The sequence below is a fragment of the Chanos chanos genome, chromosome 3 (genome assembly GCF_902362185.1).
Source record: "Chanos chanos chromosome 3, fChaCha1.1, whole genome shotgun sequence".
Classification (NCBI taxonomy): domain Eukaryota; kingdom Metazoa; phylum Chordata; class Actinopteri; order Gonorynchiformes; family Chanidae; genus Chanos; species Chanos chanos.
This window is the reverse complement of record NC_044497.1, coordinates 41,635,423-41,779,601: the sequence shown is the minus strand read 5'-3', so window position 1 is coordinate 41,779,601 and position 144,179 is coordinate 41,635,423. Positions and strand designations below refer to the sequence as shown.

The following is a 144,179-nucleotide window of genomic DNA, read 5'->3' as shown; positions in this document are numbered from 1 at the left end:
AAAATGTATTTATTTATTTGAATCTATATGCTTCCCCTTTAAAGAGGGTTTTTTTTCTGCTGACAAAAATTGGCAGTGAACAACATACTTGGTCAAGGTCTAATCATTTTTGGGTTGCCTTTTATAATTATTCCCAGTGAAAGGATTTGATGACAGCTGCACATTTTTAATGACTCTGATGCAGAATCATGAGAAAATATAAAACACAAAGAATTGTTATGGCAGGTCTTCCTCTGAGTGAGATGGATTGTGTTTTTTAATTAAACCTGTAGGTAGAATAGCATTGCATGTACCTGCATTATCCGAATGACTTTCACTGGTTATATAATATATTTATTCAGACATGGAGCTTGAATTGAGTTTAACATTCCATTCACCCCTAAGGCTGAAAAAAACAATTTATAAAATGGTTACATGATCCCTCATCTTTCACCCCCGCAGCCCAAAAAAGATCTTTTAATACTTTTTCCCCCTATAAACTTTGGACGAATCACCACTATTCCTCCAAGTGTGAGACAGAAATCATATGCAACTGTGGCCTTTTAAGCTGTTAACTGAACTTTTGTCAGTGCAAAACTCCAGCATTGCTTTGTGGAATCCTCCTAATGTGTCCAACACATACAGATTTATTTATTGTGACAAAGTTGTTTGGTTAGACATTAAATGTAACACTTGGCAGTCCATTACCATCTGTCAGCCTAAATGATGAAGCTGGCTGGATCCGGTGAAAGGTTGTGTTCAGTATCTCCAGCCAGCAGACTGCTGGGTTATTAATGCTTTGGGCTGGTGGGATATCACTGCCAGGGATCCAGTCAGCAGGATATGATCTCACCAGAGTAAGAAAGCTGAAATCAGACAGGTTTTGCTAATCACAAAAACCAGGATAATGTTAGCAATTGATTCGTAAACCCTACATGTTCAGATAGAGCAAATGGATGTTGCAGCAAAAGGATAAACAAGGCAAAGCCCACAAACGAGAAGCAAGGCCAGTACTCAGCAACATTAATGTTCATTTGATCCTTTGCCTCAGCTGAAGAAACTGAAATTGTGGTCTTTTATTTGTGCAATAATTTTGAATACAGAGGGTCAGTGTGAATATATTGTACACTGTTAAGTTTACTGGACAGTGTGCCTAGTATTAACACATATTTACTGGCCTAAACTTAACTTGCTTTATATAGTTATCTCTAATGTATCCAGTTTTTCCTACTAAGCTATCTTAAAAGCTTTAACGAATGATGTAGCATTTGCTGACAAAGTTTTCAAATGACTTATGTATCTTTTTAGATAGTTTGAATATTATTATTAGTTATTAAAAAAGTGAACGTCCTTTCTTGTCATGAAGGACAAACCCATTTTAAGGAGTGTTATAGAAAAGAGGATTTAAAGCATCTTGGTAAACAGAGCAACTAGGTAAACTGCTCTTTTCTCTGATATGTACAGTACTAATTTTAATGTTTCATACATCTTTTGGATGCATTTGATTTCAAAGATACATATCAAGGACGAGTAAAGAAGCGGAAGACAAATCCACTGAGTCTATTTTTAGTTTCTCTATCTCAGGGTGAAATACAGAGGAATAGTCTTGTGAAGTAAGGAAATGCTACAAGGACAAACTGCCCCTTTTCCCACTGATTTATGCTACTTAAAGCTAATATTCAACGGTAATATCCCCATAATTACATTGACCTACACGAAACATAATTCATTTGCAGCTTATAAAATAGCCTTTTCCCCTCTTCAGTTTCCTCTGTTCGTCAGAAGGTCAAATTGTATAGAACCACATAGAGTGACCTGCTTTTGGAGCTTGTCTTCATCTTCTGACATTCTCTGCTACAGTCTGTAAATGTCAGCCCCAGCGTCCGCTCCAACTCTCTGTTTGCTCTGCTGCAGAACTGCAACCATGGATGCACTGTCAGAACTGTTGGGCTTGTTAAATAATGATTGAAATGTTCGTTTATCTTTGAATTTAGTCGTTTGCTCCTAGATATTTGTGTGGTAAACACTGATAGCCATACCTCATTAGGGCATTGGATTTATTTGTTATTTAACCCTTTGTGAGAAGAATTAAAATGTATTTACAGAATGCAGATGCATTCACGGCCTTTGTATGTAATTTGTTTATCATCACTGACAGCTACATAGATCATGCCTCACATAGCTTGCTGGGGAAGGCAAGTCAAGAGTGAAAATGACAGAATGATCCCCATAAATGTTTAATTCACCATATTTATCATAGTACTTTGGACCACAAAAATGGCATTTAAATGGGCATCACACCATTAGCGATCCTGATATCTAGTCTGAACTGTACACTGTACTGATTTGTTACACTGCGGCACAAGGCCTAATTGTGTGAAATGGATGTCTTTAACCACAGAGTTAATGATGTATTTCTGAGAACTTGTCAGCAGAAAAGGCATTTGGATGCTTTTAATATGATAGGCACCATTTAATGCTCAACCATAAAAAACTGTGTTAATATGGCATTTTGCAGCATTTCATTGATAATATCAAACATATGGCTCCTATTGCCAGGTCCCAAAATCTTAGCACAACTCATTTAGCCAGGAACAAATTCACATGGAGAACAAGGCCTTATATGGTTTTTGTATTTAACACATAGACACAAACAGGAAAATAACAAATCTTATACGAAATCTAGATGACATAACATATACATAAATAAAAGATAACACTATTTGTCACGCACACTGGGTTTTCCTTTGTTACAAAAAAAGCTGTTCTTGTTTGGGGTTGGCCTAACATTTTGTCTTTGTTTACATGTTAGTTTGAGAAAGTCTGATAGAGTTCTGATCAGTGTAGAATATTACTCTGCATTTTGTTTGCGATGGATTCTCTGAGGAGTAAAAACATTCCTGTGATGTGCTCATGTGCACACATTAAAAGCATTGTTCTTCTTGTGAAATTTGACTTTGATGATCACTGTGGAGCAGCCTCAGCATCATAGGTACATGACCCTTTGAAGTATTCCAGATGAGGGTGAGATGACAGGAATCTCTTTGTGTTGTCTTAGGTGTCATGTCCTACAAAGAGAGTTGATAAAAACAAGAGAGAGCGCAAGAGAGATAAAGAAAGGGAGTGTGTGCGTTACGAAGGTCAAAAGTTCTGCGTAAACACTGAAACAGTGAACATGTTTTGTTTCAAAGGAATTTTTGTATCTTAAAAAAGTACAATATGTATGTGAGGGTTTTCAGTGTGGTTTCATTTCACCTCCAAGTTTTTAGACAGAGCACAACACATTCTTAGTTTGGATACTGTACTGCGGCTGTTGTTCCAAAAGACATTAATGAGATGACATCACGACACTATGGGATTTACTGTGTCATTTCTGGTCTCAAAAATTTGTGTGAGTCATCTGACAACTAGCCTCAGGCCAAAACAGGTAATCTTACACATCCTTAAAAAGTTTTATCATTTGTCCCCAGTTTTATTTCATGAAATACTTTGATATAGGCAAACACTGAATTACCCATATATATCGTGAAGCACTGATGTTTCCACACTTTTAATCAGGTAAAAAAAAAATCTGCAGATGTTACCAAGAGTTACTGTGGATCTTTCTCTACTATATGAGAGATACATCATTTCTAGTGGACTTTGCAGAAAGACTGAACTGTTGAACCGATGTGGCTACATGGACAGACAAACCCTGGAGGAGAGATCATTAAAGGAATTCCAAAATGTCATCTGTACTCCAGTTGGCTGTAAATGTAATGAGCTGTATTTCTGCGATGATTTGTCCACCTTCATCTCCAGACATATCCAATGTTTTCAGTTAATTATTGCAGACAGCTGCTAATGAATTTCAAAACAACAATAACAGGAGAAACCCTAAATGGACTTACCATACAAATGTACTTATTACAGATGTTTAATTAGAACCCAGCTAAGCGAAATGGTAAGACCAGCCAATTATTCACTGTCATCACAGAACTCATTCCACTTTGCTGACATTCAGAACCAGCAGGGACAAAACTACACAAAAACATTTTCCACTCATATTTAGTTACAATAACTGCGCTTCTCGATGTTTAACAGCCACCAAAGAACAGTTTATGTCTAATGGAATATATATATAAATTATATGCTCTCAGTAGAACATATACACTGGAATTTTCAGTAGGAAATGTGTTGAAACTGACAGTCATTTATCCTAGACATTTAACCTTATATCATGTGGTCCATAGACATCTTCTGGTGGTAGAGGAGGATGAAACTGATGGTGATTCAGCAGGGTGCTGATGAAGACTGAAACTGAAAATACTTATGGGAACATACTTAGCGGAAACTGAATTTCATCCAACCCTCCCAAAACAATATAAGAGTAATACCAGTTTGGGTCTTTGTGCTATACTTCAAGTGTGTGTAATGCTATTTAGATTTTTTTTTTCTTTAGCGTTGACTGTAAACAATCAAGATAAGCTTCTTCTTTGTATGAAACAGAAAAAACATGGAAAATTTGTAGTCTGGAAAAAAAGTAAATTCAGTCTAGTCCAGTAAATCCAAGGTATTGTCTATTCTAGTACACATAAAACACAAACAAGTTGAAGAACCTATCTTTACAGCAGCACTTCTGGTTTATAACCTATGAAATATTGTCTTTCTGTTCCAGTGAGCAAGACTGAGAAGGTAAGTCTTAAAGCATAAACTCCAGTGTCAATCAGACTGAAGGGTCTGGGGGAAAAAAAAGAAATATTTCGCATTTGATAGTAGAAAAGTTGAAAATGTCTTCTGAAAAAAGGGCAGAGGAAGGCTTAAAAAAGAACAGGCTGTCTTCTTGAAGTATGACGTCGACACGAAAATTGACTTTCAGAAACTTGAGATAGGTTTCAAATGTCAAAATTAGGCATTTCATTTCACTCCCAGATATTTCTGCTGGAGGGAACATGAGGTTTGAGGTTTGGCGGCGTGTGTTGCTCATTCTGAACTGGATCGCTGGGTGGTTCTAAGGAAGTGCCTGGCACATGAAGAGCAGGAAGTGGATTTCCCCCAACAGAATGTTCATAACAGCAGCCTGGCTCTGTTTAATGACAACATGAAAAATGGGGAAACAACCCCTGTGGCCCAAGTCACTGAATTTCAAATGGAAACAAATTACAGGATTTAAAAAGGACTTCACTCCATAAAAGATGAAAGTTTAACTGTAAATGCAGAAGATGGAAGTAGACGACTGTACAAAACCTCCCATGAAGTTAAGTCCTGTGATACATTTAACTTAACACAACTTAATAATGACAACTTCTAATTCAATAACCACTTCTTCTTCTTCCTCTTCTTCTTCGTCTTCTTCTTCTTCTTCTTCTTTGTGCAGGATAGGAGATTTATTTATCATACTTTTGTGTGCCAGAGGTAGCTACTTCATTATCTACTAATCTAGCTAATATATATTCTATCTTCTAATATATGTGGTTTCATCTCGTTGAAAAAGCCTCTTTACACTTTTATTACAAGAGAGTGCAAGCACTGTCATGCCTTGGAGATATTCACCTCTCCTCAAATGATTAAGTCTAATGTGCTTTGTTGTATAAAGTGTTAATGAGACTGGGTGTTTTCATAGCCTCACTCCAGATGATTTGTAACCCCTGATGACTTGGGAAGAAGTTCAGTCCAATAACCTTGTTTGACACATACATAATTTAAGCTCTTTGAATTTACAGTTAATTAGCCATTCCTGCTATGTGCTATGCAGTGTTCCTTAATTTTAATTATCCATAATGAAGAATCGTCACCTTGAAAATGAATTATTCACAAAAATAATTGCGCAGTTGATGATAGAGATTGTAGACCTTTCTTTTATGGCTTGGTTTTTGAAAAAGGGAACAGAAGCAATCTGCAATTTACACACACACAAACACACACACGCACACACACACACACACACACAGATAGAGAGAGGGAGAAAAGCACTTAAAGCACTTAAAGTACAAATATTAGAACATATTTAGAAATGGAAGAGAGAATGGGACAGCAAAAGCAGGATGCATTTTGAACATCTTGGCAGGTTTTCCGTATATAGAGATGTGTCTCAAAGGCCATGTGACTGAGGGGAGTTCAGGCAATACAGTGGGAACTACACCCTATTCGATAAGTTGAATTCTTGTCTTCAATCAGTTTTTTACCATACTTTAATGTTCTGATATATTTTGGGATATTAGATTAGAAGAAATTGTCAATTTGGATCATATCGTAAACTTTGTTGACTGTGTGCAGGGCAGAGCCGTATCCGTCAAAAGAAATATACTGTCAACAAAATGTTTTGATTTTTAAAGCCTCATGAAGACAAAATGTCTGGGTGGGAAGTTCATGACACAGTCCAAAGTGCACATACACATCAGACATTCTTATTCCCATAAGTCTTTGGTCATTAATCTTAAATTGGCTCCATATAAGCAAATTAGTGGAAAACCATCCTTTCATTCCCCACCTCAAGCTTACAATTATGACTTTATTTTTATATCCAAAATTATATGTCCACAGGCTGTTATTGGTGGTATGATAATTTACCAAATCCACAGAAATTCTTGGCTCGTTGTTTGGCCGAGGAATTAATTTTCCACGCAGAGGCAAACATTTGCTCATATCCGTCACAGCCACCGTTGCACATTCATGTGGCTGGCCAAGGCTTGAGAGTAATGAAAATGAATTGGAACCATATACTGTATGAATGAGTGACTCTCCACTTTCCTTTCTTTGGGAAGCTGTTGCTGAGCTTACAAAGAATCCAATTTGCTCCGGTGGAGAAGTGTAAGAGTGCACATGCATGGACACGCAAACGCACGCTTACACGCGCACACACACACACACACACACACACACACACACACACACACACACACACACACACACGCGCACACATGGAGAGGAATTTGATATCAATCTGTATTCCTTTTTTCTTTCAGATTGAGTGCGTGTTTTCTGGCTGTCAACACATGACATAAACGCACAGGCCCAAACGTACATATTGGCTACAGAAATTGTACGAAATATGCTCTATAGATAGTCTTCAAGGTTTTATTACCAATCTGGATGTTTGTCAAAATGAATTGTGCATCGCCAACCATTTTGTTGTGCGTCTGTTTGGGAAGTTGATGAATAAAATACAAGATGGCAGCTTGTGGACCCAATCTGCTGTGGCAGCAGAGTAGAGTCAGGCTTTTAAGCACAGCACTGATGTCTGTTCACCAGGATCTGGAGGACGGAGTGTGCTGATCCAAATGAGTGATTGTAATGGACCCTGACAAACGGCAGCCAGCATACTGTGGTCAACAGGATTGATAGCCCCTCTGTGCCAGGAAGACGTGCAGACCCATGCAAAGAACAGCCAGCAGAATTTCCCCATATTCAGACAACCTTGTGGGGACATTCAGAGCTCGTGATCAAGTCAAGCTGAAACAAGAGCAATGATTGTAAAAATTAAGCTCTTCCAAAAAAATTGAGATATGGCTGAGTTTTCTCAGCGTAGCAGTGATGAAAGAGGGACAGAGAGAGAGAAAGATACAGAGAGATGAAGTGACAGAAACAGAGAAAAAAGCAGTCTATCTGTGCTCTAAAATTCAGCTTCTGTCAGTATTTCAGAGGACAAGTTAAGTGTGGGCAACATCAAAGGGCCACTCAGCTCTCGCTCTAATTGTGTTTGAGGAAGACGTCCTAATAACGATATGGAAATATCATGGCTGTTGTTTCCTCTGCTTCTTTTATGTTCACAGTGGATGTTACAAGTGGTGTCACCAAAAGGGCAGATATGTATGAACAGAGAGGAACAGAGAACATGCAATGTGGTGGAATTGTTTGGAGACTGTGGACAATCGGACTACCTGGCTATGCTGAGTCACAGATAGACAGCTTTCATGGACAAAACTTTTCTAGTGTATTTTTGGTGTCCATTCCTATCTCTGGCATTCAGTTGGATGAAACGAGGGAGCCTGATACAGTATCAGCAGTAGTTGCTCTCAGCTCTTATAGCTTCAAATGCCCTCTTGACAATGTATCCTATACACAGAGCACTGAGGGCTACTTCTTAAAAAAATATGCAGATTGCTTAAAGAAATGTTACTTTAATAGACAGATAGATAGACAGCCTCCACTGGAAACTTTGGGCCAATGGCTCTGCCAAAAGGACAGCCAATCCCAAGTAACAAAAACACAAGAAAAACTTTGTGACAACACCACTTAGTCCTTATCATCATCATCATCATCATCATCATCATCATCATCATCATCATCATCATCATCATTTTCCCTGTCATGGTGTCCTTATAAAGTTTCATAGCTACCAGAATGAAACACTGCTTGTGTCTGTCAGTGTAGTATTAAGGGAGGATGCTGCTAAAACACTTACAAACACCATAAACATTACAAAGAAGACAAGTGTTATATATTTTGAAATTGTGTGGTCTTTACATCCTCCTTTTTTACCTCCACTGTCAAAGGATTAAGTCAACAATGAATTAATGCAGGTGCCAGGAGGTACAACTGTCGGCAGTATGTGGGGTATAGAGTGTTAACAGGAAGGGTGAGAAGAATGTTCCTTAGTGGGCACTTGTCCTGGCGAACCTAACAGTTTGAGTTTTGTATGCTGAGCAGTACATCCAATCATTTTTCAGACACAGCTTTCATCAGTTTGATGCCATTCAATGCATCATTTTAATTATGCAATTAACTCAAGGCATATTGTTCAGGACATATTTAAAAACACTTAGGAGAGGAAGAAGATTGGAAATAAATTTAGTCGTCTCCAAAGCAGTCAGGTATGATGACACAATTGGTGAGTAATTTGGTGTGTGAAAGAACATCAGAGAATTTGAGATCATACAAGCTGTCTTCATTCAGCATCTCTCATACTCTTACATTTGCCTCCTCCAGAAAATACTCTTACTAAGCTAACCATGGTATGTGATTATACAGCATATCATCTTTCTTTTTCTCTCCAACAACGCGCCCAGCTCAACGACATTTTTATCAAAAGCAATGAAAAACAGGTACAGTTTGTATTGTCAACATGTATGATGACAGCCAACACATTCTAAGTTGTACAGTGGCTCTTTAGAAATGCATTTACAAAGACATTCTAATCTGTAATAGCAGGAGGAGTACTTCCATGTTAATATAATTAAAGTAATTGGTTTGGGATTGACTGTAGGCATATGGACAGTGAAAGAAATGTAATGGTCCATGAGCGGTAGAGATTCGTCATGGATTGGTCAGAGTTGCCGTTACTTAAGAGCAAAGGTTTAAAAATACTTATACTGCTGAATTAGGGGTGAGGAAAAAGCTTATGTAAATTTTTAGCAGGTCAGTGTAGTCAGAGATGGGACCAGGAGAGGTAAAACTGAGAAATACGCTGAAATATTTTGGCTCTAAGAAGATGCAAAACTGACACAGCGTAATACTTAATTCACTAACTCTCGCTCCTGTTTGTTTAAACCTTTAGTGCAAATTTCTCAGGTCAGACTGGGTTGATTATATACAGTACCTCATTTTTCAATTTTTTTAAGTGCACTGATGATGATTTCTAATGCTTTAAAATAGTGGTATATGTTTTTAAATTATCCGATATTTTTCAGAAATAATATTTTCCTGAATTGTCTGACGCATGGAACAGATGAGATACCGCAAAATAAAACTGTTATGGCTCTTCTGGATGTTATTTCCTTCTACTCTGGAGCTGAGTCTTTTTCCAGTGTGTAGGTCAGCTCTGCCCGTGTGTAAAAACCTTTTGCATTTTATCTCATTTTCTCCCATTCTATTTTATTTGTTTATTTTGGGATTGTGTGTAAAGTTCAGCAGCTGCTTGGTTGCCACTTATTTACAAACAGATGCACACCCATAATTGCTTTGGTGGTATGTTGCATAGACAAGGACTGCCATTCTCTAACCCTCTTCCTTGGGGTGGGGGTGGGGGGTGGTTGTGGCTATGACATCTTTAGAGCAGCTTTTGGTTTGCAAAAAGCACTATAAGGTTTTGGACTGCATTTGGCTTTGGAATGATTTGTTGGTTTGATGCTGGACCACATAGGGAGATGGACCACATAGGGACTTGTGTATAAGTGTGTGTGTGTGTGTGTGTGTGTGTGTGTGTGTGTGTCCAGGCACATGTGTGCTTGCATTTGTGTGTGTTCTAATGCCAGAGACATTTGGCTCATATTTCGTTTACATTTATACTGCTTTTTCTCCCGTGTAGAAGGACACCAAGTCATTTATCTTTGCCAGGAAATTGTGTCCATTTTCAGTGACACACAATTATTGTGGGCTTATTTCTAATTGGCTCTAACCACCGTTAAAAAAGTAACGGGATTTATTTTTGCCACTTTAAGTGTCAAGTACACATTTGTGCTTGCGTTGCAGCTCATTATATCTTCAGTTTAAACAGAAAGTAAACTGACTATTCCTTGAATCTCACATACCCCTCTCCTCTCTCTCTCTCTCTCTCTCACACGCGCACACACACACACAGACGCACACGCCGCATACACACAAATACATGCACACACACACAAACATCTCTGCAATCCTGCGGTGCTACCTGGCATTTTCATTAATGCACTTTTTTTTAAGTCTCTCTCATTTTGTTTTTAATGTACTTTTTAAAATCTCTCTCTCTCTCTCTCTCTCTCTCTCTCTCTATCTCTATCTTTCTCCCTCTCTCTTTCTCTCTCACTCACTCACTCACTCACTCTCAGATATGTGAGAAAGCAGGTTTTGAAACTAACAGGGAAAGAGGAACAGATGGGTGAATGCTTATTGAATTTGCAGACTGAAGAACCTCAAATAAAGCAAACAAAGCATATTAGTGGCAGGCTGTGAATAATCCAATTAGCTTCTTTTTCCCAACTGTACTGCTCATTGACTGGGAGAGCAAACATTACTTGATTGTGAGCTAATTTTTCTCTTGATTTAAACTTTCTATTTCATGTGAACTCTTGCCTCCCGGTAAACGGCTTAAATCTTTCCAAGAGAACCATTTGTGTGTCCATGGAACACCTGACCAAGAAAATATATTCTCAGCGTTGCCTTCATTCGCAGTGGTAATGTTATTTCAGTATGTATTCATTGAGAAGAGTGCTAATGCTCCTAAATACAGTGTTCACCTACATTAAAATGTAAATTACTATCAGTATTTTTTCTCTCTATGACATACATTTAAGGAGTTAAATTTTCTTCAGAAAAGAAGTGGACTCATCTGTAATTCTCAAGAGCAAGGAGAGAAAACCTCATGCTGAAGCTTATTTTCATGGAGGTTCATTTAAGTTATTTGAAGTTAAATCAAAAGCTGCACTTTATGTCTCCAGCTCAGTTTCCTAAAAGCTCATTAAACAAAACTGAACTGTCAAACCTCGGGTGAAAGTGAGTAGATGTAAAAAAAAAAAGAAAAAAAAAAGACTTCAGTAGCACAAAGCAATACTGTCATCTTTACCAGTTCTCCAGTCACACTACTTTCCAGGCAGCATTTACAGATCCTTAGGCCGAGCCACGAGGCGTCTGGGTGCGTTGTGTAGTGCAATTAAAAATATCAGTGATGAAAATGCTGGAGGCTCTAACATTTATTGTGCAGCAAGTTAGAGGAGAAATAATATTCAAAATACATTCAAATTCTTAATCTATTTCAGGTCCTGACATAAGTTGAATGCAAGAATGCAACTTTGTTGAAGACTTCAGAGTACATATTGTGTCAGTTGACCCACACTGCGTGAAAAGTGGTGTATTCGGAAATGTCCGGACAAAGTAAACTTCCGCTAAACCTGCTGTTTTCCGGAGGTATTCGGATGCCCGCAGAACTTTGTCATGCGGACCTGAAAACTCCTGCAAATGTCCGAATACAGCTGTTAGACGGCAGTTTTCAGGCATCCGCGTGACCACAGTCGTTAGCTGATGGCTTGGCCTTTCAAATGCTAATAACAGTCAGTGGTCTAGGTGGGACTGGGTATAGAAGCCTGCCCCCCTTCCTCACTGTAACTTTCTAGCAGTTAGCCTATATGTAATATTTAGCCAATATTTTGATAACCACACAAACTTCTTAGGTGTTGCATGGTGTATAATATAGCAGTGGTAGGCCCATGTAGCCTTTTATGTCATTGCTCTGTCGTGCAGGTAAATTACAATGGACACTTCAAATGGAGCATACAAAAACACACTGAAAACATAATTTAAAAAAAGTCTAAATGAGAGGTTCATTAATTACATATTTGATGGTTATGCAGCTGTCCTTTACTTGGGGTCAAAGGTACAGGGTGACCAGATGCAAACAGACCAAATGGGGGACAAGTAGTAAGTTTGTGTGGGACAATATGGGACATGTTACTAATGCTGAGAGATGATGTAAAACTTAGATATAATGTCAGTCTAACTGTATAAGAAACACTTGTATACACTTGTATTGATAGACATCCAACATGCATTGGCCATTACAGGCCCATTAAAGGCAACTGTACTTAAGCAAAGCAGCAGGCATCATACAGCTCAGGTCTTTCAAGTTAAACCCCTGACCAAATCCAACTATAAGAATAAATAAGGCTCAAAATAAAATATTACATAAAATAAAACAATTTCAATGCAAATCTTTATATCAAGCCAAAATCTCTATTGGATGAGAAGCATGGTCAGAAGGGATAAAATAACTTTTTCCTTTCTTTTTGACCATGACGTCGGCTGACAGCGTTTATCTTCATATCTGTAAAGTTTTACTAAGTTTGGTTTTTGTGACGTAGCAAAGAAATTCGTCGGCCCCACAGCTGCACAGTTTGATTGACGGCCGCCACAGACTCTTGATGACCGCCCTCAACGCTCTCCTCTCAGCCATTTGGTGAAAGCAAGGCTTTTAAAAAAACTCGCCTATGTTGCATTTTTACTGCTTTTGACATAGCGCTATTAAATAGATTAGAAACTATGCTCATGTGCGGGCGGGTAAAATAATGGATCCATATATTTGTTATTTCTGACAGTTAAAAACCAAACGACCGGCGAAAATGCGGGACATTATCTCAGTATGAAGGATGCGGGACAAAGGATACAGGACTTAAAAAAAAAAAGTTTACAGGGCATAGGAGTTTTTGTTGTTGATTCTCGCTTGTTTGTTCGGAATGTCTCTCCTCAGTACGAGGACGCGCCCCGTTTTCAAACCACCCACTTAGAATCTAAGGTTGAGTCCTGTCCAATCAGTTTTCTGTGCGTGCATGGCGTAGGGTGACAGTAACCAATAGCATTGTGTGCAACTGCAGCGCGAAATTTGCTTTGGGGAAGGGGTTACAAGTAGTAAGGTAAGGAGAAGCGAGTCACTGAAGGATTACAGAAGTTGTACTCCGTATTTTGTCGATAGTGTGCATTTTGAAGATGGCTTGCAAAAGAACACTTAAGTTTTCGAACGGACAGCGGTGTGGAGAGGCTACTCGTGCGCCGGGAATATCCAATTTTTCCAACGCCGAGTCCGAACGAAAACAAACAACTGGTGTCCCCGTTAAATGCATTTTTTAAGAAGATGTCTGAACAGCAGTAAACGCTCATGGAGAATGTTAATCGGCGGTTGGACAGGATGGAGTCCCATCAAAGAGGCGCAAGAGGAGTCTGCCCGAGAAAAGAAGACGAGCGGGGAATAACTCTGTTTCGGTAAGTTTATTTCTGTAACCTTCTGGCTTTCGTCTTTGACTGCCGCGCATTCTGTTCACATTTCTTTATCTGCTTTATCCCTTAATGTGGTTGAATTTAACTCTTGTATTAATTTTGCTTCTACAGGAATCTGTGCGGATAATGCATAATGCTGAAAACAACACGCACAGATATGATCCACGGACAAGGTAGGACAGCGTGTTTTGTTGGTAGACTATATCGTCGCGATTGTTTCATAGCAATGCTTGGAATTCTAAACGAACTTTTAATCAATCTTCCTTTCTTCTCCGCTTTTTTTTCTCTCTAGCATCCTGAAAGACCGACTGAGACTATTCGAAAGAGTTACCGGGTGAATCCAGAGAACAAAAAGGGGGGCAGGATCGCCACTCGAATGAGGCAAAGGAGGAGAAGAGTAAGTCAAAACATCATTTCCCTAGTAGTACTTAGACTTTTTCTCCATTTGCTATTTTCAGTGATCTAATTTCTGTTTTCACTGTGTTTTGCATCTGCTCAAGGCCAGAGCTAGTGGTCTTTAAACTGAGGAAGAGGCTGCCATATGGAGGACCGCATCAGTAGAGATAATTTCTGAAGAGGACGCCGCCATTTTGGATGGAAGGCCAGCGTGGGTCCTCCCGCCTAGCACAGAGTTGTCTGCATTCAGAATAGAGACCACGGAAGCTGGGTTGTTCTTGGGAATGCTCAACATTTAGAGTTTCATTTATGCTCCCAAAAGCATTTGTATTATATACTATGATATTACAGTATATTCTGTTCTAATGTATTCTATTCTATTATATATTGTACATTTATTATATAAAATTTGTCAATTTATATGCCTTATATTATACTGTATGTGCTTTATTTATAATAAAATTTGTGTAATTCATTTTTGTTTGCCAGACTATCTATACAATCTACCTATGAACATAAAACAACACCACCAATAATAATAATATTAATAATAATAATTATTATTATTATATAAACCATATGAATTCATGTCTGGGGACCCACAATGGACCAATGGGGAAGGGTTTTAGAGGAGGGGCAAGACATTGCTCCACCAATCCAAAGAAAGACTTTTGACCAATTGCAGGATACCTTGTGGCCCAAGGTGTGAAGTGCAAATGTTCCCTTCCAAGCACCCCCAAGGGATTATTCACCATGGCAACTAAGGGCTCTAGGCAGACCCCAAAACACGGTACATATTCAGGAGTATTCCATGCCGCGTAACAGAGCTGCAAACTGACGGATACAGCCGATAATCTGTGGAGTATCCGAGAATATACAGGAGTATTCCAGGCCGAATACACCTCTTTTCACGCAGTGCCAGTTGAGCTACAGGTACCTAGGATTGGCTGACTGGCCCCTGAAACAAGACAGGTCTTGTCACTACATAAGACTACTTAAATGAATCTAAAAAGTTTTTACATTAAATAATGAACATATACCATATCCCAATCTTTTGTTTATCACTTGTTAGGACCTTACTTTGTCCCGCTTATGCACCATCACTCTACTCTACCTTTTAAACACCACGCTGTAAAGATGACATGCTAATTCACAAGCAAATCAATGGGAAAAAACTCTTAAATGTATGCAATATATCTCTGAATTTTCATAATAGTTTTTAGTCTGTACGTATTCAATCAGGCTATTTGACTGTAAATAATGAGAGGCTAAATCATTCATTTCCATATTTACATACCATTAGGAATGTAGCTGACCTGCTAAATGAGTCTGACAAACAGGAAGAGTGACGCTAATGTAAGTGGCACACTTTATTTACCTAGAATATACACCACTATAGTGAGCCGGGTAATAAGCAAGTTACTCAGTGTGTGTGTGTGTGTGTGTGTGTGTGTGTGTGTGCACGCACATGTGCGCGTTCTTCACTATGATCACCCAAGGTGAAACTTTTGCTTATTCATGTTGATAATCCCCCATGTTCCCTTTATACATCTAAGAATTGTGTTCAATAATACTGGGCACCTACAAGATGTAATATAGAAATATCGCAGTTATTTTTTTCATCTGAGGTTCCCTTTAATAATTACACCTTCATTAATACAATTCAAATGTTCCTGTTGTCATACAAGGAATTACATCAGTGACCAGTTTCAAATCCATTTTTGTATTGTGATTTTTAATGTCATCCGTTACTGTACTTGTTGGCCTTACCTTTGTGAAGTTCTTTAATAACTTCTTCAAGAGCCCTCAGTGCCATTAGTGCCTTTGGCAGGTTTCTTGAGCAGTGATGCATTAAAGCAGTGGACCTCACTGCTGCATCTACAGCACCCACAGGAAAGATCTCTCACAGTATATTTAATTGAATTTCATAATAAAATGTATTAAAACTAAAAATATTCAGGACCATGGACAGCACAGTGGGGTACTATGTCAGAGATCCTCGCTCAGAGCTAAATTATTTTCAGAGTTGCACCCCAGGTATTCAAAACTTGGAGAGTATGTCTTAAATTAAAGTTATTTAAGAAAGCATCACAAAACAATGTATAACATGGCAAAACAGTGTAAACATTAAACTTTAAAGATACTAACATCCAAATTTGTGTCAGATTACTATCTGGTCTAAGTCATTAACAGGATCAACTGGAAAGCAGGGCTTTTTCTCAGCTGAAACAAAAACTAGCCACCCTTTATGGACCCAAATGTGTTGTATATTACAGTCTGTTAGAATTGCACTGGTGAAAGACTGAATAACACACGGGTGAGGCTTTATGTCACAACTTAACACTTTACAGATTATAATTATGAACAATATGACCTTCCTCTTTTATTTACACTGAATTAGATACTTCATGCCTGACTGAAACAATTTTCTTTAACCTCGAAATTTCAATGAGAAAAGAGTGTAACTGAATGAAGTGAAACATTTGTAATGACACTTAAACATGCACTCTCATGTGCTCAAGCTTACAAATGCCATGTTCTGTATAAACTGCATTGTTGTTGATAATGATACTTTACTCTGTCAACATACATATATCATAGCACCAATGGTTTGATGTGCAAAAAATCAACTGTGTGTGAAATTATATTGTGTTGCGGGTCAAGAACTAATGTTGAAAAGGTGCAGTTGTCTTCTTGGTTTCAATTTATTGTAAAGTCTAGTTTCTTTTGATCAGTATTTGTAATTTAATTACAATTTAATAAAAATTACAATACTGTCTACAGTGACACTGCAGTCTATTGGCCCTTACTGACTGTTGATTCGCTTTGAAGAATAATTCATTTCACTATAGAAAGATGAAAAATTACTTTAATCACAACCCTGAGCACTGAGAACAAGTTTTAGAGCTTTCACTGACTGTCAAAATATGCACTGCATGACTAAGAGAAGAGAAAGATCCTCATAAAAGGAACATTTTCAGCACAAATGAATTTCACACTTTCCAGAGAAATAGACTGTGCATGTTGAGCATGATAAATGATAATGATAAATGATAAATTGAGAGGAAATTTTAGCCTATTTCAGGGGTCTATGGAAAACAGCTTGGACAAAACAAAGAGACCATCACTGAATTCCTGCATAGTTCATGGAAGAATGAATTAGTATGTATATCATGAACAACTGTGCAGGCTGTTTTTTTTTTTTTCTGCAAGTTAATGTACATGGTCATAAGGGAAGACGATATTCGTCATTCCATAGTCATGGTATGGTTAGCATGATCCACATTTGAATTAAATCAATTACAAGGGCTGTTTACTTGTGAAATAAAATGATAAGTGGTGAGGCTTTAGTTGAACTTTAAATGTCTTTGAATGAAGGTTACACTCATTAATCATGCAGCTCATTTTCACTCACTGATCACGCTTCACATCTGCTGGGTCTGTTTTGCTTCTTTTTTTTTTTATCTGCCTGTTCACCAGTCACTCTCATATCTCATCTTAGCATGGGGAGTTTGCAGATTTATTAAAAATACACGCATGGATCACAAGCTTTATATATGATCATTATAGGTGGAGAAGAGACTACAGCAAAGTGTCATGAAACGGACTGATTAGATTCCTATACAGATTTTTATGTTAGCAAGCTTTACACATAGTTACAGAGATGGTGAGGACACAGACACATCACTCTGAAGGTCCTTAAAATGATGTATGCAGGGATTGTACCTTAAGTGCAAAGTATTTCAGAGAGAGAGAGAGGGAGAGAGAGAGAGGAGCAAAGATAATCATTCAGTTGAAGGGGAACAACTGAAGAAACTACCAAAAACAATATACATTGTCTTGTTTAAATGAATAAATGTAAATTAAATCATGCATACATGGTAAGTTTTGAATTTGACAAAACTGTATCTGAGTGAATTGCATTTGACTCTAATGTGTAAGTAAACAAAAGTCAACAAATGCATGTGCACACTGATTTCTAAATAGACACACCAACAGAACTAACTTGCAGGTATATTTTCTGACCATCTGGAACGTTTGGAATGTTTTTCCAGCCTGCTTTTGTTGGTAAAATAAAATTTTCACATTTTTCTTGTGATGTCTAGTTCTCTGATGTTCCAACTCTGAATGAATGGAAAGAGATAGACACTTGACCAGCCAGAGTGTAGGCCTGTAGGCCTATGTGTCATGACACAAGTTGTGTTAAAGTTTGCACATGAAACAACTGGCAGCAGGTCCTGTAGCATGTCTTGTGTAATAGGAAGGCATCCATTTTATACCACGAACCATGAACACCCATGGCATTTAAGGTATTTCATGATTATGTGGCCTAAAGGTTAGGGAACCGGGCTTGTGACTGGAGGGTTGCTGGTTTGATTCCCAGGCCCAACATCCATGGCTGTGTACCCTTGAGCAAGGCACTTAACCCTAATGTTCCCCGGGCACAGAGGAATGCTGCCCACTGCTCCTGCGTCTGTTGTGCGTTCACTACTGGTGTGTTGGATGGGTTAAATGCAGAGACAAATTCACTGTTCACTGTGTGTGTGCAATCACGGAGACATTAATTATAATAACATCTGAATGCTATAAGCTCCCTAAATTTTTTTTTCTATAGATGTTTACCATACATTGGTGAGAGAGGCAGAGCAGGAGACAGGGATAGAGAGAGAGAGAGAGAGAGAGAGAGAGCAAGAGGCAAGAGAGAGAGAGAGAGAGAGAGAGAGAGAGAGAGAGAGAGAGAGAGAGAGAGAGAAAATAATTTATCTGAAAAACAAAAGGCAGAATTTTTTCAATTAGAGTAGTAGCAGGTGGGAACACTAGTCACAGAATTCAATGCATAATTCAGAGGCCCGGCTCCCAGTGTCTCAATGAGTAAACATGATCTGCTGACATGGGAACCGGAATTTACATGTCAAAGAATGTTTACACAGGTTCTGTGCTGGCCTGGTGGCATGTCCAGAGAGGGTTGTAGCTCACATTGTAAGTCTGAAAAGCTGTGTGGAAACTTGACTGCCTCCCAGCAGCTTCAGTGGAAGAGCCATTTCCTTCTGGTACTGCTAGGAGTGAAACTCAGAGATTTTATTATAAATTGTCTCTTAAAAATGTGTCCTAACTCTTGAACTTACAACTGACAGGCAGTTAATTATCATTATTAAAATGTTGTTAACCACAGAGTTGCAGTCACTACTGTTATGAAACCAAGGCTCCAACAGACTAGCAGCAAATAACCTGGGCCCCTCTGGCAAGTGTTCTTTTAGCTCTGTCAATTAATTTACATGAGGCTTAACCCTGATTTCTCATAAATGTTGACAAACACTCTGTAAAGGCAACCTGTACATAGTTCTGTTAGACTTATTTATTTTGAAGTAAAATATTGTTGATCATTCTGTATCTCTACATAGTCAATGATTGCAGGGATGAGCACAATATGTGACTGCTAACTTAATTAAATCAGATGGGTGACTCTCCGACTGGAACTTTGAATTGTTTAAATTACACGTCTAAGCAAGCAAGATTAATTAATATGATAATCAAAGAAGAGAATGTGCTTAACCATTTGTGCAACTTCTCTGACTTTGTCATGATTAAAGTTAGAGGAATAGAGTTACATGAATAGAGGTCTTGCCAACCTATTCATCTTCTGCCTGGTGTGAGGTGGTAATTAACTAAAACTGTGTGTTTGGCAAATTCATATGGCCTCTAGCAACATACAGTGCAGACATTCAATCATAACACACACTGTGGACCTGGAACATAGGAGAGTGCTTCAGTAAGCTAAAACAAAATTATATTTTGTGCCGTCTTTCACGAACTCATCCTAAGCTCTAAATTTATGCTCTATCTTCATAAAATTGAGAGATAACATAGACAAAGCACACATTCAGATCAAATAATGCACTCTGACATGCTCAAGAATGCATGACATTGCATATCAAAAAGAGTATTAAAAGTCAAAGAATGGTAAGGTCCCACGATTATATTAAAACACTGCATTTTTCCAGATAACATTTGTAATTGAGCTGCCATTTTCCTTTGATAATATAATATTCCGTTTTGGGAAACAGGCAACAGGAAGGTCCATTTTTTTTAACGTAATTTGTTAACTGAGACTTTATAAGAAGTGCAGGCCTTGCACCACTAATCTCAGGATCAGGAGTCAGATGCTGTACTTAGTGAGATAAGCCTTGAACTCACAGCTCAGTCACAAGGACTTCTGGGGGAAGGAGATTTACCCATGGTTCTCCTCTTGACTGGCCCATCTTTGTTACACAGGGTATCCAGAGCCATCTCACTATCACCCCTTAATCCTTAATACTAAGTGGATGGCAAAGTATCTCGACTGGTCAGTTATATGTACCACATATGTACATATACCATATTAACACATATCACATTTATATACTGTCTATACAATAACTATCACAACTTCACTCAAGATATTCCAGCATAAGGTTTACTAACCTCTTAGATATCAGACATTGTACTGTTCTCAAATTTGGTTACCATGTTTGTTGTGAAATACTTTTTAAATATGAAGTGCTAATTTTTTTTTATTTCTTTCAACATTATCTTTTAGGGCATAAGAAGTCAGGAGGCCCAAAATGGCCTCCTCAATAATTTCCCATGCAATGACTACTTTAAAAGAACAGTTCTAGTGTTCATTTTTGTGGACAGAAGACTTTTGATGATGATAGCATTCGATCAAAGTCATTTCATGGTGCAAACATGAAGAGGCACTACAGCCTCATTTTTCATGCTCCATTTAGCAGTAATTAACATAATTAATTACTAGACATTCTGCCAGCTAGTTATTGACAGCTTTTCCATGGACATGTTAGTTCAGGGTCACTTTTTATTTATTTATTTATTTATTGTCTATCTATCTATCTGTCTATATATATATATGGGGGTGTGTTGAGTTAATTTATATTACTCCTTTGACTCACTATGATCAAGAAGATGATGTCATGACCTAACAGTTTCTGGAAGCAAGTGCAGGCTGTCTTTATAGTGAAACCTAATCTGAATTCAGAGTCGGAAACAGTTAAATAGCCTACATGATAAACAGGTCACTGAGGGTTAAATAAATAAAAAGTGTCCCTCAAAACACCAGAAGTATTCATAAAGAGAGTTAGATGAGTAAATAAACAAGGGACAGGTGTAACTGATAATTGGATGATGAACTGATTAAGCAGTGGTAAATGAACAAAGCGTTGACATGCCAGAAAGTTAGAGATAGACACAGATGGATGCTCCATGTAGAGAATTCTATTTTGTAACTAATCTGAGTAAAATTATTTGACCTTTGTTTCTTGTCCTAATAGAGCCTGGAGATCAAAGTGTGGACAAGCCATACTGAGAATGATAACTTTGGCGTCTGTTCCAAATAAATGCTCTGTGTGTATTCATTCTGTGCAGACGGAGAGAAATTTCTCTACTATTTTTCCAGGTTTACAAAAGATCAACATAAAATGACAGGTGAACAGACAAACCTCATAAGACTATGGCATCTCACAGATGGCTATGAGGTTCGCTCAACATTACGTTCATGGTTGAAGCCATGGTTAACAGTACTCTCAGACCACACAATTACTGAGACAGTTTTGAAATCATTTAGCACCAAGTAAGAGCAAAAACAAACAAACAAAAGATAATACTGGAGAAACACGCCTTTATAGGATTCTGACAACACAAAATCGATATCATCAAATAGTTGGGTAATTATTACCTGTTACACAGGTAACACTTATGAAGCTCTCTAGTATTTTGCATTGGTGCTTTATCCCTCTAAACTGCTTAGAGCTTGAAATCCTCCACTAATTAATCAAAAAAAGATGACAATCTGGTCTTACAAACAATTTTATGAGCGAAAGGAATGAATAACAACTAATTGCCTAAGTTTGGAGAAAATACAGCTATAGATCTTTACTTTGGAGGGTTTGAAAAAAAAAGAGAGATATTGACTGTAGTTGTAGCGAGCTGCTGGATTAAAACTGCCATTGCTGCTAGTATGAGTACATCCTAAACAACTGTTTTGACTCAGTAACCCGACAAATGAAAATTGAATGTGCATCCTTGTAAGCTAAAATTGATGTACCATTACTGATGTAGGACGTGGTGCACTGCCTGCTGAAAACCAAGGACGATAACTAACATGTTTTTACTGTGCACATTTTATGAATAATTAGAAAAATAATAATTGCTATAAGTTGTGTGTTCTTGAGCATTGTTTCTGGAGCTTGAATCTTGTAGATATCTGATCAAATGTCAAACATTTGCCCTTGAGATTCATTAGAGGAGAGGAACTTCAGCCATCAGTTGAAAATAAGATAAGATATCTATTGATGCACTGTATGTTTAAAGAGAATAATATGCCTGAATGAAGGGCAATGTGTCCTGTAAATATACTCCAGAAGGCATCCTTCGCATAATTATGTTGTTGTGCTGTTTTCATATGGTCAGCTTTTCCTTAGGAACCAAATGGAATGTTAAAATGTTAAAAATGGCATCTTAAACACAGGGATCTGTTCTTTTTTAAAGTCCTACAAAACCAGCATTTTGGCTCTCAAAAAACAGCGACTTGCATGTCTTGTTAATCCTTAAACGTGCACACAAAAATGTGTTTGTACTTTCAAGGTAATGATATATATGTGTGAACAATTCTGGTATATTTCAGCTACTGCCATATACAGTGGTTAAATACGGATGTGGCCTATTTAAAAAGGATATGTTTTCTCAGAATGCAGGCAAAAGTAGAAAAAAAATATAACCAACAACAACCCATATGTGTAGGATGTTGTAAGTATTGCTTGAGGTTAATTCAATGTGGAACTTTGTACACTTTGAGAAATTTCTAATCCACTTTGTCATCCTGATATATGTGTGGAGTAATTAAGCAAAATAATAAAAAGTTTATTTCTGCATTCTTACAAATACAGTTGCTAAAAAAGCATTATTCATAAATGTGCAATGTAAAATTGTTAGGTAGATAATTGTTTCATTAAATAAGTAAGACCATGAATATTATCTCTCTAAATAAAAGGCTTCAGGGAAAACAAAATTGCTGTATGTGGGGCTATAGGATATATGTTCTGTGGAACAGTTCATCTGTCATTAGAACTCAACACCAAATGTATGCATGTTCATTATCTAAAACAAACATACAGTATATATTATGTATTAGTGTGCTGATTGTGACGTAAATGGAGACAAAGCTTAGCTAACTAGATTAGTTTAGCTTTTCATTTTCCTGAACGTTAACTAACTCAGTGCAACCTTTGTAGTTAAAAAGTGCTATGCTAGACAGTTATTATCAATAAATATTTTGTTCTTGCCAATATTTTGTGATATTTAGCAAGATCAGACTTTAGGTTTATATCATCCAATAACTTCACAACTTCTACCATTACAGAAACACTAACGTTTCTTTCCATAAATGGAAGTTGAGTTTGGATAGCTGCCTAATTAGTCTCACAGTGATACCTATAAATGACACTAGGTGTATCCAGTGTCGTCTCTGGCCATTCTGGCGCCCTGGGCGAGATTTCAAGCCTCCAGTCTTCCTCATGGTTCTTGGAGAACACTTTCCTCATATCTTGCATTGACAAAACGAAATTTACACTGCTCCCTGCAATGTATATATGTGATATAACATCTCAAAGTATAATACTTTCCAAAAATTATACTAGATGAGCAATGACATTGATGCTGCATCTACACTGATAAAACAGCATTACTGATAGAGCTACTACACAGCTAGGTAGCTTAGCTGCTGTGTACTGTTATACTCTATGAAGTTCTATCTTAGCTTGTTAGCTAGCTTAGCACACTACATTTCAAATAGCTAAAGCCAGAGACAGAGAGATGCTTTTAAAAATGTCCATTAAAACATACCTCTCTACTTTTGTCTCCTTTCTTCCTCATCTTTCCTCTTTTTTCTAAACTGTGCCCTGACGGCTTTGATCTTTTCATTTGTGCAGACAAACCGGCGGAAAATTTCAACAGATACAGTGAACTGTCAACTGGAGCACTCACCCACTGTCCACACCTGGCTCCTCCCCCATCGTCTCTCATCATCTCACTCATAACAAATAAATAAGTCTTAATGCGTGTGTTATTCGTTTTATTTTTCTAATCATTAAAAATACACATAGATTGAATTGCCCCCAATGGAGGCGGGGGGAGGGGATGCCCTATGTAACCGGTTAGGTTGCCTATGCCTAGAAACGTCCCTGGGTGTGTCGCTTGTTAGCAGCTATGTGTTTTTGGAGGTCTGTCTAGTAGAAAATGAATCTGGTCCTTACAAAAAATTAGAGGTGCCCCCTTTAGAGGCAAAGAAGAATAAATCAGTCAACAGTTAGTCTTCCTTGTGTCTAATTTTAACAATGTTCCAAATGTATTTCAAATGGGTCTCACAGGTAGAACAGCATAGCAAAGAGTACAATAATGAGGAAAATTTGTCCTTTTCTTGTCTTGCTCTTTGTTTTCCACTTCACTCTTCCATTCAGAGAGAGAAATGAGCCTTCTTTTGTCTTGCCAATATTTTGAATTCTGGCAGAAATTGCATCAGTTAAGCTCTCAGACACTTCTGAAGGTGATCATTGGTGAGCATGGGATGGTATTTGGACTTGATATTCAGTTGTCTCTAACTTTTTTGCAGTTTAAAAGCTCATCACAGATAACAATTCACTTGTGAAGGTAATTAGTTTTTTTTTTTTCCCCACTAACAGCTGCTTAGGATCAGAGGAGAGCATCGTTCACTCGATGATAACAGCAGCTTTGTAGCTGTTTGGACATCAGTCATTGTGTCTAAACAGTGAAGGAGAGAAGGAGTGGGACCGTGGCCAGTTGTTCCTTTCTGGACCCCTGATCACAGCTGAAAATCATGGCTAGATTGTTTACATTTTAAGCTGTTTTTTTTTCACCCTAAATGAATTGCTGACTAGCCAACAAATTTGCCAAAGGAATAGATATGGCATAAAATAATCCTAAATGTAACAACATGGTAAGGCAAATGCCATGCACAGTTTCATTAGAATCTGTGCAAATATATTGCTCTTGTGATTACCTTTACTCAGGCCATATCCAAAAACAAAATGAAAAGTCTAAAAGTTGATGAGGCAAAAGCAGGTTTCACTAACAAAGTTGTGCTGGTTGCTTTACACATTAAATTTATAACGTGTCTTATGTATCAAATATAAGTCAGCAAAACATGGAAAAAGTAGAGGAAGTTCAAACTTTTCACTTTGCCAGCCTAACATGCCAAGATAAGTGTCTATTCCTACAGAGCAGAATGCCTTGGTGGAGACCCACTTTGGCAATAGCTGCATGATGCAGACATCCATTAGTACAAAGTTCTGATTTACCCAGTGGATCTGTCTGCACACCATTTGTGCACTGTCAGTTCTCTCAGACAGATGTCCATTCACAGTTCTCACCTTAGTATCTTTCTCTCCCGAGATGATTTCAACGGAGAAATGCCTCACTGTTGCTGAGAGTGACCATAACAAACCTCCTAGAGGACTTTGTCCTTTTTCAACACATAACATGGTCTTGAAAAATCCTCATAGCAGTGACCTTACCTGAACTCAGTATCATTTTAATTAGTACCTTCATCTATCAACTCATTTGAATGGTTCTGAAAAAGATATACATTTGCTTAGTTGTGGCAGAGCGATGTGGTGTTAATAAAATGGATAATATTGTCAATGTATTGATAACTGCCAAAAACGAAATGAGAACATGAATGCAAAGCATCTTATTAAGCAACCAGATCATCACGAGCCAATAGAACAGTTTGAATAGAGCCTTGGCATAGACCTCTATGTGTTTTGATCTCTGCTGTTGGCATACAATACCCCTCATTCACAAGAAATCCCATCAGTTACTGTTTTGTCAATGGTGGTGCAAAAAATATGTAGTCAACTTCAGAATCCTCCATGAGTGTTTTCAACTGGGTTAAGATGTGACTGAGATGGCCATGGCATATGGTTTACGAAGTTTTCATGCACATCAAGCCATTGTGAGCACTTATGCCCTGTGGACAGGGATATTGTCTTCTTGGAGAGGGAAACTCTCATCAGGATAATGCTTTTGCCCTCGAGAGGACTCTACACCAGAACTGCCAGAACCTTTAACTATGTGAAGTAAACACTTGGGCCTGTATGCTCCTTCTTTCCTGTGTTTCACACATGTGTGTCCTCTTTATTTTCAAATGCCAATTAATAGGTGTAATAAGAGGTTTACACTCTGCAACCCACCCATGCCATCCCTCTTCTCAGTGGACTGTCTTAACAAAAGACTCTTCCTATTTCATTGCCTAAATATTTCCAGTCAGGTTTGGTTGCTTTGCCAGGCGTAACCTTAGCCACAGTGCCTCATGAAATATCACCAAGTTCAGCAGTTCACCAAACTACAGCAGTGTAGTTGATGCTGTAGGCCTGGCTTGACTAGGCTTGCTCATTTTTTTTTTTTTATGTGACCCAAAGCATAATGAAATGTTATGTGCTCAGTTTACTAAGGAACCACACCTCCGTGAAAACATTTGCTTTCATTATACTTCGTATCCCTCATTTACTCATGTGTTTCCCTTGTTCTGGCAGGTAACTGCATCTATGTGAGAAGGCACCACCATTCTCACACTCTTTACTAACTCTTCTACTCTGGACGTTTACAAAATCGCAACAGTCTACACTCACATCTTTTTTTGAAAGGATTTGACCATTTGTTTTTGAGTACATGTCTCACTGATATAGGAAGGGGTAGTACTCAAATGCATGCAGGATCTCACAGAGCCATCTAAAATTAGATGCATGAGGGAGATTAATATAGTGACTATGTTTACTACAGCAAGAGCCTGTTAAGTATGACTGATCTCTTTTACAATATGTCTGTGTAGATCAGTTACTGTTCAGATTTTTGCTTTGTACACGTTCAGATGGCAAAGTATTTACTATTTTCACAAGCAACAGAGTGTTTACTTATCAAGGAATCAGTGTATCTTCTCTGTGAAACATCCTCTTAAAAGAACTTCTCGTATGGGTTTCTAGTTGAATTCCACATCAGTAGCCTATGTGGGGACTCATTTTCTTCTCTGAGAGTTTGTCCTCTGAATGTAGATGGAGAGAATCAAATCAATTCGGAGAATAAAATAAACTCAGTTCTTTCTGGGTCACAGAATAGCATTTAAAATGATTTGAAGTGCCACAGCTACCCATTGTAGCTAAGCCTATATAGGGATTGAAGTTTCATTACTGCCTTCTTTTAGCCTTCCTTTTTATAGATAAAAAACTCTCTTTTGTGGATGTGTTGTTCTCGGTTCAGTTGTGATTCATCCTGAATTTCTATTTCAACCAGTCTACTTCAGTGTCTCAGAACTGACGCTTCATGAAGAGCCGTAACATTAAGGTAATTGCATTGGTTTTAGTGTAGTTACATTAAAGCCAGTACATTGTTTGTCATGTACACAATATATAAGACATAGTTGTCTTTAACGAACTGCATCGCTTTTAAATGCTAATAATGCAGTTTATGCATTATGCCTAGTTTCAGATGCTTGGCCTCGGAGATGACTGCTGCAAACCACCAAGAAACCCCTGTTTACTCCCCATGCCAGATGCTATGAGGCTGTAACCCTGTGCTTGAATAAATTGGAAAATTAGAGAGTAGCGATATTTTCAAATACATCCAAATAATATTTTTGTATATGTCCTCAAATGAATAACTTTTTACAGCCTCTGCTAAACATATGGTGTAGGGTCATAAAACATGTCTAGCACAGGGTCGCACATAAATCAGGTCCTTTTTGAGGGTTTAGAGCATGTTCAACTCTGTGTTAGAGACTGAGGAGCTTGTGAGATCCCATCCAACTGAACCCCCACAAGCTTTTAAACCACAACCAAAAAGGTGCCCAAAGAACCCTGAGGGGTACTTATATCCTTGGCTGCTAACCACTATCATAGAAAAAAAAAAAAAAGCTTGTTTTATGAGGGGGAACCATTGTAACCAAAATATTGACATTCATTAGTCAAATGCATGTCAAAGGAAACCGAGATTAGATTCATATGGTCTGTGAGCTGCGGGTGGAAATGCAATCTGTTAATAAAAAGTCTACCGCAAGCCTCTACAGATCTGAGCACTGAATCTGCATGAGAGCACCACAAAGCTCTCTCTCACTCTTCTGTTGAGGTTAGGCCTCGTGTTTTATCTCTGACCAAGCTTTAAATATTTTCAGACATGACCTTGTTCTCCCAGTTTGCATCCTTTGCGGGTTCATGTGGAATGTGTGAAGATCAGAGGTTGCGGTTCTGATAGCTTTATTTCTTTTTTTCTTTTTTTTTTCCAAATAGATATATATTTCTAAAAAGTCTCTGCACACTAAGTATTCTATCTGCATCCACTTTTGATGTTGAATATTGTTTTTATCGTCTGCATGACCCTTTGAGATTCTAGTTCATCTGAGGGGAGGAAACCAAAGACCGGTATTGTATTTATGATAAAAGAATAATTTCACCCAAGTATATCCCATTTATTTCAAACAGTCAGGCGTGAAACCAGATGCTTTTATCATGGTGACAGTAAATAGGCTTGAGAATTTTCATTTTTTTGTCCTAGGAGGGAAACCCTAATTAGATGAGAGACTGAAACAAGAAAGGAGTTATTGCGCTTTTTCTTTTTTTTTTTTACAAGAGGACTTTGACCTTGACAACTGAAAACTGAAGGACCAGACATGGTAATGTGGCTCTGCACTGCATGTCTGTTATTTATAAACAAACTTACAAATTACAGTTTGAAGGTAACCTGCAATTAATTCAATCACATTAGCACAATTTGAAGATGAAAAATTATTACACAACATTGCGGCACAGTTCTAAGTCTTGACAGTCTCCAGTGGTGGACATTGTCAAAAAGATAACATTTGAACTACTCACTGTTGATTTTAAGCAAAGAGGACATTGTGGGAACACTGGATAAGTTTGAGGGCAGATATAATGATATTACTGACCGTTTCTCTGCTAAAACAAAACATTCCGGGACTCCCAGGGGAGAGGGGTTTTCACATTCGATTAATCATACTTGTTTTTTTTTTTATGTTTTCATTACCTAAAATCCCAGCACAATTTGGCTCAGCTGACTCCTCTTATCACAAACTAGTGTCTGAATGTCTTCTCAAAACACACCAGCACTTAATGATTTTTGTACATTTTCTGTCACTGAATAATCTGTAATACTTTCCATATTCTAGTTGGAATTTTAATTGCTAGGGGCTTCAGAGCAAAGTTATAACAGCAGGTAGAAATTGGAAAGTTAGAGAAATCCCATTTTTCTACAGTCTCAACACTAGAGACATATTGTTCACTGGTAATGAGGATTTAATCTTAAGTAGTCTGTGAAGATGCACTAGTCTCAAAAGCAATTGTTGACACATTGTGGGTTCTTTCAAAGCCACGCTCAGGTTCATGAGGCTGACCACCAAATAGCCCACAACAACGTTCTTATATGAATTAAATCTTTTAAAAAAATTGCTCGTTGTTACTAACAAGGGAAGCGTTTAATAGATTATAGATGTAATAAAGAATGAATTTTCAGCACATCTCACATGTGCAGCATATTGTGTTTGCTTTCAGACTTCTAGCATTGCACTATAGTTGATCTTTCAGGCATAGAAAAAAAAGCATAAATCAAAATTTTTGTAACTATACATGAAAATATCTTGAAAAAAAAATGACATGTAGTGTTTGCAGTCTGAATGCTGTGCAGTCTGCCCTTGAATATTACAGACTTATCCAACTTATATCCCATGCATTAATCATAACAGTTCGTTAGCTTTAACAAGACAGCTAACAAAATAGTTTGTCAGCTTTAGCAGGTTCTTAACTCTGTACAATGATGCAGACTATGAAAATGTTTACAGGAGAAGCTACAATGGAAGATAATATTTAATTTGTTCGGTCTAAGTTGCTCAACTTGCTGTGTTTACCGAAGTGCTAATGTATTTCTCAGCTAACCTATGGAATGCCATGACACTCAAATGGTACACCTCAGGAGAAAGAGTTAGGCTACTATCAAACATACAGTCAGGCATTTTATTACCAGCTGGCCATCTGGGAAGTTTGAATGCTAAATTATAAAAGAATCTTGAAGTTCTTCACTACAAGAATGGCGTTTTGTTTCATTGTAGTATTTGGGCACTATTCTGATCAAAACTAAAAAATGAAACATTTTCAGTAGTTGCCTTTTATTCGACAACATCATGCCCTATATTGTCAAAATAATTGTACTTCAGAGAGCAAGTCAGTGATTTTGCAGAATTTCGTGTAATTAATGTTCTTCTGTCATTCCCAAGGACAAGATAAACAGCTATCAGACCACCATGCCTACAGGGTAACACATAGTTGAATCTGTCTGACATTGCCTGACGGAGTGTTTTTAACATAGTCTCTGCCAAAGTTTGTTTCCCCACACTCTTTTGCGTTAACAAGAACAATGTCTGTCAAATGTGTAGGATTAGATACGGGTATAAGTCCTTTGAGTCTTTTGATGTGTGATCGATTTGGATATGACTTTTCTTTCATCTTAGTGTGGAGGTAAGACTGTGAAGATTTCTTTTCATATTCTTCTCTGAAATACTATCTTTTTACATGTTACCTCAACAGTGAGTGGAGACCTGTCAGCTTGACAATTGTTAGTTGTCCTCTCAGTTTTAAAAACATAGTCATGAAGTTAATTTGGAAATGAAAATTTAAGCTACAAATCTGAAGTTAAATAAAAATAGGAAAGATAGGTACAAATAAAAACAGAGAGAAATCTTAGAAAACAAGAAGAGTGATGGTATGTATTTGACACAGATACACTGAGAATCCAGTCATGTGGAGACATTGTTAAACTAATGTTGCCAAAGCAATAGGAAACTGCCGATCCGGTCCAGTAAGATAGAAATATCAGTAATGCACAATAATTAAATTCTTAACAGATTATTACTGGTTTGTCAGAAAGTATCAGGTTTAAACTATCAAGTTAATGAGCATAACTAAATTATCAAGCTACTTTACATCACTACAATACTATAATTATAGTTATGTGTTATGATGTAAATATTTATATTGCTTGATATAATAAAATACAATCATGCCAGATTAGAACAAAATTGTTGACACTCATATAAAACAATCATGAGACCAAAAAGACCTATCCAAGAATACTTAACACAGGAGGTCATTTTAGGCTTTGCATTTCCACATAGGTGAAATCCTGAATGTTGCTTTAAGAAAGAAATTGTTAGCATTTAAAATGTTTTTCTTCTCTTCATTTTTGCCTCAGGTATGCACTGTAGTTCTTTGATTATAGTTTGATTACAGGTCATGATAGATGAGAAAGACACATGACCAGACATGTTCAGACTCACTATTCTCAATGATTCTTGCTGTCTATATATGGTAAAATGATATGTTGCCTTGACTTTACTTTGGATATAATGAAAAGGTTTATGATTTTATAATTTAACCATACAATCAACTTTTAGGGTGGTTCCAGTTCCCTACTGAGGACACATTATGCATATTTAATAGGCTGAGTAAAGATTGGTCATGCTAGGTCATGCCCACTCACACATTTTCTCTTATGGCATGAAATGCCCTGGAGTTCTGGAGATTAATATTGAAGAATGTTGTTTTCCCCTATGATGCGATGTGTCATGATGCAACACAGTCGAAATCCGCTGTGGATTCTTGGCAATGAGAGTTTTATCAAAGTTATAGATCAGCCTCCGAGAAAAAAACATGTTTCTAGAGTGATGATGCTCTTGTCAAAACAAGCCAATGACATGAGGCAAAACATGGAATGATATGCCTCTTACAACTACACTGGCCTTGAAAGCTTTGAAGGGTTCAAAGCATTTATCCATGTAGCTCGGACCAAAGTTTTACAGGATGACAGTTTGATCATCGGTTTTAGTCTGCTGAGAGATAAACACACAGTTCACAAAGGGTTTGGGGCAGTGGTCTTGCCAGCTGCATAACTTGCCCAGAGGATACAATATCCACAAAGATCTTCAGAGAGAGATGGCTTTTTGGTACATCGGATATCCTTTTATTTCTGCTGGCTTTTATTGATGAACTTCTGTAGCAGCATGCATGCCAAGGCTCACGCATACAGGCTCTCTTCATCGTCTTGCAGGGCACTTACCTGAGCATCTGGCTCCCAGTCGTGAGATTTGAGAGTAAACAATGCCAGTTTACAAGTGATGTTTAATGTTAGGGAAGGGGTAAAGGAGACTCAAATACAATCTGTCCACCCTAAAAAAAGACCAGAAGAGTATAACAGGAATTCAAAGCAGTGTTCATTCCCTCCCTATCACGAATCTGAAAGTCGGTAGTCTTCAGACATGATTATTTTCATGATTGTATTGCATGTACAGTCCTGTGGGATGTGTGTAAATACAAGTGTTACTTGAGTATATCATTTATAATTTAGTTTCCACATTGGTGAATGGGTTGAAATATGTCTGGAACTACAAGTTCAGGAGTTTAAGATGTGACCCAGAGGTTTAGTCATCTCAGATGGTGTGATGGAAAATTACAAAACATATGACAATTAAAATAGTCTGACAGTGATTCACTTGCAGTTCTGGGTTTTATGAATAGTGTCCCTTTTTATATCAAGAATGAACTGGCATATTTACACAGTGCAACGACAGAAATTTGTATGTCATCAGTTCAAATTAATTTTACTAGACCCAATAAGGCAAATTCCATGCCCAGATGACAATGGCCAAAGCACAAATAACTTTCTTGAAGCCTAGGCAATCAAAGACAAACTCCTTTTCTTATATGGCTGACTGTGCAGAGCACTGATACACATTGTTGTCTTTCTTATGAGGGTTAATTCTACTTTGTCGTGTAACTATTGTATAGTGTGAAGGCTCTGGCTCTTCACACCACTTTAAGTGCTGGGGCTAGTTTGATAGGAGCATCAGCCATGCCCAGTTCGGCTCCAGAGTGCCTCATGTTTAATGCAAGGCTTAATGCTGAGGCAGGGGCATTGATTTGTAAATGTACACCATGTGTGTTTATCTGGGTAGATTCTTACCATTGTTTCAGAGCTTCGTTTGCATAGCAGGACCGCTGAAAGACAGGAAGAACAAAAATCCACATTGAGCTGTCACGTAGATGAGTCTTAACACTGTTCCTGAAAGATACATATGGGGGGGGGGGCGAGAGAAAAAAAAAATGGAAAAAGTATCTTGTGATTAGGTTAGGAAGCAGGAAGGCAGGGCATGGAAGCTGATTTTCTGTTTGAGTATAATTACCACTAAATGTTACAGTATATAATGCTCAAGTGTGACAAAACAAACAAACAAACAAACAAGTAACAATGAGAAATCAGGGAGGACAGAGAAAGAAATATTTTTATCCCAGGTTTACTAATACATCCGGTATGAGTTTAAGTAGCAATCTCTTTTACATATTAGCGCTGAGGTAACGCATTCTAAGTCTGTCTTTCCTCAGCCGGAGGCTTTTGTGCGGCTGCAGCGTCTCGAGGAATGCGTGCATGTGTCTTTGTGTGTGTTCTTCAAGTGTACACTTCCTGAAACAGTGGCTAGGGGGTGCACTGTGGACACGATTGGCCACTAATGTATTCCTCACTGATGGCTGGGCTGGTCACATGGGGAGGCAGTGCGAGTTTAAAAGTGCTTTAGTTTCCCCTCAGCCAGTGCAGTGCAAGCCGCTGGTAAAGACACAGCACGCCGTGCCCACAGCACTCCCAACTTTCTCCACTGGAGCTCCTGACACACACACCTACAAACACACTTACAAGTATTTACCTACACGGCTGCTGCCACAGAGGACGGGACACAGTGAAAGACAGAGAGAGAGAGAGAGAGAGAGAGAGGAACACGCGAGAGCTTTTTAAGTGAGTACTGTGATTCTGTTCTTATCTCCTCTTTTATGTGGCTTCTTTGGCTGGACTTGCCTCTCTGTAAGGTGGAGTGGGATGTTGCTTTTGGACTGAACATAAGGATGCAAAAAGCAGAGAGGTTGTTTATTTTGTGGATTGGGGATGGTTCTAGGGGGCTGCGTCCAGACAGTGATGTATAGAGGGCACGTAATGGATTATTTCATCAATGCTTCATTTTTCCCCTCCTGTCACTGTGTCGTTAATTCCTTCGTCCCGGCGCATCCATCTCCTCCAGAGTGATTTTTTTTTTCTCTCCGCTCTCGTTGCCACTGGAGCTCACTGTAATGCACGTGTTAAATGGATGCACTGACCTAAACAGCCGCTCACTACCAAAGAATGCAATTCATGCTTTCGGCTCTGGGAATGGTCTAACGAAGTGAACGGAAAAGGGAGAAAGAGAGAGTGGGGAGAGGAATGAGGTAAAGGAGAAAGACAGGAATTAGAGTGAAAGTAGAGGGCATTGAAAGCCCTGACACTGGCCAGACAATTAGTTGAGGCTTCTGTTATCTGTGCTTTTCTGAAGCTCTGCCCCGAAGCCGCGGGTCAGGGGACGAGCTGACCCTGTGTCAACACTCCTGCATGGAACCCATTATCAAGCCCTGATTGATTAGTTTTAGCGGAAATCCCTTCTTCTCTCCTCCTCCCCAGCCTTTTTTTTTGTTCTTTTTCTGCTCTTGTATCTCCCTACTTTCCTTGATTTTTTTTTTTTCAGGAAACATCCTATTTCAGCGAGTCCTATTTCTCCATCTCTCTCTCTCTGTCTCTTTCCTTCTCAGTGGGATTATCATTAGTTCCTTGGTGGACTCTGACTCTTTAGCTATAAAAGAAGTTACATCCCTAACTCCCACCCTGGTCCACCCACAGCAGTGGGGGTTAAACCCAGCACTCTCTCTCTCTCCCTCTTTTTTTTTTTTTTTTAAGCGTATGCCCTCTGTACATTAGCATCAAAAGGGGGGAGCTTTGGGCAGGCTTAGCTGTATGTGCCTTAATGACTCCTTGTTTCATGGCTTGTTGAGAATAATGCTTGAAAGGGTGCAGGACACCCACTTCTAAACAAGAGAGTTCTCCTTTCTTTGGGTTGTGTTTCTGTTTTGTAAATCCCCTCTCATGGGACTTAAGAAACCTCCTCCCCCGGCCTCTTCTGTCCTCCAAACTGTCCAGTCCTCCCAGCTGCTTCTGCTTCGTTTTGACCATATGAATTGGGGGGGGGGGGGGGCACGTCTTTCTGGCAACATTGTACAAGAAAGTAAATAATGCGCCAAGGGCTGAGTAAAGCAGGTGATGTGCAGACGCAGACCGGAAATCTGCCTAATTAATGTACTCGTATCAGCAGACACATTAGCTGGGTCTGCAGGGGCAAGCTCGTTCAATGTTGCTAGTGCATGAAAGATTGTTCTTTTTTCTGTTTTAAATTGCCGCAGGGATTGTTCCTTTCTTTTTTTTTCCTCCTTTTATTTGTCTTTTTGGGGTGTAATGGAGGCCCCATACTCTCACTCTTCACTGAAATCCTCTGTCCCGTTTCAGAGTCCTGTTTATGATTTAAACAGAGGGCAAGTAAAATAAAACTAGCACAATATTTCCCTTTACATACTTACCCCTTACATAAACATCCTTAAACAGATGTCAGATTTGAGGCAGATCAGAGGAAGAAGGGGGCTTGCTGATAATTCCCCTCCCCAAGATACACAAATTCAACAAATTAGAAGCTGGTGCTGGAAGAATCTGAGGAGCTTCTTTCCTCTTGTTCAGAGATGCTGATTACAGCGTAGGACTTGGGTCTCAGTGTCCACTCATGACCTCCAGGCTCATTCAAAGAGCCTCACCACTAACACAGAGTTTGACCAATGAGTGTTCGTTGCCCCTGTATAGCTCTCTGATTAAATAAATAAATAATTTTTGAGCTTGGTCTTACAATTTGGACTTATCTCTTTGATAGGAAGTTTGCGTTCTGTAATAGACTTAGAACATTACAAACGTTACATGTTTAAACATAAAACGGGAAGATGTTTAAACATCACTCATCTGAAAGACGTCTAATCTTTGGCACGTGTTAATGTTTATATTTAATGTATGTTTTTGATAGTGGATTGAATTGCCCCTGGTGAAGATTATGCTCATGTACAAATAATACATACTTCATATGGCCTTGTTACTCTCATCCAATATATAACCCCTTTGGAAACCTTCTCAGCAATAGCAGACTGTCTTTCTAATCTCTCCAGTGTTATTACGATCCATGTTCTCAGTGCTCAGTGAATACCTACTGGACTGTGAATCAGGTGCTGACTGGCTTTAATGAATATGCAAACTGCCTGTTCCTCACGCCCCTCCTTCTGAGGAGACTTGAACATTTTGTCTCCCTTCAGACCTAATTAATCGCCAGGTAGCATGATATCTGTTCTTATTCCTTTTAACCCGTTTCACAAAGCCTCCGTCTATTACCCTGCAATGCCATTTGACTGCATCAATCACAGAAACTTATTAGGCTTGTGATCCCGGGCCACTTGCCAGCGTCACATTTCCTATACATCTAGATGTGGGAGACTGGGGCACTGGGCTAAGACAAGTACCCCGGTTCCCCACTGTAACTCACTTTAATAGGGAAGGGTGCTTTGTACTTGCCTTTAAGTGACAGATTGGGCCTGAAGAACAATGTCTAATGGGCAGAATGGCAGACACAAAGAGATGTGCCATGCAGTGACAATGACCACACTTTGCCCTGTAGCCCTGACTTGAGGAGAACATCTGAGTAAGGTCACTGTGTTACTGCTGGTTGTCTCCCCGTGCCCTTGAGCAGTATCCACGCAGACTGGAGCAGAACCTGGAGAATAATCACAGGAATAGCAGCATCGGAACGCCTTGCAGCATGGTAACCCAGAATGCTGTTTTTTTTTCTCTCTGCTTGCATGAGGCTTTTAATCTATTAACTGCTGAGCCTTAAACTCTAATCAATGTGGGCTTTTATATTTCCATTAAACGGGAGAGGGAAATGAATAAATAAATCATGCCGTTGGAGTGGCCAGGCTTCTTCTTCTGAAAGCTTGAGCACCCCCCCCCCTCCCACTCCTTAGCACAGGCATGGCAAATTGTGTTAGCACACTAGAGTGGCCTTATTTGCTTGATTTTTTTTTTCCTACCTTCCATCCTCTTTATAAAGTGTCCACATTATTAGCGATGCCTGTTTTGATTGTGTGCATGGTTCATTATAAGTGAAAGGGCTGGAGGTGGTTTAGGGCAGGGAAATGGGAAAGAGAGATCTAGCAGTAGCACTGGTTCTGTATCAGCTACCCTAATTGCATTTGCATTTAGTATCTTAGGCCTAACTGGAGTAGACTTCCATGCTGGGGAAAGTGCCAGAGTCCATTTCCCTGTGCGAGTTCTGCTAACAGGACCTGCACATCTGACGGTCCTTTTTCTAGCACAGTGAAGTGCCCATGTGCCCTTTTTGGGGTGTCCAATGACCATCTGCAAAATAGTGGATGTAAATTCAACTTGTCCTCCAATATGGTTTTAATGGCAGTATTGTATCAGTGGTCTGATCATGCTTATATAATAAACTTAATCAAAAGTAAATGACACTGGACGCTCCACAGAATGGAAACGAAAGCAATGGAACTTTGTAAAATGCTGTAAATGGTATTTTATGGGGAAAACTATCAGCTAGTCAGTCTTCATTTAAACCCTGTCACTCTTCACTCAAGCCTAAAAAATAAACAAAAAACAAAAACACCCCCCCCCCAAAAAAAAACCCCAAAACAAAACACATGACTTGTGCTCTAGAAAAGAGCAGCACTTTTTGTGCTGTCCAGCAACAAAACCTCTAAGACAACAGCAGGATTAGCTGTGTTTGTATTTGTTTGAGATCGTGTGCGAGGTAATGCAAGGTTAGACAGATGCACAGAAATCCCATCAGAGTGATCTGTCTATTTCCTCCGAACACAAGCAGTGCCCCCCCTCCCCTTCGACCACCCGTCCCTGCAGAATGACCTGTCTAGTATTCTCTCACCTGCCAAAATGATCGGCTTAAGAATGTGTTTAAAGGGCCTGTAATTAAAAGAGTGTGACTTTATCAGTGCTCTTGAAAGCCCTCCAGGTGGACTCAATCTGGCCTGTAATCCTGACAGTCTTGCTGTGATAAGATTGTTTTCTTTGAGCACACAGCATTAGCGTGACTCTCTTGAGCCTCAAGCTGGCATTGTCTCCTACTACCAGCAGCATGCTCCAAATAAAAGACCTCTAGCTCATTAACAAGTGTAAATGATGGCAACTTATTGAATTGGTGGATTGATGTAATGAATAAATCTACCAGATTACTATTTTGGGACACTTAAAGAACAATTTGGTAATTCCTCTGTAGCCTATTTAAGAATTTAAGCATTCTACTAAGTACGCTGTTACAAATACTTAAATAACATGTTCCATTGTATATTTCAGTTCATTCAAACCACTCCCTAACAAATACCATGAAAGCCAGTTCACCAGCAGGTCTAGAGTGTGACTATCAATAAAATACACTAAAGTTCGTTTCACCAATTATTCACTGTAACTGTAAAGGTGTAAGGAACTTTAGTGTAAATTTGTTTATTTGGTTTATTTGAATGATTCTCTGCCCACTGGCTGGATTCATGCATATTTTTTTCTCTCGACTTTTGATTTTAGTATCTTATTACACTGTGTGGCAGTACAGTGGCACATAGACTGCAAACAGCAAACAGAATTCCATAATAAGCCAGTCTGTAACAAGCCGAAATTGACATGTTCAACATTAAATAACGGGGAAGCAATAAAAGATGGACATCTGTCAGCATGGGAAGAGTCCAATCCAAAAAATAACCCATTTAAAGTATTACAGGACCAATTAGTAATTTTCAGTTTAAATTCTGAGTGAAAAATGATGTTAAATTCAATTACAGTCATTTGAATGTGTCATTATGGCCTTTGTGATGAATGTTTGAAATAATTGATTACAGTCATACAATCCTGTCAGCAGGCCAATGTCATTTTGGCTTAGGAGGTCTACATCAATGCATATCCATAATTGACTCAACCAAGGTGTTCTTTGGCTGCCTTTTCCAAATATAGAAACTCTAATTTTTTTCCCTCTGGGTGATAAGGCAGATCACTGATTGCCTGTAGAGCTTGTTATATTTACATTTTATATTCCTCATCTGTGTCATGCGTCCTCTCCTATTCTCCAATGGATCAATCGTGTGGTATTAACGTCCAACATAAAAGCAGAATAGGCAGCAGGACCTGAAAACTCATAAATACTTAAATAATCATATTCTTGTATCATTATTGGATTGTTATATAGTCGACTGGAAAGGCTGTCCCCTGTTGCAATAATGATATAACATTCTTAACAAGGCTAAGAAACACTTGCATTACAAGGTGATAATAGTGACTTAGCAATCTAGTTTTCCACCAAGCTACACTTACATGCAGTATCACTTATCTTTAGGGAAGGTACTTACCCTGCTTTGTGCTTGTGCGTGTAAGCCGAGGAATTGCGCAATGGACACATGATCACGGAGAGCACTCAAAGAACTTGTCTGACAATGAACTGCACTTAAGCAGCAACTGCTCCACTTTTTCTGTTTCCGTGTGTCACGGCGTTCCTCTCAGTACTGAGCATTATATGAGTGAAAGAGACTCAGTGGCGTCATAGACGCTGAATTCATCAGCAGCACCAATTATGTAATAAGTTAAGATAACTTCTGTTACCAGTCAAATGTCTATCCATTAAAGGAAACCATGGATAAAATGAAATTCAGCTCTCAGATTAAGCGAAGAATCTGTCGACAGGAGGCTGATCAAACACACAAATGGTTTAAACAGATACATGAGAGAGTTAGATCTTGCTACACAAAGATGCTCTGATGATTCTTGCTGTCACTTACTCAACAGTGCCAGTGTTAATCCCATCTAGTCAGTAGCTCAGAGCCAAAATGAAAAGCCAAGAGCTACATTTTGAGGGCATCATTAAATATTTACCTGCTTGAAAAAAAGACATATCATGAGATCTTGCTGCTATTAGAGAGCTATAAATAAATACAGCAGGGAGATGCAGATCACATATAATAAATGGCTTCGGCGTCAAATGTTTGACTAACCACTCACAGTACCCTACCATGAAACTCCTTGAAACATATAACTTTCTGGAACTATATTAATATATTTGCTTTTAGTGTATCCCAGGATGTAGTAAGATTGCATTCAGTGACTTTTATGTTAAATGTAATGTTTTCTTATAAATAATTGTAGACAGAAAATAAATGTTGGTTTTTGCTTGATCACCATGATCCAAATCCGGGGTGGGAATTGACGTGGACATTGGAGGACATGAACACTCTAACCTGGGAGCACAAACCCTGCACAGTTCCACTGAAACCAATGAGAGTTTTCTCTTCCAGAGAAATAAAATAGGGAGGAATGGAAATCTTGTCTGTTACTGCAACATAATTGCCTCATCCAGAATCTTTGAAACTCATCTATCTTTGTTCTCGTGCTCCTTTACAGTGGACCCATGGGGAATTAGCTTTTTTACACCGGTGCAGAGCCATGTGTGTACTTTCTCCCTGAGAGGTCACCATTTACTCAAGACCTTCATTAATTACAGCTCAAACCAGTGACTCACACTGCAAATAAGCTGTTCTTTTGCACTTTAATTTCTCAGGGCTAAAATGTGAAGGTTTTAAGAAATGTTGAGTATAGAAGACACTTTGCCAAGTACTGTGTTGAGTACTTAAATCAGAAAACTAATCTTATCCCTTTTCCTGTTTCTAATAATAAGTGGAAACAGGTAGTGTAATAGCAGAAAGATTAAAACAACAACAACAAATGTGTTAATAGCTGTTTGAAGAAGTATAGTTGACAAGACCACATAAAACTGGCTGTAACTCAAGAGCTCTGACAGGGCCAAGTGTTTTGTGAAATATAATACTGCATAATTTGCCTGTGTAGAGAGCGCCTTTGGTGATGTACAGACATGAATTGTAACCTTGTGTGACCATTCTGAAGTGAATTAACACTAAAGGACATTAGTCTGTCTTCTGTGGCTGTCTCAGGTTGAAAGGAAAGGCCGCAGGTGTGTGGCATTTCATACTGTGTAAATGACTCAAAATGAGCCCCAAATTGGCTCTTTTTGACCAGCTCTCCTGAGAGCATATAAGCTTCAGTTCACAGAAGATTGCACTTACATCAATATGTTTCTTTCTTTTTTTTCAACTCTAGAATGTTGGTATGTAAAAACTGTGCTAATATATGCTTCACACTTAAACTGTTTCCAATCTCATTCCTCAGCATGCAAACCACCTTCCCTCCTAATGAATAATTCAAGAGCATCAAAGTTACACTTCCAAATGTTACTTTTTTATCAAGGGGAAAGGGATTTTGCAATAAAAAACATTTATGAGCCTGTAAAAACCTAGTCCAATCTAGTTCACACTAATGCACTGTGCTAAAGCACAACCCTCTGTTCTTAAAACTTAAGATAAGAGACAGAGACAGACAGCAGACTGAGAGAGCAAAAGGGAGACAGACGGAGACACACAAGGAGAGAGAGAGAGAGATAGGGAGAGAGAGACAGAGAAAGGGAGAGGAGGAGGAGGAGGAAGGAAGCAGATTACTATGCACTTAAGCTACAGCTCTGCACCTCAGGGACATTGGGAAAAACATCAATAAGGTTCTGAGCAGAGCACTGAGGGACTTTGTCAGCTGAGTGACATCACAGCCCTTTAAAGCTTTTGATAGCCAGCACCAGTGACATCCTGGGATTTCAGTTACTACAAGCTTTAATCACTAACGGACAAGCCCAGAGCTGATGAAATATGTATCAGAAACTGATTTGGTGTGAAAATAGTATTTCAAAACACAAATGGTAGTGTTTTGAGAGTGCTAGACAGCTGCCCTACAGTACATCCAGAGTTCTTGTGTGAATTTTTGATCTAACAAGTAGTTGCCAGTTATTTCAGTATATTTGTAGAAATTAAGTGATGTATATTTGCATACCCACAGTGTGGACTGCTGATTTTTCTTTTCTTTTTTGAGTTTTGCTTATACTATTTTAGTATAGTATTGTAGTATTTTTTGTATTTTTGTAATTCTGCAAAAAAAGTGATCAGAAATTTTATAATTGATAACTTAAATGATGCCTTCAGCCCAGTTTTTAGGAACTGTGGGTGACTGCATTTTGCTTCAAGTAGGAGGAAGCAGGGATAATTATTTAATGGCTGAACAGTGGGAAAATAGTTTGATGAGTTGAAAACTACACCCTCAAAAAAATAATTTGCCATCTTCTGTACTGCACCAGCGCAATAATGGGCTAATGTAGATTATTGTTGATGGTACGGCACTGTCGCTGAGCAATGTGGTAATGTTGTTCATAATGCTCTCTGACATTAGGGTGGTCATTCACGCAAAAGCCACAGTACAGTTCTAAGCATTCTTTTTTTTTTGAGTCATTAGTCCTTGCTACTAATTATAGTCTGAACACATTTAGTGAAACACACTGCCACATGCAGAACGATCCCATACTTGAAATATTTGGTTTTTGAAATGTTTTGAAATATTTTCTCTGTTTTTCAGATTTCAGCCAACAAACACTCTGGCAGAACAGTAAACATGTAATACCTTAGATTACTATCTGTTTTGGAAATTAGGCTTGTCTTGCCTCAAAGAAAAAAAAAAAAAAGAAAAAAGAAAAAGTATGATGCATATTCTGCTGTGATTGCTCTTGAAATGAGAGAGAACATGATGACATGACTGCTAATTAACTGTAAGTATAAAAACAGATGGCTACAGTTCAAACAGTTTTCCTTTTAAACTTATCATCAGGATCTAAACCATGCAACACAGGTCTTATACTTGAAACTTTAGAGAATTCTATGGCATGACATCTGATGCAAACTGTTCCCATCACACCAGCACCAAAAACATGACTGAACATTAGATAATTGCATTACTTTTTTCGGTCAGTTCTGTTTTTTGGAGATTTTTGATTTTGAAATCATTTGATAATTTTGATCATTCTTTGATAAGAATTCTTAAGTGCTTTGTAACAAAACTATGTCACTGCACTGAGCACACAACTAAGACCAGTCACTTAGAGATGACCCAGCCAAGGTGCCCAGGTAGTGGGTTCAGACAATCCCATACATCTCAGGTTCAGATTCAGTCAACTTTATTGGTCCCAAGAAGGGCAATTCATTTGCAGCTATATATGTCAGTTATATGTCAGAGGCAACTGATAAATATACATGGGTCATTACAGGGAACAATGAGCAGCAGTGAATAGAATAAACCCATGGCACAGACCTGTCCGATTGCTCTCTGATTCCAGCTCACCCTCCCTCAGCACCACTCACAGTACGGTGATGCTGCAACGTGGGGCGACCTACCTAGTAAATCAGGAAATTCTCGTGAACTCGCTCAACGTCTATTAATTATGTGGCCGTGCCATGCTGACCTTTGGCGGCCCCTGTCCAGAGACACTGCTGGCTAGCTGGTGAGTTACAAGGCCCTTAATAAGATCTCCTTGCCTGACGAGGCTCCAGACGTAGCCCTCCCTCACTGGCTGAGCGAAAGAATGGAGAATTTATTGAGCTGCCCAGGCTGACCCTCTCATAGGTCATGCATGGAAGAAGACAATTGAGGGCAAGGCGCTCACATTAATACTGCTGTGGCCTTGAATAGTGATGCATGCATTACCCAAAATGCCAGTGGTTATACGACAACCCCCCTTCCTCAAGACCCAGCAGAGTCACAGTAGGCAACAGCTGCTGAGATAATGATAAATTTACAGATATCAATCAAATTAATCAAATGGAATACTGATCTCTTTTCTTTTCGGTGATAATTGTTGGGTGATGATTGTTTCTTTTATTCTTTCCCTTCTTTTCTCTTTTGTGTCCTTCCTTACATCTTACATAATATTGTTAACTTCTTTGGAATTTTAAACTGACTGAGATGTCCATGTGCTTTAATTCAGTTTACAAAACTGTCAAATGGGCAAAGCAAATGTTTGCCAACATCTCCATCTGTTAGGTTCAGGTGTGAACTTTTTGCTTTCCTTTGTCTGGAATGTTTTGTGTCCTTGCCCAAAATGAATCTTGAAATGTTTGCAAAAGCACTCAGGCAGAAAAGTGCAGCTGGTGTCAGAAGCAAGGTGAGTCTCTTGGTGCGCTCACACACAGCTGAGCACTCTAGAAAGCTGGTGATATCAGCAATTCTCTTTGGGTGCCTTTCTGCACTAAGCACTTTTCACCTGCTTTCAAATTATTCTTGTTGTAGTGAGGTACTGATATGTGAAAATGTACATTCATGAAAATAGATTCATTCCTAGGTTAACAAAAATGCAGGCTATTTGACTGAAAATACACTGATATACACAAATAAGTTATACACATACTATACAAACATATTAAAATTTGTGCATTTATCTAAGTTATGCTTCATATCTGTAAATGTATAAATATTTGTAAAGCTGTATCTTGCAGTATCTTGGATGATCTGCAAGTGCACTTTGTTCTCTGTTTTTCGGGCAGGTCTGACAGAAATCAGAAAGTGGTTCAATTTAAGGCCCCTCACAGCACTTTCCGTTTTATCAGAACATGTTGAGGTGATGACCTTGATGGCTTGAGACCTCTTAGCTCTGTCTGGACCGGACACTCTATAACACCCACTACATAGGTTACCTAACACTGTTAATGGCCATATCTTGGTTGTCAGCTGGAATGTCTATGGGCAGCATGTAATGACCTTACCTGTTCGATATAGTTCTAGCCAGGTGAGGAAAATGTGTTCTTCACAGGGGTCTTAAGGGGCTATTCTGTCAGCGTGACACCCCGCTTACCTAAGACCAATTTCAGAATGGAGGGATAAAACCTGAAACTTATATGACTGATATGCTTCAACTACATGATACACTTCCCCCCAGCAGGAGGCATAAACCGAGGTTCACGGATTGCACGACGGTGTTGACATTCAGGAGGTCAGTGCGGTTACACGGCTGTCTGCGAGCCAGTGTCATGTGACATCAGGTTGCCATTTGTTTGGACGTGTTGCTATGTCGATTGCCCGGCCGGTGATGAAAGCGCTTAAGCAGAGTATTGTGTTTCCTGACATTTGACTAGAAATGGCACAGACCACCGGCTGCCATGGATGGCAACACTCTGAGATCATTTAGTAATAGGAGTACTCCTAGCATAGTGACAAGAGGCAAGCTTCATGTACTTGCAAATTATGCATTTGTGAATTGCTATGATCTGCTTTTAGCATCCATATGGATTGAGTAAATATGCATCACAGTAGACTGTAATCAAACATCATTTGGTAGCTATTTGTTTTCACAATCTGGCTCGTGGAGTTTACATGTCATGCCAGCAGACCTTTGTTAGATGTATTAAAGAACCGACAGTTACTCAGTGATATATGGGTATAGACTAAATTTGTGCTGTGAAATGATGTGCATTTCATTAGAGACACATGATCCTGTCCTTTTTGCCCCTTTGAGGGGAATTGCCGAAGTGTTGCTCCCGCATCTGTTGGCTGCTTTTGGCTGCTCTGTTGGATGAATGTTTCCCATGCATCTGGCTCTGCTGGTTTATGGTGGGCTAGCATGTAATCCACAACATCCCTGCGCTGGCCATGCGAGTCTAGCCCTCACGTCCCTCTGAGTGATACATGGCGTAATCTATCCTCTCCCCCCCCACCCCACGTCTCAGCTGCATTAGCAAAACTCGGTTAAAGCTCTCTGCCTGCCATGACTAATTGCGCTGAACAGCATGTCAGGCGGCGAGTCTTTGTAGATGCCCGTGTGGCATGTATACATGTGTAGGGGGAAAGGGAGAGACAGCATTCCCTTGTGCTGCTCTCAGCTCCTGTATTACACTTTTGGGTAACTCAAACTTGTTTGTTTTTTCCCCTCCTGGGTTCTCTGTCGCCACCATCATACCCCCTTCCACCTCTCCCCCACAACAACTCCAAAAAAGCCAAGTTTTTTTTTAGACCGCTAGCGCAATTTGCTTGGTGCTGACTTAATGTGCATATTTCCACTGCTTGCTAAATCATCTATGTGTGCAAAAGCCACAAGTGTCATTAAGGCAGCAAGAACAAGACCAACAAGGTTTTTTTTGGTGCAAATTATGAATTGCATAGACAAGTCACACTTAATGCATTAACTTCTGTGATTAAAAAAAAAATCTGCATAATGCTGTTTTTTAGGCACCATTAATGAGTTCTGTTCTGGAAACTTCACCATCCTTGAGTTCCAGATTAAGGAAAGCCAGTAAAGGCCAGTGTGGCAGCCTCTTACAACTGTGTTTTCTCACAGCACACTTCAATTAGATGGCTCATTGTTTACACAAAAAAGCTTATGCCCTTTACAACAATGGAGAGAGAAATCATCCTAAATTTAAGGTTTTATTAAAAAAAAAAAAAAAGACATGGCTCTCTGGATAAAAACAGTTTGTTCCAAATTTCTAGGGTGAATCGCAGTGTTCACTGCAGTACATCAAATTTAAAGCACCATTTATATGTAACACATCTGATTCATGATGCTTGTGAAAAACGAGTATAGGCTTTAGTGGCCAATAAACAATGATAGTAATGAATATCAGCTTTATAAATAATATACTAAAGAGAAACATCTTTAAATATGGCTAAATTTGTCAAATTTCTAAATTGTAATTAATCATGATTCATCATTGCAAATCAAGTAGCTCACATGGTAATCAAACTTTTTTTTCATTTATTTATTTATTGTTTATAACCTGACTTGTGATCATAACCTCACCCAGACACTAAATAATTATATAATTACATTTCAAATGGTAGTTAATTAATTGAAAACTAGTTACCTCAATCAGTGTTGTGAGAAAACCCTAGATCTTTTGTGAGCATGCTACAAAATCGATTTTATCTCAAATAACAATATTCTCAGGGTCAAAACATATTCAGTCTTAACTGACCTACCATTGATCTACCAGGAATCAGGATGACAAATGCTGACCAGTTGTTGGAAAAAAAAGGAGTACATTCAATGTTATTTACCAAAGATTTTTTTTAAGCTCACATTTGAAAGAGCTTCTAATCCTTGAAAAGCCTGAGTCCCCACTATGCTTCTTCTTTAGGATCCTGACAGGATTCCTTTATCCTCACATTGCCTCTAGGTGGGAATGGGAAATGTCACAGCATGCTATCCGAGAGAGAACTGACATCTGCCAATCACTGTGAGGAATGTCTGCCAGCCCACTGTCCCATAGCATTTAGCCTGTCATTGTTTTAGCTGAGAAATACTGAACACTATTTAATCTGTCTTTCATGATTTTGGTAGAATTTAAAAACAATGAAAAGTAAACATGGTTTAGATGTATGAAGAGTGTGGCAAACATTTTTACATCTGAACAAACAATTGCAGCTTTGGCCAATTGCTAGAATGTTTCTGTCAGCTCCTTTGTAATTGAATGATGTTCAATTTAAGGGGTATTTCAAGCCCCCATGCATGAGTTTTTTTTTTTTATTATTGGTTTGTATCTAATTTTTTGTAAGATGCTGTTTTATAAACATGATGGCTATCAGGATGATGATTATGAATTCAAGAGACATGGAGTTTCAGTTCAGTGTAGAACTGATCAATGTATCACAATTTTCTGGTTTTGTTTTGATACATCCTCAATGTCCAACTTTGTCAAATTAGAATATGCAGGTGTGCTGCAAGCCACACATCCAGTTGCAGTCTAGAATAGAAGAGACCCCCTCCAGCTACCCCAAACCCCCAACCCGAACACAGATCTCTGCAGGAGCTTTGTAAATGAGCCACAAACACAATGATTTATTTCCTGCATTGAATGAACTAATTGCAAACTATAGAAAGGTCATTATTCGGCAAGTTGTTACAATAATGAAAGCCAAATTCTTATCATGTCTGACTGGCTCCTGTAAAGAATGACATGCTTTATTCACTGGGTTATTTATACAAAATGTGTTTTTTTTTTCTTGAGCCTTTCCTTATTTGTACTGAGATGCAAAGAGGCGTAGGTCTAATGCGCAGAGCTGAAGTTGAAATAACAGCAGATTTTTGGGGTGGAACAGACCATCTTCCCCCTCTGGATGATAACTTTGATGACCTTCTCCTTCATGTTAACAGTCGTGATTTATACAAAGGGCACAAGCCGAGGAGTGACTATGCTGTCAAACGTTTGTAATGACAGGCTGTTTGCTATTCCATGACCTGTGTTTACACCTTCCACGGTCACTTTGTGATCAGCAAAGAAAACGGCACAGATTTTGACACTGACTGCCAAGCTGTCAAACAGGATATTGCTGGGAGGTTGGGAGGAGATAGAGGTGAATAATGATGGGAAAGAATTTAAATAATAAAATAGATATCAGAGGGCATTCCCAGTGTGTCAAGACTGTCTGTCTCTCCTCTCTCTCCCTCTCTCTGTCTTCCCTGTCTCTTGTCGAGAGTCTCTCTCTCTCCCTCTCTCATTCCGTAGAACTCTCCAGCACGGCAATTTATCCTTTTGTCGGTTAATATTACCAGCGCAAGGTCAGCTCTGTTTGTAATCTGGCTGCTCCTGAGATGGCTATCGATTTTAATCACAGGCTGTGCCCCTCACCTCAGCGGACGTCCCACATCAAGGTTCTGATTTCATGCCTCTGAAGTTTCTTAATTGATTGCAATTAGAACCAGCGAGAGATGCAGCACTCTTGTCCTGTGGGCCTTTATGACTTATCTCAAGGTGGGAGAGAGCTGCTTGCTGTCTTCTTGAGAGGCAGCCTATACTAAGGCATACCAATACTAAGGGCTGGAAGCTAATTAGTCAGGCCTTATTTGAATAAAAACGATCAGGCCTTATTTGAATAAAAATGATTCTCTGGCATATTGCAGTGTTTCAGTGTTAAAACTCCATTAATAAAGGTTTGAGTCTGTGAGTTGTTTGATGGTGTATACAGTCATTTTTTTTCTGGCTTTTTGTCTACCCTGACCCCAGGGTCCTTTTATTTTGTCACCAGCCTTCTAAAATCAATACAGACGACGTCAATGGGTCTGCTCATCGAATGAGGAATGGAATCAGACACCGAGGAAAGAGAGCTGGGGCACTGGGTGGGGGGAGGAGAAGACACAAAGACAATAACTCACAGTTCCATTAGCTCAGACTATTTACATGACTGGCCAGATGCTGTCCCATGATGACTTGAGCTGCCAGTTCCAAGAGTATTGGCTGGTTGACTTGATATCCAATGCTACCATTCATAGTATAGTTACATGAGCCTAGCTGGTCTCTGTCTCTATTTCCCTCTCTCTCTCTCTCTGTCTCTTTCACGCATACACTCTTCCTGGGCAAACAGCCCAGAGCCGACAGGTGTCGAATCTGCTCTTCCTCTTCCTCATCACCTGCGGAGAAAATACCTTCTCGGGAGCTAAGATTACAGCATGTTATTTAGACTACATTATACAAGCTCATCTCAGAAATGATCCCCACCTCTGAGAGATGCACTGCATCGATAGAATGAATGTAAAACACAACTATTCTCTCAGGAGTTGATAATGAAATATTTATGCAAATACTGTCATTGCAAGTATTCCGGGTTATTCTAGCAATATAATAACCTATTATATGTTTTAGAGCTTTTATTTATCTATGTCCTATTAAATGAGCTTTGTATGAAATGGAATCAGACCTCTTATTTTATCTTTAACTTTGTTGAGACAGACTTGTCTAATTGTGAGCTGATATAAAGAAGATTGAGTCTGGAAAGCTAAAATGACAGGCACCAGAAATCAAAAGCCTTGTGAAACTGTTATGGTTTATCTAACAAACAGAGCCTAATGCTCCACAATAAATATTGAAATGCAGATAACTTACCACTGCTGTGGCTGTCATGAATGATGTATTCGTGTGTTTTTTTTTCCCTCTAAATGTTCCGCTGTCAAAATAGTCTTTTGTGACTCAAAATGTTTTTTTTTTTTTTCTTCTTTCAACGCTGAAATTCTACTATCATGTTTGGACCTCTAACAGAATACAGGCTCTTGAGTATTTCAGCTTGATTTATTTTTCTGTACATCTTTTCTTTGCTTTTGATGAAAAGAAATTAAGGGTTCCGTGCAAGGTTTAGCGCTCTGAATTCATTCACACCTGAAATGCACTTCCATTTTGAATGGTAAGCATGTGCCTCCAAGGAAAAAAGGTTACACATTCATTTAAAGTGGAAAAGAGTATTTATATGGCTATCAAAGAAAATGGTTTTACTCGTCTGGATAGCAGTTGAATATTCTCTTTTTTAATCATTTCAAGACGAATTTGCATTTCTTTCTTCAAACTGTTTTTGTCTCTGTTTGTTGGCAAACTGTATGATGGCATCAGTACATCTACCTCAGCCAGCCTATCCAGCTGATGTGCTGATGCAAGGGAAAGCTTGGAATACAGAGCATTGTGTGTGGATAAAATCCATCTCTCACAGCAGAGGCCCTGGTCTGTGTTGACCTTCATGTCTCAGCCATCAGTTTCATTTCATCTGGTGCACTTTAGCTGTGTCTGTAGACCAGTGGCCCCTGGCTGCGGAGGGATTTTGCACACACACACACACATACACACACATACACACACACACACACACACTTACATGCACACACATGCACACACACACACACTCAGATTCACACTTATTGATTGAAATCTCCCCTCTGTCCATGGCTCAACCCAAGATTCATTATATTTTCCTTTGATGATGATGCGAACACAGAGGAGCTGTCAAGAACAAAGTACTTTCATATGGCTCCTTCTGTTATACAGTTAAGAGGAATCATTGTCCTTCACAAAAACTGAAATTAGATCTGTTTAAAAATGTGACCATAGGAGCAAATTAATCTTTCTAAAAAGCTTAACAGAGGATAGGGAAGGACACATTGGGAATGCGTGACGATTTCTTGACATAAGAGAAAGAGAATCAACATAATGGTTTTATTTGCACAACAGCGTGTTGTTTTGTGCTTCCTCACAAATACGTTTGCATTTGCATACAATTCACAAGTGTGGGGAGAAAATAATACATTTGGGAATTATAGTCATCAGACTGATGAATGACAGCCATAAACACCCTTGCTTCTCCTCACCCCCCTTCTCTATTTACTCCACACCCTCTCTCCTTCTCTCCCCTTCCCATCTCTCTGTCAGTGAGAAAGCCTCATTGTGCAGGCCCAAGGAAATGGTGACACATCAGTGGAGCTGAGAGCTGGCATTGATCTCATCAGAAGATGGCTGTCACGCTCAATCTGAGAGACATGCTAAGCAGATGAAATATCTGGAGAGTGGCAATGTGATACTATATATTATTTTTTAAAAACACATACCAGAGAAAGGCCGCACAAGGAAGTAATTTATTCGCCGGGCTACGCCAAACCCTCGTGCTATTGATGTTGAATGCACCCCTCCAGTGAATTGCTTCCTCACATTTCTCTTTTTCTTTTTCTCTACCCCCCCCCCCCCCCCCCCTCTTTCGTTCCCTCAACACCACTACTCTTCCCTCTCTAGCTGTTGCTCTTTATCTGTGCCATGTGTCAGCCCAACACCCTCTTCCAGGGGAACTTTGAGACTCTAACCGAGGGCTTGCAGCGTTGACTTCAGCTGTTTTGGTTTAAAGTGGAGGGCCAGGGGAATGGCTGAGAAAGCTTCAAAGGGTATTATTCTAAATAGGAGCCTGTCCACAGTGGACGCGATCAACTGAAGCAACAGTGATCATTTTGCATGTAATAAGACTAAATGTTATATAGCTCGTCCCGCCACTCTGTGTGATGTCTGCCTTCATTTTGGAAATTTGTTGATGAAAGGAAAGCACCTGCTTTTTTTGTTTTTTTTTTGTACGTTTGGGATTTCACAGCGAAGCCCAGCCTTCACGTTTGCGAACGGCAGAGCCGCGTTTGGTTTTGTTCATTCTGGTTTTGTTGTCCTTTTATCAACCGCGCTAACTACAGCAGTTACTCGAGTTCAGTTCACACTTATTAGTCAGTTCACATTATCCTGTCAGCATTGACACTAGTCGACATTAGTCGCTCGTTGACCAGAGCATCCTTGTGTTCATGAGTTGCTGCATGTCCCATCCGTCAATCTGTCCATAAAAACACGCTGACAAGCAGCGAGGTACAGACAGGGCTCTCACTGAAGTTGTGCCAATGGATGTACCTCTTAAGAGGAGGGGAGAAGGGGTGTGTGGGGTGGGGGGGGGAGGGGTGTTTAAGGTGCGAGACAGCTCTAGTTTCAGCCCTTTATGGCTAACACATTTGCCTTACTCGCCTGCTGGACTGTGCTGGTGTGAAGTGCTAAAGCCCGGGATGTGAAAGTGATATATGACACCAGAACTGAAGTGCAGCTGAAACAGGGTAGACAGGACTCCAGATGACAGGTTCAAGTGCACCTTCAGCATTCTCAAAACGATGTTCAGTCCAGCTTATACAATCCAAGTTATACAACAAATTGTTCATTATCAGTCTTACTCTTCCACACTAACATAAGGTATACAGCTTTGGAAAATCTTGAAAGATCAAGAACATTTTTCTTTTCTTAGAAGTAAAAGTTGTTTCTCAAGAACTTTGTTGCTGACAGAATTTCTAATTCAACCCTTGTATTGTCAGCTGAATTCCTGAGTGTACAGTTTACTCGAAATTATTGTCTGTTTTTTTATCTCTACATTTTGCAGCATTTAAACGTGTGGCCCTGAAAAAAAAGCTCTGTAAGACTCAAACAGAAAGAGATTATACATATGGGGCCAACCTAGCTCTATGTAATTTTACAAAATACTTTTTGTGCTCCCCCCAAGTTTGTTTGTTTGTTTGTGTGTGTGCGTGTGTGCGTGTGTGCATGTGTATGAGAGAGAGGGGGAGGAGAGAGAGAGAGAGACTGTTCAATGAACATAATGCTATGATTAGAGATTGTATTCTCTGTAGAAGAACAGGAACTAATAGTAAGTGTCTCTGCACTTATTTGGCCCAAACTAAATTTTTAATATATCGACCATGCTTACATAATTGTGCTGAACTCAGTAAATTCCTTTTCACTATGATGCAAGTGATGAAAGAAACCTTAATGAATATCAGAAAACATGCAATTTTCCTTTGGATGAGTACAAAGAGATTCGATTGTGGAATAATCATTAATTTTTTCACTTTAATGATCAAACAGGTTGACTATGCAAATGAGCTGCTGAGAAAAGAATAATTGAATATGTATTACTTTAACCATTGGATACATTGGCAGAGGGCCATTTTCACCTATTTGTCTTAAACCATAGGTGACCACTATGTTTTCTGTCATATATACTTTGACTGATATTCAAATGGAGAACTAAGAATAAAAAGAGAAAAAAAGCTCCCCAGTCTAACAATGTCAGATATTTTAGATATGTCATACCTTGAAGATGGTCTCCCCATGCAAAATGAAGTCATGGATAATGAAAGACTCGTCCAAATAATGCCAAATAAGACTTAAGGGGTTAGGTGAGAGGAGAGGAGAGGAGAAAGATACTGTTTAAAGAAAGGAAATTGAGGTATTCCACAAGCATTGTCCACAATCCACATTAAACGCGTTTTGCACATTTTTAGGGGGCAAACTGTGATGCACACACCTGTATATATTGTGTTGTCTTGAATTTTTTATTACACACAGAGTCATCAGTCTCATGAATTTCACATACACCGCCGATGCTGGAGGACGGTTTCTATAAATTTGCAATGCCTTCCTTGACAACTCTGAGTTGTAGTATTTACTTTAACAAGCTGATTCTTAGGCTAACATTACTAATTTGTCTCATACCATATTTCCCAGTGATACAACCCACAGTTTCCCGTCTCTGCTAAACCCATGTTTGTCCCAAGCCTCTAGATTTTACATATGGTGCCCTGAGCAACACGTACAAACAAAATCCAGCCAAAGACCAACCTCCAGTCCCTCCATCTGTTTTATTCCGTGCTGCTTCATAGTCTTATTTTCTTCCCCATCGATCAGTAAAGCATCCCCAATGTCAGGTAAACAAGCACTTCACACCCTTTCTCTGTAATCAACTCAGTGCTGCTGCAGTAGAATATTCCATCAAGTCGCTGTTAGGCTGAATGGATTAGTTGTTTTGGTTTGAAATGTGTTCGTGCACCACATGTGGCATTGCTTTGTGCTGTGCTGACATATCCGTAGAAACCGGTTATTGTTGAGGATGGAGTGTAGAATTGTTTTTGACCGTCATGAGGATGACCTATCACTGCACCTCATCATTTATTGGACATCCTGATGTTGCTTGTTTAGGTATACATGTATTTGTGTTTGTGTGTGTGAGTGTGTGCATTTATTTATTTATTCATTTATTTATTTTGCATGTTTTGGAGTGTGAGATGCTATGACGAGAGAGAGCAAGACAGAGAAAGAGGAATGTGCGTTCTATTTTGTAGAAAACAACCAAAATCTCTAAAATTGCTCTGATTAATGTAGATCTTACATTGAAACTCACTTTACGTAATTCATTTTTAGTCCCCCTCAGAGCCCAGTAATCAGAATTTCCTTCAGTGGAATTGCACGGTTATTGGCAAACACATCAGTGGTTTCGACAGAGAGTCTTACAAATCTATTAGTGTGTTAGGCCTCTTGGCCTGAAAGAGCATGGTGCTCTGTCAAAGAAAAAAAAAAAAAAAAAAAAAAGGCAGCCAAAGCTGCGGGATGCCATTACGGGAATGTAGATGACTGGTCAATTTTGGCTGACTTTCGATTTTGTGACCGCTCGATTAAGCTGTCCCCTTCAGCCCTGCTGAAGCAGGCATTGGACAACCGGCTCAGCTCACCTGCCCGCAGACAGAGGACAGCTCCACTCAGGAGTGCATAAACAGCTCAGACACACGTCAGTCAAGTCGGCGAGGGACGGCGGCATTCCCGAGACCAGACCACCAAAGCTGACTGGACGGGGAAAGATGTAGTAATGTTGCTATCTCTGGTTAGCTGCTCAGTTTTCTTCTCATTTTTTTTGGGAGGATTTGCATATAGATTGGCAGAGTTTAATAATATAGAGTTGATCATAGGGATGGTATGAACTTGGTTCATGGTGGAGGCTACCGCAAATGCTCTGTAGCGTATCCAATGAGCAAATGAATAGATAAGTGAAATGAGCCTTCTCTGATGGCTTAAAATTCTGATAATTATTGCTCATCACCCAGTGTTCTTTTCAAATGACTTAATCTCTGTTGGCCAAATGCAAAAGAGCGAAATGTGAAATCAATTAAACAGACTATGGAATAATTTACTCTGCCCCAATTAAATGTGCTAGGCAGCATCTCCATCCACCACAAGCTTGTCCTTGAGAGGTTAAGCCCTGGATGCATGGGATGTTTTCCGGTTTTTAAAGCTTCAAAACAATCCTTCAAAACACCTCTGAAGCACATACAGCTATAGGGCCCTGCAACATCCTATCTGTTCTTCTGCATTGATTCAACAAATCAAATATCATCCTGCTGTGTTGTTTTATGTGTTGTATATCAGCTGAGTCTTATGTAGGCTACTCAGAATCTGTGTTCAGTACCCTTTTATACCATCTGATTTAATGTTGTACAGTCCACTCCATTGTAAAGGTCATCAGGCACCACAGCTGAATTCATCTCAGAGGAAGCCTTTGGGAAGGCCTAAAGCGATGGAAATCCAGGGGATAAGGTTACCAAAAAGGCAGCCAAAAGAACGCTGACAAACCCTTAACCCGCGTTCTAAGAGGAGCAGAATATTTAATGTCGTTTTGCTCATTAAAACAAAAAACATAATTTAGAGAAAGACATAGACTGTTGTTCAAGTTGAAAAAGTTTGTGCAATATATTTAAGTGCATTTCTGTTTAAAGTTTCCAAATTATAAGGGAACCATAATCCCTAATGGAAAAGTACTGTAGAGCCGAGCACTTTGTTAAGCCACGGAATGAATCTCATAAAGATGAAACTGAATTCATAGGCTTGCCTTCATGATAGAGGTTGAGACTGAGTGTAATTCAGAATTTCTCAGAATCAACAAATTAAAATGGACAGAGTTATTGGCAGTTTAGAAACCAAAGAATGTCATTTGTTTAATAATGAAGGGTGGCTCTTTCATTAAGGATATGTAGACCATGATGTTTGTCTTCTGTGTTCTTTTGTTCAGATGAGGTCTTTGTTGAAAGAGTACATTTTCTTTGTCCTCCATAGATCTGGAATATGACAAACTATTTAGTTGAATTTTACAACATGCCCACTTATGTGTAAAACTGAAAACAAAACAAACAAAGGGCTTAATTCTCAATTTAAGCTCTCACACTTTGAAGGAAGATAATTAAAATCACATTATCACAAACAAAACATCTGGAATCCCAGAGTTGCTGAATATTGGCAATTCTTCATTCTCATTGATTAAAAGTGGACCACCAGATGCTTTTCAAATTCAAAAAGAAAGGAGTAGTTTTAAAAGCCTCATATACATTTCAGTATGGCATTTTTAATTGTGGATGAGCTTTTTAGTTCTCTTTGATAATGGATACACATCCCAGCTTTTTATTGGCAGAAGTCCAGACATTAAAAGCTTTTAAGATGCGTGAAAACATGAATGACTGTTCTGTCATTAGATTCAAAGTGAAATTAGACAAGATGAGAAAATCTAATTGATTAAAACAGTGCATTAAGATAAATAAATAAATAAATAAATAAATAAAAATACCTATTCAGACCAAAACCGTCAGTGAGAATGTTCCAGGGAGTTATTATTCTTACATTTCATGGTGTTGACCACTTGAAGATTTTGCTTCTAACTGACATGCAATCTAAGTTTCAGTTGGTGTTTGTGCCATTCATTTTCTTTCAGCAATATTCTATATCATTTTTGGAACATTGTCAAGTTTTCCCAATTTTATTTTTCTGTAAATGGGTCCAGCAGAGACAGCTGTTGTCTTATGATTGTCAGTCCCACCGTAAGTTAGTCTGACTGTGGTGCACCACTTTGACTTCTAACTGTGAATTTTTTTAAGTAATTGTGGAGTCTACTCATTGCAGTTAAATTAATTTAAATTGTAATTTAGCAAACTAAATTCTACACACAGGTTCAAATGGTAATGATGAGAATACAGGCACATTTTTTCTGACAGAGTAAACATTAGAGAGGGAGGATATTTAGGTCCAGATGGGAAACTCATGGATTCCCCTGCCTGGATGACAAGTGCAAGTCTTCCTACTTCCTGCCAAACATGGCACTCCCATTGGTTCCACAACTCCCCTTCCAGAATTTTTCTCTGACATTACTTCCTAATGTGCATGTCAATTAGATTCAAGCAAATGTGCCAGATGGCTTTTTGTATTGGTCTGTGCAGCCGTGCCGATTCATATGATCACCAGACAGATGCATGGCCATACTTTTTTGCATACATTTTGAAAAAGAAAATGTTTACATTTGTCACGCACAAAACATCTGAAGAATATCTCCTGCAAATAAAGCTGCCTTTTATGGGATCATCTAAATCAGTCATGACACAGCAAAGTTAGGCAAGATTAGTGCAACAACTTGTTCCAAAGACCAATTGTATTCATTGTATATGACCAGTCCTTGTGACATTTGGTAATGCGTATTGTATCTGATTAGTAAAAATGTACTCTGACCGCATACTCTTTTCAAACACACTGTTACATCAGTGGCACTGAAAATAGTTTGACAAGGACTCCAATAGCCATTGGCTGACATGAATGAGTAAAGATCAGCTGGGTTGGGTTCTTTTTGCTTCTCTGAGCATAATGACAATGCCTGAGGAAAAGTCACTCTACTGCTCTCTAATTTGACAAAGCTGAAGGCACTTAATTTTTTCTCAGTGCTGATGATTTCTCAAATGACCTTACTAAAAACAGAAAATATATCTTTTTGCTACCAAAAATAATTGTACACTTTCAAAAATGACTTAGATCAGCTGTTCTAACCCATGCCCATTTTTATCTATCTTTTTCTGCTTAAGAACTGTACAGTTTCAACGACATCCGATCTGGCTTTAGACTGAGGTTATAAGTTATAGGAGAGTGGTTGTCTAGGTCTCCATAGTAATTTTGTTGTGGAGGGAGTTAAGGCATGGTGCTTAGAGTATTACAAAGGCAATTTAAAGAAACAACATTCATGCTGGATCCTCTTGATTTGAAGCTGTGTAATAAACTATAGTACAGATTTAATCAATTACCCAGAATGTCCTTTCGAAACATTTTCAGAAGCAGAGTGCATTATCCTTTCACTAGTGCCATTTACAGTGTCAGAGCCTTGCTCCGTACATCCGGTCTCAGATACTAATAACTGATGCCTGTTTGAGAAATGCAACTGTTTCAGGAAAGACAGGACTTTGAATGTGTAGGTGAAGTATCACGGATAATCTTCCACACCCAACTGCTTGTCTGTGGCATTTCATAAACCTTTAGCTTTTTTTCTTTGCTCACTAATGCCTCCCTTTAACAATAGAATCCTTCTCACAGGGATTTGCCTCTTTGGCACTATCAAATATTCTCTTTCTCCCCCTCTCTCTTTCTCCCCCCTCTCCTCTGTCTCTCTCTCTCTCTCTCTCTCCCCTCCCTTCCCACATGTACATATATAACAAACACTACTGCAGTTTCTATGGGTATTCTTGTCAATGTTATTTTTTGCTATGATGATTACTCCCTAAGAGTAGACATATGTGTCCTCCATAAATGTCCTGGTTGAATCTTAGGCATGTGCACTCCACTCAGCATTTTTTTTTTCTACTTTTAACTTAATTAGCTTCCCCAAACTGTTTTCTACCCAGACCTAATCCTACACAGTTATTGTTCCAGACCGCTAGACCTCGCTGAGTTTTGCAGGCTTTTCACTTCTTAAATTAATGAAACTCCCCCATCTTTTTAATCCGCCACCTCTCATGCTGCTTTGTTGCATAAATCTATTTAATGCCGGCTGCCGTTTCAGTCGGGTAGAGAGAAGGCTCTTAACATTCAAGCTTTTCGAGCCTGTTTGGTTGTGTTATAAATCTAGCCCTAAGACAGTGCTGTTTGATACATTGTGTCCAGTAGGACACTCGCTCACTCACAACCCTGTGTGGTCAGCTTGGCTTCCTTCCTTCCCTCTCTGTCACAGGACAGTCTCTATCACTTCATGTCTAGTCACCCCCCCCCCCTACGCCCTAGACCAGAATGACTTGCAAATTATCAGCATTGTAAACCTGGAATTGCTTTCTTGTCTCCAGTCCCCAGTGATCCTTCAAAACAGAGAATCTATCTCACTCCCATTTAAAGGAGGTTTCCCTTTCATCCAGGCTGGGAAGCGTAATGATAATATGAAACCGGATTTTAATCGTGGCCTCTCTGAGTGCAATGCAGGCAGTCAGCTCACTCACTGCTTTTATTGACGACCGTATCCCTCAAGCCAAGGTTTCAGATCACCCAGAGCCTGCCCTGCGATATGCCTGAGCGTAAACCAAGACCTCTGTGCAGTAAAGGTCATAATTCAGAGGCTTTAATAATGCAACAAAGGCAATGCTAATATGCATTTTTACCAAAGGGGAAAAGTGGGGGAAGTAATCAGGACAGTAATTTTCCTGGTGCATTGGGGGCACATGGACACACACACACACACACACACACACACTCATACGCACACATTCATACGGACACTCACACACACAAACACAAACGCACACAAATACATGCATACACACACACACATTTGCACACTTACACACATACTGACACAGACACAGATGTTACGTACCGCAGTGTTTGTAATATTTTACAACTGCTGGACTCTTTGCATTTGAGAGATGCCCAATAAATCAGACTGAATTTTAACTAAACAAAAGAATGACTATAAACAAATGAAAAATTCTGTAGTGAAGCCATATTTCCACTAAGGTGTTTACAAAGCATACTGAACTGATTTATTTGAATAAAGAAAATAAACTGTTCATCAACAGTATTGTGCAAACTATGTAACACTTTGCCTAGTGTAGAAAGTTGGATGACTCATGGAATTAGTACCAGAGCCAAGATGGCTTTGATATGACAGAATATTAGAATAGATAGCAATGGAATCATCCTTTTTAAGCTGTTGTTCACACCTGACTCTTCCACTAACTGAAAAACTGATTATAAGAAAATCTTTAGAAAATCCGTTGTTCTTCCATTTTATGTATTTGAAAAAAATTATGAATGCACGGAAAGATGATCGGAAAAGACAAGGAAGGTGCAAGCGTTGGAGGCATCAGGATGCAAAGGCAGAGGCTTGTTTTTCTAATCCTTTAAAAGCTGCCATGAAATCTGCTTCTCTTTTCAATGTGCTTGACTGTAAATGTGATGAAGAAAGTAGAGTGTTCCATCTTTAATCCACTCCCTGATCCCACAACCACAGGTTTCTCGCTGTCTCTCTCTCTACTTTATCATTCATGAAATAATATTGTTGAAAAAATTAAATGCCAGAACATAAATCAGTCCTTGTTGTTTAACTAGTTTATTATTCGCTATTTATCAGAATGCAATAGGGAATGAGGCACCATAGTTAGCTGTCTGCTAATTTTTTTCTTTTCTTTTCTTTTTTTTGGTATTTGATCAGTGAATAGAGCAGAAAAAGATTAATCTAGCATCAGTTAAAATGTAGGCTTTCATGTAGGCTTTTACTTTGATCCAGCTCATGATGGTAAGTCTCTGGGGCATATGGTACATAATGAATAAATCTGAGTAATACTTTTACTCAAGACAGTATTTGCTTGTGACCCAAAAGCTTTTAATTGTGACCTGTATAACACATTCAATCACAGAGACACATCAAATTCGGATTTTAGGGTTTCCCACATGTAAAACTGCAAAAGTCTGCTTGAACAAGTGCAAAACTTCTAATTCCCTCCTAAAATGACCGTAATTTGTCAGTTGTAGAATACTGCTGGATGAGCAGTATGCCATATTCCTTTGTAGATATGAAACAGAAATACATAAAATAATTAGATTTTGCCATAGCAAAAGCAATTCAAACATATTGCAATAATTCAGCGGTATCCTTTGAAACACAACCGTACTGAGGTGGTCTGTACACATGGCCTGTGTGGTGAGATGCCAGTGTACATACACACAAAGAGTAATTACTCCAGTGCTACAGAACCATACAATTACTGCTTCAGTGCACAACATTGTTAAACAGTGTTCCCTGTACATCAGTTGACATAGTTAAGCAGGCTAGATTAAACAAGGGCATGCCCGAGACTTTGGGAAGTTAGTGTGATTAAACTTGTGCAATTTCTGTCTCTCTGTCTGTCTGTCTGTCTCTCTCTCTCTCTCTCTCTCTCTCTCTCTCTCACTTTCTCTTTCTCTTTCTCTTTCTCTTTCTCTGTAAAAATGTGTGCCTCTATAATGACTCATTCAGCACTACCTCCTCAAGAGACTTAGAAGGAAATGGGGGGGGAAAAAAGAAATCCTGAGATTTACTTTGTTCAATTCATGCACAATTATTTTCCCTCCATTTCATAATCGATCAAAAGCCACAGTAGAGGCCTCCCAGTACTTGCACTCTGCGGCTAAACTCAATATGTTGACGGTATGGGACTCTCAACTGGCACAGAGCCTTTGAAGGGCATGGTGAAATCCCTCAAATTCATTCACTGTCTATTCCCTAGTCCCACACCTCATGTTCTTTCCCAGGGTTGCTGGACAGCCACTTCGATCGGCTTCCTGGACAAAGTTCAGTAAGCAAACCTTACATCCGAGTTCTTAATGAAAACACTCTCCCCTTGGCCTTTTCTCTCTATAATTACAATTCCAACTCCACTATTGACAAATCTGCATGTTTGAGTTAAGGGGCTAAAAAGTAGACAACATTAAGAGTGTACAGAGCTGGAAAAAGCTGTGTCATATAAAATTGACTTGTACAGGATAATAGCTAGACCAGTGCAGGCTCTGGATCTGTGTGGTTAGATATATATCGTCACATTTAGAATGGCTATCAGTTTTCTGTGTAAGGCCTGCTGTTTGTACTGTCATGCTCAGTAGGCGATTTGTAGGGGGAGGAGGGGGGACACCATCCCCCTTGTTAACCTGTCATCCCCCTATATACTCCATAGAGTAGAGTCAGTAACCATTGGGCCATCCCCCCTGTTGGCCACTGGGCCATCCCCCCCTGTTAAAAAATAACAAATCACCCACTGGTCATTCTGCTAGTATGTAAAGATATGGAAGAACGACTCTCAGTAGTGGCTTACTGATAAATTGATATGATTTGTAACAGCATCTAAATTCACAGATGCTGTGAGCTCAAAAGTTGAGGTAACTCTAAAGTAGGTAAGGTTTGTACAGCCTGTAAAGGGACACTTTGTTAGTTGTTGTTACCGATACAAATATATTTCAGTAACAGTGAAAAGTATCCTCCTTTAATACAACTCTGACAAGTAGGCTATATAGTATAATATACTGTTTTTTTTGGGGGGGGGGGGGGGGGGGGGGGGCATTTTACAGTGTTACAGTGTAACCATGGCCCAGATCTGCAGCTCTTCCACTCCCCAATCTTTTTGTCTTCATTAGCACATTTATAAATGGCCAGGAGAAAAATGTTTTGATATGTATGTCTTTCTCAGAGGGGTATTATATTTGTCCTCCACTTTCACTCCACCATTACATCACTTCCCATAAGTGACTGCAATTTCACACAAGTTTTATAGCATCATAATAATAAATCCATCAGCCTGCCAGTCAACCAGCCAGTGAAAATTGCTAACAACATAAATTTCATTCAAATAATTCACACCTTGTAGTTTAACATGTGCAAACCTTATATTTTGAAATATGTCCAGTTTCACAAATGCAATCAACCAAGAGTGTACAGTAAATGTACTTGGCAGATTTAAAGTGTTAATCCATCAAAAATATCGCGTTGCTGTACCAAACATTTTCTCTTTATAATTTTGTTGAATATCACAGGTACATCACAATCTGGAAAAAAAAAAATTCAAACTGTCCTCCCATTTATTTATTTGTACCTTCAGTAAACATAAAGAGAGATTTATAATTGCATAATGCAGTCGTAGGGCAATGCACACCCTCTCACGTACTCCTTCTGTCTTTTCCCTCCATTTTCTGTAGTTGTAAATTATGTTCAGTTGTGATCAATACGCTCGGCAATAGCAGGGCTGTTGATGCATTGTGGGCTAATATTGCTAAACACGATAATGGTAGATAACGGTGCTCGCTGAAGAGGATAGCAGAGGAACAAAGGCAGAGTGATAGCAAAGAAAGTTTTGTAAGTACAGTCGTTTTAAAGGGCAGCTGCCTTTAACAAGTCCAAAATGCTTCGTGATTTGTTTGTATGTTTTGAGTGTTTTAACGCAAAATGTTAACTTACTCAATTTATATGTAAAAGAAGGACAAACAAAACAAAACTGTTTATTAAAGTCATTGATGCCTGCAGAAATCAAGTAGCATGGAGATCCATTTTAGATTCATTTTAGAGTATCATACTATTGACATTGGTTGCACTCTTTCACTCTTAAACAAACTCTAATCCCATCCAATCTATCAAAATGCAAATGTCTTCTCCCCTTGATGTGCAGAGATGTTTCTCTTAATTTCCCTCTGCTAAAAAAGACCTTTTTACGAAGCATGGGGGGAATCAATAGCTCAGTGGAGCTCAAAATATATTAGCTTACAAGCTGAAGGCAATCGAGGTGGGGAGAGGTGTAAAGAATAGCAAGTGCTGATATGCCTGCTTGACTCGGTCAATAGATGCAGAAAGAGGAGTCCCCAAAATAAACTCTATTAGCTACCCTATTAGCATGCCATTAGCAATTATAGTGGAGGCTCTCCCAAACTGCAATTGCCTGAACTATAGTGCAAACACAACACATGCTCTGCTTCACCCCCACTCAACAAATATTTGGTAGAATGCAATCAGACGTGCATCCATATCTCCCCAAATCAGCAAAACTTCTCAAGCACTACAACATGTCAAATCAAAATGAATTTTTCAGCCTGTTTTGGAGTAGAAATAGAATATAAGATAATTCATTCAGGGAGACTTTCAGTAGATGGCAAATGTGTATCTTATCATTACAAATTCAGCTGATCAACATGGTTTTATCAAAACTCTTGATTCTCGCTCTCCTTGCTCTCTCCATTCTGTGGTCTAGCTATTAAGAGATGAAATGGTAAACAGATGCCATTGCCTTGACCTCTAGGGCAATGGCGCAGAGATAGAAACAAATCAATAGTCTCATTTAAATTGTTGGAACAGACATTGGTCAATAGATGTGAAATGTAATTGTCAGTTGCGCTCTTTTGAGTTTATGGAGAGATCTGCTTGAATAGGCACTTCGGGTAGATGCCCTTCAAGAAGGAACTTTTGTCCACAGTGCATAAAGTATCAAAGACACATAAATGGATTACAGGGTTTGGCTGAATCACAGTCAAGTGTGTATCACAAGTTCATTTGTATGACCTTCAAGAGTCTTAAAGTATTTGACCTTCTAAAGCCAGATTTCTTCCAAAAGTACCTCAAAGTGTGTTGTGCTTCCTCTTTTTTTCACACTAGGCTTCATGATAAGCTTTCAGTGGGCAGAAACTTGGAGGTGGGTTTTCTGTGCATTGGCCCATTGTGGCCTCAGAGCAGAGGGTGTGAGTTGCTAGAGATTATCAGTATGTGTTCAGTCAGCCAGGCACACATCTCTGAGATGTACACGCAAGCACAACCCATTCCACTCAGCAGTGCAAGAGAGCTCTCTTCCTCTCTCTTGGTCAGCAGAAATCAATTGGGTCTCCAGCTTAGATGGGCAGGTTGGTGGATTTGTGCCTCCATGGTCTAATCGTCTGGAATCACCCAGGATATTGTCTGTTATCTGTGGCCACAGTGAAATGAAAACTGAAATTGAACTCAAAACTTTGCAAGGAAGGCAAGGATTCTTTGATTACTGTTCGCTCAAGCAGTATGTGACTAAAACAAGGGCAAGAACTTTAATTGAATCATATCATTTTTGTTTATGGGACAAACTTCACTTTTATCAAATTGCTGTGCAAGACACTATCAGCTTTTACAATACTTCACGGAATAAAAATCATCATAAATGATTGATTTGCCATTACATGCCATTACAATCATAACTCTACTCACTCATTACTCTTGAGTAATAATAGCTCAGAAGCTCAAAAGTTGATAAATCATGCAAAATAAAGCAGCAGCATTAGTGCACTGCCAAAATGAAGAAGCAACATCAGTATATTGTCCTTGTTATCTCTGCTTGCTTTGTGTCATCAGTTTTCTCTCTCTCTCTCCTCAACCTTATTTAGCCGGGCCGTGGTGAGCATGCCTGGCTATGTTGCGGTGGTGATGGAATATTTCCCCACGTGTGTAATTTGGGGGCTGGCAGGAGGGTGCAAGCATGGCCCAGCCTGTAATGGATTGTATGGCTAATAAGTATTGAAAGGCCTGGGGAGCTGGGAATAGAATCCTAATGACTCTGTCAGTGGCTTGATGAGAGACGCACCTCGCTGAGCCCCCAGAGCTCCTCTAAAGCTCTTTCTGACTGCTGAACAGAGCCCTCCATGCACACCCACACATACACACAAACACACATTGCTGTGAGCCTCAGAGCCCAGTCACCAGTGATACCAGCTGTCTGCTTGTGTGGTCGCTCTTAGCCTGCTGATGGTGGGAGAAGAGTAGAAAAGAAGTTGTTTTGCCAGTGCCTTTGAGACTTTCCAATCGCAGTCTCCGGGGAAGGAGTCAGAGTTGCTCCGGTTAGGTGGCAAATTCTCATCTTAAATTCTGCACTTTGTCAGAGTGAAAGCGCCTCTGACATTAAAAGGTGAGACTGCCCTTACTTGTTTGCTTGAACAGACGCGGTTCTTTTCTGACAGAGCATATGAGAGGTTTGCAAAGAGGTACATTGCCTCTCTGCCGTGGCACATCAGAGGGCTTTGGTAATCAGCTGGTTGGTGCTCAGTGAGGGCAAACAGGTGATCTCTATGAGAAAAAGAAAGCAAGGGGTAGAGAGAAACAGAAACAGAAAGAGGGAGAGAGAAGGAGACCGAGGGAGAACTATATTCTGCACATGCCTTGGGAGTATCTCACCTACTCCTGCCAGGACCTCTGAACCAACCCTGGAGAATGCCTTACTAAAGTTTAATGGCAGTTTGTTCTACAAACACAACTTTATTTAGATAAAATATTTTTTCAACTATTAAACATCTTCTCCAGGCCACTGGCACCTGGTTGACATGAATTAAACAACTAGCAGTATCGAGTCAATGAAAGAGTGAAAGACCTTAGGCATGCAGAGGTGTGTCCACACCACAAACGTCTCCTTGGATTGGCTGAATAGGCGAGTGACGGATGAGGTGCGTGAGTGGTTGGGTTCCTAGAGCAAGGGCCTGAGGATTAAAATTGCTATCATAAGCAGTGATCCAAAGCAAAAAAGAGAAAGTGACAGAGAATATACAGAGCTTTTGGTCTCCACTCTTTATGACAGATGGCTGCCTGGAGCTTGTGAACTAATAGAGAAAAAGACAATTACATTACAAGTCATAGATTAGTCTGTGTCAAGACAGCAAAAAAAATCCCAAAAGAACAAAGTCAGGTAATATTAATACATCATACCCCCGCCTCCCTCCCCCACCACCACACACAAACACACCCCAACAAAGACAAATGCTAACAGACGGTCAGTGCTGTGCATTCTACTGTTCTACACAACCATTTGATTTACACATGCTAAAGAGGTGATGCTCCAATAACAGCTTTTGGGAGAACATATTTCCTCCATATTTTACATGAAGTAAATTCTGGGGTGCCTTCCAGAGAAGACAAGCTGTTGTGTTCTACTCACTTATAGCCACACTGATTCATCTTATCCCACAGTGCCCACTGTCATGTTTTTGATGCTATTTGTCTCAGCCTGCCTAGCAGTTATTCTATAAAGCATTCGCACTAAACGACTGTAAACACAACTGTGATTCCAATCTGCTCCCACACACTGACACAAACACAAACACAAACACGCATACCACCAGAGGGGTTCTTTTGGAGGCATCTGTGTACAAGTCACTGTGGGGCACCTGCTTATTTAGCCTTTCTCTAATGGCTAAGGCTGGAGAATGTGGTCTGCGATCCGGGTGGTCATGGTTCAGACTGGTCCACAGCAGGAAAAGCTCTATTCACCAAGACTGCATTTCCTGGTCCTTGTGGGACCAGAGCAAACAGAGCTTTTTTTTTTTTTTTTTGCTCCCACACAGAGTTAAGTTTATAGCCTCTGAAGCTATACCTCAATAACTCATTTAGAGATGCTTCTAAGACTGGCACCGTTAGTAAATATGCGTACTGTTTAGGTAATAGAGCTTTTCTGTTCTTGTTCATGACACAGGGTCTATGGCTTTTTACACAGTAACTAAAGGAATGTCCATGGAGGCCGGGCTAAACATGCCCCAAAATACAGACCTTTCACCTCACAAAATGCTCTATATAACAGAGAGTTGATGAACTGTAAAAAGTGAATTACACCCAGTTTAAGAACCTGCTGTGATTGTGGTTTAGTTAAAAAGGCATTAAAAGCAGTTTTATGGATCTAAAAATTCTTAATCAGAGAGGACCAAGGACTAAGTGCTAAGAAGCTGAGGAGCTGGTGATGCACACTCTCACGTCATTGGGTTAAGCTGTTATTTAAAACAGAGCCTTGACAATTTACCACCACAACTATAAGAGAACACTGCGTTCTGGGAAACATGGCTTATCCCTACCAATCGAGGCCCAATCTCACATGGTTTCCTCACTGTCTTGCTTTGTTTGCATTGGGTTGATACACTTTGGGTGGAGGGCTGGGGGTGTTCAAAGGCCAGTGTTAGAAATGTAAACCATGTTTGTCTAGCAAGGTCCTGAAGAATCTGTTGTCTCTGAGGCTTTATGGGCCAAGTCCAGATGGTATTACTCACTGTAAGTCCTACTCTCTGGTCTACCCACTCCAAACAAGCTATGTTTGGTGGAAGCACACCAATTTACATGTATTTTTTTTAAACACACATTTGCTTGGGCAAACTGTGAGATACACATTCTCTTGCAGCCACTAATGTACCGCTATAAAAGAGTGTTGTCAGTTTTTTAAGGTGTCTTCAGGTGGGATTAATACACTGATCCAGTTATTGATCAGGATCCTTGTTCCAGTGCTAACAGTGATGCTGCAGCTCAGATGCAGTCCCCTGACAATGGTATGGTAGAGCTGACGTTGTCTTTAGCAGGCAATTAGAAATAGTGTGACAGGGAAAGGTCAGACCTATTGAATGCACATTATGGTCCGATGCTACGGTCATCGACAAAGGATCCTGTAATCTGCTTTGAAATCTCAGATACCTCTTGAGTAATGGGGAAATTAGTATTATAACCAGTCACAGGAAGCAAGGAGTTAATAAGCAGGTATGGTGCTCTGTATCATGGATCGTGGACTTGGTTGGGGGGGGGGGGGGGGGGGGGGGGTTATATGCTCTCTGGATGCTCTTTGGATGTTGATAGGATTGAGGTTAATCACTTTATTTAATTCATTCAAATATATAAATAAATGAAACAATGTAATTAAAACCTTTGATCCTTTGCACAAAATGATGGGAGAGAATGAAGGTAACCTTCACCGTGGAAGTTAAAGCAATTTCAGTAAACAAAATGATGAAATATTGAACTGCAGAATGACCTGCTGGAATTTCATTTTGCTAATATTATAGATATTCATGCTGCTGCTTCCCTCAATGACAGCTATTAGACATCTCTGAGATCAAGACTGCATAAAATGAATGACTTTTTATCAAAATTAATATTTTAACAAGGTGCTAGGCCATGGGACACTCCAGTCAAATTAATTTCTGATTAGTGTTTTTCACTTTTGATTCCAAGAAGCTGATGACTGCAGTTTAAGCAACGCACTCATGACGGCTCCCTCTAATGTGCTAGGCTGGCATGGAATTTTCAAGATCCGTCTTTGTATCTTTAAAGGGACTGATATCCATAATGGAGAATCCCTTTGGGGCAGCTTAGAATAAAATGGCCAATAATAGTCTTATTGTGATTTGAGTCTGTTCGTGTCAATCAAAGGTGTGCTGTGATCCTCCTGGCAATACAGCCTCCTGTTTAGCGATACTTCACAGTCTCTTTCACGTCTGCATTCCAACTGGAATTTCCAATTTAAATGCAAATGCTACTGGACACCACAAAAGAAGAGAGTGAAAATCATTTTGTGCTGCAATGAATTATATATTTTAATTAAACAGTGAGTGAACCACGCCCATTCAGCAGAAATGCCATGAATATAAAATTGAATAAATAAATAAGACGGTGAGCAGAGAGAGATGAACGTATGGTTGGCAGTTAACTGGTTTTATAAAAATCCTGAGTGCCACCATCAGGAATCATTAAGCAAAAGATCCAACGTTGCCCTGTGTCAGACTTAGTGTTTATTGGTTTGACTGACGAAATGACACTTACAAGAGGAGAGAGAGAGAGAGTCATTTGAAACTATGGAACACCAGAGAATGCAATTTTAATATCTCTGTTGTCAGTTCTTTTTATTTCTTTAATGTGAAAATAAATATGAAGTGTCAGTCAAGGTATTTTCGAGCGTCGTCTGACTGTTAGCTCGAAACTTTCCAGACAGCAGGCAGATTGATTGTGGATTTAGATTTGATGGTGTTTGGTGTTGACAGAGATATTGAAAATAATTCATATTATTCAGCTGGGAGTGGATTCTGTATTGGACAAATGTATTTCACCACAATGTAAATTAATAAGATTGAGTCACAGCGTTTAAGTTTGTTAATGCACATTTAATTTTCAATACACCATTAACTGTTTGCTGTATGCTGAGTGTAATAACTTTAGCCTCTCTTATTACCTTATTTGGAAGGGATATGGTTCATTTCTGCTTTCCTATGTCAACACTCTGAAGCAGGTGTCTTTTTATCATATATTTGCTGTTTTGGTGTACTGTAAGAGCGTACTATATGAATGCTAACCAAACACCAATGTTTGTGATATGTGTTCCTTGTGTTGTCTGACCAATCACACAAATGAACAAAATCTGACCAAATTACAGCCTTTCATGTAAATAAGTTATGTGTAGGAGCTCATGGACCAAAGGGTACTAACAATATTCTTTTTTAAAATAATGAAAATTTTAAGTAAATTATGAACTTAAATAGAAGAGAATGGGCTCCACTGATTTCACTGATTATTGAAAAAGCAGTTTCTTTGATCTGGAACTATGTTGTTCTAGAATAGCTGCTTTACAATAGCTGCTTTGCACATAGTCATCCAGATAAGTGCTTGAGTTAGAGTATGAGAGTATGTAGTGAAAAGACTACCCAACTATCGTATTACTTCATGGGATCTGATTTAATATTCAGAGCAAGCAGTGCAATGACAATAGAACTGAAGGATCACAGCCTGATGTGCAGCAAAAACAATGAAATAAAACACCCACATGTCCAAAATATAAAATTTAAAAATGTCAATAAAACTGTAATAAAATCAACAACAACAAAAAAATAGCCATGTGCAAATTAAAATAGGGTCTAAATCATAAATCGGTGAAAACTAACACAGTTTTTTATCCTTAACATTACGCGTTACATTTTGGCTTGCTAGCTAACTAGGCTAACGTTAGCTAGCTAAATAAATTTAGGGCACTAAGGTTAGCTATTAGCATCATCACGTTCCATAGCCACAAACACAGCTTAGATGTTTTCTCATGTTGAATATTTAGTCCCTATAGGCTGAAATGTCCACGTTTTCAGGCAGGCAAAGAAGGCAGTGCATGATGTCACCATTGTTTTTGGTTGTCTAGATGGAAAATACAGCTTGAATAAAGGGCCAGAGGTGCTCTGCTTAAGGTAAATTTAATGGAATAAACTTGTTACTACCTGTTACTACCAACCTCTTCTCATATCCTTTGTGAGGTGACTACTGAATCAAGGATAAACAACAAGTTTAACAGGCAGAAGGATAAAGCACAATGTAATGAACAGTTGTCAAAAAACTAAACATCCTCAAATTTGACCCCATGCGTGAAAAGTTCCAACTTTCAATATTTTTCAATAAAATAGTATGCTTGCACTGATCACATTCATCTTCTAAATTTTCTCCAGACAGGGGATCCTCTCAAGTTAAAACTATAAGGATCTAATATTGGTGGCAGGACTTCACAAAATTATATTTAAGTTGATGTTGTTATAAGGAAGCAAGAACCAAAAGTACATGCATTTCTCTTTGTATGTGTGCCAAAACTGCCTAAGCCATGTCCGTTAATTTCTTGTTTAACTAATGAATAACTACCTTTGGGAGCTTGGGAGACAATTAAAGTAGCACAGAAATGCATTACTCTTCTGCGTGCATTTCCTCCCATGGCATATTGGCTGTTTTCTGGAAGGAAAACCATTCTTTTCTGCCTTGAATCTTGCTTGTCTGGTCCTGGAAAAAATGTTTTTCCTCTGTTGTTTTAACTGCGAGTTCTTAATGTTTTAAATGCTGGCAGTGCTTAAGGAGATGGATTGAACCTCTGACGTTGGACGATGTTGTTTTTGGTCTGAGTTTCCAATGCTTCAGATGAGGGTCTTGTGAGAGAGGGAACCAGACAGAAAAGTCACATTGGGTCCAGATGACTGGTGGGTGGGCTGGGGAGGAGGGACATGCACGGACAGAACAAGACAACACTGCCCAGAACAGGACAACTCTAAACAGTCTCTTGGTCACACAGAGCAAAACATAGGCTCTCTGTGTCACCAGAACTCTGGGTGTTGGGGGTGGGATGGGGGGGGTTGGTCATTCTCCTCTGCATCTCTGCTATCCCTTTAAAGCTGCATACTAAAGGATACATGGCAGTCCCACAGGAGGCTTCCTTCACTGATGAGCTGCTCGTGGGCAAGGGAGGGAGAGGAGAGAAGGGCGGAGAGATGAGGAGAGACTGACAGAGTGAGAGGGAGAGTGAGTGAGTGAGAGAGACAGAGGGTGGGTGGGAGAGGAAACTCTCCTCATGCGTGCTTGGCATCTGTGGTCCTCAGTTTTCCTCTGGCTCCTTGGCTGGCTGGAAACCTAACGTACACCTTTGTGTGTGTGTGTGTGTTTTTCTCCTCCATAGATGGCAAACATAGTGACATCAGTGTGCTGTGTGGTGCTAGCAGCTGTGGTGGTGGTGTATGCACAAAGGCGCAGTCAACAAGGTAAGGTCCAAAATTACTCCATCTGTCTGCTTTTGGTCACTTCCTTGTGCATGTCTGGCTAAGTTTATTCATTTCTTTCTGCTTGTTGTTGATTATGACTATTATTACTAATAGTCAGGATATCATAGCATAGTGTTGTTGATCGGGTCATGTGCTCCTCTCTCTTTCTCTCTCTCTCCCTCTCTCTCTCTCTCTCTCTCTCTCTCTCTCTGTTTTACTGTGATTCTCTCTCTCTCTCTCTCTCTCTCTCTCTCTCTCTCCCAATCACTGTTGCTCTCTCTTGCTCTCTCTCTCTCTCTCTCTCTCTCTCTGGATTGAACAGAAGAGTCACAGTGTGAGCTTGGGGCCAGCGTGCTATCACCTGACTGTGGGGTGGGACCAGAGCAAGGCTGAGTTATGCGTGGCCTGTTGCAGAAATAGTCTAACCAGTCACAGGGTCACACAGAATAAAAGCAAAAGATTAAGCTGCCAGTTCTCTGCAGGCCTCAGGGTATGTGTGTGTCTGTGTGCTTACTGAAGTTGAGGTAGGGTAGTCTAGGATACTGTTTTCTGTGATTATCTCTGACTTGGTGCCTTACTATACTTGCTTTATTTGACAGTGGCACTAAAATATTTTTTAAAGGAGAGAACTTGAATGTTTAATTAGTATTCTGTATATTTGAATGAACAAAAAAAATGATGTTTCATAAATGCAATCTGGAGTCAGTAAAGGACTCAAAGACAGCCTGATTTTTTTTCTTTTAATTATAAAAGACTTTTGGCATAAAGTCAGCACTTACAGGGGAATTTCAATTGCAGTGAGCATTTATATACAATTTTATAGATCAGTTTTCAATGATGAATGACCAAGCCTGCTTTATGTCTAATATAAGATACAGAGTTAGATGTAATGGGGTGAAAGATGATGCTAGAATAGGATCATGGTATTAGGAACCTTCCCTTTGGAACTCGTTGCTCATCGAAGAGACGCTGTGTCAGACATCTTGCTGTTCTCATAATGTCATCTTCTCTCTGACTGCTGTGCTTGTGTCATCACTGAGTTAAGCAATGTCTGCCGTACCATGATTACATCAGGCAAACACCCTGTCACTGCTGTGGCACCATTGCATCACTGCTGCAGTCATGTCACCAGGCAAATGATGGCATCTATCAATATACTGCTTATCAGCCTCTGACTAGCCAGCGGAGCCTTCTTCAATTTGTAGCCCCAACATTACCGGAATAGTCTCACTGAAACACTGCAAAGCTGCTGCATGCAATGACCTCTGGCATGTACTAGCTCACCCCCCCCCCCTCCAACCCACACACACACACACACACACACACACACACATCGTTATAAACACAATGGCGGTATGTTGGTAATTTTGGCAAACTTTACACACTTGTGGGATAGTCTGTGTTTGTATATCTCACAGAGGTAAAATTCGATTGTGGTAATTAGCACCAAATACATCCCTGGTGGTGTTGAGATTCGCACAAACATTGGCATGACTTAATGAAAATTTCTCTTAGAGTAATTAGTGGAAAATTCTATCTGACATCATGGGACATCATCATTAAAAATTCATCAGAGCACATCAGTTTGCTAAACTGTAGCTCAGAGTCAAAGATAAATCTTTTCTTTGGCACCTTTTTTTGAATAGGATTTGAAAACTCTGGAACAGGTTCCCGTAGCATTACTTTGAGCATTTGGTTCAGTAAAGGAACAATTGCCATGACTTCTGTTCACATCTGTCCGCGTGACAGTGAATCAAAGCAAGTGTCATTTTGGTTTAGCTTGCTGATTACTTTCTTCTCATGTCTCTACATTTGTGTGAGTAATTAGATTTGTGCTGATGTGTCACGGTTCAGAGCTTTGTTGGGCTGAAGCAGAGCTTCCTGTTGACCTGTGGGTCTCTGCCTTTCTGACATTCATTGGAGAACCACCATGCACACCATTGACATCTGAGCTTAGATTCAGATCTGGATCTAAGGCACATAAAAGCTGCAATGGTGGCACATTTCATGTTTGTCCACAACTTGACACTAGTATAATTGAAATGGGTGCATTGTAGCATGTTGTACTGTCAATACATGTGTATGTTATTAGCATGATTTAAATGATAATGAAAAGGCAAGTCATGGAAAGTATAAGTCATACTGAAACAGTATTCTTCATACTGAAAACTTTCTGGAGTGCAAAAAAGTTTTTGGAAATCATGGAAGTCATGTGAACTCCTTGAATATCCTTGAAATCACTTTAATTTGTGCATTTCATTCATATGAAAAATCAGTGTTAGTATTTTAACCCCTGAAACTTTGCTTCAGTTATTGCATTCAGAATAATCAGAGGAACCCAAGGTAGCAACATATTATGTTTATATATTACATTTTTTCTTAATATGTGTCCATGTGGAACAAACTCATGTGATTTGGACAATGTCATGTGTTTTGTTATTACATTTGTTTTATTATTAATTTAATTTAATTCCTTAAATGCCTTGGAAGAGAGAGAGAGAGAGAGAGGGAGAGAGAGAGAGAGAGAGAGAGAATCTATTCCTTCTCTCAGGGACTCCCAGACAAAGACTTGTTTCATGTCATCAGTCAGTGGATGGAGTCCAGACAAGCCCATCACTGCCATTTCAATTATTCATGAGGCCCCTAAGTGAGAATGAGACTGAAAATATCTCTGTGTGCCCATTGTCTTGTCTAGCTCCTCTTCCATTTAGTCTTAAGATGTTGCTGCCTTTAATCTTTCACTTTTTGCCACACATGACACAAACTCCATACTCTTCGCACGCTGCCTTTCTTTATTTTTCCGCTGCTGAAGGACAAGCCTACATCTTATTCTTGATAGGCTTGAATGAAGGTTAAGTCTTGTACACTTCTTAATGTGTAGAGGCACGTCTGTCTACTGTTTCGATAACAGCTCCCTGCATACAGAACTGATACCAAATGGGCTTTAATCAGTGCTGATGGATGTAGGCACGTCCAGTTCACTGTTTGGATTAATGTTACAATCTCTGAACACAGACATGCCCCTTTTTACTGTCTTTTTTTATGTGAAAGACAACCATGTCACATATGCACAAGGGTCTCTCTCTCCCCCTCTCTCTCTCTCTCTCTCTCTATCTCATCTCTCTCTCCCTATAACCAGATAAGTGAGAAGCAACATTGTATCCAAAATAAAACAAAAGTGTGAATTCTGTCACCAGCACAAACTTATGATGCAAGATGTGTGAGAGAATGTGTGTGAAGATCACCTGCCTGAGAATGTTTCATCCGGTGCCTGCGAGGACGCTGTTGAGCATCACACATATTACACTTGAGCAGAGTGTAGCGAACAAGTGCTATGCTATGAATCTGTAGGTTTGATTAGTGAGGAGACGTTAATATGGCGCAGAGAGATGCACTTGCACATACTGAAGCACGTGTACAATCGCGGCACGGCAGACGTGGAGAGCTTCTGAAGAGAGCCAGGTGCATGAAACCTTAATGTTGTCGGCACAGCAGACACAGAGATCTCTTTCACTCCCACTTTGAAGCTGTTCTTGTACCACTTCAAAGATTTATACTAAACACTGCTTATATTCTATGTCAGACTTTAAGAGGCAGGTTCAGAAGCACAAACCACATCTCTCTCTCTCTCGTCATCGCTCAGTTGGTAAAGCTGCCGAAGCGGGTTTTTAGCCTCGATAAAAACCTTCAGTTGCAATAAACAATTCACAGAATAGCTCGCGTAAATCATCTTAGTGCTTACCTGTCGATAAAATCCTTTCCTTTCCCTTGTGTTGCTAATCCCGCTCTTCATTTCGCAACGGAACAGAAGTCTCTTTTTGAGTTAATAAGACTTCTGTTTGAAATCTCAGTAATATTTATTGACACAAATGAGGTTACAGATGTGTACATTTTCCCCATTTTTTTTCTCTGCTGTTGTAACAGAGCATAGAATATTCCTGACGTCTAAACACCACCCTCTGATTGAACAGCAGGAAATAAGGTGATGAGGGATGGAGCGGAGAGGGAGAACAGGGATGGATCCAATCCCTTTATCGTCCAAATGTGATTGTCTCTTAATTGGAGCCGTGGATCTGAGTTCCTGTCTCTGACTGATAGCATCGCCCCATAAATGGACCTCTGGAGCCTCTTTTACAAATCACGGCGACGCTGCCTGGTGATTTGGATCTGCCTGTCTCCACTGCCCTATCTCTCCAAAGGAGGAAATGTGTTGCTGGCGAAATGCTATTATGTCAGGCTACGCTGATGTGAGCACGGTGTTATGTTATTGTTCTCCGCTGGAAACCCATCTGTGGTGTTGAGATTTTCTCCAGAGTATGGAGTATGCCTTTCACAAACATAACCCATGTCAAAAAACATAGAGGATGAAATATTTTTGTTTGCTTCTCGTCTTTTGGCCACGTTGCGTTCCCAGTATCAGACCCATGTATCTTATGATGAATGTTTACTCTGAGTGGTCATTGTGGCTGTTGTTGGAGGCATGCGCGTGTGTGGATTTGCGCGTGTGTACATACGAGACGTCTGCGTAGGGGTTGCACAATGCATAGCAGTTGTGTGCGCGTTGTCGTGTCAGCTAATTGATCTCACTGTTGAGCCAGCATTGAACTTAGAGTCACCCTTTGGATTTTCTCATGTATTTATTCATGGGTGGTGCTTCTGCCTCCTGCAGTGTGTGTTGAGTTAAAAGAGCATGATCAGTGTTAACATCAAGGAACAGTAAGTCACAGGGTCAGCAGGAAGAATCCATCCCTCTGTGCTGCACTCGAGGAACTATTACTGAAGAACTATTACTGTGCACCCTTCAGAGGCTTTTCATGTCACTATACCAGTGATCCATTAGCAGAGCAGAAACTTGAGCAGTCATTTGATATGCACTGAAACATAAAGCAAAAGAAGGGTTTTCCACAGTGACAATATTGATATTTTCAGATATTAATTTTTATCAGATGTTAGATATTAGATCTTAGCAACGTATGTTGCTGAAATGGATTTAATGTATTTTCTATGTCTGGGAGAAATGCATGATGAATTTTAGCTAGACTGGAGAACAGTGGCCCCCCTACAGAGTCAGCGAGTTGATGATTTCTTGTGGTGTGTGCCTGCCAGCTGTGAAGTCTGTCAGGTTATGAGGCACGTTAGAAGATAAAAACCGATGTGATTAGAAAAAGAAAAAAAAAACTACTGAAATCTTTATGAGCTAAGCTATATAAAGCATAGCACCACTCTGTACCATGCTAAGAAAAGCCACATTTAATGTTTCTTTCAAAGCCACTGATGTGAAATACCTAGACTGCACAGAACAAATGCTATTAACACCAATGTATCTTTAATACTGGACTACAGGAGCACTAAAGCATAGGCTACTTGACTTAACTTAAAAAGGAAACAAGACTTGCAGTGGGGAGAAATTTAATTACTGGGAGATACAAGCAGGTGACCGGTTTGTCAGCTAAAAGCATGACTTTATGGCATTGTGTGTTATATACATCATGTTTGCTCATCCTTGTAACACTGACCTTCACTTGGGTCTGCACAGAGGCTCTATATGAACTCTGAGGTTCAGTTTTTTCCTTGTGCTCAGCTCTACAGCGGCACATCAGTGTATCGCCCTGGGCGATTTCTAAGAGCATTCAGACAAACCCAGACATCTGTTTGATCATATACACTCTTGGGTCCTGTTGTTGGTAAACACAGAATAAATTTGGGATGAGAGCTTGTGGGGGACGGGAGTAGTACAGGTCTGAGGTGTGTGTGCGTGTGTGTGTGTGTGTGTGTGTGTGTGTGTGTTTGAAAAGTTATAAAATGATTCACTTGATCATCTGTTTTTTGTTTTGTTTTTTTAAACAAAATAGTCAGCTTTGGGTAAATGAGGATGTAAATGAGGAGTGTTGTATTTGGCTTGGTAATGCATGCTTTGAACTATTGTGTGTCTGAAGTGAGATCAGGTCAAAATTTGTAGAATTCAGTGATGAAGGTTGGAAATATGGCCACATTAATATAGCATTATGGCAGGCAGCAGGAGGGTGAGGCAGACCTAATGAAAGAGGCATGAAGAATAAATGGAATATTTAACACACAGTGCCTAAGGTTCACCCTCAAACCTTGCATTGTTAAAAGGAATCTTATTGATCAAATGCTTAATTCACACACACACACACACACACACACACGCACACACACTCATACACATATGCACACTCACACAAGCCCTGGGGGTTGAGGAGAGTGAGAGGGCAAAGCCAGGCACCAAGATGCTATGATTTGGGACTTAAGTAGGATTTTTTTTACTTAATCCCTTGTGTCTGAGATAATCTCAGGAGGAATTTTTCAACCTCTGGCCCAGCAACCCTTTCCATGTGCTTTTTGTAATTGTGTGATTAACTTTCCACTATCCTGCTGCTTTGCTAATGAGTGCATGTTTCTCTGCTGCTATGCCCTCTGCATTCACTGGAGTGTTTTTGAGAAATATGTGGAATAATTAGCTGTCATGTGTCAAGAAGCATTAAATTAAATGTATTTCTAAAATGAATGCAGGTAAAAAAAAAAAGAAAAAAAAATCCCTGTAAATGTTGCCATGATTGTGTGGGCTTTAACAATTTGAGCTCGCATACAACTGATATAGATCTGTTTAGGTTTCATTTCAGTGATGTACTGTGAAATATTGTGGGGTGTATGGTAGCTCTTTCAGGAGGATAAATGGACAGTTTTGTTTTTCCCACTGACCTTTTCCAGCTAGTGGCAACATAAGTGATCCCAGTCTGGAAATTGCTTTAAAGGGAGGTGGAATTGAATTGCTTAACCACGCTGTACTAGATGGATTCTGCTACCCAGAAAAGGGCCATTCAGAAACAGAGAATCTCAAGCCTTTGTGACATGAGCAGATAAAGGGAAGTAGCAGATACTGAGTCTGTGAGAGCGCTGGGAGTCTAATGTAAACTCACAGTCAGAGATTGAAAGAAAATAGTTGGAACACCGAGATACATGTTTAAATGACATCAGAAAAGCATGGAAAATAGTTGTTAAGGGTTGATAAAGTGCTGTTTTGTCTTGCTCCGAAATACCATGCCTTTGGCATTGTGAAATGAGTTTAGAGACACAAAATATTTATACTAAGTGAAACCAAGCATGCGGACAAGCATGCCAACCCTTGTGTAATGCTGAAATAGAAGTGAATGCCTGTCTATCAGCGAACAACAAATATTCTGTGTGTTACTATACACAATAGCAACACCGTGCTGACTGAAATATGATTTTGTAACGAATCTGAACATATTTTTAGAAATCAGTGGAAACTTATCAGCCTCATGAACTGAACCAGATCCCCATTCTTACAACCGCGTTTGATCCAGCAAGCAGAAGCCTGAATGAAGTATTCTCCTGAGGGCAGCCAGACCCAATGTCCAGGCATCCTCCAGTGGCCTCTAATGAGTCAATAAGTCCCCTTCATATGACGTCAGTACGGCCCACAAGCCTGTTTGCCTGCGCTTTACAGGCCCCCTGAAAGCTTTCACACTGGGTACAGTGTTTGATTTCAGGTGATAGCGACTTATTATCTGAAGCAGGCCAGGCAAAGCTGCCGGTTATCTTCTGAAGTGTATTGATCGGCAGTGCTCTGAGAGAGACAGAAGCTCTCGGAACGATCTTCTTTTCTTTGCTGATGGGCTCTTTGTGTGCTCTCTGCTCTTTCTTTGTCAGATCACTTCATTTTTTTTTCTTTCTGTCTTATCTTGGGCTGTTTGGTAGCCCTGTAGTGGAAACGCTAAAGAAATTAACTATAGACATATAGAGTCCTCGTCTGTGATTGATGTAGCATATCTCTATCTTTTGTTATTATTTACGATTTGTTAACATTTTTTCCACAGCACTGGAATACATTTTCACCCAAGAACTCTTGTAAGTCTTCCCCTGACGCATTCTCGTTGAGACCCCTGAGTGAGGTCACTACATGTGTGTGATGTACAGCCATTGTGTCTTCTCACACTGTGAACTGCTTAGCATAACAAAGCAATGTAATCTACTCAGAGAGGATGTTACTGCCAGTGAATATTAGCCTCCGCAGAGACAAATGACTACTTTAGCTTCAACTGTGTGGAAAGTATAATATGGTAGTTTACACCTTGTAAAAATTTTACACCTATGTCAAGTGCTATTTTCTGCCAGCAGATAACATTGATGCGTGACATAACTGTAGTGTTGGATAAAGAGTATATCAGTGCCCTTGTTTATGCCAGAGATGAGCCTCACTGATCAGTGTGCAGAGTGTGGAATGTTGTTTCACCATCTGATCACACAAACAAACACACACACACACACAGCCCTGGAATATATGCACTCTCATAAGCATCTTATGGTTGATGGTGATAACTAGGTCATAATAATAACCATGATAAAACACAATAATGAACTCTCTCTGTCTCTCTCTCTCTCTCTCTCTCTCTGGCACAGTGTAATTCAGAGTTAGTCTGCCTTGACTGCTATCCATTGTGAGATTAAGGTGGGTTTATGTTTTCCCAAGTGTAATAATTGTGATGCAGTGTCCTCCCTGTCCTGAAATGTCAGACAATCGCTCATTTTTTTCTCCTTGGACTCTCTCCTCCTTTCTCTCCCTTACGCACATTTTTACAAGAAAAAAATAGCAGTAGCTTCAATGCACATTACCGTCTATAATGCTGTAATTCTTAAGCATGAAAAATGGCCTCCTTCTCTGAACCTAATATGGGAATCCATCTGCTTGGACTCTGAGCCACAGTAAGGCAGGACTGGCTTTGAGAATAGGCGCACTGAGAGTTTCGGTCTCACTCTGTCTCATTCTACGTTGCTGTCTCTCTCTCTCTGTCTCTCTCTCTCTCTCTCATCGGGCTGGTGTCAACTTTCTCAAAGCTCATTAAGTCAAGCACATTAAACAAAGTGTTTTTGAGCTAGAGAGCGATACTTTTGTCTTTAAACCCTGCGTAAATTCAGCGAGGACCCGGCAATGCTGACACAAACAGTTCCCAGAGTGCTGAGAGCTTCCCACCTCCATCCCCAAGGCGCATAATTTAATTAGTTATTCGTGACAGACGTAAAGACACCTCCACCATCCTTTTACAGTAGATGACTGAAAATATTATCTCTCAGTCCCCTGGTAATAGATAGGTGTGGTGGTTAGCCTTAATTTAGAATACAAATGTGCAGAACATAGAGAGAAAGAAAATGTGTGTGTGTGTGTGTGTGTGTGTGTGTGTGTGTGTGTGTGTGTGCGTGTACATCCCTGCATGAACACAGTGACTCTGTAATACAGGTCCAGGACTGTCTGTACAGACATCTGTGTTGACCTCTGTATACATGCTTTACATGGCTGTTATGGAACAGTCTGTCAGGTGTTTAGGAGTTCACATTTTTCTGTGTGAGCACCTTGCTGTAGAGCCCTAATTATGCTTGTTTAAGATCAGAACTTTGTTACCTTAATCTTTCTGGCATACCAGAATGAGAACCAAGTGAACTCTGGCTTTAGCTCCAGAGCAGACCTGTCTTGTTGACACTTTTTGATGTTTCATGGTCTGTTCCTTCAGTTTCTAAACATAGCTCTAGCGAAAAACCTCCATCGACTCCCTATTGATAGCTGGATAATAGACACTCCAACTCGCCCATACACACACACACACGCACACACACACACTGCCACCTCGTCTGAGATTTTTCCTCAAACTCAAAGAGTGATCCTTTACTTCTACATGATGAATGTACTGTTTTTCATTCCCAGTTTGACCATGATAATTCATCAAAGTGAGACAAATGCTACGTGTGTGTGCATGAGAGAGAAAGAGAGAGAGAGGGAGGGAGAGAGACAGAGAGAGGGAGAGAGAGAGAGAGAGAGAGAGGCCTGCAAGGATAAAGCCTGGGTTAGTGGAACAGGGACAGAGAAGACAGAGTGTGCCTACTGCCGTCAGGACACAAAAACACAGCCCATTAATCTTTAGCCAGTGCACCAATAGACACACCCAAACACACACACACCAACACACACACACTCAGAGTTGTCCATGGAGAAGATGGGGTCAGGACATCCACTGCAGTTAGCGTTAACCTTCTCTGTGTTTTCAACCCCCCCCCCCCCCCCCCCCCCCCCACTCTTACAGTCACCCCAGACCAAAGACACATTAGCCTCCTTTTACATCAAGCACAACAATGTAGCTATAGCAGGTGACACTATCCTGAATGCCTAAGTGCGTAGTGCTCAGTGAACCTGTAATACATCGAAATGTTTTTCATAGCCAAGCACAATCATGTATAAGGCTTTTTAATTAGCTCTTGTAGAATGATTAAGCTGTTGATAACAGTTATTTCAGTGACTCATTATAAATTGTTTCAGTAAAGCTATACCTGCTTATTGTGACATATATTGCATCTTAGTGGAAGAAAGTATGACTTAAAATTGTTACAAAAGAACTGTATTGCTGTGACTATGTATGCAATGTCTTCTGGCACAGAAGCCCCTTAGGGGCCACTCAATAGTCTGTTTGCTGATAGATGGCCTAACATTTGCCGAGCCATAAGTACACACAATTAAACAAACCTAAATGAGCTTTGAAGGTCACATTTCATGTCAAGAGCTTATTAATACCTTTTATGTTGTGTTTATGAATGGTGTCAAAGTTAATGGGAGCACTGTAATTTATGCATCGCCTTTAGGTATATGCATCATGCAATTACGGGGACCTTGATGAAATGACATCTATTTTAAGTCATATGGGGATCACAGTGCTTTCAAATTGGCAGGAGAGTGTGTGTGTGTCTGTGTGTGTGTGTGTGTGTGTGAGGTGGGGGTGAGGGGGATATAAATGCAATCTGAGATGAGTTATGTGGTGTTAATTATGTTTTAAATACCACCATAAATACCATGGAATTTATTATCATAATATTAAGGTGATTACTGTATATGATGTAACACTTACTTCTACATGTGTGGCAGCCAGAGGAAATCTTGAGTACACTCTCCGTACAGAAAGACAGATGTTTTACATGCTTAATCTGTGCACAGAGAAGGCTTGGATGTAAACGTAAATTTAAAGTAGCTCAAGCTAACACCTGCACTCACCTTCCATTTTCTCTGTTGTCCAGAACTGGAGAGATTGTCCCCAGAAAGATTTTTCTGTTTCCAGATGTGAGATGTGTTTTCCTGCTTTCTGCATCATCAAAAGACAAACATCAGTATTAAGCAGAGAACCTCCAAATGCTAATACAGTAAATCGTGTCATTTATATTTTGGACATTCGGACTGAATGTACATGTGTATATCAATACAGTGCTGTGGATACTCCGACAATAATGTAGGCAACAGGTGTCTTAGTGACTTAACTATCCAGTGTCTTTGGCTGAATGAAATCTTTATTTTGGTGTGATGTGCTATGACTGACTGTGAACACTACTAATGTTATCAGCTCTACACTGGTAAAGTGCTTGCCTTCCCTTGCTTGAGCTGCAGGGGTAAAAAGCTTCTCACCATGTAAGCTCAACGTTATCAGCCCTGCCCAGTTCAACACAGTCTAGAGTTAATGATAGTCTACCACTGTCTGGAGCTCTACTCCACACAGTCAGCCATTAGGGAAGATTACTTACTTGGAGCTTACACACACACACACACACACACACACACACACACACACACACACAGAAGCAATGAAAATAGTTCAGTCGGTGGAGCGAGACCACAATTAGATGGACATGCAGTCTGTAGTTTTGTCCTATTGTATGAGTGCTTACCCCTCTAATACTTTCTGCCTGTCCAGCGAGCAGCGATACATCACTAGCTCTAAACAAATCGAACAGAAATTGAGGAGGGCTGAGCAAGCATAGAAAGAGCATGGTGGTCCTCACATGTATACACTCAAAAGACATCTTCTCAAAACAGTTACACAGACCACATAAAGGCTCAAGTAGCCATTACCAGTTTGTGTGTGTTATGTCATGGTACATTAAGGTGTTAAGAATATGACCCGCTTAGGGCAGTAGTTATGAATATTTAAGTTAAATATGTTACGTAAGGACCTTTTGAATGTCCTCACTACTTCTGTAAATCTCAGCACAGCTCTGCCTTGCCATACACTGTCGTGGATATATTCAATGATGAGCGGTGGTCCACTCATACTGACAGTGTGAAATAAGTGGGAAGCAGTTTGAGTGGTCTCCCAGTGACTGGAGACACAATTATTCCTAACCTGGTCCTATAGTACCCTCAGTGTTCTCACAGAAGACAGTCCACGGCTATCTTCTCTGTACTCATCTTTAATACAGGCTATAGAGGTGTTTATGTTCAGTCAGCCCATGGAATTAAACACCGATATACTCACAATATTGCAAAATGCAAAACAAACCAAGACTCAAATAGTAGACCAGAATAATGATATCAGTAGTTTGATTACTGAATTGGTAAAAATGAGCTCATATGTCAACAAAGGTGAATTTTACACAAGAGTAAGCTTTAGTCAATTACACCATATTAATTCTGTTATATACACCATACAACAGAAAAAAATAAGAGAAAACAAATGGATATTCAGCCTCACAATAATTAATGAACAATTCAAATACCGACTGAAAAATATTAATAGAATAATATTGTATGACAGCGTGTACATTTAGTACTGGTAAAATCTGCTCCTCAGTTACGGAAAAAAGTCTCGCTGCACTCATGAAACCTGAGGTCTAATGCAATCACATGCTTATAGCAGTCAGAAGCTTTAATTTTGGACACAAACGTTTTGGTTCGGTTACTTTTCCGCTAGTTCACTCGTAGTGCAAAAGAGAGTAACTTTGTAGTTGTATAATTTTAAATATGCACACGTGTGAATTAAAGTTTCCCAAATAGAGCATACCTGTGTGGCTCATCACAAACCCTCCCTCCATCACTGTTAATGCTGTCTACTGACGCCACAGGGTAGGAATTAGGGAGCCCCACCCCCTTTAATGCCATCTGAGAGCTCTTCGAGCCCCTCCGAAATTCTAGCCTGAAATAAGGATTAGGATAAGTGTTGGAAAAACACTTCCTCATGCTGATTTGGTTCAAGAGTGACATTGCCAGACGGAGAAAAGTAGCAAGCCACCTGTGAGAGCGTGGATATTAAGCAGGTCGATCAGACTTGGTTTACTCTGAGAAAAACAGGAAAAAAATTTGGCTGGATACAAGGAGGCCTTGGAAAGTCTTTAATGTGGAACACCAAACTCACTGTAATGAAGTACTAGTACATAAGAAGAGACAGAGAGAGGGATACAGAGAACAGTGTAAAGGATGGAACATGAGGTAAAGTTTTGAAAGGTTTCCTCACTGGAATAAACAGCACAGAATCGGGAGCAGACCTGAGTGGAAAGCCTGCTGGCTCACCGGTGTGTGCACCCTTCACAAATGAGGGAGCATTGGAAAGCAAACAGCCTCCAGTCTCAAGACAGCATTCTTCCTACCTCTCTCTCCTGTCTGGTGCCTCTCCGCAGCCCCTATCCTAGCCCTGTGTCTGGTCAGACAGAAGAGTTCTGTAGTAGAGTCAAGGTGAAGTGTGACTAATGGCCAAAAGGATATCTGAAAATCGCTGCACCCAATACCTGGCACCGTGAGTATTTGTGTGCAAGCCTGAAAACCATTAAAAAAAAAAAAAAAAAAAAACTTTTTTTTTTTTTCCAGATTTCATAAGCAAGAAGAAAAAATGTTCTCAGGAGAGTCTGATCATAAGCGAAGCATTATAATCAATCTGGGTTGTACACAAAGTGAACCAGTAACAGATGAAAAACAATCAATGTGTGACCTCACTTTATCCAGCAGGAGTGGGAGCTGTACTCATGCTTGAGGATTGAACCAGCAACTAAGAATTTCAATGGCTATGCTTATAAACAGATGGTGCAAGCACACATTTGAACAAGAAATGTTTTGTCAGAAACAGTATGGTATCACCAGCATATTTTGATATATCTCATTTGGCTTTGCTTGTGTATAGCCGTTTGTGAAAGCTGACCTTTTCACTGTCCCTATAGGACTGCGGCAGGATGTTAGTGTATGTTTCCCATTGCCTAAGGATTTGTTATAAATATTTAGCGGCAAATGGTTTTGTTCTGTTTTTCACAACTATCACATTTTTTATTCAATAAACCACTCAGCAAACCATCGAGAATTGTTACAAAGAAAACAAAGCTGCTATCAAAGAGATCTAACTCCTCCATTAGAATTTTTTATTAGTATCCTTACTGTTTGCAGTCCTAGTTCTGACATGATAAATGATGAAAGAATGTTGGAAGACTGTAAACATTGGCATTCTATCAAAAATCCTCCATGTTCTTCTCAACATCTCAAGCATGGGAAAGTATTCTAAAGCGGGCACCGTATGAAGACATCAAATTCCTTTGTAGCAATTTCCTCTTGTCACAAGCTTTGTGAAAGCCCAAAATCCCTCTGTAGCACCCGGCTTCATTGGGGGAAACAATAACGACAGTGAGGTTGAATGGAGGCGCATCACGGCAATGCTCTTTTGACATTTTGAGTGTCCATCAAGCTTAAAAAAATGAGCAATAGGCTTGTTGCTGACCTCTGCCTGGACTGCTGCATCATTTTGGAGGTACGTGGCTTGTTTGTATTAGGCTTCAGTATGCTTGACATAAACTCTGGGACTACTTCATAATGACGTTCAGGTATGTTTGCTCTTCTTCTGCTCATCTGTGCTAAGTACCGGGGGCATGTGTGTATGTGTCAGATGGGGGGAGGAGGGCGTGTGCAGGAGGATAGCGATGTTGGCCTGCCCCAGGATGTTTACATTCCACCAGCAAAGCCATGCACTTCTCTCATTCAATACAGACCTTCTGTAGCCATAGAGGTATAGGGATGAGAGAGGGAGAGGGGTCATGAATGTGTAAGTAATCTTGGGATAACAGCGTGTTGTTCTGCTCTCTGAAAGACTGGCTTGTTCTTCAGTTAGAGCAGGTACATGCTGAGTGGAAAAGGTTTTCCTTTGCTAGTGAAAATATGTGGGCGAGAAGGGTCCTGCCTTTGTTTCTGAGTTGACAAATACTCACACTTCCTCTGTTGTTTTGAATATACATATCTCCACTGGAGAGGTAGTTTCCAAGTTTTTCCTCTTAACCTGAGAACTGTCAGTACTTCATCTTATTTGGTCCAATGAATTTTATTTTTGTGCTCAACAGCTTGCGAAGGCAACACCTTCACCTGTAATTCTTATATTTGCATTTTTTGAAGATCCTCATTTTCTGTTTCCATTTCCGTTCATCAGATCTGAGCCAGTCCAATAAAACCTGTTTAAACTTAATCTTAAGGTGTTCCTCTCATTCACCGAGGACTTGCAGATTGCTGATTCCTTTGATTTCATGTGACTCGCTCTTATTGCATACACAATTTGTGATGCCACCTTTAAAAAAGACATTTGAAATGTAATGTGGAAAAAAACAACTCCGGAATTAAATCACATCAAGCATCAACCAGCTCTTCGACACACTGGGGATTCCTCTCTGAAGCTTGTGTCTCTGATCCATCACACAGGGTGATGATGAGGTCCAAGTGAGCACATCACCATTTTCTTACAATGACCATCATTGGTGCATAGCAATAGAGCAGCTGGTTTAATTTTCTAATGCTTATTCCAGCCCAAACCGGGCAATATGTAATCTGATATATCCTCTAGCTAGTTGACCACTGTACATAATGCACATGACAGGATGTCTAGTATCACCAGCGTACATCCCAGTACATAAGCTGGAAACTTGGAAACTAGGAGGATACCCTCAGAAGCCCTATACATTTGCTCCACCTGTAAGTTCCCATACATCACTATCTTTCAATATTAGTTGTGCTCCTGGACAAGTGGAAAGTTTGTTGCTGTGGAACCCACTTTTGAGTTGAGGTTAAAACTCCAATTTAATCAGAATTCTTTTTGTGCCTTCACCTCAGTGTAGAGTCAAATGCTTTTATGTTGTTCAACTGTGATCTGCATCAGAGTAGTGCTTCAGTTTGCAACAATTAACATTAGTTTGTGATTTATTCATTTTTTTATTTCATCCTCTCCACTTATATAACTATATGTCATGGAGCATTGTGTGTGATCAAGAACCCAGTTGAATGGTCTCGTAGCTTAGAGTTTGTAAGTGTAATATACTCTGAAATATAAGATATGTCTTCAGCCTGGTCATAATGTAACACATGAAACATTATACATGCATATATCTTCTCAAATTATTGTAATGACACATTGATGAAAATTATACGTTATAATCCATATAATTATATGTCCCTTATAATCCTTATAATTTATATCCCTTTTAGAGTGTCAACACATGCTTGCGAATGGACCCGCCTACCCAATCATCTGGCCATACACACACACACACACACGCACACACACACACGTTTGTATTCATATCCTAGTGGGGACTTCCCATTGACTCCCGTTAACCTGTAACTTAAGAATACTAACCTATCCCTAACCCTAACCCTAACCTTAACCAAGGAAATATTTTGGAAATAGTTTTTGTTTTATCAATAACAACAATATAGTTTAGAAAAACATTGCTCTTCTAGTGGGGACCAGCATTTTGCTCCCCACCAGGCACTTTTGTCAGATTATGCTATTTTACTGGGGACTTTCGGTCCCCAGAGATATACCAATACATGGTACACACTGACACACACACTTGCACACACACACACACATTGCATTTCTGTTTGGTGTCATGGAAGATCAGTATCACCACATGCCTCTTTTCATCCAAAAACAGGTTCCTAGGTGAGAAACCTCCCAAGAGGAGTAGAGGAGGGAATCAACCCTGGGTGGCTTGCTCGTGAGGTTCACACCCATTTGGTTATTTTATTAGGTTACAAACAAAAGGAGACGGGTGGAGATATTTACTACAGAGCTATTGCCCTTAGACCAGAGAGCCCATGCGGTGCATCATGGGAGGGCTGGGAGGGGAGCGCTGAACAGCACTGCCTGCTAGATTTAGGAAATACTCTCCAGGCCAGAGCGAGAAAATAAACGGAACAGCCAAGCCCACATTCCCAGCCTAGAGCATTTAAGCCTCAGGACCTGGAGGGGTGGGATGAATGTGTCTGATCCATGCTGCATCAGTCTGATGCTGCTAATCCTGTTGACCTTTCTGGAGCACGTACTGTTGCGTGACCTTCACTATGTGTGAAAATTCCACCATATTACAATACAATATTGTTCTCTGTGAGAAAAGTTCCAAATGCCACATCTCCAGGAACTTGCACTCACAGTTGTTTTGTTGGAAGCTTTAGGGCCCTATATCATAAAAGAACTCATTATGTGGCCTCAGTTACAACAAAACGGTTAACAAAGTACTTTCTTACGCTGACACCAAACCTTGATACAGTTTGTCTGTAGAGTTGAAAACAAACCAGAAATGGCCTTTTATCAGCCTGGTGAAGCTCATCTCAAAAAATGCACTCTGTTCCTGTCTCTATTTACTGAGACAAGCCTCTGGTCAACAGTGCCATGTTTGAGTGGTCAGGCAGCAGCTCTATGATGTTTGGCTCCTTGTTTCATGAGAAAAAGACAGCTGTTCTTCATCTAGCTGGGGATATCCAGCTGTCCTCCACCCTGAACCCCCGGCAGCCCAGAATCCCCCTCTGCCGTTTCCCAGGCCGCACTCGTAAAACTTTAGCTCTTCCATGTGGGTGTGGATTCTCTTTTCTCTCTCCGTTTTTCTCTCATCTCTCCCCTGGAGCCTCCAACAACTTCTGTCAGCTAGTTTATGTCTGCATTGTGAAGTGTCAATTTGACTGCTTCTTGAAGTCTATATAATGTTTTTTCCTTTTCCTCTTTTCTTTTTGGATTACCCAAGTGGTTTTGCCCTTAAAGCTACACGCATGCTCATTGCACAGCGCGTCAGCGTGGGCTCAGCTAACCATACAGGAAGTTTGTGGAGGTTGTTTGGCTTGTATCAGCTGCCTCTGTTTGTTTGAAGATAATATGAATTACTTTAGTTACACAAGCATGGATGTGTAGCAATGCGTATTGTGGCTCTGCATGAAAAATATGCTAGGCTAAATACAAGCCCCCCAACGATCTGATAAAAACCTTGATAGAGGCACCTGCTAAACAGTATAATGAGAATTAGGTATTCAGGGCTATCAAACAGTGACAGATATGAGTTACTGTTCCCAGACTTTGTTGTTGCCCGCTGAGGAGACTAGAGATTGGCCGCCCTATCACTGCCTGCTCAGGGGGAGAATAGATAAGCAGGAGAGAAACAGGAAATGGATTTATTTTTGCACCCGGCAACCGGGCGGTTGCCAACTTGCAATGACAAGTGAGAGCAATGAGAGACAAGCCCTTAATGAGAATCCTCAAAAGGGAACAAGGCAGAGGGCAGCATGTTATGTCTGCAGAGCTTAGGATGTCTTGAGAGGAGACATTTCACAAGCTCGTTTTACTTTAGAGACCTCTTAAGAGGTTTCAATTTTTGGATTTTTCATTAAAGCAAGGATTTGGACTTGATGATATCATGATTTTTTTTTTTATTTTATCCTCACTCATACACACATACTTATGAAATATACAAGGCTAGTTAATGTATGTGAGGAGCATGACTGTTGTATATTAGATGGATAACTGGAATTCACGCATTATTTTTTATTTTTAGCTTATGTTTGATGTAGCATTATATTAATTCAAAATTAGGTATGGAAAATGAAAAATTCCACAGTGTATGGCTGCTGGGTTTCAAATTTCTTGATCAGTTCTGTGGCTTGAAAATCATTATTATTGCTGCATTTGCAAAATGAGGCATTGTGTGAGCATTTTCGTAAGGAAATTAAACTGTGACGAGAGTCAGTTGGCTACACCTGCAAGCTTGAAGATCTTTTAAGTCATGGTTACGTATTCATGATTCGGATTATGATTATGATATGTATCACTGATGATACGTAGCAATTTTAATCCTACTGATCAACTTTTATGATTAAGCGGTGTAGAAACAGGTACCCCAAATGTTACCCACTCTATAATGTCGTCTCTAAGATACTCAAGCACTTTGGGTCTGGCATAAAAAATTGTTGAGGATACACAATAGACTCTATAACCCATAACCTGAGAAGCAATGTTGATCATCACAGACTATTTTGATGGTGTCTCATTCACAACTCTCAGAAATGAATGGACTCTGAACTTTAAATGCCTGTCAGTTCCTCACAGTAATTGAAACCAAGACACCGGTAACCACAAGTAAAGCACAAGGGACACGTAACAAACAATGAGTTGTTTGCTTCAGTGCGGACAGACATAGTTTCCATTGTTGCTGTGAAGTTTGTAAGTCTCTCTTCCTTCTTTTTCTCTTTCAACAATTACATCAGACTGCTTCATTAGTGAAAAGCGAGCGGATGTTGTAAATGTACCAGAGCAACCTACCCTGTTTTTGTTATTTTAAATGCAATCGTTGCCATTGTCACTATCCTGTTTTCTCAAGCATGCAGTCCTTTCAATAGCGATTGTATCCCGCAGCGTTAGAGGCATATGCACTTGGGTACTCACAGGGCCGAATGTAAAATTCATGGCTGTGGGTTTGCTCAGAGGATTGAGCGGAGAGGATTAGAGCTGCTAGGGAAGTGAGAAAGATCACCGTCAACATCACCCCCATCGCCTCTCTCGCCCTCACGCTCCTCAGACTCTCATGAGTTTACAAAACTGTGATGCAAATCCAAACGAAACTGTTATCCTTTATAGCTTTGAGCTCAGCCCAGACTTCAGTTTGTCAATGTTTTCGTGACTGGTTGATCAATTTCAACGCTGTGTTTTCCTCCTAACGTGACACAGACTTTCAGAGGATCTTTTTCTACGTTAAAGTAAAATACAATTGCATCCTGTTGACGTTTAACGCCAATCTGGTCTGAGCATACATTTCCAAGAAAAGGAAAATAATAGAGAACAAAGATGAAAGGGGAACAGAATGTCCTTCTTTATTTGTGCTTCAGTGCACTCTTGTCTGTCCGTGTGTCTGGAAAATTACTCATAAGTCAAGGAGTGTGATGTACTGACATACAGTATTCCACTATTGTCGGTGTGAGAGAACAAGCTGAAATTTCTTACCGGCTAAAAATTTAGGCTGATATCTCAACAGATATTTTTTCAGCTGAAAGTCAACAGAGTACAGTTTATACATGTGAACTCCCACTTTGCATCTCAGACAGATATGTGGACATTTGCCAACATGAACAGACAATACTCCACAGACCTGTCTTTGCTGATTTCACTTCTTGACTGACAATACGTGTCTCTTTAGTCAGTATGGCCCATGTACTGTTTCGGCTAGCGGGCTCTGTGACGTGTATGTTGTTAGGAGTACTGCGTGTTTGTGACAGTGTCTGTGCTCTGTACCGACAGGTGCCAGGATCCAGTATGAGCGGATAGGCAGTGACGTTACCATGCAGTGCGGCTCTTTGGACACCAATGCGTCAGTGACATGGAAGGTAAATGGAACGGATGTGAAGGCGCGCCGGCGGGAGGAGGGGTCTCGACTAGTTCTCATGGATGTCAACATGAGCAGCAACGGCCTGTACAGTTGCTTCCAGAACCCCGACGGAGAACGACGTGACCAGATCAATTTGCGAGTGGGCTGTGAGTACACCGCACCGTATATCTGCTAGTTTTATCTTGTGCTGCTCTCTTTCTCTCTCATGGCTATATCTCTCTTTATCCCTTTTGTCATTTTCCTTTCTCGTTTTTTTCATGTAGGCTACTGTCCTCTCTTTGTCGCCTTGCCATGTCTCTTTCTTTCCATGTTCCCATCACGCTCGCTCTCTTTTTCTTTATACATCCCTTCATTCCCTCTGCTCTTTTCTCTCATTCTTACATGCTTTCTTGCTCCCCGTTTCTGCTTCCTCCTCCATTCCATACTGGTCTCTTATCTGACCCTGACTCTGTTTATCTGACACTTGTCTTCATGCACACATCTGAACCAGTTTCCGCCTTAGCCCTGCGGACTGGTTGGCCTCAGGATCAGTTTGTTTAGACGTACCCACAGTGTGTTTGAAGAAAGGCTAATTAATAACGCTGAACATAGCCATTCAGCTCCTCTTGTCATCCCAAGATCCCCCACTATGTGGACTTTAATTCTGTCATCTGTCTGATATCGCTGCACGGACTCGTCCTGATTGGTTGTGTTCTGTGGGGGTGTGATGTCACAATTTAGAGAGCGAGGCAGACGCCAGATGTGCTGTCTCTGTGGCATTTGCTTTGTAGAGGTCAATGACAGGGCTGTGGACATGTGGAAGTGAAGCGCTGTCTTAATGAGCAGGATGTGCCTGTCCCGCTTTTCATCCATTCAGACTGAGCAGCCCTTCAGACGGCTCTGTATGAACAAACCATAGCAATGCACAATTTGTAAACACAGGGTGATGTACGGAGGAGTAGCTATGTACATAGCCTTAATGGATGGTTGTCACATTTGGCTCAATGACTATGTGACTGAGGTTATCTATGTCATATGTACTGCACAAACTGTGCAGGCATTTACACTGTGTTAAGTGTTGCTCATTTTCACTGTTCGCCAGTCTTCTGAACAATGAGCCCTGTATCATAATCAGTGTAAATGACAAGACACTGCCCATAACACCCTCTGACAGCAATTTAATGCACTAATCAAGTTAGAGAAAACAGTGGAGAGATAAAGAGGAAACAAACATGCTCCAGACTGCATAATGAAGTGCCTTTTACAATCAGTTTGACTTTACTACGCCCTGACAACAACCAACTAAAGTAGCGTAGTCACTTACTCATGGCTGTTTTTTTTTTTCTTTCTTTCTTTCTTTTTTTTATTGGAGAAGTATCTCCGTTTAACATTATTCGTTTGACCACAGAAAGGGTGATTTGTACTTTGTACATTTTCCTGGAGAGCTGTTTACATTAGCATTTACAGTAATGGCATTCCTTAATCATGAAGGCTTCTTTCTAGTGATACTACCAGTCCATTTGGATTATCCTACCAAACATTTTTGTTAGTCCACTGTGGATAGAGGGTATCATAACCACCCTTGCAATTGAGGAAATTTGAGAGCAGCGTGCCGTCCACTGACCTGTCCCCCAAGCTCCCCACAGTCCTGATTGGAGTGACCGGAGTGTGTGGGGACCTTAACTGGAGCCGCTGAGCTATTACTGTATAGCAGGGTCACGGCCAAGCTAGTGGGATAACGAGATAAGTGCTGGGGCTAAGTGCTTCAATGAAAGTGGCATGGTCCCAATCCCACAGACAGGGAGAGGCTCTCCACATGCACGTCAGAGCTGGGGCTATTTCTCTCTCTCTCTCTCTCTCTCTCTCTCTCTGTCTCTCTCTCTCTCTTCTCTCTCTCTCTCTCTCTCTCTCTCTCTCTTTCTCTATCTCTCTTTCTCTCTCTCTCTCTCTCTCTCTCTCTTTCTCTCTCTCTCTCTCCTTCACACACACACACACACAGAAAGAGAAAGAAAGAAAGAGAGAGAGAGAGAGAGAGAGAGAGAGAGAGAGATACACGAGCACACACTTGTACACACACAAACACACATTACAAACACAACTGCCAAGAACAAAGAGGGAGGATTTTTGAGGTTGGACTGTCCCATTCTTTGGATCTCATCCCAGTAAACTACGGCCTTTTAAATAAAGTCAGAGTGAAAAGTTATGGGCTTTTCTGGTCTGATGGTAATTATACAGCACATAAAATTGTGGACCACGATGAGTCAGGCCAGCACTGATCCTTTATTTGTTAGACCCCTGGTCAAACGCCCTTTGAAACTCCAGTGCAGTGCTGAAGCTTTGGTGGTTTGCTCTTCAACGAATGTGCTCTGTGTTTTCAACATACTGTGTCTGGATGAGCCATAAATGTGGCTTAATTCAACTTTATAGCACTCAGTGGAGCTATTGCTGTTTTTCTGGTTGTAATGAGAAGGTATGAGAAGGTATTGCAATGTTTGAATCTGCACTATTCTACTACACAGTGTCCATCTTCCCAAGTACAAAGGCACAAAAACAGACTCCAGGAAAATAATCTTTTTTCCCCCAAATTCAGGTCCAGAAAAAAGACTTTTCTAAGAAAACTTTGTGAAACTGCCGCACAAATATATTTTAGATGGACAGAGTTCATACAGTTTGAGTGAGCTCTTTGTACAAGTAAAATGATACCCAGTAAGTCTGTCAAATACTTGATTCTGAGGACTTGTGCCTGTACATCACTGGACCACATCACTGGTGCTTTTACATTCAGTCTGCTCTCTAAAACACTGTGTTGTTGTGTACCTCTGATAACATTCATCTCAAAGTTTAGCTCCATCTCCTTCTCTTTCAGTCTCACCTTGACACTCGGAGGCTTTTCCCATTGTGAATGAATGGATGTCATCCCAAATACTATGTTCTCTTGTCACGGTACATCTTAGAGACAGAAGAAATTGGGAACATGGTGTCATAGAAATGTAGTGTCAATAGAAGACATTGAAATCAGCCTAACCTATAAATCAATTCCAACTGAATTTCACACAGGGACCAAACTGCTTTTGAAAGTGGATTGGAGACGATAGTAGAAAATACTGGAAGATTACTTGTATAAAATTATCTTTCAGAATATAATCGTGTGTGTGTGTGTGTGCGTGCGTGTGTGCGCGTGCGTGCAAGTGAGCGTGTGTGTGTGTGTGTGTGTGTGTGTGTGTGTGTGTGTGTGTGTATCTGTGAGTGTGATTGTATGTGTAGCACATTTCCATTTGACTAAGCCAAACAAGAGAATTCCATTAAAGAGCCATGTTCAGGGCTGGTCCTTGGGGAGCTCTTCTTTAGCTGGAAAGACAGATACTGTTGATTTGGAGCTACCGTGAGTAATGTGGATTGTTTGGGGAGGACTACGGTACATGTCACAATGCTGGCAGTGGTTTTTATCAGAGAGCGTCTAATGCTGGCATCAGCTATGCCTTAGCATTTAGCAGCAAGGAGTTCTGGTGTTTGGGCAAAGTCAGAGAAAGGACACATGCTGAGACTTCATTGTATGGAACTCAGTCTGTAAGTGTGTGTATATGGTATATGTGTACATACTGTAAGGACAAAACTCTAGATGAGCCATGGGCAGCCGCGGTATAAAGGTTAGCGAACCAGGCTCGTGACCGGGGGTTGCTGGTTTGATTCCCAGGACCGACATCTATGGTTATGTACCCTTGGCACTTAATCCCAATGCCCCCCAGGTGCAAGGAATGCTGCCCACTGCTCCAGTGTCTGGTGTGTGTGTTCACTGCCAGTGTGTTGGATGGGTAAATTCACTGCTTGCTGTTCACAGTATGTGCGATCACAGAGATTTTTTCTTTTTCTTCTTTAAAAGTGAATGATTGGAGTCTACATTGTGAAGAGCAGTGAATTGACGGATTGGATACAACCACTTTTGACAAGTGCATACTTTGGTTTCTTTGTGTAAATGTTTGCTTTTTGAAGTGACACGTACTGTTGGAAAAGCAACTGGAACAAGGCGAGAAAAACTCTGTGGTGATAACTGATTTGAATCTGTTGTCATTACTGTCATTCACGCTGTGAATGGGCCAATCACAATGTCTTCCAAGAAGAATTCAATACAAATGAAATTTTGGGCCTATTGCTTTTTGACTAGAGGCTTTGTTCTAGTGAGATGGTTCTACAAATAAATATGTGTGATTTCCTGAAGTTTACTATTTTACTCTGTGTTGTGCACAACCTCTTTGTAGACTAGTTTTAGGGGGGAGTTGAGTCTGAGATTGTGTTTAACTGTAGCTTCTCTCCCTGTCAGCTTTACTGTGTGTGACTGATATTTTGTTTACTGTTAGTAACTCTTGGGATTGCAGTGAATGGATCAGACAAATGTAGCACACAGTAATTACATCAGCACTAAACAGCAGAACTCAGTGAGGGAGCAGACAAGACAGACAGATATAAAAATCAAAGAAAATGTTCCTTCCTCATGTTATTTTTCCCTTGGTCACCTCAAAGCTGGTTGTCAGTCCCCCTAACAATCAATACTCACTCATTATAAGCCAATTTCTATATAAATTGTATTATTATACACAAATCTAATTAACAGATAGTGCTGTTTATTCCACTTGTCTGGATGAGTACAGATCAAATGACTTAAAATCTTGAGGGAAAGATTTATCTATTTGAATATACATATGAGGGCAAAATTCACATAGTTCAGATTTTTACCCAATTATTGCCATTGTTGACAGCTGGATGCTGCCATGGTTAGTGTTGTTTAAAAGTGAGAACATGATGGTAAATAATAATAAGGATAATTAACTGGAAAATCTGCTCCATCACAAACGTGTTTATGTGACCTTAATAGGTCACTTCATTATTGCACTTTATTTTAGAATATGTTGTACTTGGAAAAATGGTATGAATAAAAAAAAAAAAAAACATACACAAATACACCCCCCCCCACACACACAGAATCAGTTTTCAGTCTTCAGATACTTTGTTTTTTAGCTTTTTAACTTCAGGAATGATTTTATCTGCACATTTCTTTTTATCAAAGGCTTGATTTCCAGGCTACCTTTCTCTAAATACCGCAGATAGCATAGCTAATCTTAGTAAGGTTAAATATTGATAGGCCTAACAAATGAAGATTAAGACCCATGCATATTTAAGAGAAACTGCACTTCATCTAGATTTGGAGGCAGTTTTATGTCAGGTGTCCACAGTGAGACAGATGGCACAAACTGGGCAGTATTCTGCAGATTCGGATTTGTGAATAAAACACAATGTAAGGCTTTTCAACCAGCTTGGCAGATCTTCCTCTAACTGATTTTCGCATATCTCTGTCTGAATGCTGAGAGAGGGAAAAAAAATAAATTTCTCTGGACCTAGAAATTTCCATGATTTTCACCCAATGGGAATTGAGAAAAAGAGAGAAATATTGAGATGTGACATCTCAGACTTTTTCAGCTGCAGATATACTACAGATTTACAGCTTGTCTGTTCCTTTGGGTAAAGAGACGGCGCTGAACTTTAGCTTGTAATTTACAAGCTCTCTCCTCCAGGATTTCCTTCCCTAATCACATTTCCTCCATTCCGCTTTGGCTGAACATTCTCGTGGAGCGAGGGATGAAAGAAAAGTGCACAGGAGAGACACAGGCCCAATCTGCACCGAGGCATTTTTTTTTTTTTTTTTAAGATGAGATGGCGCTAGTGTATGCACACTGTACCCAGTCACATCAGTTACATTAGTCGTGAAATATGCCACGCTTTGTAAGACTGATGTTACACTATGGAGCAAAGAGATCGATAAGTAATTTGCATTTCTTTATTCCTCTCTACAGGCGTGACCTTTTTATGGAAATATATTTGTTTTGCTATTCACAGAGGAATGAGTCATTTTCAATACAACTAGAAACTAACCATTGAGACTGCACAGAAAGGTAGATTTATTTCCAGCTGACTCTGTATACTTTCTTTTTATCTAAACAAATACAATTTCAGTAAATAGTAGAGTTTGCCATGATACTTTACACTGAAGACTGTTAGACAGAGGTTGAGGATCTTTTTGGCTGAGTGTTCTTAGATATATTCGTGTAAAAGTACACAACATTTAGTCCAGATACAAGAGTTTATGGACATTACATTACATTACACTGGGTGTACTACCAACAATTAACGAATGAGGCAGAAATAGAGGTCATATTATCAAAAGTAGACCCCCCCCCCCTTTTTAGCAGCTGGAGCATCCTTTTATCCAAAAAGAAAGATGCATTTGAATGTTTTAATGTTCTCCTCGGACTGAGAATCAGAATCAATCATATTGAAACATTGTAGATGAGTAAGTAGGATTCCATGTTTAATTGTGAAATTGCAGATACTCTCCTCACACCTTGGCACTAACACGATGAATGCTTTTGATCTTCAGGACCAAAGATAAATGTAAAAAATTTTGAAATATCTTTTATTAGCCTTTATCTCCATATTAGCCTATTTATTTTATTGGCATTTAGAAGCACTTTTCAATTCTTAGGAACGCATGCTCTCTGATGCCAAAAGTCTTAACTGTCTGCTGACTTCATTTCACTACATCAGCAAAATGGGCAGATGAAATCTCTCAACTTTTTGGATGAATGTCTCATATATTCCTCATCAGAGCATGGCATAATTATTTGGCAGTGCTATGTATGTCCATTAAAATGTGTAACTTATTATCAAGAATAAAAACAGTTATTTATTCATCTTCAACACAGTCTACCTTATGCAAATATAACACTTGTGCTCCTTGCGTTAGAGTAACGTTTACGATTTATGCAAAAATGTGCACACGTGCAGCATTTGGCTTACTGAAATGGACTTTCACATTAACTTGTATGGAGAGAGTGTTGAAACGCTAAGGGGAAAACAGATATATTGATGTAACTCAGACCATCTGAGTGTTTGAGAATCCAGTAGCTGGGTTTAAGTATTACATAACTGAGCCTTGGTGTGCCATCCAAGTGAACCACATGGGATTAGTCTCTGCTTTTCCACAGTGTCCCCCCTTAATCTCCAGACATTAACAGACATCAACAGAGAAACAGTGAGAAGCCAGTGCACAGGAAGACAGACCAGGGGCAGGAAAGGGGGGTAATACCTCTAAATTTTTAATAAAAACAAACATAAAGGACAAATTATTGAACACTGACCCTCTGGATACAACACATGAGTTTGCAAAGGGTAGATGAAAAGAAGCAAAACAGAAAAAAAACAAGAGTCAATCCTTTCCAATGAACTGCTTTAATTGAAGAACAACAGGACAACTATTGATCTTGTCTTCATTAGAATTCAAACCAGCAGGCTTTTTCTTCTTCCTATTCTCTCTTTCCTTTTTCTTCTTCCCCTTCTTCCCTTTCTTCTTCTTCTTCTTGTTCCTCTTCTTCTCCTCCTTCTTCTTCCAAAAAGAGCAGTAAGTGTGCTCCTACTAGATACTGGAGTTTTTACAACTAATGGAAAAATCCCAATGAGGTGATTTTCTGCAAAAGATTGGACTTAACGCCCCCCCTCCCCACACTCACACACACACACGCACACACACATGTCCACACAGGCTTCACATCTCATAGTAGGCAGGGGGCCGATGTTATGTGCATGTTTATACGTAGAACCAAGAATATTCTGTTAAGAGCGATGCTGGTCGATTTCACAGTATTACATTCGAGCAGGTTCAGGCAAACAAGTACAGCCCATCTAGTGTTCAATCAACCAACAACAACAACAACAAAAAGAGGCTGATGTTTGTACTTTGAGCAACCTCAATATTTTGTTAAAATCGATGTCACTTCAAACGCAGTATATACTGGCAGAGTTATTTAATATAGTCATGCCTGACTATCCAGTGAATATGCACCACTTCAATCCCAAGTTCAGCTTCTCTCTTTAGCATTACAACAGCTTGCAAGGTTACCATATAGTATATGACTGCAAAGATTTATTGTACTTTGTGTTACCAGTCTTTTCATTTTTAGCATGATGAGAGTAACTGTGGCAGTGACCAGGGGGGTATTCCAGAAAGCAGGTTTAGTGAAAACTCAAAGTCAGTTAACTCAGAACAAGTAGTAAACCTCCTAATAGAGGAGTCCTGTGGCTTCATTCTCCTAGCAAAACAAAGACATGAAGCTCTTCTATTAGGAGGTTTACTACTTGTTCTGAGTTAACTAACTCTGAGTTTTTACTAAACCCGCTTTCTGGAATACCCCCTCAGATTTCACCGGTACAGGGTAAATATGTTTGTACACAGACCAACAAACAGATGACAAACAGGCCATGTTTGTTACCAGCAGACAAAACAAAAAACATTAAAACAAATTCAAATTCAAATATATGTGTATAGCACTTTTTACAATGAATTTGTTCCAGTGTGGCTTCAGAGAGATCAGTGAGTAAGCCCAAAGTGACAAGGGCAAGGAAACACTCTCTAAAATGAACTGAATGAGAGAGAGACACCTTGGAAAGGAACCAAGACTCAACAGGAGGAGCCCATCCTCCTCTGGCCAGCACTAAAAATAAAGATATTCCAGTTTTAAGAGTGTTTAGTTTTTCCAGAGTCTTTAGTTTCTGCTGTCACCTCACTTGTCCTATGTGATCTGTGAAGCTGCTGTAGCTGTCGCTTACTGTCAAAGCTCAGATGCCTAATTAAGATCTTAACAAGGCACTGGATCACTCTCTTGCCACCTCTGTGAATGTATCTGAAGTGACAGCTGAGGGAGGTCTGTGGAGGGAGAGAAAAGTTACCAGCCTTGAGCAACAAACAGAGAAAACAAATGCCAACACTCATTTCCTATTGCCTTCGTAACAGCTTCATGTGTTTTGGGAGTGGTGCTCTTCTATTGTGTGTTCTGATAAAAATAAATCAATACAGGAGGCATGGGGATCTTTCAGGGAGCCTTCCCATACCAAGCCGCCTTTCACCGATGTGCACATAAGCTAGTTTAATGTCATTTATTTATTTTTGCGCTTCCTGTAAACTTCTTCATGGAAAGGTAAAGTTCCTGTCATCAGCTGTCCTGCTCTTATTGCTCTTATCTTTTTTTCCCCCCCACAACAAGTACAAGTGGAGGGCATCTGAGTGACATGACAAATAATTTAATTACTATTGCTGGCTAGCCCCCCCCCCCCCCCCCCCCCCCCCCAAAAAAAAGGGATTTGTGTTATCATCCTTTTAAGATGGAGGGGGGAAAAATCTGCACTCTCCTGGGCTTTAAGGTCTAGGCTAATCAGACATGAGGTGGTATTATCGGAACAGAGTTTCCACTGGCCTCTCACAGCCCATATTTACATGCACAAGATAGCATAGGCAGGTGGATACGAAGGTACTGAATGACTAGTGTTCGGAAACCAAATATAGGATTTTCCTTTACCTGCAAGATAAGGTTCACCACCATTAACTTAGGGCAGTCACTCATCTCCAGCGCAAGGGAATAATCAAGGCATGAGGCTATGTGGCCATTAGTTTTCACACGATAAAGAGTGCCCTGGATTGAGATGAAATATGAACACTGTTCATTATGATTGGGATTTAAGCCAAGTGTATAAATAATGTAGGGGTAATGTAATGTTAGAGAAGCCTGTCTCTTTTCTCCTTCTAGGGTTCCTTCACCTCAAACATAATGACTAGCAGAGCCAGACCCATGCTGTGAATTATTAAAAGGCTTTGCGATTACAAAAATTACTCTACATGCAATAGAGATGGCTAATAACATGGATTGCTTTAATGCTTGCTTTTCACTGAATGTGTTTAAAGTGCATCATGAAAATGTTAAAAGCTACTCTGCTATCGTGCTTTGATTTGCATTTAGTATCATTTACATCGGTTTACTCCTTATTCCATTTGACTACACAGACAGCAAACAGTTTTTTTCTTTCTTACTTTCGTTCTTTCTTCTTTTTTTTTTTTTTTTTGATGATCATTGCTTTTTAATTAGACATAGAGAGGCATCTGCCACACACACATTTCTATACTGTATAGAAAGTGAAACATGACACTCTTACTGGGTCAGGAAGTGAATCAAACATAAGTTATTCTGTCATTTAAGGGTTGATGATACAGTGGCTTTTCAGTCACTATGAATGGTTATGCCACTGGTTCTTGTGCAGCAAACATAGCAAGAAGACTCAGATTCCATTGGTTCTAGTAAGGAGGCTGATTGGTCACTATCAGAGTCTGGCTGACCTCCTGAAATGCCTACGAACTTTGAACATCCATATATTAATAAGCATTAATATCAGCATTAATATCTCCAGTGGTCATAGAGATGGCATGTATTTTTGTAAATCAGTAATGAGGCCATGATCAAACTTATGACCAACAGACGTACTACGTCACTAAAAATAATTTAGCACTCCAGAGAAGCAACTAACGTTCTCCCTATTCTATCACTGATGATCAAAAAGCCATAAAGCAGCAGGAAGTGAAAACCACAGAGGTGGAAAGAGGAGATAAATGCGTAGCACTGCATGTCTAAGCCTACGTGTAATTGATCATGTGAATTCAAGCAGTGCCCACAGAATGCATTTAGAAATCCCCCTGTGATCACTGAATCTGGTTATTTTCCATACAAAGTGAACCAGTTCATATCTCTCAGCAGGACTGTGTTTTGTGTCCAGTTTTGGGTCACCAGTCAAATAAGACGAATGTAGAACTCAGCATTATTACATTTCCAGTCCAGAGATACTGGTGATTTTTGGTGACGAAACTGATTGTGTGCACTTTACCAACAGTCTTTCACCTGACTGGCACATAACATTTGTACGATCCCATAACAGTCCGGCATAGGATTAAAGCTGTGGTGTTAACTTTTGCTGTAAGTAAATCAGGACCCGTGTATACTGTGGAATCAAACTGTGACTGACATGGGTAAACCAATGGCCTAAAAAATATTGAACTGCTCATGGAAGAGTGATTAGAATGTAATCCAATCTCATGAGGTCATCTCAGGTATTATCAATGATCTGAAACAATGGTATGATCAAGTCAGACAGGAAGCTCGATCTTTGGAGTTTGAGTTTCAACAGCTGCTCTGGTTGCTATTATTGTGGTTTCTATTATGTCCAATCTAAACCTGCACCATGACAGCTTTCAGGTGTTTCATGACCAAAATTTGAGATAAATGACTAAACGAACCCTTTGGAGACTTGCCGAGGCATCTCATGTTCTCCCATGCATCTTCAGTAGATGTGCACTGTATTGATTTTCATCCCTCTCTCTGTCCTGATGTTCGAGGCAAAGTGATTTAGCCGTACATTTGATTAATGAGTATCATTAAAAACGTCAATATATGCATGAGTGCAAAAGTTCAGCAGATTTGGAGGATGAAGCCTGCCTTATATTGTGTGTGTATATATTTATGTGTGTGTGTGTGTGTGTGTGTGTGTGTATGTGTGTATGTGGTTTAGGTTCTTCTGGAATTTAGTGACCCAATGTCCCCAAGAGGATATAAATATCTGGAACATCTTGTTGATCCTGACATGGGAAATTCTTTCTTTCTTTCTCTCTTTTTCTTTTTGGCTTTTCCTCAGACAAAAAGTGTCAAAAATTTCTTTGGTTATGATTAAGGTTAGGGTCAACATTTCTTTTTTAAAATTAATATTTATTTACCATAATGTTGAATTCAGTGTTGAAGTTCCTACTGTCGTGTGAGGACATATGTCTTGGTGTGTGTATTTCTGTGTCTGTCTGCATCTGTGCAATTTCAACTTACCTATTAAAATTTAGACTTGTGAGGTTGCAAAATATCTAAATTACTTACATTTAAACAACCATGGCAGACTTGACTGACAATTAAGCCAAGGAGAATACTGAGGTAGCTTACTAAGGTTCTCCTTTCCTGGAAACTGGAACATGTTTTACTGGTCAGACTTGACAAGCTTTGAAAACCGCCAGGTGGAAAGTTGCATTAGTACTGTTATGTTTGAATTAAATTTTGATACATTTGTACTGACAGTATATCTACATTTTCTAGAAGGCTATTATCAAACCCTTACCATTTTGATTGGAAATCTTAAGATTTCCTTTCCAAATTTCGTCATTTAATGAGGCATAAGATTATTACTACAGTTGACCGACAACTAAATCTGTCCAACTCCTCTTCCTCTCGGATCGACTGCTATTCATTTATAATGAGTACCAACACTATAAACCTAATGAACAATATGATTAGTCTCAAGAGGTGTCAAATGAATCAAGGCCATAAGAGGATTTTGACACCTCAGTATCTGAATAATTAAATGGTATTTTTGAAGATGGAGATTAGAATAATTTGTCTGAATTGCACGTGTATGTTTGACATTGAACTCATTTTATGTTTTCAAGTAGGAAATGTGTCTTCTTAAAATGAGCTATAACAAGACTTGAAATAGGATTGGAGATTTGAGTAGGTTTTAGTTGGTGGATAACTGTATGAACCGCCACCCACTAAAACATCTGTGTGCGTTTTCTTAAAAAAAAAATCTGTTACCTGTTTGACAACAAAAACTACGCTTTCCAAATGCATCAAATTAGCATTGAAACATTCAGAGATCTTATTTCCATTGTTATTTTGTTTTCTCTTGTATTTTCTAAATAGGGTAATTGTACACACAAATGATGAATACTGTGCTTGAACTGTTTGCTCAACAAAAATGAATGGAAAACATGTTCAGTCATGCATACCGGTCACGATTAAAGCACTGGCGTCACTGTTCAGGCAATGCAAGGGAAGAGGACCATGATCTTATTGATGCACTTCTGCTGAATCCAACACACACACACACACACACACACAGACGTGCACACCTCCACATGCACACCTCCACACGCGCATATGAACTGGAACAAACATAATGAATATACCTGACATGAAATACAACCATTTTACTATGCTGTGTGTAATGCACGGTATGCGCAAAACGCAAAAAAAAAGAAAAAAGAAAATCCTTTCTGGACATCCTCTTTGAATTGTATACACAGATTTGCTCTCTGCAGGTTTTGGGGCCTTGTTCTTATGTGATGCAATGTGTTATACTTGTTGTATAATACCCAGTGGGAGTCACTGCATCTTAACGTACACAGTTGAGGACAGCATACTGAGGATGTGAAACCCAGCAGAAGAAGGATATTCATGCATATTTCATGAACAGAGAAAGGCCTTTGTATGTTTTCCTTTTTCCCCATCACGTATGTAAGAAACTTGCATATATGACTCCTAAAGACACCAACTGGTTATTTTTGTGACTGGGGACTCAATGTTCATATATAATGTAGAGTTTATCTTGTTTTTGAAGATGTTCTGCACCTCCATATTTATTACGTCTAATAACTGAAATGTATTAGTCTTTAATAACAATAGTAGAACATAGGACCACTGGTTTGCCGTGATATATACCCAGTATTTCATTATGAGGATGACAAATTCTTGCTTGTTTCCTACACTTATGTAGCCATTTGAAGATATACCATCTCTAATGAATAATCTAAGTTCTTCTGGGTGCTGACCTCTTCTCACAGCTGATTAGGCTGATATGATCAGTTCACACTATAGATAGCTTTCACCTTATGTAATGAAATGTTTTGGACTGAGAACACAGAACATTCAGAACCATTGCTTGATATGCAGGCATAGTCCCACATTACAAAAAAAGAGGAAAAAAAATCCCTGTCCTTTAGATTATAGTAAAACGAATCATTGCAGTTTCTCCCTATGGCACACATTCACTTCCTTTGATTAAGCTGAACAAAGGCACGGTGATGAGTGGTGAAAGGCCTCAGTCACTGGCTGTCCTTTGGTGTCAATAGAAGTGAAGGGACCGGAGGGGACACAGCTTGGCAGGCCAATCTCTGAATAAACCCACCTCAGCAGGGGTTCATTCATGACTTCATCACAACTGATCAGTGCCCTCCATATAAACCCCCACCTCCCACCCCCACCCTTATGTTATGTCATCTCTTCACATTTACCATTCATAGTCTATGTGCTAGACATAGAAGGACATAGACTGAAGTAGCATCAAGGTTGCGTTTTCACTTATTCTCTCAACAATAATGAACAAAAAGAGAAAACTCAGTTCAGAGTTTTCAGTTCTCAGTTCTGAATCTGAAAAAAAAAGAGTTATGGATAAACTCAAACTTGTTGAGCTTTTAGTGTTTGTATAAAATCTTTTTATGAAAATTTCATGCTTCAAAGAAAATTTTAAATACAATGCAGCACTTGAATACAATGCAGCACTTGAAGCAGCCATACTGCTTTACAGCTAAGTGAATCTGAGAGCAATTTGCACAGTGACTGTAGCAAAGACATATGAAAGGACAGAAGCCTTCATCAGGTGGAATTACGTTTTGTATGACTCGGCATGCAATGATTAGTGTTGTCACATTCCATCCTTGTCCACAAAGCAGCGTGCCTTCCTTTGATACCTCCCCCCCCCTTCTCTGCATCCCTAATGCCCAGCACTTGCAAATTAGAATACTTACACTTGAGAGAAAACTTGTCTTTTGTGTTTAAAAAAGAAAGTGAAGAATCACGAGCAATACGTAAAGTAATCCACTTTGCATGTGGCTCATTTATGGGATGTCCAAACTCCTATTTTTTTTTTTTTGTTCAGACAGACTGTTTGCCCCTCCTGTCTTACCTTATCATAATAGTACATAGCCCCAAACTCAAGCCCCAGTCAGCTCTTCACCTCTCTTTGTTGTCTCTGTATATAACCAAAAGCTGGGAGAGTGTTCTCAGCTTTAATTTGAATTATTGGCTATTTAGCCTCTCTAAGAACAGAGGCATTTAGCATGGTTTGCCAAAAAATATTAACATCAACAAGACACTGAGGAACTGCTCCCAGCGAAAGCACTTGTGTTGAGCTTGTGGCTAATGCCAGAGAGACCCCTCTCGGTTTTCATCTGGAATAAGACTTGTATTCCGATTTTATGTATTAAACTGAACACACATTGACAAGCAGGGCTCTAGCGACAGGAGAAGGTCCTCAGAAGAGTTATAAAGCACACTTGAAGTAGACCTTCATCTTTAATGTGACACATAGGCAGGTTCATATGTGGACCCATGATAGGATGACATCCTGTGATGCCTGAAAGCACTCTTCTTCCATTCATTTGCATTCTCCCTGCTCCACTGCAGATACCTTTCCCAATGCGACAGTATGAATGAATGAATTACAGAGGATGTATGATGCCTCCATGTATATGTCGGGGGACGTGTGTCTGTGTGTGTGTGTGTGTGTGTGTGTGTGTGTGTGTTTATGTTGGATTTCCATGAATATCCAGCATATTCATTATAAGATATTGGAAGAAGTTAGTAGCAACAAAGCTGTAAGTGAACATTTGCATCAGTGATGGACTACACAGATTATGCCAATGGAAGGCTTATTAGAGGAAATTAAAAAAAAATGAATTTCAGCAAAGAAGTGTTAGAGTAATTATCACTGTTGGTCAATTGATGTCATATCTTTCCAGCCAGAGACAGGTTAAACACGCACAAAGCTTGATGACTGTTAAAACAATTTCCACCCAGTCTCTCCCAGTACATGTTATGAACAGGTTCTGCTCTTTCTTCTGTTAGTCTGCCGTTCTGCATTTTAACTTGCTAAAAGAATAGAGGCCCAAATGGGCTTATGCCATCAGACATGCCTGGAGGTAGAACTGGCCGGAATAGGTCCAAGACACACTTTGTCACAACAATTGTGTAATCTCCTTATCCCATTAATTATAACATAGTTGTTATCAAAGGAGAAATAATCCTCATTAAGGAGCTCTTTTGAGGAGGACAGTTCAACAGGATGTAGCACTAGAAAATAGTGCACAGTCAGACCTCAAAAAGAGCCTCTGTTTAAAATCAAACGTTCGTATCAGTCAATGAAGCCTTCCAAAACACTTCATTAGATGGATTAAATCTGGCCAAGTGTCACTGAAACTGCAAAATGTTATTTTATAGAATAACATATTTTGGGGAGGAACATAATCGAAGTAGAAATGAACTATTAATCTGAAGGGGGAAAAAAAAGAAATTTCTATGTAGGAAGGAAACCAAGAAGCAGGTCTAATATAAAGTTGATAGATTTTCTTTCCCCATTGTAAGCAATATTAATTACAGACCAGAAACAGAGCCAGAGGAACCTGCTTTCATTGTGCACAATCTTTAGGTCTGGATTTTTTTTATTATGTTTTCCAATTTGTAAATGGACCAGATGTCTGAAAGTGAATCTGTCCAAATCTCCAGAGATGGAGGCAGAGTGTCTTGAGAAGGCAGGTGATTTGTCCTTATTGCAGGCATCCCTGGCATTAATCGAGACAGAGGAGAGAGCTGCTGCCCTGATCATAACTCACCTCTAATGAGAAATTGCATATTTAGCCCAACTGCATATTGTAACAGAGCTACAAGCCCTGCCGTGGCATAGTGTCATTCAAGGGGAATGGGGTAGCTGTTCTATTTGTAAAAAAAAACAAAAAAGAAAGAACTGATGAGCAATTTTCTGTTTGAGATGTGTGCAAGAGCATGTTTCTACACCAGTTTTTTGTCTCTTGTGCTTCTTGAAGGATAAACTAGTGTAATGACACACGCTCTGTCGAGTTCCTATGTTAACTCAAAACTGACGGAAATGTTTTGGTCATTTGATAGTTTTCCAACGTAATTTATATTTTCTTTAAAGCACAAAAATCTTTCAAATAAGAGGGTAGAAAAAATTGACAAAGTAATTGCTCAACATTCATTTAATGAACTGTGGCATTGTAATTTCAACAAATTTTAGCTTTAGTTTCTGTGATTTCAAATTGATTTGGCTTTAAGCTGTTTCACAGTTCAACTGCTATTGTAAGTATTATCAGAGAAAAAAAAACTCCTTTCATTTTGATGATTAAGAATACATATCATTAGTCCACTGGAAACATTTTTTTCCTATTTCAAAATAGTGTATCTATTAGAGCTTCCTGCTTGTGTGAGTGTGTGTGAGTGTGTTTGTGTGTGTGTGTGGGGGGGGGGGGGTGCGGGGGGGGGGTGTATGCATGCATCTGTGTGTGTATTTTATCTTGTCTTCTCAGTTTGGGCTGCATTCAATGGTTTGTAGACCGTGTCGTATGAACTGTCTCTCAGATTACATCAAGTGGTCATATTATCTGTATTACACAGCACCAAAGGCGGGCGGCACAGGGATTAACAGTGTTGCTCATCAGGGCATTCTCAGCTCCTCCAGTCGCAGCCTGTTCCTTCAGATGATTTCATTAGGACATAATTGCTCTATATATTGGACTAACATGGCTTGAGCATGGCTGTATCATGCAGCTATCAAATCCCTGCACCTTCTCCTTACTACATGCCCCAAAACTCAGTAGTCAGTGACTGCTGCTGAATGTCACAGCCTGTCACGTTTCAGCTTCTTTCAGTGTTCATTTTTTTTTCTTTTTAAATTCATCCCATCTCCCCTGCCTCGTTCATTTGATTGCTAGCAACAATTGTAGCCTTTTGCAATGAAGATGCATGAGGCAGTCTTGGTTTTCTAGCATCGCTCCCAAGTGGTAAAGTGGCTTATTTATGATTTTAAGTCTGTACTGTGTCTTGCCCATGCCTCGGTGTCTCAGAATATTATCACTGAGACAAAAAAATGACATTATATTGTTATGACATCTCGAAGGCCGAGGCAAAACAAACAAACAAAAACAAAACCAACAAAACAGCAGCATTGCTGTTTGAATGTGATATGAAGAACCGGACCAGGAGAATCCAATAATGTTCTCTATAAACTGACTCAGGGCAGCTTGAGTTATCAATGTAGCATCATGTTCTAGGTCATCATATTCTCCACAGAGGACTCTTTCTCTTATTGGCTTTCATCATGATCACATCAAACCTCTGTCATTTATATTAAGAGACAACCCATCTCCCTGCTGTTTATGATTATCAGTCAGGAATGCTATGCAATCGTTACCCCACCCAAGTGATGGTCACCCCCATTTAATCCCCCATAAAAATTACTAAGCATGGGGTTTTGGGAGGAGACCTATGATTCATCCCTCTTTCTTTCGCTCGAGGATAGAAGTTGTAGCAAATACAGCGTCCTAAGGAATGGTAGAATGGTGTTTTTTTGGGGGTTTTTTTTGTGGGATATGGTGGTGATGGTCAAAGTGGGGGAGGTGTCCTCTGAAGTCCATTCATGGTCCACTGAATCAATGGAATTCTTTCTTTTATTCTTTCTGTGAGCCAGAGCACCTCGAGTAACATTGAAACACATTCCAGAAATCCAGCTTCTTGCACGACTAAGTGTTTGTTTTGTCATTTGGGACAAATGTTCAGAAATGTTCTTCAGGATTAAGAATCCTGGGCTCTTCTGAGCATCTTGGGGCTTTTGAGGAGTGAGAGACTGGTCATGATGGGTGCAACTTTGCTCAAAAATTCTTTACGTAACAGTCTACCCTTATTGCAGCACTTGTGGGCATGTGTTCAGCTGTGACTAATTTTCACGCTGTCTGAATAAGTTCCAAAGCTGTGCCATCTTATGTCTTATATGAAGAAGATTTCTCATTTGTGCAAAAGTGTGGAGCAGAAACCGATCGCAAATGTGCCTTCTGTAGACAAATTATAATCTACTTGATATTTTCACAGTAACGGAGGGAAAACGATGTGAAAAGGCAAATGTAAGCTTATCACCCAGCTCATCTCTTTCCTAAATTTGTCTTTTATTCTCCTTTTTAAATGGCCTTTTGAACCACTTTAAATATTTTAATAACTGTGTTTCATTGGGTTATCCTGGTGTCAGTTGCTCTATTTCTCCGTTACCTCTATTTCTACGTTATCAGGCTTTTTAGAGAGACTCACCTCTGAGACAGGCAAAGTAGGAACAATTCTACAGGTCAGGGGGCCCAGACCAGTCAGGCTAATTGAAATGTTGGCCAAAATGGAGACATTCTTTCCAACTGGAGAAGTGTCCATCAGATGGATTGATAAATGGAGCTGTCAAGCTGTATCTGTGCAAGGAATCTGCCTTGTGGACTTTTTTTCACACTGCAACCGTTAGGTTTTCAGTTCAATGACAGGCTGCAAAAATGGATCAAAAACAGATGTTTGGTTGACACTCAATTTTCATGTGTCCTTTATCTGCCTCCTAAGGAATCTATTTATTCACTCCATTTGCTGCCATAAATAACTCAGGCTGGTACTATGAACTAATTCCCTCTCTGGGATTTCAAATCCAGGGTTTACGTTTTAATGTTTAACAGTCACTAATTAAATGCAGACCAACTAAGTCCCTAGACAGATCTCGCATCCAGAGGAAATTTTGCACGACAGCGACTGTACATACAGCAAAATATGAGATGATCATCTTCGTGACATTTTCGCAACACATTTTTTTCCGAAGATGAATTAGTAATAATACCCTGATGACTTCACCTTTTCTGATGACTGTATGGCTTGTTGACACACACACACACACACACACGCACATGCACACACACACACACACAAACCCTATGTTGTCCATTATCCCTCTTTCACTGACATTCTCTAGCAGTCTGAAAACTATCATGCATTACCATGGCTGTCTGATGTGCACACTCAGCCTTACATTCCAACCGTGCTGGGCTCAGCCAGACTGGTTTATTCTGGTATTTTAAGCTCTTTCTCCTCCCTCATCCCTCATAGACCCACACAACTTTCAATTTCAGCTCAGTTACCCCTGCTGTTAGCATAATGAGTTAGCTGCTTTAAGACTGTACACATCTGTCTTTTTTTAGGGGGGGGGGGGGGTGCGTATCAGGAGAAGAGCACCTGCTGACATAGGGCTCTTTCCTACCCCACTCTGTCTGCACCCTGAACGAGCACACTCTTCTGCCGCTGTCACTGTGTTATGATCAAAGCCCCACTCTCTTGGTCGGCAGTGTGGCCGTCAGTCAGCAAGTTGGAGCATTTAGTGGAGCTTCTCTTTTATAAAAAGGTGGGTCTTATACCAGAGTAAATTCTTGGGTGACTAGAAACAATGGGAGCTGATCGGCAGGGGGAAACCAAAGGGGTCCTGTGCAAAACATCGGCAGCGGTCAGCTAAAGTGCCCTTCTTCCCATGGGTTTTTCCCCCTTATCCCTCCCTTCCCTGCCTGGACCCTAATAGCTGGGAAGGCTGCATCACAAAGGGAACAAACAGGCATGTAATGCTGCCATTCCTTGTGGATGACACGGGGGGGGATGAAGGGGGTGCCGTGGGGGACAGGAATGCAGGGAGAAGGGACGGAGGCAGGGAGCAGAAAGAGCCGGCTGCCAGATTAGGACCATTAACATGACTGTGGAATGACAGGGAGCTCCAGCAACACAATGCCAGCCATTTATCCCCCCTGCCACTCTCTGTAATATTAGAGCTGTTCACTGCCAATGGAGCAAACCCTTACTGTAGACCTGGACCAAGCCATTCCCAGACCCACATACATCAGGTCTGGTCAGCTACCATGTCCATTGCAAAACTAGCTCTGGTTGTTATAACCGGATGTTATCGTTAGAAAATAAATGCCTTGGTAAGAAATGTGTCTATGTTACATCTCATTATTGCCTGGAAATATTCTTCTCATTGCTGTGAAATCATAAACTAATACAGGAGAATAGTTAAATTTTTGGTCTGCTATGGTGTAAAACCTTCCAATTTATTCTTGTTTATTCTTCTCCCCTTTCCTCAAGTGGGAAATTATTAGACTCATATGGCATATTTTAGACAACTACACCTTTGACACTCGTTTTCCAGAACTCAGATGGGGGAGTGTATTAGCAGTCAAATTGATGACAATTTGCGTTTACTTTTTTTTTTTATGACTCACAGGGATTGAAATTGTGCATATGACTTTCTAATACAAAGTAGGGAATAAGGTCTCTGACACTTTGTCCATTGCTCTTTCCTTTTCCCTATTAATGATACTTCTGTCCAGACAGACCTATTGCACACACAGGGGCACTTGTTTCTAAGTAAGGCATGCATTTTAATGAGCAGTTGAACTCTACAAAACCTTCTCACATGCGCACTCTCTCTCTCTCTCTCTCTCTCACGCACATTCATACACACACACTCTCTCTCTCTCTCTCTCTCTCTCTCTCTCTCTCTCTCACACACACACACACACACACACACACACACAGAAAGTGAGAGGGGGTTGATAGATACCTTCAAGCACACAAAAAGGGATTCTTTCTCACTCATAGACAGCCAAACCAAACCTAACTATGCCATCTCTGTGATTCACTAGCACTAGAATTTTCTGGTTATTTCTATGAAATATGGATTGAAAGAGAGCAAGGTAGAGTCCCCAGTGAGAAGCTTATCCAGGGAAGCAGGACAGGAGTTGAGGGACCACCCAAACCCTGCTCTGTCTAGGAGCATGTCTCAGACCATGTGGGCATGCTCAGGCAGTCTATTTACTGCACCCCACCCAGCCTTTGTCCATCAGTCCCTCCCTTTTTCCTCCTTTTGTCTTTCCTTCACATGCCCCATACTCATCCATCTTTCTCCCTGCTTCTCTGTCAAATTAGCCCCTCATCACAGCCCACTTCAGAGAGCAGTTTGCCCCTCCTCAGCCCCCATCACATATTTGTCAGCCACTGTGTCACTTGTAAGCATTTCACTGAATGGAATAAGGCACCAATGTGGACAATTGAAAATAAACGAAACAAATGAGCTCAGGAATGCACTGGGGGGGGGGGGGTAGTATTCGGGATGCATTCTTAACTCAAAAGTTAAATACTTGTACAAAAAATAGAAGCAAAGGTTCTTAAGTATCCTTAAGTCTGAAGTCTTGTTTATAGCAACTGTTAAATTTAGCCTAACTAGGTATCAAAATTAAAACTATGTAATCGATAAAATCATAGATTAAGGTAAACCATAAAGCAGACCTCAGTTGGAAATCACATATAATTTAAAGGAAAACAACAGGTCAAACTTAACAACACATCCTTTTATAAACAATAACTTTCGTGTGTTCTCTCAGAACAGAGCCATAAATATGAAACAGAACACCATTTGTGTACATAGAACATTTAAGTGTGTGCCACGTATGTGAGAGCACATTACTTGGCCGGCATTACTTCATTCAACTCATGAATGCTTCCTCAAATTTAACAATTAACTCTGGAGGGCGCACACAAGCTAGACCTGTGTGAGGCACAGGAACGATTTCAGCTGAGGAATTTCTTTCTTTCTTTTACTTTAAAAATTAAGGTTAACTTATAGTTGCAGTACAGTGACATACAATACTTTTTTTTTTTTTTTTGTGGTGAAAGAGAACTAAAATAATCAAGTAAGGTAGAGATACCCAAAGATATTTAGAGTGACTTTTTCATCTCTCTCTCTCTCTCTCTCTCTCTCTCTCTCTCTGTCTCTCTCTTTTGTTAATTGCGTATTTTCTGACATTTGACTCCAAGGAGGGTTCTGTTAACATAAAGTGAATTAAAAACAGTGGCAGGGTAATTACAGATGTCTGTCTTCAGTTCTATAATGCTAGTCATTTAAAGTAAATAACTAAACGCGTGTGTGTGTGTATATGGGCGGGTGGGTGTGCACGCATGTTGCTAGTCACACAGTAACAAATGTACTTTAAAAGAGATGAGTTTAAAGAGGATTTGATAACATAAAAAATCCAGAGTTCAGAGCCGATCTTGATCTATCCCCACCCCACAACCTCCTCACCGGTGAAAAGAAATATCATCTGCTCTGGCATCTCACATGTCCCTCTTGGTTTTCTCATAGCTTAGCTCCTTTGAAGAACAGCCTCACTCTGAACAAGACAGGACCTGCTCTCACTCTAGAGCTAGGTCAAAGAACTAGAACCTATCAAGGGAATTCCCTCTGGAATGCTAAAACCTTGCGGTGTCCTCAAACCATCTCAAACAATTCTTTGTCTCCATGGAAAGTTGGGCTGTCAAGAGGACAGTGCATGAAAGGGCTGCACGACCCAAACTGCTATTTTTCAACTGCTGGCTAATGGCTTCAATATAAAATTACAGCCTCAAGGTTAAGAGTCTCAGAGTTTTATTCATGTATTCCACCCCCTGTGCAGACTGTCTGTGCTCCGGTTTGTTCCTGTGTGCAACTAGAATTCTCCACTCTGCAGCTGCCTTTGAATCCCAACACAGAGGAACCGGAGGTGTATAGCTTTCCCTGTGCTATGCGAGCGGTAGGGATATAACTGTGGCTCTGTGATGTTTGGTAGTAGAGGGTTGAAAAGGTTGACAGGCGCAGATGTGGACAAAGGCTCGCTGTTGGACTGAGGGCTTGCTGAGAATGTGTTGATTGGTCTGGGGATGCTGGCCTTTTTGGTTCTCAGCGGTGTCAATCAACTGCTAGCTGCCACAAAAGCAAGCCTTGAGCTTTTAACAAGAGGAGGGCTTAAAGCTAAGTGACTCGTTGAGGAGGCTGAGAAGAATGTTACATATCAAAATTTTTGTCTCATTACTCTCATTTAATTCAGGTCATTCCCATATGGAGAAGCATTTGAGAAATAATTTTTGTTCTTTAAATGGTCAGGCAACTACTAATGATAGATTCGTTTTTTTTTTGTTTTTTTTTTATTTTAGACTTTGCAAAATTGGCTGAAGCCCCGAGGGCGGCTTATCGTGATTTGTGTGTGATGCTTGCAAAAGCTGGTTTGTATTACTTGGCCACCCAAAACCACAGGCTTACTGTGTTAAAATGAAAGCACCTGATACCCTTTCAAAGGTATTTCTGTTTGACTCATTGCTTTTTATAGAGAGAGCTGCGTATGCTCTGTTTTTCTTGGGCTTTTGCAGTTAAATGGATTGTTAACACCATGCAGTATATCACCTTGTAATTTATCGTTGCCCAAACTGCAGTCAGCTGCGATTTGCCTGTGGGATACGTTAGTTTGGTTTCGTTGAGCTTGCTGACTCTCTATTTCACTGTCTTTTTTTTTTTTTTTTTTCATTTTTTGCACTCTATACTATCTTTTGTGGAAACAAATGGCCAAGAGGGATAAATGTTTCAAAAACAAAAACATGGTGAGAATGAGAGAGTTCCATGCTGTGAGAAATAGCTAAGCCAGCACATGTACCTGCGGCTGGTTAATCAGTGATTGGCAGTGCTTTCACTCAGACCTAGGACTAAGAGGGAATTGATGATTTATTGGTGTTTGTGTGGAAGCATTTCATTTAGTTAGCCTGTAGCTGGAGCTGCTGGCTCAGCCCCGTCTCTCGAGCTGGATTTATGGAGCTTACTATACACTGGACTTTCGATTAGAATGTGAAGCATAGGATTACCTCATGTGCGTGCACTGGCAGACACAGTGACTCTTTGAGAAGATCCAAGACAAGCTCTTCTAACACGTATTTGGATGCAAATTTACTCTGGTAGTTAATCCCAATGAAATTCTTGGATCCAATCCATTTGTGTAGATCCATACACATGATAACCCAAGAATGCAAGTACTAGGGTGATAGATAACGACTGGAATTGATCAGCTGTCAAAGTCCATATGGGAATTTTTGATTTAGACTACATCTGATATTACAACACACATCCCATTCTATGCATAAAACACCAAACAAATGTCCCAACACATTCCGTGCGTGAGGTTTTCCCACTGCTTTTCTGCTGTAAATGCAAGGTAATGGTGTATTAGTCATCGTAAAATACTAGTAAGTAGACCAGCAATATGCATTGAAGAAGCTCATGCTAGAGCAGGCTTTCATGCCTGTCTGTTTCAATCAGACGTCCAGCGTCTGGTTAGAGGTGCAGGTGATGGTCAAGTTCCGTTGCTGACATGAGGTGCTTCCTTCCTTTGACCCCAGGAGGCATCTGAGCTGGTGGTCTCGCTTCTCCCCCCTGCTATGCGGCAGGTATCGACCACTTTGTAGCTCTCCAACCCCTGCCATTTTTGTCTCTGCTTCCAATTGACAGAACACATAGCTAACATTCCAGACATATCAGGGAGGGGGGGCCACTGTGCACCTCCTGAAAGATCTGTGAGCAAGTGATGAGAGGAGGAGTTGCTGGAGATCCACTCCCCTGCCTTTCATCTGAGGACCAGGGCAGCTTGACATTTGTCAGCTGACCCCTGAAATGTTGTCTCTCAGTGAACTGCTGGCACTTAAATGGCCTGAGATTAGAGAGCAGATGGGCAGGTTGAACCATAGTGGTCAAGCAAAGTGAGTGCTGTGCATGACAGCGGTGCTTCTCCCTGATGCTTCTCTGCCTAGGTGAAGTCTTTATACCTCTCCTAATGAACCATGCACACAAGTTTACCTGATGCTCTCATGGCTGTGGAGCACGTAACAAACAATGCTTACAATGCCTTTTGAGTGATAGCTTGGAGATGAGGAAAATACAGGATCTCATGATGCTGTCTCATGACAGCTTAGTGCTTGGTCTGATCTTTTTTTAAGCCTCTTCAATTATTGGGCTGTATTGCAAAAATGACTTAGCATCTCACTATGTATTTGTAGTATCAAACTACAATTACTTACATGTGTAAGTGTATTAGGTGATCCTTTCAGTATGGTTGGACAGCTTGGGGAATTTCAAAAAAGATAGACGCTGACAATATATTTTCACTAACAGGGTCCAGTGGGCTGGGATAGAATTCTGGAAACCCACCCTCTTGTTATTTCATCCCCATTTCTGCTTTGGAACAAGTACAAAAAATAGACCTAAAAAAAAAAAAAAAAACAGGACAAACATCCACAGGGAACACACACACACACACAGACACACAAACACACACACACATTCATACACAGACACTCATTAACACAAATGTTCAAATCAATTCATCTATTCTAACATTCTTTTCATCAACACACTGATTGAAGGCAGTAGACACTGATTATTGGAACAGTAAGGGCATTGTTTCCACTTATTTTCCGAGGTGTTTTTCAAGCCATATTTTTAGAATTGAAATTTCTTGTTGTTTGGCTCCTGCCTCTGATAATGTGTTCCCTGCATGTTTTAAATACAGAGAGAAGTTTATTTATTGTCATCAAGAAGCACCTCATACTAGCTCACACATGTATATCATTTAAAACAACCCTAACAAGACATATGTAATCAAAACACTTCAGACAACTGTTAGTTTGGATCATAGGCATACAAGTAGGGGAATGGTGGCCACACAAGTTTCAGATTAGGAATATTACAATCAATACAGTCCATAGTTTCATTATTTAAGGCCCAGTTTGACTGCATAATTACCATTATTGTGCTATTTTAAAATTTTTAGAGGCTGTTTCAAATTACTTTAACACATAATTTAACTAGCAGTTTACCCTGTTTACCTGTTGCTATGAATGAAATTGCTAATAAAACTTACTGAAACAGAAATCAGTATCAGTGCATTGTAGTCCCTGTGATCATCCACTACATGAGTTCAGTCTCACTGTCGTCGTCTAAACGCGGAACAGCAATATCTGGTCTATTATATAGGGGACATCCATGTAGCCTACCACTCTTCTCCTACATCTGTATATGAATGTCATATGCATGATTGTTCTTTTTTAAATTATTATTTGAAGTAATTGCCGTATGCACACTCCTTGATGTCAGAAACTTGTTTGCTTGAAATATGTTCCGAATTCACTTTTATATTGGCTTTTTCTTGTGACACTATGTAGATCTGAAAGTCTGGTTCCATGAACTTTAGAAGTCTGAAAAAAGTGAATGCATAAAATGCATATTCCAATGCGAGGTTATTGTGGAGAACACATTCCACAGTGTCCCGTAATGAGTCACACTAAATTATGCCACCGCTTTGTATCTCCAGTGTCTCCTGTGTCTTTCATAAATGAGGCTTCAGTGAAACCGTCCAGATCCTACAATAATAAAAAAGACTGACATGTTTCTTTGTTGTCATTGCAAGAGCACTCTGCCCTAAATCAATTTCAAAATAAAAATTGAGGAGACAGTAGCTCCAGTTACCAGACCTCCAGTTCTTGTCATTAGGTGGCCTTGTTTTGTTTTATGGGTTTTTGTTTCTTTTGAGAATGTTTCAGTGAGATGCTCCTTTTGTAGTAGATGTCCATGTGATGACTGGATGGAGGGGGATCAGGCAGGTGGGTTCTGCAATGTGTGTGTGTGTGTGTGTGTGTGTGTGTTTCAGGGCTTTTGAAGGCCTGGATGTGTGAGTTGTCAGTGTGCCTGTTTGGCTCTGGTTGAGGAAGACCTCCCATGGGCTGGACTGGATGGAGGAATGCACCCCCTAAGGAGAGGCTGTAAAGCCTAGTGAGCCAGAACCTCTGGCAGGAATGTTGGGTCATGCACATCTCACACCCTGAATCCTTCCCACCATGCTCATTATACCATCTCGTCCCTTTACATGTGCTTTCTCTCATTCTGTCTCTCCCTCTCTCGCTTTCCTTCTCACCCTGCTTGTTTGGGTTTTTCTCTGTACCTCCCAAACGCGTAGCACACACACAGAGGTTCCATGTCATGTATTGTGTCTCTTACTCCAGGCCTCACTATAGAGACTGGACTCAAAGTGAACAAGAGCAGAGTGACAGAACACCGACCTTTAGCTGGTGATGTGACGTCATTCAGTGTCTTCAGTACAGTATTTTCTCAGTTCTCTCAGTTTAAAGCAACAGTGCAGTTGGGGATCTGATGATTCATTGGTGACTAATGAATGGGAACTAAGGGATTGATTTTTAAAGACTAAACAGAAGGACAAGGCTTGAAAACTGTCAGAAGTGTCATTATGTGTCACAGCTGTCATTTGACAGTTTTGTGCTCACCTTGTCCTTGTTTATTTATGGTAGAGCAAGTGTCTCTTGTAACAGATTTAGGCTTTGGTGATAATGATGAGTATATGAGTTTTTTGAATGAATGATGTTACAGATTTTTCTTAACTCTGCAAAGATAGCTTAATAATTAAAACAGTCATTAACATAAAAGATGAATGTCGTGTGTAACAATTGTTTTGTTTAACTTCTAATGACTTTACCTTAATGGATGCAATTTTTCACTCGGTTTACTTCCAAATGAGAATGAGAGCCTTGACTCGTCTGATTCCATTACCCACAGACTTCCTATAGCATAGGAATAAGTAACATATTCTATCAGTATGAAGAAATCTGTGTGTTTTCAAAGACAAAACTGCTTGACAGTGAGCAACTGTTGTAATGAGCAGTCAGTACAAGACCTACAGACTTGATCTTAAAAGTGTTGTGAATTCATGGTTGGACGTAATGTCGTACCTTCCTGCCTCCCATTTTTAGTTCTTTTTAAATCGTCTCTCAGTAATTCAGAGAGCAGTTACCCCACAATCAAGCAAAGAGAGAGGTGTCTGGGCCAGCAGCTTAATGTAGTGTTTAGTGTAATCAAAGCTCATAGCGGAAGGCCGACAACCCAACTCCAAAAAAAAGAGGCTTTGTTTCCGAGGATGCTGGTTTGTCAGGACCCTTGAGCAAAGGAAACGTGGAAAGGGAGGCGTGAGGGGTGGGTTGCTCGGTTGCCACTCATCATGGTTAAGCCTCTTCTGAGCAGCAGAGAAAAAGGTAATGTTATGCATCACCCAGGCAACAGGCCCAAGTCATCAGTTTCAATTTTGGCAGTGACAGGCACGGTCCAGTGGCGTGCAAGAAAGGGCTCTAATCTGGGAGGAGGAATGGGCCATTATTACATTTCCTCCCTCCCATCCTTGCCTTACAGCCGGGCGGCCGGGGGACTCACGGGTTTCCGTGGAACCAACAAGAGACATGACAGCTAAAAGGCCATGGTGACTGTTTTGTAAGGTGGTGCTGTGGCGTTCATTAGGCACTGACCTTCATCTCTTGTTCTTCTCTCCTCTCTCTCTCTTCTTTCCAGTGCCTCCGAGGGAACCACAGGTGACATGTCGATCAAACACATACCCGAAGGGCTTCTACTGCAGCTGGCATCTCCAGCATTCCACGTATATTCCCACGGACTTCGAAGTCAATGTCCAGTAAGAGGTTTTCTCTCTCGCTCTCTCTCTGTCTCTCTCTCTCTCTCTCTCTCTCTCTCATTCTTTTCTTTGTCTTGCGGTCAGTTGGCATGCACTCCCTCATTTGAGAGAAGGTTTGGAGACATTGTAAGGCTGAAATCAGTGATCTGAGGAGTCAGGCAGTGTCTGCTGAAGGCTGATTAGGCCTGTCTGGCAGTCAGAAGTGCTGGGAGTTAGGGTATTGTAAGTAGACTCTCTGTCTAACCCTCAAAGAACAGGACAGGACATGCACCATGTCTCTCTCTCTCTCTCTCACTTTTTTCTTTCTCTCTCTCTCTCTCTCTCTCTCTCTCTCTCTCTCTCTCTCTCTCTTTCTCTCTCTCTCTCTCTCTCTGCCTCTGATACTATAACCTCAGAATAAGATCTCGCTTAGGAGGGGTTGGGTGGAACAGATCCACAGTGTACCGGAAAGCAGTCCTTTTGGAGCTGTTTCAAAATCAACGAGATCACAAATGTCACTGGGCAATTTCATGGCTGGTGGTCTCTAATTAATCTTCTACAGCCAATATGTCACATTTGAATAATAGCTACAAACACTCACATTTAAGAAGGTTTCAGTAATTCTCCATATGTAGCTTGAAAATAGTTTTAATTAGTTAACAATGACCTTTATTAACTCATATTATCAACAGTTTAAGAAGAGATTAATACGTCATTAGCACTGCTATGGTGCATGGTTTGACTTATTATAGATCTGTTCAAATTAAAAATGTTAAATGTGTGCTAGACCAAACATTTGCTCTGAAATAATGAAACCAGTGATAGAGGTGTTTGGCTGTGCTTAGCTGGTTTTCCCTAAGGTCAGAGAAAATGCATTATGTAGGTCAGGCTGTTGAAGTACTTGGGGTGATAACATTTTGTTGATAATCTTGCTTGAGGACAGGGAACCCATGTCATAGGAACAACAAAGGCATGTTTGGCTACCCTGTCTGTAGTCCAGATGGTACTCCCAGGTCAGGGCCCAAACACACTCTACCTCAGCACCTTTGTAACTATTCCTGTCTCTGAGACCATGACAAATCATTCCTTCAGGCAAAAATTTAATGTCTTAATTAAAATGTAATGTTTTTTATGTTTTATTAAGTATTATCCCCTCCTAGAATTTTAGTTGTGGGACACCTTTGTTTTTGTGAGAACATCTTTGTTGGCTAGACATTTTACACACAGAGGGCTATGACACACTGTTTGCTTACTGTTATATTACAAAAAATAACAGCGTATCATTTCAAGAATTAAGAGACATTTTAGTTTGTTGCCATGAAGAGTAGGAAGTTGAAGGCACACGTTCAAATTTTTTTTTTTCCTTTAATTTGTTTATTTCCGTACATTCTTTGCTCAGACACAACCAGAGGTCTTTGGAGGTGAGGAGAGATGAAGTCCATAAGAACAGGTGTCATGTCAAGTTCCCTGAGCTCTTCTCCAGCTTCCCTTACCGGGTCAATGTGACGGCAGTGAATGCCTTGGGCAGAAAGTCCAACACAATCACCTTTGAGGAGTTTTCCATAGGTAGGTGCTCAGACGCTTTTCCATATTGCAAATGGCATATTTATAAGATTTTGTGAACACACAGTCTTTCTCTCCCTTTGTAAGACTTTTTTGGTGATGTTATAGCCTGTATTTAATAATGGCACCTACTGCTTCACAGACCGTCAAGCCAATAAATATGTTATGAATATGTTACTGATTTATATTTGTTTATAGTGTTTTAATCCTAAGATAAGTTTGTCTGAATGCTCGTGTTATGTAGATCACACCTTTCAATGATTTTGCCTTTAGAGATTGCATATCATAGAAACAAACAATCATAGAATCCTTGAAGCCATCTCTGCTTGTCAATGATGAATGCTTCAACTGAGGTAAATACAAACATTATTGCATCAACTCTAAATATGAAAACAGCTCCAGCTCACTGTTTGAAAACTCCAATGTGGTATATATGAGTGAGCTGTGAATATTATTTACAGTTCAGAAGTCAGGTTTGGCATTTCTGGCTGAATTTCTGAATATAGTCCCCTAATCATTTATTGGGGGTGAGGGAGGCTATGTGCCTCTATCATATGGGTTCAGTTGTTAGACTCACTGGCATCTGGGAACCACAGCCATGCCTGCTTATCACAGAACCGCCTTTCTGCCCACTCGTTGAAAACAGTGCCAGTCCCAGCTCTGTTGTTCAGGGGAATATCTGCTCTGTGTGGGAGAGACATGCAGTAAGGTAGAAAGACAGCAGCGTGTGGCTTAGGGCAACTAAATGAAGTGTTTACATGCATGGCTACATGCATGTTTGATAGTTATAAAAATGCTAATGTTGTCTGGATTGCTGGATTAACTGCAAAAATATTTCCCTCCCAGTGATTAAGTTGATTTATGTGGAAAGGGACTACCCTTTTTTCCACCAGGCACTGGAGCAAAATTTGATTTGATTCAAAAAAAAAAAAAAAAAGAAACCCTGTCTTCATTTCAAAGAAAAGTTGACAGTTGACAATGCCCTATTTTCTTTGAATGTCACAAGATAGTGTTTAGGGAAACAGTGCAAGGAAAACTTTGATTGCTCCAGGCTTTCAACAAATGTTAATACAAGGAAAGTAAAAAAATTTAAAAGAAAAAGCAAACTTCAGTAGTGACATTGGTAGTGTCAGTTTTTTTTAAATCTTAATTCTTAATGTGCTCCCATTTTGTTCAATTCATTCATTCATTCATTCACCCATATATTTTGTTAACAGCCACACTTTCAACCACAGCGCTGTTGAAAGTATTCCACTGTGGTCAGGTCAGGGCGTGACATATAAATCTCGTCATGCCGTAGGTCCTCTATGAATAGTGAAGATGCAGAAGCGGAGATGGGTGGAGGTGACTCACCCCCACCAGCCCAGCCAAGTCTTTGTGCAGGAGTAGAATGGAGTATGTCCACAGCTAAACCGCAGAGCAAACATACTCAATCCTGCCTACACCAGGGAGAGAGAGAGAGAGAGAGAGCCCTCTGATGCACTTTCTCTAGATCATTCCTCAAAGGTTTTGGATGTACTGGCCCCTTATATAGCAGCAGCTGTATCGTTCTCCCTTTGTCATAAATCCTACTTTCTTACTACCAACCACTTTAAAAAATATGGAAATAGGCAATAGTGACATGAAAAGCATACATCAGTGTCTTGGTTACTTGCCTGGTTACTTGCACATCTGTTTACCACTCTGATTTACACTCTGATTTACAGTCATATTACAGGCTCATCTTTGCAGTGCTCTGCAACAAACATTAATACTGACTGGGCATGGTGGTCTGTGAATGAACGTGTCCTCTCCCTTAATGCAAACGTTTAGCCTGCTTCACGCTTCAAAATGATCAGTGTACTTCCAAAACCATGGAAATGCATTTCATGTGACATTAAAAAAACACCTCATATTATTTAATTATCATTGTTTTTTTCACCTTTGTGAAAAGCAATGATTTATTTATCATTGTTGGGTTTTTTTTCACCTTTACAGTCAAAATGGACATAATTTTTTCAGACTGAAAATTAATTAACATAACTTCAACACGATTTAAAATGTGCTGGCAAAGTATACCTTTATCAGGAGCACTGAATAAAACAATAATGTACATTTCAATGACATTTTCAGTGTGTTGTGTTTGACTTTAATGTCATTTTTTCGCACAGGCAAAGCTGTCAGAGCATGAGAAAAATGAAGTGTCAGAAATTGTATTTAATGCACCTCTTTGAGGGCTGAAGGGCAAGTGCTCAGTCAACTCAGAGAGGTTCCAGGCAAATAAATACATTTGAACTGCTGTCCTGGCATTAAACACTGTTGAAAACTACAAGTTTAAGATTTTTTCCCTGGGCAGATCTCCTGGACACATGCCACTTAGAGAACCACTGCTTTAGATCCCCATCACTGTGGGACAGCCCAAAGGAGCTCTGCCCTTTTGTAGATCTCTGCCATTATAAATACCAAAGTGCGGAATTCCATAATTACACATGGATTATGTCAAACAGATTTATGTCCTCGAAAAGAACATCCTGACTGTGTAAACGGGGGACAACCAGCCAAGTGTTTTCATTCACATCCTATCCCTTCTCTTTGTTCCGTTCCATGAGCAATCTGGCTTTATCGTATATCATTTGTCTTCTGTCGTTCCCGATATTGATTTCCCCTTTAGATCCATTGTCTCTCTATTATACTGTACTCTCTCATGTCTGACCCTGCCCCTTGTCTCTCTGCCTGTGCAGTGAAACCTGACCCTCCTGAGAAGGTGGTGGCCAAGCCCATTCCTAACAACGTGCGGAGACTGGAGGTGACCTGGAGCAGCCCCTCTACATGGCCTGATGTGGAGAACTTCCCCCTCAAGTATTTCTTGCGCTACAGGCCGCTCATCCGAGATCAGTGGCAACACGTGAGTGGGTCTTTGTCTTCCTCGCTGTGTTTGTAATATGTTTGAATACTCCACTTCATTTTATCAGTCACCTTTACAAAAACTGCAACTGAAACAGATTTTCCACTGCCTTTACTCTCGACATAAAGGGCATTCTTCTATTATTCTTTTTTTTTTTCTTGACCAAGGAGTTAGTTCTGGTCAACCTTAGTCTAAAAGGATAAAATGCAGTCACTTGGTTACAGGGAAGTCTGGTACACTGTTGTATTGATCTTATGGGTCTCATTTTTTAAATAACAGCCAGAGACCCACTCTTCTTTACGCAGACTGAAACATCCATGTTCTTATTCAGTGAGGAAAACCATGAAAAATACAAAGTGTCAGACATTGATTTTAGAGGGACAATATGCAATGCTGCACAACAATGATTTGGTCAGAAGCAGCCTCTCATCTTGGGCTTGCAACCTCAAATCACTGGCCACTTAAAAAGCCAGTTAGCTCAAATATTCTTGAGGAGTTCACACCTTGAGAGCTGTCTATGGATCGCTGTGGTTCCCTAGGGTCTCTCTAACTGAAACCTCTCTTATACAATATTTATTATCATATCATTAACATTTCATACATGCCAAAATGAAGGGAGATGAATTTCTGTTCAGTTCTGAGGTCACCATAGGTAGGAGTATTTGGGCACCTGGAAAGGCGAGTCATTGTGGTCATGTTAGTGGATCAGCTGTGGATGATGTCAGGATGCAGCACAAACCCCATATAGGCTTTCTCAGAAATTACACCTACTAACTTTTCTCTTCTTTCTGATTTTTTTCCTTTACTTTTAATAGGTTGCTTACTTATTTAATATCTTACCCTCAACTGCCAGACAGACATTTGTATGAAAATTAAGTCTTACTGATTATGATTTGAGGCTTGTGTTTTGCTCAAGGATGTGCAATTTTAAAGGAAAGGCAATCATTTTCTAAAACTCCAAGTGGCTTCTCAGGATTAGAATTAATATTAATGTGAAGAATTCATTTGCACTAGTAAAGTAAGAACAGTCCAAAAACAGCAAGTGACACTGCATACCAAACTCGTTGATTTAAATACTTTACCTACCTTGCTTCACCTGATAGAATACCTCCAATGTTAATATCTTCAAGTCACTTCTGACCGAGATTTGTGCTCTCACACAGCTCCACTCTTTTAAGAAACTGATACCTAATGCAGTTACAGAATCAACAATGTTATGGTAGCAGGTCATGTTAAAGATTAGTCCATATGAGTTGGTGGGTTGGCATCAGTCTGACCAGGGTCTGGATGTCAGCTGGGTCTCACATGTGTTCTGCTCTCTCGCTGTAGCGCTGTGAGGGGCCGGGTTCAGATGAAAGTGTGCGGGCAGCAGCGCGTTGCGGGAAGTCATCCATTCGGATGAAGAATGGGGGGGGGGGGTGGCAGATTTCTGTGTCTGCAGCTGGAACAAACATCACTGTGGTGAATAGCACAGACTCTCACTGCTGTTTGGCAAATTTGAAGGCAAATATATACTAAGCACAACCGCCAGTGATCATGGGACTGTGTGGTTAGCGTACTGTGCACCACCGCGGTGCTATTCATACCCATACATCTACTTTACAGGTGGATTGGAAATTTCGTCAGAGTAGTCCATCTCCATTTTCCATCTATAGAGATCCTACACCATTTTTTTTTACCACGGTCAGCCCTCTATATCCGCAGGGGATTGGTTCCAGGATCTCCCATGGATACCAAAATCTGCGGCTGCTCAATCCCTCATATAAAATAGTGTTTGCATATAACCTACACACATCCTCCCATGTACTTTAAATGATCTCTGTATTACTTATGATACCTAATACAATGTAAAAACTATGTAAATAGGTGTTATACTGTATTGTTTAGTACAGTATAAGGAAAAACAATGAAAAAAGAAGTCTACATGTTCAGTACCGACACAACCATCGTAAGCCTATTACATAGTACACGTCAGCGACAATGTTTTCTCTCTTTCAGCACTTACAGATTGCTTTTGTTTAATGAGCTGAAAGAGAAATACATAGAGTAAAACAGAATATTTAAAATACAAGTACATGTAGAAAATGCAATTATCAACAAGGAAAATACAAATTTTTTAAAACACAAGAAGCGAACTACCGAGAAGTGAGGCGAACAATGATCAACCACGGAGTGCTGGAGAGAGGCGGAGGATCAGTGAAATTGCGGGAGGCTACAGCAGGGTATGCCTACACATCACTTCATTTGCGCTGGTTCAGCATAGTGCTCGGCAAATTCAAGTTTTGCTTTTTGGAACCTCCTGGATTTTTTTTCCCCCCCCTAAATATTTTCGACCCGCAGTTGGTTGAATCCGCCGGTGCGGAACCCGCGGATAAGGAGGGCCGACTGTACATGACAGTAACATTATCACAGATAATTATGTGAGTATACTCCCTCATTCTTCAGCTGAAGTGTTTCTTCTGAACCTTAAACCAGGTAAATAACTTGGAATTAATTCATTAATTCATTAATGGAGTTTTCAAATGTTGAATATGTTTTGATAAAATAAGAATGAGTGCTTTAGAGAGGGGTCAGTGACGGAGTGGCTTAGTCAGTGTGGAACTTTTTCTGTTTTGGGGTGATTTGATGAATTTGTGTAAACTTGATGATTCAACCACAACGGCTGTAAGATTTCAATCTATATGATTTTTCAGAGCGTTCCTCTCTAAGTTTCCACTTGAGATATACATGAATTGACACAAAACAAGAGAGATGGGAGAGCAGCTGTAGTCAGGGGAAAGGTGAACTAGTGGTCTCTGAACACTAAAAATCACATTCAGATCAATCAGCTCTGAACCTCTGTGGTCAAATCACAATACACGTGTCTCATCTTTCATGTTAATACTTGCTCATTACCCTGAGGAGGGGAAATGATTTTTCACCTCTGTGACTCGAGTGAAAAACTCTGACAGTTGTAAAACTTTGCTGACATTTCAGCTCTTGACTTTGAGTTTGTGAGTCTCTCACAGCCATAATTATGATCTATCCAGTGAAAGAGAGTTCTGACGTGCTCTGACATTTTACAGGGCTTTGCCGTTGTAGTAGCATGAAAAAGGACATAGAAGTAGTTACAGCGAAGATGGGCAATTCTTCTTGAATCAATGGTTATTCATGACGAGGTATTAATGAAAATTAGGGTTACATTTGGCAGTGAACCCTAGAACGTGCAGTAAAACGTTCTGAAACCCATGACCAAGCATAACTTCCCCTAAATGAGTAAGCTAAAGAAAATGACTGGAAAGTAATGGAGAGGAAAAAAGGCTCAAGATGGCTGTGAAATAGCTTCATGTGTTTTGCACTCAAGCTTTTTGTCCAATAAAAATATCAGGCTGCTGGATGAGGATTGAGAGAAAGGAGGGGGTGTGGCAGGTCATTTTTCTTCGCTCCTTTCATTCCCAAAACTGATGTATTTAAAGTGCGACTTTAACAAGCTGCAGCGGTGCCACTCAACCAAATGAGAAACAATCTAGCTGTTAGCCAGAGGGCCCATGTTGTGGAGACTGAGGCTGGAACGAGTGGAACAAATCTCTCCTTAAAGAACCCCTCCTCTGCTTTCTGAATCCATCAGTGTGATCCACCATCAGGTGATCTGAGACCCTTGTTTGGAGAATGGACAGATGTGTACATAGTGATACAAGCCATGGACACTGCAACATCTTTAATGCAACTATAATAGGTGTAGAAATGACTGGTAGCAAATGCTAGGACGAAAGATTCCTTTGAATCCTGGCGTGTCCCTACCCGACCTTGCCCCTGGCTTTCCGCTGGTTTTAAATTTAATATTTTCTTTAATTAAACCAACCATAGCATGAACAGAAGAGTAAATTCATTATGATATTTCTGAATAGTTATCCATCATCTCCATTTTTTATAATTATAACTTCTGGATTCTTTTTTTTTTTTTTTAGGTTTTTCAAGTTTCACAGAGAGTTACTCAACTAATTACATTATTTATGAGCATCGTAAATCTTTGAATACAAATTTAATATAGGCTATATTAAGACTATGGTGCATATGAGAAGTAGTAGTCTATGAAATAAGAAATGCTGGAACAGCCTTGAGAAATTAGAGGCAGTTTTTTTTCTGAGTTGGGGCAATATAGTGGTAGCTCACATGAACAATTACTGATTTATTGAATATGTGACACAGATATTTTAGATGCAGCATCAGCCGTGAAACTATGATGTCACTTAATGAGGTCATAGTTCTGACCACATTCCTCTGTCAGCCTCCCTTTATAGAAATGCTGGTTCTGTCACTGAGTCATACTCACCTAGCCACTACCAGCAGACTGGGAATTGTGCCCCTGTCTCTGTCCAGTCTTATTTCCAAGGCACGCGTGTGTGTGTGTGTGTTTGAGAGAGAGAGAAAAAGAGAGAGAGAGAGAGAAAAGTAACACGTGTGTAAGACGGAAGATGGGGACATGCAAGTCTCATACCCTATGCTCAGTCACACAGACATTTGGCTGGTGTTGTTTGCTCAGGAAACAGCAGGTGGGATGCACACATGGACCGCTTCCTGTGACCGCTCCTCTGAGCCATGGACTGCGTTCCATGGTATTATTTATTGATCTCATCAGAATGCAGAGCCCACATTGTAAGCCTGGCTTGCTTTTACTGAGCATTATATCACATTGTAGAGCAGCATGGACTCTGAAACAATGACCTGGCTTCATCTCTCTTTAATCTCATGCCAACCCAACCTTTATTATTTTTTCTCTTCTCTTCCTTCCTACCTTTTTTTCTATCTTTCTTTCTTTCTTTCTTTCTTTCTTTCTTTCTTTCTTTCTTTCTCTCTTTCTTTCTGTCTTTCTTTCTTTCTTTCTTTCTTTCTTTCTTTCAATAAATTGGCTGTCTCGTTATACAGGGCAGGAATGGACATAAAATTGCTGTAACAGTGAGACTTGTGAGCTGTTTGATCTCTTATCAGATGTGGAAATGGCAGAGTAGTGCCCTGCCACAGTCCCGTGCATCTGGGTTAATTGGGGCGAGCGGTTCTCTGAAGAGCCAGTGGCAGGGCCGTAATAGGAATACTGGCCCCGTTTAGAAAAGCCAGCGCTGTTTTTCTCATATGCTGGAACTCAGCCAGGGTCACCAAGGCTCTCTGCATTTCTCTCTGTTTTTCACACACACACACGTGCGTGCACACACACACACACACACACACACACACACAGCCAGAGAGAGGGGGACAGAGAGAGACTGTCAGAAATCTCATCTCTTGAATCCACATGGACCTTCTGGCTTTCAGTCGTTTGTTTCTTCTTGATTTCTTTCATTCATTTGCTCTCTTTCTTTTTTCTTTCCCTGACATCCCCTGCACTCCCCTCTGCTCCCTCCACCTCCCCGTGTTTAATGGGCTTTTGTGCATCTGCCAAAAGTCACTCTCATCCTCCGACCAGCACTTAGATTAATCAATAGTCCCCGGCATTGCAGTGCCATTAGCATGGCAAAGGAAATGAGAGGGAAAAGGGTTATTCAGCTGTCTGCACTGACATCAAGCTTATGAGAGTTTAGTTCTCCTCCCAACCCCCCCTAATCTGTCTCATAACCAAAGACAATAATTCAAACAAACAGAGCATTTATTCACTTCTGTATCCAAACCTCTCTGCCTCACTCCGTCTGTCTCTCAGACACAACGTACGGGCGCGCGCGCGCACGCACACACACACACGCACATACATGCTACAGACACGCAAACAAGCACAGACAATTAGCTCACTGGACTCACTAAAGCTGTGCAGTTAAATCATTGTCAGAACTTCACAGACACATGATCAGTACGTTGTGTAGTTTTCCATTTCAAGTTATCACGTTATCTTAATGCCTGCCTGAAATCCACACACTCACACACACACACACACACATGCACGCACACACACACACGCATACACACGTGCACACACACCCACATACACACACACACACACACACACACACACACACAGCACATATGTACCCCTAGTAAACTCAACAGGATCCATTATTTTGTGCAGAGCAAACCTCAGTCTTGGCTTGCCCAGTGAAAATACGGGCAATTTTTTTTTTGTCTCTTTCTCTCTGCTTCTTAGTCTTTCATTCCCTCTCTTCACTCTCTGGTCCACACTCAGCACAGAGTGTCAGATGTGTTTTATCACAGAGCCTCTTCTCACGCTTTCTCAGTTATTTTAACAATAATCACTTTATTCCGTAGTCATCAGAGGATACCCAAAATGGCGTGAAGCAAACATGTCATTCTCTGTTGCTTAACTTACAGGTTCACTGTGTGATAGTGAGGATTGTCACGGTTGTACATGGATAACTCCATCTCATTAAAATGGCTTTGTTACGGCTTAGCATGGGGTTTAATGTGCTCAGCATATTCAGTACACACCAGGCCTGCCGAAATCTTGTCTGCATTTCAGTAATTTGATATGAATTAAATAAACTTGAAAATGTTGCCTCTCTATCTGAGTCTGACCAGACCTTCATACACCTAAATCAGTTTCACCCAGACTCATTCACCATAGCTTTTTATTTGTCTGTCTGTCTCTCTCTCTTGCTAATGCCTTTTTTCAATTTCTCTCTCGGGTTGGTGTTTTTTTTTTTTTCCGCTGTTTGTTTGTTTTCTTTTTATTTTTTTGTACAAGGTCTGCTGAGTGCCTTGTATGTACCTTTGTGTCCCGGAGGGTTCTAGAGTGAGTGCTAGGATTTCACATAATTAACATCAATCCAAAAATAGTCTTTCAACCACGGAATGTGACCAGTAAACATGTGTCAGTTTAGTTTGCGGCAAACCAGAATTTAGATTCATTTGTATCGTCAGAAAATCATGTTAGGATCCAAATCATGAAATCACAATAACTGAGTGAAAATGATTTGCTTGTGAGCAGGTAGAATGACAGAATGCCTGTTTTGCTTCACAAAGTCCCACAGTATCTCACTGAGCCAACATCAGAGCAGATTCTATGACTGAATTCTGTCATTGTAGAGACTACAGGGTATGTCAGTTCTGATCTTTCTGCTATGGATTTCAGCCACCTTTATATGTAAACAGTTCATTTACTTGTTGGACAATAATTCTAGAGGGGCTGAATTATTAAACAATTAATATGAACAAATAATTACTACAGTGTAAAACACACATGATGCTCTAACATTTGAGGTGATGCTTTATAGCCTTTTTTAAGTTTACAGAACTTGTGGTCAAGATTTCTCTAAGGCTGTGATTCTTCTTAAAATTTTAAGCTGGAATGCTTCTTTGTTTTTTTAACAGTGCACTATTTTGCTTTCGTTATTTGTTACACAAGAAGACCAATACAGCCTGTATCATCAGCAGTTCAGCCCATAAAACGCAAATAAAACCAATATTACCTCTGAGTGAAACCCCATCCCTGGACACATGGATTACTTCTGAAGAGAATCTTAAATCAGCGCTACTTTACAGTGCAGAAGTGAGGTTTAACCGTGTCAGTTTACATTTCTCGTACAGATCCTTTAAGGCATATATAAAATGTCCTTCTTTCATACAAACAGTAAAGGCGTTATCACGAAGCCATGACTGCGGATTAAGGGTGATTTTCGTACGGGATCAGTAAGTCCTGTCTGTCTAAGTGTGAAAAATGCATTGTGGCTCCGTTGCTACTCCCCTTATTGATCCTCGGATCACCAGTGGCATCCTTGAGATGTCTGTAGATAAAGGATTTGTGTAGTCATATGCCGCAAAGTCGGAGCCCTCAAGCACTCTGCTGCCTTCTGATACGTGTCTACCTGTCCCTGAGAGCTTGGCGTGCTGTACTTCTGTCAAAGAGCATTTGCAGCGGTGAATCTGCAACAGCTCTTTTGAAATAACTGCATGCGGTATGTTTGCATGCGTGCATGTTTACACATATTTGTGAGTGTCTGCTTGTGTATACTCTGGATGTGGATGCCGTGCCGTCCCACAGTATTTCTCTGTCAGTCAGTGAGTCTGCTGTCTGGCTCGCTTCCCTTGTTTACTTTTGGTACAATATCGAGACAGGTCTCATTAGATATAACTTACTCAGCAAGAAGAGCGTTCTCTACGCTGCACAGAAATCATTTACAAACTCAAAAAAAATAAATAAATAAAGAGTGTTCCCAGTGCTACCAGCAATTGTGTCTGTGTGATAATTGGTAAGGTGTTTCCACTGCCTTTGATATTAATTGCTGCTCTGACATGGTCGGCATCAAAGGGGGTCTAGCAGGATGGAATTGGTCTCATTAACTTGACTGGCAGGTCCTGTTTGCCCAACTTCTTTCATCCCATCAGTAGAAAGTCGGACGTGAATGAAGGAAGTGGCACATAATTGCTTTTTCTTTCCACGACAACAGACACGCTCTTCTCTTTGGCCGCCAATCATATTTACATTTACAGAGGCAATGGGGAGGTGGAGGGATGGAATAAAAGGGGGGTTTATGGAGCCTCATCTACTTATACTGGAAGTCAGAGCTCTGATTTTTCTTTTTGGGAGCTCACACTGGGCTATGGAGCCAATTAAACAGTGGCATGCATAGCTAGCGTGGCCGAATCATTTCAGAGTAAAAGAAAAGAGATCAGAGGTTGTTTCTTGCCGTTTAGTTTCGGGGATTTGTTAAGCTGTTTCAGTTTCTTTGTCCATATATGCTCATCTTAGGTATTTTATGATATGAGCATAAGTATATATATGGTGTGTGTGTGTGTGTCTGTGTTTTAGTATTTGTCTGAACATCCATTGGGTAGACCAGTGAGATGTCCTGCTTTGCCAGGGTACTGATACTGAATTGGCCCTGGATACACAACATCAAGCAAGAAGCCCAAAAAGGGTTGAATAAAAGAATTTGGTTCTCTCAAAGATGTGATTTACATACCAAAAGCCTGAAGTCAGGACAGGGTGTTATAGTTAAATTGGATGGGATAGCGCTGGGGAGAAGGGGGTCATCGTCCCATCCCTTATGTAATCTCTCAAGAATGTACAAATCTCCCTTTTCCTCTCCACTTCCCCTTTTTCCACTATACAGCTAAGCTCTTTCCCAACAGCCGTCTCAGATAGGCACATTAAAATACAGCTTTACAGATAATGCCCAACACCAGGCTGATCTGAGAGCTGTTTGCTTTTGAGGCCCTCTCTCACACCTACCAGAAACTGCATGAATTTATAATGGAGCCAATGATATTGTCGATGCACACACACACACACACACACACACACTCAAACACACACACAGAAAAACCCTCTTGCGTAGCTTTCAATGCTGAAGGGCACTTGAAAACAAAGGACAGTGCTTGCAATCAATAGATTTTTTTCTCATGTTCAGCTCTGAGAAAGAATGATTTAGTGTATCCTAATAATGATGCTCAAGCCCTGAGGTAACTGAATGGCATGTGCATTCAGACCCAGAGCCTCAACAACAAGTGTCTGAAATATGTACTTATGCCCAGCACTGGCAAATTAAAGCTATTACTGAGTGATAAATGCCAGCCAAGTACAATCTACCACTAACACTCAAATTAGCCCTAGCACATTCATTCTAATTCAAATAAAGTGACATTCGTTTGGCTTGTAATGAAGATCTTGCAGAATTAATGCATGAAAGCTGGCCTTGGTTACTAAAGCGAGCATGATGGCAGTAAATAGGCATTAAATGATGAAATCATCTTTAGCTCTCTCCTTTTTATAAGGAGAGTATGAATTATTTATGGAAATGCTACTAAGACAACTTGCACATTCCTTAATCTGATGCAGAAGAAGAATAGTTCAGGAGAGCAGGAGCCAGTGGCTCTGAATGAGGGGAAGATTTGTTTCTTTGTCTGGGTTCAGTTGCTTTAGACTGTGTGTCTGGGCGCAGACACAGTCGGTGACACATTGTATCGCTGAAACAAGCTCAGTCTCTTCCCATTTCTGTAGTTTTTGTCAGTGAGCATTTTGTTTCACTCTATTGAGTGCCGTTTTTGTTTATTTGTTTGTCTCGGTGCAAAACATTTGGCAGGAAACAAGCTCTGTTGAAGCTGGTTGAGGTGAATGGGCATATACAAAATTCTCTGAATGTTTTTGATGATGGCCACTGGAATGGAAGGGTAACATCCTCAATGGCTGATATTTACATTGTAACTTATTTTTGTCCACGGTGAAGGATTTATTTTATGCACTGGTGTGACTCATTTGTTTGCCTCTTCCTCTACAGCCCCTTATCATGAGTGAAACGCATCTGGTTGTGTTCTTACTAGTAAACAATTTATGCCATTTTGTATGCGTTCCAAATCATCATTCCAAGCAATCCAGGTTAATGCACATTCAGAAAAATATGGGACTATAAATCTGTTTCTCTGGATTTTTTTTTTGTTGTTGTTGTTTTTTTGTTTATTTGCCTGTTCAGTAACGTTAGCCTTTATGAAAAGAGGGCCGTGACAACAGCAAGCAGTCTGTTTAGATTTGTTGTCAATGATCCATGATCGTTGAACGTAAACAGTTCACAGGATCGTAGCTATGGAGACGGGGGGGGGGGGGGGGGGGCACTGCAATGATGTTGGAGAGCTAAATGTTAAAATAAAGGGCTTGTTATTACATACCCCTAATGAAATTAGGCCTATAAATGTAGTGCTCCAGAGTTCCGATTAAGAAGAACATTTCCTCTCAAAGTGGGGAGTCTGTCTTTGAAGATAAAGAGTGGAATTAAAGGGTTGAATAATGAAATGCTCTCCTCGTTGGGACAGGGTTAGAGGAACAGTGGGTCAGTGGGCCTCATACTTCAGAGCTGAGAGAGGGAGCGATTAGTCTGTGCTTTTAGCATAGACCGCAATGGGCTCATTGACAGAGTGCATCAGGCATAGCATTAAATCAAGCGTCCTCACAGATGCAAATGAAATCAGTTCAGCTGCAGCAGTTCAGTTGCAAAAATAAAAAAAAAAAAGGAAAACAGCTGAGTAATTTCTTGAGAAACAAGTCACTAGTCAAATAAATAAATCGCATCAAATGTGCTTTCATGGGTTCATTTTTTTTCATTGAAAGAATTCAGCAGTTCAGCATGAACCATCGTATCAAAACGTAATAGAGTAAGAAAATAAATGTGTAACAAGCAAGTGCACACAGATAGACTCAATGGTCTTACACAGGCACTTTGTAAGAGACAAGAATACATAGTGAGTTTTACAGATATGATCTTTAATTCTGCGCCCGGTGACATGTTTTTGTGGTATTTCACCACACAAGTGACACAGGAAGCCACAAGTACATCGCACTCACACGCTGGCACGCATATTTGCGCTAGTCAGTGCTGGCGGCTCCAACTTCCCCCACCAACTGTGGGCACAGATGTGGAAGGACACAAGCAAGGGTGGAAAGGCAGAATTTTGAGATATCACAGCAGGGCTGGAATAATCACCCCTCAGTGGCTTTTTGCACCAGTCAACTCCTATCTGCAGCTCCCCATTTAGATGTTTCAAATGCCCTCAGATGCAATGACTCAAGACTTTTAGTTCTGATGCTATGAGCAGTGCTCCTCTTTTTTCCATATAGGGATTATTTGTTGTGTCAGTTCTGATTCTGAATTCCTTGTAAAAGAATATGATTTAATGGTCGTGTCCTGAAGAGTATATAATTCTACATTGATATCAGGTAATTCTATACAGATGTCATGTCGGTTTTCAAGGTCCATCTTATCTTATTTATGGGGCAATTCCCATATTTGGCCAAACCTGTAGCAGTGTTAGATGTCTCGGAGGGGCAAGGTGTGGTCATCTGTGAGGGGCAGAATGCACATGGTACATAATGATATAGGCTGTATAAATAGCACTATGTGTCTAAGGAAACAGATGGACGTCCTCTCTCTCTCTCTCTCTCTCTCTCTCTCTTTCTCTCTCTCTCTCTCTCTCTCGCTCGCTCTCTCTCTCTCTCTCTCTCTCTCTCTCTCTCTGAACCCAGATCAGATTTTATCCACACAGCATTGCTTAATCAGGATTCCTTGGCACTGTATGGATTCAAAATGTGACTCATAACACACTATTCCACCAAGACCTTCATTAACTGCAAAGAAATTGTGTCCATAGTCTGATAAATGTCCCCATTAGATGATATCTACACAAGATTTCTCAGCTGGATGTGTAACGAACCTCAGGGCTGTATGGTTTCAGGACTTTGAAAGAAATGAACAGGGGCTAGATTTACTCTGAGCTAACTACATCCTAGGCCTTTGCTTAGCTGGTGGCCTCACTCCACAAGAAAAGGCATGTCTTTGTAGCAGATGGTACTGTACTACCCTCCTGTTTTTCTGTCTGAAAACCTCTATCAAAATATTCCCCCATCAGATCTTGAACTCTCTCCAGTCCCTTCAGCCTTCCCACAGTCCTTGCTATGTTGTCCTGAACTCCACTGGCCTTGACCCTTGGGTGGAGCTTACCGCCATCTTCCAACCCTCACTTGTATTGGTAGCATTATGGTGTCTGGTGTCCGCTCGAACAATGTTTGTGTTTGTGCTTTAGTCTGTTTGTTTTTGTGTGAATGCGTGCGTCTCAGTGTAGCAGCGATTCAGTTAAATACTCTGTGGCTACCATTGGCAACCCTGGCACAGCCTCATTCAGGAGGATGCGGTAATTGGGAGATGGTTTGCGGGAAAGATGGGGGAAGGGACTACGGAAGAGAAACATCCGTCTGGGATGGGGAATTAGAGTCTCGCTGAACGTTTGGGTTGTGTTAACCTTGTCTCAATTGGCCACTGCCTGAGCGCCAGGATCCTCTGGCAGAGCTCGTTGGCTGCTTATAATTTTACAGACGCCCCATGAATAAAGGGGTTTAAATGTCAGCAGGATCACAAAACAAGCACACCAGAAAATGGGAGCATTGCTGGCACTTTGTCTATCTATTTTAACTGGAGGGTTATTGTTTTAGCAGGGCAGGACTTGTGCTACAGTAACAATGAAACAGCACTGAGGCAAGTGCAGGTACGTCTAAGTTTGCCCATTGGGAGAGTGTCGTGAACATACTGTAATCCAGAATGAAATGCATTGGCCTATTGTTTGGCTAGTTTTTAAAGAAGCACTTGGGAAATAAACAGTTCTTTATTCCAATTATGAAAGAAAAAGTTCAATTAAAATGTAAATGTGAGGGAGACTAAACGCCATCTGCGGTTTGTTTGTCGACATTCTCTGTACACTCATATACAACCGAGAGTTGGTCTCTGCGCTATCTAACCTCACATCAGAGTATGCAATTGTTTGCTTTAGTTGCTGTAGAGGAGATGTGTATTATTTCAATATGAAAATATCAGTGTTAACCGAAATACCTTCTGTGCTTGACAAGAGAGTAATTTTACGAAACCTGAGCTCTGACAATAAATTTAAAGAAAATCAAACTTGTGACAACAAAACTTTACTCAGAAAGATTTATATTATTTAAGGATATAGACTTGAGGATAAGTACACCATGAATTCCTAACAAAGAAAAAAAAAAGATCAGGGCCTATTTTGCTATTCAAAGAAAAATCTATAGTCAACCCATGTATAACAACAGTCAACCCACATGTAACAACATACAGCAAAAGCTAATTGATTATTACTCATTAAAATTCAGTATCCAGGAGTGAAATTTGTGATGTGGTGTTATTGGATTTGTAAGATTTTAAGATCTTGTGTTATTGGATTTTTAATATTGGATTTTACAGACTGAAACATGTTTGAAAAATTATAAACCAACATACAGACCCTAGAGAAAGGTCATCGGGATCATCTTTAGGTAAACGCTTTTTAAAATTCACAAAATAACATTTTCAAACAGTTTTCGTTTTAAACGGGTTCAAAATAATCCACTAAAACTCTACCAAGACTGCAGTAGAACCCTGAAGAAAATACGCGGTGAAGGAGTACCTAGGAAAACAAAGTGCCACATCGGGGACACAGCCTAATGACTGAAACAGGTTACCGCAAATATGTGGATTTTCTCCATGACAAGAAACACAGAAGTGTGTGTCCTCACTACAGGCTTGCTGAAATAGAAGATGATATGCATTTCCTTTTGCATTGCCCCAGACATTTCCAGACATATTTATTTTCCAAGTAAACGAATACATGGCTTTCATATGCCATCCAACACAATGGAGATGAAAGTTAAATTATGTAGGTGAAAAAGCAAACGCAAGGGAACAGCTCCTTTTCTCTGTGATGATTATGATCTGAGGATTAAATTTTAAACTTAGCATTACCTACAAACAGGTCCAGTTTTTTCCTACTCTGTTACGTCTATGAGTTAATGTATTCTGTATTCTACTTGGGTTTTGCACCTTTTATCTCAGTGTCTTTTTTTTATAACAAAAATCACATATCTTGCCATGCTCATAAAGCCTTTTTGAATTTGATTAACTTACAGTTATAACCATCTCTCAAAAACACCTCTTTCTCTCTCTTTCTTTCTCTCTCTTTCTTTCTCTCTCTCTCTCTCCTCTCTCTATCTCTCTCTCTCTCCCTCTCCTTTGCAGTTCCATGTTTGTTTGTAGAACAGATTTGAAAATAGGAAAAGAGCTAAAAGAGAGTAGCTTGCAGTGATCTCCTGAGATTCTTTGCTTTGCCCTTTATCAACTGTGCCTGCATCTTTCTTTGTGGGCTTAGATGCTTCCACTGACTTTCTGTGATGGCGGTTTGTGTTTGAACGGTATTGAGAGAGTCAGAAAGAGGTTCTGGCTATACTGATTGAGAAAGGCTGAGGAGAAAGGCAGAACAGAGAGAGAGAGAGAGAGAGCAAGTAAGCAAAAGATTTCAGCAGCGCAAAAAAAAAAAAAAGACACAGTTCTCTCCATCTGTGAGTGCTGGGGAGCTATGGTGGATAAGGGCTGCAGTGTGTGGGACAGGGTGGTGATGGATAACCAGGATGAGTCATGGACTCTTGGCTATCTCTTCCATCACTCTTCTTCCCCATGCCTCAGCTACAGTGCATTAACTAAATTTCCCCTCCCTACCCCAGCACTCGAGACCAGCACGGGACTTCCTGGCTCTTTCAAGCCCCTCTGAGCAATGAGGTGACCCCCAACCTCATTACCCAGAGGCACTCAAGAGCTCACACGTGGCCTTCAGGTGTGAGGGTGTCTGCTAAGATCCTGCAGTTATATGACGTCCCTCAAGGGAAAGCAGGCTGTCTGAGAACATTCTGACCCTTTTAAGGTCGTTTTTTATTACATAAATGATTGTTAAAAGAGGAACTGGTTGGTTTTTGAGTATAAAACCTTAAATTGTTGTCAACAGTGAGGATTGATAAGCCTCATTAATGTGACCCAAGGGTTTATTTATCTGAATCCATGGCTACGTACATTAATTTGTTTCATCACCCATTCGTTTCTTGTGTTATATATTTTTTCTTTCTTTCCTTTGTTCCCGCTTTCTTTTCATCCTTCTTTCTTTCCTTGTTTCCTTCATTCATTCATTCATTCATTCATTCATTCATTCAGACAGCCAGTCTCCCTTTAGTGGATTTAGTCTCATAACACACGTCAAGCTATACATGAAGATGATATATATCACCAGTACTGTAAATTCACCATTATCATAAACAGATATATAATTCAGAGATCGCAAAATCACAACTAAGTAAGAAAGGTACGTATCATATCTCTCCTGTGTCTCTCCAAACCCATATTGACAATTGATTCTGCTGTGGCTGATTTGCAGGTGGAGCTGTCAGACAGCACCTCACACACCATCACGGACGCCTATGTCGGGAAGGAATACATCATCCAGCTGGCTGCCAAGGACATGGAGATTGGCACCTGGAGTGACTGGAGCGTGGCTGTTCACGCCACCCCCTGGACGGAGGAGCCTAAACCCATCACCTCCACCACCGAGGTAGAGGTTCTAACAGGTATGCATGACATATGCAAACTCTTTTATCTGCCCCATTCCGTAACAGCAATTCTGAATGATACCCTCTCACTCAGCAACTAATAATTACTTGTTGCTCGGCTTCTCTAACTAACACTGCCCTCTGCTGGTGCTCAGAATCAGTACACTTTAGTGGTGGAAACTGGTAGAAGTTCTGTCCCCTTCGGTTTGAAGAGGAGAAATCTGAACCCACTGAATCATGACGCCCAACTTTGAGTGCTGTTTGTATTTTGTTTCTTACCTTTCTCATTATTTTTCAGTAGCATCTGAAGTATTTATGTATTTGTCCTTCCTTGGTAGATCAGAGAAACCTACAAGACTTGACAGTGTCAGTGACGCTGCTGTATACTTTGTTTTATAAATAGCATTGACAAGTTGATGACTGTTATTAGAAGTAATATCTGGTGACTGCTGGCCTGTCCCATTTTGATCCAGTAGACAGTATTGGATTTCTCCCACACCAAGCACAGCCTCTCTCGGCGTCTTTAATTCAAGCTATACTTAGAAGGCAAAATCAAAAAGTCAGCAGAATTGCTAGCTCTCAACCACAACAACTTTGTGAAGTCTGCATTAAAACATTCTCTCCTCTAGTCAGTAAAACCAATTGTGCTGTGTTTTTTTTTTCCCCTTGCTCTCTCGATCACTCACTTCCTTTGTGATATTAGTCCTGCATATTTAATATGGGACCTTGTATTTCGATGCAAGGCAAACTTTTCCATTCGATTAGAGGAAACATCTCGCTCAAGTCATTTCACACATCACCACACTAGGCAGCAATAGTACACTGAGCAGGCATAATTAATTGAGAAAATAACTAATTCTTACATGCACCTGCAGTGATTCATCAGTTCTGCAGCTGCACACCATCAAGTTAAGCAGATCACCATGAAATGCATTTTTTAGCGTACAATCATGTAATGCATGTTAGTCTTGAATGCGTTCATTTTCTTGTATTATTAGGTAAGAGTTGACTTTTTTTTCCCTCACATTGCTCTCTTTTTTGCCTTCTCCATATTCCTCATGACTCAGACCAGATGTGCAGTCATGTAGAAAATATTATGGTGTCCATATTTTCAGTGGATGGCAGATTCTTTTGTTTGTGAGCATGGAGATGAGTACCTGAAGAACATGCAAAAAACTCTGTATTAAAACTAATGAATGCATGAGTACATTCAGTGTTAGTCTTATTGTTTTCACTTATTGTCTCCATACCTCATCAAATATGAATGATGAAATAAAAACACCTATTCAGACCTCATACTGAGTTTGGTCGCATTCACTGCAGCGGAACAACAACCTCCAGTTTTCCAGTCTGCAACTTAAAATCTTTTTTTTTTTAAATTTTAATTTTAATTTTGATATAATATGAACGTTCTTCTCTCTTTTACAGATATCACCCCATCCCCTGCCCCACCTTCAGCCAAGCCCAGAGTGGGTGTGGCTGCTGGAGGTTGCTCCACTCTGCTCTGGTCGTCCCACCTGCTTTTGGCCTGCATTCTGCTGTCCATCATGTGGTAGGTGACATACAATATCTGGGGGACTACAATTACCAGCAGCCACCTAGAGAACTCTGGACACCTTTTGCATCATTCACAAAGACTTTAGAACTGGGAGAGATGCTCCAACCAGGATCTTAGCTCCTACACTTTTAGTGTTGGCGGGGCTTAAAGGACATTACATAAGCAATACTGTAAGGATTCCACATATTAGGCCATACGGAATTTCCTGAAAAGTCACACCTCAGATAAGTCCGAACTCTGACTACTCAAGCACAGCAATAGCATATGAAAGATTGGGAGGAGGTTTAGAGACTGAAAATGAGCTAGCAGGAGGTTTTGTCGGTTCATTAATACTTTATTTGCCATGTACAGACACTCCTCTGGCCCTGCAGGTTTGAGACTGGCTAGTGGGGAACATGGCCAGTAAAACACATTGATCCCCAATAGCAAGAGGAGGGCAAGAGAGACAGGATAACAAGTAGGAGTATTCATTATAGCATTAGACATGTGTTTACTGCGTGACCAGACTCTAGCCTCAGCACTGAGCAATAATGAGCCTGTCTAATTAAAGCAAGCTCATGCAGTGGGCCAGCAAGCGGACGAGTAGTAAGAGACAGTGAGCCAACGGGAAAATATGGCACCATCCCGCTGAAAGGATTCAGTATATGTAGCTCATTGATTTGGATAGACTTGGCCTCAGGGACATATTTCAAAGGTGCAGGAAAAGAACAAATGGTAGAGCCTAAGGCTGAAGAACTGTGCCCTTTGGGGAAGGTCTCATGCATCATCACACACACGCATACACACACACACACACACACACACACACACACACACAC

At 40.1% G+C, this 144,179-nt stretch overlaps 1 protein-coding gene across 1 annotated transcript; it reads left to right on the top strand.

The window, feature by feature from the left end:
• The first annotated feature begins 72,109 nt into the window (after positions 1 to 72,109).
• cntfr (ciliary neurotrophic factor receptor) lies at positions 72,110 to 143,359 on the top strand. The gene is made up of 7 exons (XM_030767864.1): positions 72,110 to 72,191; positions 92,561 to 92,794; positions 121,425 to 121,542; positions 122,921 to 123,087; positions 125,805 to 125,968; positions 141,632 to 141,821; positions 143,232 to 143,359. The coding sequence occupies exons 1-7, from the start codon at positions 72,110 to 72,112 to the stop codon at positions 143,357 to 143,359; spliced, it is 1,083 nt and encodes a 360-aa protein (XP_030623724.1).
• Positions 143,360 to 144,179: the final 820 nt, after the last annotated feature.

What these genes read in the sequence shown, in the direction of transcription:
- cntfr (XM_030767864.1), top strand. Translation starts at nt 72,110, where the DNA reads ATGGCAAACATAGTGACATCAGTGTGCTGTGTGGTGCTAGCAGCTGTG. An exon ending in GATCAATTTGCGAGTGGGCT is followed by an intron (nt 92,795 to 121,424) that starts GTGAGTACACCG and finishes TCTTCTTTCCAG; the next exon opens with TGCCTCCGAGGGAACCACAG. An exon ending in GACTTCGAAGTCAATGTCCA is followed by an intron (nt 121,543 to 122,920) that starts GTAAGAGGTTTT and finishes TTCTTTGCTCAG; the next exon opens with ACACAACCAGAGGTCTTTGG.